This window comes from Vulpes lagopus, chromosome 5, assembly GCF_018345385.1.
Source record: "Vulpes lagopus strain Blue_001 chromosome 5, ASM1834538v1, whole genome shotgun sequence".
Lineage (NCBI taxonomy): Eukaryota > Metazoa > Chordata > Mammalia > Carnivora > Canidae > Vulpes > Vulpes lagopus.
This window is the reverse complement of record NC_054828.1, coordinates 12,617,328-12,760,476: the sequence shown is the minus strand read 5'-3', so window position 1 is coordinate 12,760,476 and position 143,149 is coordinate 12,617,328. Positions and strand designations below refer to the sequence as shown.

Sequence of the window (143,149 nt, the reverse complement as noted above, 5' to 3'; positions counted from 1 at the left end):
GATATCATCACATCTAGATTGTTGTGTAGCTCAGGCTTTTTTTTTTTTTAATAGCACAGGCTTTTTTTAGGGAGATGTTTAAACATAGAGTAGAAGAGTTTAAAATGTTGTAAAGTCCTCACAAAAATAAAATAACAGTTAAAATCAAACCCTACCATTGCAGCACCTGGGTGGCTTAATTGGTTAAGCTTCCGACTTGATCTTAGTTAGGGTTATGAGTTCAAGACCCACATTGGGCCCCACACTGGGCATGGAGCCTACTTAAAAAAATAAAAACAAAAACAAAACAAAACCCTACCACCATTCTACTTTCTGGAAAGCAGATTTTGATTTGTGCACCTGCCTGGTATTTTGAGGAGCTTGTGTCAGCCCCCAAGCGACAGGACACAGATAGCAAAGCAGAAGACCAATCAGTGAGTTAGAAGTTAGTACACAGAGAGCACAAAGAACACCAACATCCAGAGGAATGGAGATACAGAGAGAGGGCAGGGGAGTAAGGAGCAAGGTGGAGAGGTACAGAAGGAGCCTCAGGGATGAGAACCCAGACAGTCTGGGCAGCAGATTCACGGAACAAGGGCAGGAGAGGGACAGCAACCCAGGCTATGGTGTCATCCAATTGGGAGATAATAGTGACAGCAGTGGACATAGAGAGGGGACATAATTGAGATATATATTTGCTGAGGGACTGGATAGATGAGAGAGAAGGGGAATTAAGGATGATTCTTGAGTCTCTGGTTTGAAAAAGTGAGTATTTCCTGAGATCAAGGGAGAAAAGCAGGCTGGGGCCTGAGAAGAGGTAGAATGAAGAGTTAGATTTTGGATGTTCACGGCTGAAACGCCTGTGAAATATACAAGTATATTTCAGATATATAGCAGACAGATAGCTGTCAAGTGGACAGTTGGACATACCCGTCCAAAGTTCAAATATGCACGGGATGAAGATATAAACACAGAGAAATCCAGGGACAGACAAGGTCCAGGCAGGCTAGCCTTCGGACATCAAAGACAGGAGGAAGAGTGAGACAAGGAGGGTTGGGGAGAGAGCAGGGCAATTGGAAGAAAACCAGAGAATGGGTGGTTTCATGAAGCCAGGAAAGGGGGGTGTTCCTAGGTGGAATGAAGGCCAGCAGGAGGGGAAGCTGCAGGAGGTCACTTAGGACAAGAACACCATGAGCCACTAGATGTGGCCATGTGGAGCTAAAGTCTGTGGGAGGTAGGAGCAAATGCCCCACTGAACCCAGGAGTGAATGAGGAGAGGTGTTGGTGGTGGGACAATGATCACTCTTTCCAAGAATTTTCTGTAAAGGGGAGTAAAGTCGTGGGGGAGGAAGGGGTGAGCAGCAGGGAAGCTTAGAATCAAAGAAGGGTTTTGTTTTTTGTTTTTTTTTTCTTTAGGAAGGCTTATGATTTTTTTATAATAAATTTATTTTTTATTGGTGTTCAATTTACCAACATACAGAATAACACCCAGTGCTCATCCTGTCAAGTGCCCCCCCCTCAGTGCCCGTCACCCATTCACCCCACCCCCGCCCTCCTCCTCTTCCACCATCCCTAGTTCGTTTCCCAGAGTTAGGAGTCTTTATGTTCTGTCTCCCTTTCTGATATTTCTCACACATTTCTTCTCCCTTCCCTTATATTCCCTTTCACTATTATTTATATTCCCCAAATGAATGAGAACATACAAGGTTTGTCCTTCTCCGATTGACTTACTTCACTCAGCATAATACCCTCCAGTTTCATCCACGTTGAAGCAAATGGTGGGTATTTGTCGTTTCTAAGGGTTTTGTTTAAGATGTAAAATATTGCCACATGTCTGTGCGCTGATAGGAATGACCCAGAGTTGAGAAGGAAAATTGATGCTGCAGGAGAGAGCTGATGCAGTGATGTCCTCGGGAAGATAGAGGGCAGCGTGGCGCACGGGTGCAGGCTGGCCTTGGACAGGACAGCTCCTCAATCGTAGGACCAAGGAAACAGATACGGATGGAGATACAAGCTGCACACCTGTGAGCTGCTTGGCAGACACGAAGAGTACAATCCCACCCACCCGAACCTAGAGACCCACCGCCGGCCCTGACCGTGCTCTCTACTTGCCCCCACAGACCCGTGGCTGGCTGCCTGGTGTGATTCTTCTGCCCTCCCCAGGCCTGCCTTCCCCCACGGCCCGGTCACCCAGCCTTTCCACATCCTGTGTGCGTTCGCAGTGCTCCCATCTCCAAGACCTTCACCAAGGCGCTGACAAGCAGTGCCCCGGACGGGCATGGGTGGGCCAGAGGAGGTGGCCGTGCCCTCAGCAGCGACCGGGAAGCTTCAAGAAGCTGGCAGCCCCAGCAATTGGATGGTCTGCACAGCTGCACAAAGCCAGGGACCTCTTGCCAAATGTTAATGAAGTGTCTGAAAGGAGAATTAAAATGCCGTGAGTCCCCACTCTCCGCTTCCTCTCCTCTCTGAGGCAAGCCCCTTCTCCTGCCATGTCTCCGAGAAATTAGAAGAGCAAGGCTGAGTGGGCAGTCTGCCAGAGCCAGGGGCAGCCCTGATTGAAAAGGGAAACCGAAGAGCACTGAACATCGTGGAAATATCAGGAAAGCCAGGGAGATGCAGCTCATGTTCTCTGGATTCTCTGGGCATCCATCCAAGCACGTCCAAGTGCAATGGTCTGGCAGGAGCCTGAGGCACCGTAGGGGATGCTCCAGTTGATTCCAAAGGGTTGGGGTTAGCTTCTTGGTCTTAACAGGGAGCTGCTGCAAGCCCCACTCAGCCAGCTGGGGAGCCGGGACAGAGGGAGAGCCCCAGCCCACCAGGGATTTACCTGACATTGCCACTGTCCAAAGGACCATCTCCCGGCTGGAGACCAGCGGTGACCACAGTGAGCTAGGAATCAGGGGCCCATTGGTGAGTAAATATTTCAAAATAGCCGGAGATAGCGTGAAGTGCCTGCCTTCATTTGATGACTCAGAAAGAGCATGAGTCCTGACTGCTCATCAGAATATTAATGCATCTGTTTATCTGTCTTTTGTCTCTTTCTCTCCTCATCTGCTCTCTCTTTTACTTCTCCTTTCTTGTTCTCTGCTCCTCAGTCTGCCTGTCTTTTCTGCCTCATCAATCCTTTCTTTTACTGTTTTTTTTCTTCACTGCTGTGCTCTCTCTGGCCTCACCCCCTTCTTCTAAAATGGTCAGGAGCGAGGTGCCTGGGTGGCACAGTCAGTTGAACATCTGATTCCTGATTTCAGCCCAGGTCATGATCTCAGGGTCCTAGGATTGAGCCCCAGAGGCTCTGCGCTCAATGGGGAGTCTGCTTGATAATTCTCTCCCTCTGCCTCTCCCCCTGCTCATTCTCTCTCTCTCTCTCTCTCTCTCTCTCTCTCAAATAAAAATAAATAAATATTTTAAATGGTCAAGAGAGAAGGTGTAGGTACTAATATTTACTATCCAGCAAAATATTTCCATGACTGTTAGTATCAAGCAAACTAAAATCACTGGATAAAAATATAGATATATTTTTATATAATCTACATAATACCCCCAGAGTAAAAAAATAAAATTAAAACACTATTCCTAATGATAATAATAATAAGCAGCAAATACTATAGTGTCAGTGGCTATTCAAAGTGCTTTCACTATTAAAACACTCTGAAGCCTCACAATAACCCTAAAGCCAGGTACTATAATTACCCCTTTCCTTATAGATTAAAAAAATCAAGGCACGGTAACTAGCCCAAAGTCACACCCTTTAGTGCTTTACAGAGTCAGAACTCAAATTCAAACAGTCTGGATCCAAAGTCTGTGCCAGGCAGACCCAAAGAGTTTGAGTGACTTGTCTGCAGTCCCACAGCTGAGAGTTTGTAGGGCCAGGATATAAATTCAGGAATGTCTAGGCCCCAAACCTGGCTCTTGCATCCTTTCAGAGGATAATGCATATAATCCCTGCTCCTAATTTGGGGCATGAAAGGGATGGACATTCTGCACTTTCTTCTGTAACTCCTTGCCAAACCTTCTGTTTCTTTTATAGGTTACTCTTGATGAAATGTCTTCTCCCTTGTGGATCCCACACCATGACCAGGATTATAAATTCCCCACCCTTAAGCTTACCTAAATTACTTCTCTTCAAAGGATGCATATAATTAAGTATGCTCCCAACTAAAATTGCCATGAATAGGTACTAATCTTTTTTTTTTCTCTTTGAGGATTCACATGTATTAGAGCATCTAACCAACATATTTTGAGCGTCCACTGTGTGTTGGAGAAAAAGTATTTCCCAATCTCAAAAAAGCTCAAAGTCCAGAAGGGCAGATAAGGAAGGGCTGTTAAATCTCAATCAAGGTGAAAAAATGATAGAAGTCCTAACATTAGAATAGATAAATATTGCAATGGGAGTTTGGGGACTAGCAGGTCCCAGAAGGCTTTCTAAGGGAAGCAGCACTAGAGCTGAGATCCTACAATGCACTGAGTTTGGATATTTCTTTTCTCATAGAGACTCAGCACCACCCCTAGAAACTCTGCAAGTATAAGGATGTAGAAGGTTGTGGAGACTGGACATCCTCTGTGACATCTCTGGAAGTTGGCTTTTTATTACTATTAACCCCATTATGTACACCTGACTCATATCACTGTATATAGATAATTGGCCTCTTTTTCCCAAAAAGAGAAAAGTAATTTAAGTTCTCTTTTTTTGTAAGCTTCCTAGTTGTCTCAATGCCAGAAAAACAGGCTAGTCTTCTTAAAACACCATCATTACATAGTGATTCGAAGGGGCACATGCACCCCAATGTTTATAGCAGCAATGTCCACAATAGTCAAAATATGGCAAGAACCCAGATATCCATTGGCAGATGAGTGGATAAAGAAGATGTGAGATAGGGACACCTGGGAGGCCCAGCTGTTAAGCATCTGCCTTTGGCTCAGGACATGATCCTGGGGTCCAGGATCGAGGCCCACATCGGGCTCCTGTAGGGAGTCTGCTTCCCCCTCTGCCTGTGTCTCTGCCTCTTTCTCTCTCTGTCTCTCACAAATAAATAAATAAAATCTTTAAAAAAAAAAAAAAAGAAAGAAAATACTTCTTTAAAAAAAAAGATGTGAGACAGGTAGATAGATAGATAGATAGATAGATAGATAGATAGATAGATAGATAATAGAATATTACTGAACCATCAAAATGAAATCTTGCCATTTGCAATGACACAGATGGAACTAAGGGTATTATACTAAGTAAAATAAGTCAGTCAGTGAAAGACAAATCCCATGTGATTTCACTTATATGTGGAATTTAAGAAACAAAACAGATGAACATAGAGGAAGGGAAGGAAAAATGAAATAATATGAAAACTGAGAGAGAGACAAACCGTTAAGAGATGTTGAACTCTAGGAAACAAACAGGTTTGCTGGGGGAAGTGATAATTGGTTAATGGGCATTAAGGAGGGCACTTGATGTAATGAGCACTCGGTGTTATATGCAACTGATGAACCACTAAATTCTGCCTCTGAAACAAAAAACAAGAACAAAAACAAAAACAAAAAGAGCAACACCATTGTTATCAAGTGTTTAAAATGCAATGCCTCTGCACCCCGTAAGCCTGCAGGATTCTGTCCAAACACATTAACTTGGCACTGTCATCTTCATGATCTGGTTCCAAATTTCTGGTCTGGCCTTATCTCTCATATCACTGCATATGTATCACTTTACATACACTTTGGAAGTGACCCATGAACTGAAAAAGAACACAGAATGCTCTGAGGTTTGATTAAGAAGGAGGGTAAAAAAAGTAGCCCTAGGTAAAGACCTAGGATATTCCCCACCGAGCTTCCCCATCCCCTTGAGTTTTCCCAACTGGCTCCTGCCTAAATAGGGAGCCAAAAACACCCAGAAAGCAGTGAAACAGAAAGTTAATGAGGCATCAAAGAGGTAAATCAGCAGGTTCAGTCAACCTAATCCATCCAAGAATTCAACCACGTGGCTTAATCAATAGAGGACATCTACTAAGTAATGGGTACCACATAACATGGTACAACAAATAAACTTGTGAAATTTGCCTAATAATCAGACAGTTAAGGAGGGTTGGACAGGTCCTGGGCAAAGCACATGACATCCCAATGATAATCACAGTCACAATGACACATGGAATCACAGTAAAAAAATCTCAGGGATAAAAGGCATAAACTTCTTATGTTGCCATCACTGAATTTAATTTCTCTCTTAAGCTTTGCTTTGTTTGGTGACAGAAGCTAAACCTCACTCAGTTTCTGGTCTGCCTTCTTACTGGGTAGTCCCCATATTCCCAAAAATTTAAATAAAGTCCAAGCACAGGTATCAAGAGCAGAATCCGATCCTCAAGACATTATCATCTAAGCACTTTAGCATCTTTTGAGAGTCTGCACTGTTGTGTGTCCTCATCCCAATAGCCAAGCCCTCAGGTTCTCTCACAGCTAAATTTCACTCAGAACCTTCAAACATTTTTTTTTCTCTTTTCTCAAAAACCTGGGCAAGGTTAAGGCTTTTCTTGACCTCTGTGATGTAGCTGGGATCCAGAAAAGTCATTCTTTAGCTCCCCAGAAAAGTTATGACACTCACCCAATAATGGGTGACACCTGAACAGACACCTGGAACCATTTCTACTCAATCCCTCAGGCCAAATGGAGCATCTGAGAATCAGGGGGGTCTTGCCATTTTCCCAGCATGTATGCAGGAAAAGAGGTACATGTTCCCCCTGCTATCGAGTACCAAAACTAATGGGAAATTCTGTCACTTCCCCTCTTTTTTATTTTGCCCTGGAAAGAAAGGACAGGCAGGGCTCTTCCTAGGGACTAAACATCTAAGTTCCAATCTTCACTAACTACTCTCTCTTCCTCAATTCCAGAAGACTCATATTGTTCCTGTGGTGGGAAAATTTTTAAACCATGAATGCATTCTTACCAATATATTAAAAAGAGACTTTATGTTGTAAATCAATCAAAGTTTGGGGGTTTTTTACTTTGTTTTAAACTTCATCTCAATATGAAGTTCAAAAATTTATTTTATCCCATCAAGTGCCCCTTTTAGTGCCCATCACCCACACTGAGATGAAGTTTAAAGTTAAAAGGGGCACTTGACGGGATGAGCACTGGGTGTTATACTATATGTTGGCAAATCGAACTCCAATAAAAAAATATACAAAAAAAGACACTTATCATGATGAACACTGAGTAATATACAGAATTGTTGCATTGTACACCTGAATCTAATGTAACACTATATGTTAATTATATTGAAATGAAAATTAAAAATAAATAAAAGCATATAGGGTACCACAGTATTCCAAAAGAAAAAAAATATTTTAGACCCACAGATCCAATAAGAACAGTTAACACCAAGAAGAATAACTACAAATAAACCCTCATCTAAGCACATTACTGTCAAAGTGCTGGGAAAATAAACAGAATATCTGACAAGTAGCAAAAGAAAAATACCACATCATATATGGAAAGGACAATAATAAGAATGACAGCTGATGTCTCCATGGAATCAAAGATGGTCAGAAGACAGTGGAACACCATCTTTCAAGTGCTAGAAGAAAAAGAAAATGTCAACCAAGATGTCTATATCCAATATAAACATCCTTCAAAAATGAAAATAAAAGAAAACCATTTTCAGACAGACAAGAAAGCTAAGAGAATTTGTCCCCAGTGGACTTTCACTGTAAGAAGTACTGAAAAAAGTTCTTCAAGCTAAGGAGAATGAAATCAGATGGAAGTCTGGATATGTGTGAAGAAATAGCTTAGAATGATAAATATGATGGTGATTGTTTATATGCCATTTTACTTATCTTCATTTTATATATTACATATTTTAAAAGACTGTTTAAAGAAAAAGTAATAATAGTTCATGGTGGGGTTTAGAACATATATAGAAGGAGGGGAGGGGTTAAAAAAATAAAGAACATATATAGAAAAGAAGATGTAACACCAAGAGTACAAAAGGCAAGAAGAGGGTAGTAGGAAAAGCATTGTTTCAAGGTTGTTATATTATGAAATAGAATCATATTATTGGAAAGTAAAGTACACTGATGAGTTAGAGATACATATTATAATCTCTAGAACAATCACTAAAACATACACACACAAAGAAGTTCAGGTAAAGAATAATAAAGGAGATTGCACTGAAAGTTACTCAACTCACCCAAAAAAAGTAGGAAGAAAAGAACAAAGCCTAGATGAGACAAATGGAAAACATGTACCGAGATAGAAGATCAATATTTTCATTGAATGTAAATGGACTACGCACTCCAATTCAAAATCAGAGATTGTCATCACAAATTTTTTTTTTAAAGAACTAACTAGGGATGCCTGGGTGGCTCAGCGGTTGAGCGTCTGCCTTCAGCTCAGGGCATGATCTCCGTCCAGGGATCGAGTCCCTCATTGGGCTCCCTGTGAGGAGCCTGCTTCTCCCTCTGTGTCTCTGCCACTCCCTCTGTGTTTCTCATGAATAAATAAATAAAATCTTTTTTTTAAAAAAAGAACTAACTACATGCTATATGTAACAAAAATACTTTAAATATAAAAAACTAACAGATTGAAATAAAAATGTAAAAACAAACATAGCACGTAAACACTAAGGGCAGCCCAGGTGGCTCAGCGGTTTAGTACCACTTTCAGCCCAGGGCCTGATCCTGGATACGTGGGATTGAGTCCCACGTCAGGCTCCCTGCATGGAGCCTGCTTCTCCCTCTGCCTGTGTCTCTCTCTCTCTCTCTCTCTCTCTCTCTGTCTCAAATTAATTAATTAATTTTAAAAATATTTTAAAAACAACACTAAACATAAGAAACTTGGTGTGCCCATATTAATATTGGATAGAATGGACAAATTCCTCAAGAAACACAAATTACCAAAATCAACACAAGAAGACATAGAAAGTCTGAGTAATCCTATATCTACTGAAGAAATTGCATTCTTAATCCAAAACCTTCCAACGAGGAAAACTCCAGGTCAAGATGATTTAATTAATGAATTCTGACATTTAAGAAATGAATAAAACCAATTATACATAGACTCTGTCATAGGTTGAGTTCCCCAAGAAATGGACTTTAAGACAGAGTTTCAGTGAGGTGGTTTACTGGGGGGGATGCTCCTGGAAAGAACACCTATAATGGAGCAAAAGGACGAAGATTGAGCAGGAGAAGTTGAACAAAGAGTTGCAACAGAGGTTTCAGCTTCTTTAAAATTGTCCCAAACAAAGGAGTGGTCCAGATCTTTGTAGTCCTACATCAACCATGTCATTGGATGCAGAGTGGGCACGACAGCTCCACCAGTCCAAGGTCAATTCTAAGGGAGGAGCCATCAGTGGGTGCCATTCCCAGAAGCTGGAAAAATGAGTCCTTCATTCCTGAAAGGGCTATCTGGAATGGATGGGGATAACATAGGATCCGTTACAAACTTGTTCAAAGAGTAGGAAGAAACAATTTGCAACTCATTTTATGAAGCCAGCAAAATCCAATAACAAAAACTGAAAAAGATAATGACACAAAAATTACAGGTCAATACTCCTCTTGAACACAGATGCACAATTCCTTAATAAAATATTAGCAAATTGAATCTGAAATATAGCAAAAGGATAATACATCATGACCAAAGGGTGTGTATTCCAGGAATCTGAGATTGGTTTAATATAAAAAAGAAAGCTGTGCAGAATTTTTTTATTCTGATGAAGTCCCAATAGTTCTTTTTTTTTTTTGTTTCCCTTGCCTCCAGTGACATGTCTAATACCAAGTTGCTATGCACCTGTCAGAATGGATAAAATTAACAACACAAGAAACAATAGGTGTTGGTGAGGATGTGGAGAAAGAGGAACCCTCTTTTACTGTTGGTGGGAATGCAAACTTGTGCAGCCACTCTGGAGAACAGTTTGGAGGTTCCTCAAAAAGTTGGAAATGGAACTACCCTATGATCCAGCAATTGCTCTACTAGGTATTTACCCAAAGGAAACAAAAATACAGATTCGAAAGGGTACATACACCCTGTTTATAGCAGCATTATCAACAATAGCCAAACTATGGACAGAACCCAAATGTCCATTAATTGATGAATAAAGAAGATGTGAGATATAGATATATAGATATTCGAATATTATTCAGCCATCAAAAAGAATGAAATCTTGCCATTCACAACAACATAGATGTATTATGTGTATTATGCTAAACAAAATAACTCATTCAGAGAAAGACAAATACCATATGATTTCACTCATGTGTGGAATTTAAGAAAGAAAGCATATTAACACATGGGAAGGGGGAAAGAAAAAAAGGAGAGAGGGAAACAAGCCATAAATGACACTTAATGATAGAGAACAAGCTGAGGGTTGATGGAAGGAGGTGTGTGGAGGGTGGGCTGGATGGCTGATGGGTATTAAGGAGGATACTTGTGATTAAAAAAAAAAAGAAAGCAATCTAAGTCACCACATAAAAGAATGAAGGGTCAAAATTACATGATCATCTCAAAAGATGTAGAAGAGACTTGACAAAACTCAATTCCCATTCACAATTATTTTAAACTCTCAGAAAGCCAGAAACAGAAAGGAGTTTCCTCAATCTGATAAAAGAGTATCTAAGAAAAACCTACAGCTAACATCATAACAACATAAAACAGTGTGAAACACTGAATGCTTTCTCCCTAAGATAAGGAATAAGGCAAGGGTGTGCACTCTCACCACATCCTATCCAGAACAATAAAGTAACAAAGTGAAATAAAAACCACAAAGATTGGAAAGGAAGACATAAAGATAGATTTGTCCACAGATGAAATGACTGTTTATATAGAAAATTCTAAGGAAATCTAAAAAAACACTAATAAAACTAGTAGGTGAATTTAGCAGGTTCACAGGACACTAGACCAGTACATAAAAATCAGTTGTATTTCCATGTACTAGACGGGAACAATTGGAAGATGAATGGTCTTAAAACAACCTAATTAAAAATAGCATCAAAAATTAATTACCAAAGAATGAATCTAATGAAAGATGTGCAAGGCCTCTCTATTAAAAATTCAAGATCTAAGTAAATGGGGAGATACCATGTCCCTTCTCTTCAAATTTATTCATAATTCAATGCAATCTTAATTAAAACCCCAGCAGTCTTTTCTAAAGAAACTAATAAACTGCTTCTAAAATATATGGACAAATAAGAGACCTAAGATGGCCAGAGAAGTCTTTAGAAAGAACAAAGTTGGAGGACTCTCATGATATGACTCCAAGGTATTACTGTTAACGCTACAGGAAGTCATCAAGATGTCATGAAAAGCAAGGACAGAGGGAATTCAAAGGACGACAGGGAAATAAGAGATCATCAGAATTACCAGGTGTATGTTTTAAATAGAATTATAGAAGTAAAAATATAATTAAAATGTAAAATGCAGCAAAGAAGTTGAATTAGAATCAGCTAAAGAGGGATCCCTGGGTGGCGCAGTGGTTTGGCGCTTGCCTTTGGCCCAGGGCGCGATCCTGGAGACCCGGGATCGAGTCCCACATCAGGCTCCCGGTGCATGGAGCCTGCTTCTCCCTCTGCCTATGTCTCTGCCTCTCTCTCTCTCTCTCTCTGTGACTATTATAAATAAATAAAAAATTAAAAAAAAATTTAAAAAAAAAGAATCAGCTAAAGAGACTATGGGCAAAACAGAAGGTAAGTTTGAAGAAAGTAGCCAAAAGGCCCATGAGGCCCATTTTCTCCAGAAATGGAGAAAATTAAAAAGTGAAGAGTAATAAAGAATCAAGTGAAAATTCCAAATGCACAGACTTGGCCCTTGAACGACACAGGTTTGAACCACAGGGGTCCGCTTACACAGGGCCTGCAGATTTAATTTATATGGTACAGAACTGTGGATGATGAATATTTGTTCACCGACAGCCTACTTAAGATCTGAAAGGAATCAGTGTGGCTTACAGAGGTGCCTATAGTAAAACAGAATTTTTCTATGATGAAATCAAAGCAAAATGGAAATACGGTGGAAAGATGGTAAATCAGATTAGCATACAAAATGCATCCAGAAAGCCTCGTCAGAGGTTGGTGGAGAGGTGACTCTGAGACTTCCAGCAGCAAAGGCAGAGAAAACATGGGCATTATTTTAACATTGCTAATGTCCAAAGCATTAAATACAAACCAGTCAGGAGAATGACAGCTCTCCCGGTGCGGAGACTACAGAGAATCTAGTCCCCAGTAAAGGGAAAGTAGGCAAGGGAATGGACATTACTTCTGTTACAGCCCTCAACAAATCCAAGGACCTTTTTTTGTTTGTTTGTTTGCCCCAGTCTCTTACAATGTCCTTCACTGTGAAAGCAACTCTACAAGGGCCAAGACAATGAAGTAGTGAAGTCCAAATACACAGCTCTCTGATGTCTGGTTCAATTCAAGGATGAAGTTTGTAATAACTAGGATTATGGTTCGTGACTGTTGGGGGGTTGTGGGCCACTCTGAGAATCCAACCAAAGCACAGCTCTGTCAGAGACATTTCCTGAATGTGTAACACGTTGGCGGAGTCTCAATTCTAGTTCTCATGAGGTCCCGGTGCACTGGTTTGTTACCCTCGTGCTCCATTACAACGGAATAATTCTAACAACAAAAGCGACCATACACAGTGAGACCAGCAGCAGTGGGGCACCACTCTTGATTTCCGCTCAGGTCGTGATCTCAGGGTCCTTAGATCAAGCCCCACATGGGCTCCACACTCAGTGGGGACTCTACTGGGGATCCTCCCCCTCTTCCCTCTCCCAATCACACACACACTCTCTCTAAAACAAATAAATAAAACTTTAAAATAATTATAATAAGGGGTGCCTGGGTGGTTCAGTCGGTTAAGTATCTGACTTTGGATCAGGTCATGATCTCGGGGTCTTGGGATCGAGCTCCACATCCCTGCTCCCTGCTCAGCAAGGATCCTGACTTGTCCTTTTGCCTTTCCCCCTACTTGTGCTCTTTCTCTCTCTCCCTCCCTCAAGTGAATAAATAAGATCTTTGAACAAATAATAATAATAGCAGAACAAATGTCCATATAGCACCACGTATCTGGCACTTTTTTAAGCAGCTGGACAAATTCTATAAGCGCCCCCCACCTATGCACGTGTACACACATTTCTTGAGCAAGTTTGTACAGATTTTTTTCGTCAGACAAGGAAAATGCATTAAAGAGCTACAGTAGGTTCCTTTAAGAAGTGGAATCAGACAAAGATACCTTATTTAGGGGAATCTGTTGCTAACCTTTATGAAGCTAAGGAACCCTAGACGGAACAGACGAAAAACAAAAAGACCAGTGGGGAGGGGTCCCAGCAATCTTGATATGAAGTGGTGGAGAGGGGAGTAAATAGAGAAATAGCAAGTGTTGGAGAGGATGAGAAGAGAAAGGAACCCTCATGTGCTGTTGGTGGGAATCAAACTGGTGTAGCCACTGTGGAGAATGGTATGGAGGCTCCTCAAAAAGTTAAAAACAGAACTACCCTCTGATCGAGCAATCACTCTATTGGATATTTTCCCAAAGAATTCAAAGGGATACATGTGCCCCTGTGTTTATAGCAGCATTATTTACAATAGCCAAGATATGGAAACAGCCCAAGTATCCACCGATACATAAATGGATAGAGAAGATGTGATATGTATATATGTGTGTGTGTATATATATTATTGGCTGGAATATTATTCAGCCATAAAAAAAGAATGAAATCTTGGCCATTTGCAACACAGATGGAGCTCAAGAGTATTATGCTAAGTGAAATAAGTCAGAGAAAGACAAATAGTATGATTTCACTCATACATGGAATTTAAGAAACAAAACAAACAGACAAAGGAAAAAATAAGAGACAGAGAGATAAGCCAAGAAACAGACTCTTAGAAATAGAAAACTTATGGTCACCAGAGGGGAGAAGGGTGGGGGGTAGGGTACATGGGTGATGGGGATGAAGGAGGGCAATTGTGATGAGCACCAGGTGATGTATGGAAGAGCTGAGTCATTATATTGTACCCCTGAAACTAAAATAATAATAAGCTGTACCATATGTTAACTATACTGGAATTAAAATTTTAAAGAAAACTTATATATATATATATATATATATATATATATATATATATATATATATATAAGCATCAACCTGTCAGCCCAGTTTGATGAGAGGGGCCATGGAGAGGGAAGAGTTAAATATAGTTAAATAAAACTAAATATAAATATAGTTAAATAAGAGTTGCACAAATTGATTCCTTCTTTTGTCCTCAGTCCCAGGCCCCCCCTCCCCGCTATCGGACAGTCTCTGACCCTCTGACTGTGTAGGCTGGCATGTGGGCACAGCAGCAGTGCAATGGTGGGAGATGTTTAGTATGCGTGTGGATGGATTTAAACAGGTGGCCTTGAGATGCTATGGTGCCTCCTGAGCGCTGAGGAAAGATGAAATAACAGCCACTACAACTCTGTTGTTGTGTGTTCTCTCATCATCAAGAAGTTTTAGAAAAGCTACCAAGTGCCATCCACTGAGCGGGGGCCCCCGAGATGCGAGAGACAGCTCCTGGCCTGGAAGGGTGCCCCATCTGCAGCCCCTGACCTGGGGGAAGAAGCATCTCTTCCAGATGCTCAAAGCCCAGCCTGGGACACAAAAACATAAAGAAACAGTGACGATCCCACATGGGCACACTGCCTGAGCTCGCACACCAGCTCTGGGGCCCCCGATGGGGTTCGATGGATGCCAGAGCTGCCGCCTAGAAAAGCTTGTTGATCACCGGAAGATGGGAAACCCATGAAGATGATTTGGTTCTCTCAAAAACAAGTTAAATCTTGAAACCTTATTACATGGGGAGAAATGTCAGAGGGATTTGAATGCCATTAAAACATAATCAGTGCTCTTAAGCACATTGGTTTTTTCATTCCCTATGAAAACACTAACTTCTGTTGAAAGAGAAATTAACAGGGCCGCCTGGGTGGCTCAGTCGGTTAAGTGTCTGCCTTAGGCTCCCGTCATGATCTCGGGGTCCTGGATCGGGAACCCTACTCAGCAGGGGGTCTGCTTCTCCCTCTCCCTCTCCCCATCACCCCCACTCATGCTCGCTCTCTCTCAAATAAATAAAAAGAAAAAATGAAATTAATAGCTAAATGCCAATGTCAACTTTGAGAAGTGGCCCAGTGGGACAGGAAGAACAATGGATAGGGACTTTGTCTCATCTGTCCTAAGTAAGTAATAGCATTTCTGTGGATTTCAGTTTCCCGGTGTATAATAAAATAGCTGTACCTGCTTCTGTCCTGCTTCTCTTGTGAACTTCCCATGTGCCAGGCTCCACACTGGGAAGTCTACATGCATTTATCATCTCGATTCATCTTCACAGTGATGACCCAAGGGCTGGTCGTTACTATTTCACTGTGCCTGAGCCCACAGAGCTGACATAACTTCCTGAGTTCAAAGGGCTGGGGGGGAGGGGTACGTTCTGAACCCAGAGCAGTCTTGCTTTGAGTCCTGTGCTAAAACCCCAAGAGAATAAACCCAGTCAATACATGCCTGGTTGTGAAGCAGCCTCGTGAACACTGGACTGAGGGACAACTTAACACCATCCACTCTACTGAACCATGTCCTCTCCTTACGCAGGCAGCTCTGCAGCGGAATTAGGATCCAGATGTCCAAAGAAAGACACGGGTTCTTAGCACTCCCCACCCAGTGACAGGTGCCTGAGAAGAAATAGTGCCAAGTGCCTGGAATTGCATGAAACCTTACCTCCCCCCTCCAGTGCACTCCCTCTTGCCCCAACCCCCTCTCCAAGGCATGCAGACATGCAGACTCACACAGGAATCCCAGATTAGCTCAACCTGCCTCCCAGCTGCTGGATAAGCCTAATTAGACCAAATTAATAATTTATTCAAGCAAAATGAGACATGCCAAGAATCTCCAGGGAGGCTGTAAAATGATAATGCCATCTTATTAGGGAAATGTGTCAACACCCCACGCATCCCTTTGGTTCTGGGATGAGAAGCAGGAGGACTGTTTGACATGATTCACCTTCTTAGGCCAGCTCGGAAGTCCTCCCACCTGCCTCTCTCCACAAGTGACATCTGTCCCACTACACAGTCTTCGGCTCCCCCTCCTTCCCTCTCTCCTCCTCCTCTTCTCCCACCCATCCTTTCCCTCCTCCTGCTTCTCCTTCTCCCTCTCCTCTTCTTCTTTCACCCTGACACATCATTAACCTAAACTTCCAAGATCACTCTCCCCTACCAGAAAGGAAAGCCAGATGACAAGCTAATATTTCCATGTCACACATTGAGTGATTCTTACATAAAAATTAACAGGCACTTGACAAAATCATAATTACTAACTAATGATGCATTATGCAATTTCCATAATTAGTCATGTTATTGATATTTCACAGAGCCAGTAGGGCCACCTTTATTTATAGCAGGAGAAATGGCTAGTCTGTGGGCAGGTTGTTACCAGAGAACTTTGGGGAAACACTCCCTTCTAACACATACTCAGGCCCGGCACTTGGGCCCATCCTCTCTGGAGCTGGTTTCTCTCAAAGCAACAGGAACAGACCAAGAAATTGTGCACAAAGGGCTAATTTGAGGACACTAAGGGCAAATTTCTCACTGTCCCAGCCATTTGAGGCACATCATGAAAGATGTGGAAGGCTGAAGATTTTTATAGAACTTTGCAAACAGCCTTCTTTACTCTCTATCCTCACAGTGACCCTCCTGGAGATCGCATCTATTAACCCATTTTACAGGTGGGAAGACTGAGGCTTACAGAGGGAAAACACTGTGCCCAAGTGCTGGGATGCAAGTGCACATTTTCCAAGTCAAAGCCCAAGAGGCTGTACCGTAATGGGGTCAGACAGCAACTATGCTATTTTAGGCAAGTTACTAACTTCTCTCAGCCCTGGTTTACTCATCTTTAAAATGAAAAAAAAAATCATACTTCTATTACAAGGTCCACTTGCCTATGATAAATTCCTACATAGTATATATTATATTACATTGTATCATGTTACGTTATGTGATCTTCTGTATCTTTTTCATCATTCATGGCTTGTCTTCCTCATTAGAGTATAACCCCATGTGCGCAGGGACTTTGGCTGGTTGCTATCATGTGCACCCTGCGTAGAACAGTGCCTTGCACGTATTAGGTGCTCCCAGGAATGAATGAATGAATATCACCTCACACCTGTTGGAATGGCTATCATAAAAAAAGAAAGAAACAAAGAAAAAAACAAGAGGTTAAGTGTTGGCAAGGATGTAGAGAACAGGGAAATGGGCTCTGGTGGTGGGAATGTAAATGGGTGCAACCACTGTGGAAAACAGTACACAGGCTGTTCAGAAAATTGAAAATCTAATGACCAAATGAGCTAGCAGTCCCTCTTCTGGATAAATATCCAAAAGAAATGAAAACAGGATATGCATTCCCACGTCTATTGCAGCATTATTCACAATAGCCAAACATGGCAACAACCTGTGTGTGTTAACAGATGAATGGATAAAGAAGATATTATATGTGTGTGTACATATATATTTCACACGAAATATCAGGATATTGGAGGAAGGAAATCCTGCCATTCACCACAATCCTGCCATGATGGACCTTGAGAGCATAATGCTAAGTGAAATAAGCCACAGAGAGAAACAGATACTGAATGATATCACATATATATGGAAGCTTTAAAAAAAAAGTCAAACTCCTAGAAACAGTAAAAAAGTGGTTGCCAGAGGCTACGGGATGGGTAAAACAGGGAGAGGTTGGTAAAAGGGTACAAACTTTCAGCTCCATGGTGAAATAAGCTCTGTGATGTATAACATAGTGACTACAGTTGATAACATAGCGTTGTATAATTGAAATTTTCTTAAAAAATGGATGGATGGATGGATGGATGGATGGATGGGTGGATGAATTGCCTAGTATTCTGCGTGGCCCATCATGGACACTCACTGAAAGGAAGTCCCCTTCTCTCCCTGTTCACCAGACTAAGGTTAAGCTGGAGAAGGCTTTGCTCTTCCTAACGTGAGCTAATCTAAGATTGGAAATCTCCCAGGGACGAGACCAGTGCTCCAATGAATCACCATTTATCTGACAACCACAAGCACAGTGCGATGGGTGATCACACTCCTGAGGTGATTACAGAGGGCATGACACAGGCTCCTCGTCTTTAGGTGCTCACCCACGCCTGGGAGAGAGAACATGGATGAAGGTCAAAACCAACAGTAACCACAACAGAGGAAGGAGCAAAGGGCTGAGGAACAGAAGAGACAGTGAGTAGGACTGGGGTGTCAGGGATGGAGGGATACTAGCAATGTGGTTTCATCTAAAAAGGTTTTAAGCTGCCCAGAGACAGTGACCTGGAATTCCCAAAATACACCCTGTTTCCTCACCTCCCCACTTTTGCAAGTGGCCACTCTTCTACATGGGATGCCCTTGCCCTCTTGTCTTCCTGCTGAGCTTCCGCTCATCCTTCAAGACCAAGCTCACTTGTGACCCACTCTGGGAAAGCTTCTCGAGCCCTCTGAGCAGAGATAAGCAATTCCTCTTGAATGAACCCCTCCCTGCTCTATGGGAAGGCATAATTATCTAAACACACAGGCGCAAGCACAGACTGTATGCAGAGCACTCTACTAAGCTTTGAGGAGACTATCAAAGAACTTAGCCAGTTCTTTGATATGGGGAGGAAAATTACTTTTTAGGCAGAAAAAAAATTTATAGTAGGTTGAACCACATGAAATTACCATTTTTAGCACATCAAAATGGCTGAGTGTCAGTAATTCCTCATGCTGTCACATAATGACTAACAATGCAGGTTTGTCCACAGCAATCTCATTTTCTAAAAGGTGCACAGCATTTCCAGTTTGCAGAATGATTTCACACCCACAGCCTCATGTGATCCCCACACTCTCTCTGTGCTTTATGCACTTTTATTGTCGTTTTACAGATTAAGAAACTGAATGAAACACAGAGAGTGAATGAAATCTCCAAGTCTCTTAGAGTGAGTAAAGGCCAAGACAGGACTGGGGCCCACATCTCCCACACCCACATACGATGCGCTGTGTACCATTCGATGTTAAACAGCTATTCGTGCTAGAGGGAAGGGAAGGTATAGGAGGGAACCCAAGACATACAGCAAGTATACAATTCAGATTGTGCAACAATAGGAAATAATCGATCATTCATGCAGCCAATATTTATTGAACAACTACTAGATGGGACGCACTGAGCTAGTCAATGAAGAAACAGAAGGGAACAAGGTCCTACCCTCATGACGTTTAATTTTGGTGGGGATGACAGTCACAGCAAGTAAATAAATTAGCAGGATGCTCTCAGAGAGTGATGACGGCTATGTAGCAAACAAAATAGGGCCATGGTATAAAGAGTAAGGCTGGATGAGTGGATGAAGTCAGAGAGAGGATGGGCAGAGGAGGCCGTAAGTCTGTACCCTGGGTGGTAAGGAGGGGCCGAGCAGAGCTCTGGGGAAGAGCATTTTGGGCAGAGAGACAGGCAAGTGCAAAGACCTTGAGGTTGGAATGAGTTTAGTATGCCCAAGGTCAGAGACAAGGTCAGTGTAGTTGCAGTAGGGTAAGGGGAGGGAGTGGTGTGAGATAAGGTCTCTTGCTTGCATGAATCAAGTCAGAGAACATTTCCTGGGGAACCCAAGCTTTTGCCCAGACTAAGGAGGATGGGTGGGGTTTGGAGCAGGCAAAAGTAGAGAGGACTCTATCATGAACATGATCTGATTCACCAGCTTGGATGTAGCTGAGCCAAAGAGTCAGCCAAAACAGTAACTGTCACCATCCAAGGTTTATTGGCAAAGAACCTTCACAGGTTTAGACTGAAGAAGAGACATTTCCAGGGCATGTATAATCCTTATCTTCATTTTCAAACATTTAATTGGTTGGGGCACCTGGGTGGCTCAGCTGGTTGAGCGTCTTTCTGACTCTTGATCCCAGCTTAGGTCTTGATCTCACGGCCATGAGTTTAAGCCCCCTTTTTAAAAAAATTGTTTTTAATTGGCTGTTCATATAAGAGGAATAAAATTTGTGGCACTCCCAAGTGTTAACTCAGGACCTAAGCTTCAGAGGAACCAATCTAGGTGCAACAGACAGAGAAGTAAATAAGCAAAGCTGAACCAAAAACAGAAAAAAAAAAAAAAAAAAAAAAAAAAGCAACCCCAAAACCCGCCTTATGCAAGGAGTAGTGAGTCCCTAGCCCTGAGGGCATGTAAGCCAAGGTAAGGTGAGCAATTAACCCGGATATGGGGGGGAACTGAGAATCAGTTTGGAAAGGGCCAAAAGGATCACTTTACATAGGGTAGCTGGCCCTACACTGCAGTTCACGCACAACAGTCCTTAGGACAGCTGTCCCAAGGTCATTAACAGGGCTCTCTTCCTTCCCAGAAGTATCCCAGAGTGAATGACAAGTCATATGGACCCCCTAACTTAAGGACCTCTTTTTTTTTAAGATTTTTATTTTTTTATTCACGAGAGACAGAGAGAGAGGCAGAGACACTGGCAGAGGGAGAAGCAGGCTCTCTGCAGGAGCCCGATGTGGGACTTGATCCCAGACCCCAGGATCACACCCTGAGTCAAAGGCAGAGGCTCAACTGCTGAGCCACCCAGGCATCCCTAAAGACTTCTTTTAATCCTGAGATTCTCTTCCCCAACCTGTAGCCTCTCCCTACCCACTTCAGCGGCAGGACTTGTCTGAACAGCACTTCCACCAGGTGCCCTGCCTTGTGCCCTCAGACTACATAGAAGCTGGTTAGCTCCATCCGTCAGGTAGACCTTCTCCTACATCACCAGCCTGAGTTTCCTTCTGGAAATCTACTACCGGTTCTCAGGGGAGGGCAGGGGTGGCGCATGACTCGGCCGGGCAAGCAGAGCACTCCAACCATCCTGATCACAGCAACCAGTGTGAGGACTGAGGGTGCCATGCTGGGACCCTGTGGAGAACAAAGCCGACATGGAGGCTGAGCTGTGAGATGAGGCAGAGATGTATCCCGAAGCCATTACTAGAACACCAGGACTGAGCCATGCCTGAAGCCAGCCACCCCAACTTGCCACTTACCTGAGCCAGCAAGTCCCCTCCTTTCATTAATCCAGTTGGGTAGCTTTTCTGCCACTTGCATGGGAGAGACATCTGATCACTCTGACCCCCCTGTCTGGAGTCCCTAGAGTGCCTTGCATTTTTCCTGTGACAAGTCTGTCACCACTGGTTGTAGGCACAGGCATCATAGCTGACTCTCCCACCATAACAGAAGTCCCCTGAGAGTGGGATATCTGCCTACACTCTCCCAATCCAGTGAGGAGCATGGCTCCCTCCCTCCCATCATTGGGGTCTCCACACAGGTGACTCCATGGAGAGGCACCCCCTGATCACCCTGTCTAAAACAGCTCCTCCCATGATGCTCTGCTTCTCAGGCCACATGGCTTCTCTGCAGAGCATCTAACCTGTCGATTTACAACATTGCCTGTAGATTGCATTTTTGTTAGCTTATCATCTACCTCCCAAGAGAACACACACTAATGTCCACTCACTTGGGGCAGGGACCTTGTTTCTTGGGTTCTCCACTGTGGGCATGGTGCCTGGCACAGTACAGTATCCAATAACCATGGTGAGTGAGCCAACGAGTAAGCTGTGTTGGCACTGGACCTAGATGGGACAATGGATGCAACCCGCCTAAGAAAGTGCTTACATAAGAGTAAGGGCTCCATCATTGTTAGCTGTTCCTTCTACCACCACTTCCCCTGTAAGTGCTCCTCCTGAGTGCTAACCACCCTACTCTATGCCAGGGGCAGTGAGGGACACAGCGAACCCATTCAGAGCTAAAGCTAAGAGCTTTACACATACTATTTCACTTACACTTCACAACATCCAGAGGTAGATATTATTATTATCCCCAGTTTACAGATAAGAAAAGGAGGCACAGAGGGGCACCTGGGTGGCTCAGTCAGTTAAGCATCTGCCTCCCTCAGGTCATGATCCCAGGGTCCTAGGATTGAGCCCCACGTTGGGCTCCCACTCAGCAGGGAGTCTGCTTCTCCCTCTCCCTCTGTCCCTTCTTGTATTCTTTCTCACTCACTGTCTCTCAAATAAATAAATAAATAAATAAATAAATAAATAAATAAAATCTTAGAAAGAAAGAAAGAAAGAAAAGAAAGAAAGAAAGAAAGAAAGAAAGAAAGGAAGGAAGAAAGAAAGGAAGGAAGGAAGGAAGAAAAGAAGACATGAAGAGGTAAATTAACTTACCCAAGGCCACGGAGCTAGGTAGCAGAGCCAGGGATGAACCCTGGCTCTGGGTCCAGCACCAGCACATCGGCCACTTCACCACAAATTAAACAAGCGAAGAACTAAGCAAGGCAGTCTCTGCACCAGAGAGTGACCAGAGACTTGAAACAGAATGAGTGTCCACACCTAATACTTAATTACCTATCCATTACATTTGGGGGCATAGGAGCCACTCTGGGCCACAGAAGCCAAACTTACAGTCTCCTCTCCGTGCTCAGCATGGCTTCATCCTCCTTTAAGCTAAGAGGTCGCATAAGCCATACTTTCAGCTTCCGGCAACTCCAGGGGACCCAGTGGCAAAGGAGCCTTACCCAAGATCTTTTCCTTCAAGGACTGGCGGTGCAGGAGGCGGGGGAGTGCAGGGAGGGAGCAGAAAGCAGGTTGCTGGGCATATTCAAGATTATATTTGAAACTAATTTATAAAGTACCACATGGAAAATGGCCTTTAAATGGCAGTCGATGCTCCTTCACGCTGCCATTTCTCTTCTCCCCATCTATGAGGTGTCGCTGCACTCTCTCCTCCCACCTCTGAACAGTGGACAGGCACCTTCCAGAGGGACCAAGAATTAAATCAAAATTACATCTCTCTTGCTATCTCTCACACAAGTGAAACGGTTCGCTCTCACTGGCTCCTGGAGGCTCAGGGGGCCAGGGGAGGGTTAATAATAATAACAGTGTGTATTTATAGACCACTGTTCAGCAAGGAGCACCTGCAAATATTACCTTGCAGCAGCCCGTGTTATTAACTGGTAACTGAGCTTTCAGCCCGAAGTCACAGGCTGGAGTGAAGCCCCTGAGGCTACTGAAATCCTAATGCTGCTTCTAAAAATGGCTAGATCAAAGGGTTAGTCCACAGGGCCTCCCTCCTGTCTGAAGGGCTCAGTGCCCTCACTTATAAGAGCAGCTCAACAGGGGGGAAGGCAAGGGAGCTCTATCAGTTAGGGATGCTTTCTGCTGCTGTAACAGGACACCTGAGGAACACAAACAAAGGGCTGCCAGAATCAATTCAGTGGCTCAATGACGTGAGGGCAGTGTCTGTGCCATTCTCTTGTCCTTTCCCTCACAGTTATAAAATGGCTGCAACAGTTCCAGGCATCATGCCCATACTCCAGGCAGGATGAAAGGCAGAGGAGAGTAAGGACAACGCCACCTATTCCTTCTACCAAGAGAGCAAACACTTTCTCAAAAACCTCAACTCCACCCCCAGCAGACTTACACTTACATCTCATTGGCTAAAATGGGATCACGCCCACACACCTAGCTGTACTCTAGATTAGGCCTGATGGGAGATAATGTTGGTGAGGTGCTGAATAAACCAGCTAATAGTGCAGGGAAGTGGAAAAAGCACTGACCTGGGAGTCAGATGATCAGGATCTTCTCACAACTGGGCCTGTGAACTCAGTCTCCTCACCTATAAAATGAGAAGCACTGAACCAGATGATCTGTAGCTCTGACACTGAGTCAGGTTATGGCTTCTACAGAAATATCCAGGGCTGGTACAGAAAGAGACAATGGGCTATTCCCCCCCCAGCTCCTTGCTCCACTCTATAACTATAGCACCGAGCACCGGAGCCCCTAGAGCCTGGTCTAAGAGGAAAAGAATTATGACCGTGGGGGAATCAGAGGGACTGAAGGTCAAGACTCCTGGGCTCCCTTTCCTTGTTCCTACTGCTGATTCCCCAAGGGCTTAGGTGTGTCCAGGATAGTCTTCCAATCAGAATCCACACAACCTAAACTAATAGTAGTAGCAATAATGTAGAACACTCAACAAAACTTTACCATGCACCAGACACTGTGCTAAGAGCTTCACCTACATTATCTTTATAAATCCTAATGATCCCATCATGGAGGTGTTATTAATAACCCATTCAACAGATGAGTAAACTGAGACTCCAAGGTATGCCCCTGTCCAGCTTCACACAGCTACGAAGGGGAGGAACTGGGGTTCAAACCCAGACATACTCTTAACGCAACCTAACATCTATCCATCCTCTACCCATCCGTTATCTTGCTTATCCCTATTCCCCTGGCAACCCTATGCATTGTCTTCCTCTTTTACGGATGAGAAAAGTGAGTCTCCCAGACATTACATGACCTAAAGTGACCAGCTGGCAACTACTGGAGACAGGAACACAGCACTCGCTCTGGGCTGCACTCGTGCCATGATGCTATTCTGTGCAGGACCGTGCCCAGGCAAAAGCCTCTGGGAGGCTCCTTGCTTTCGGAGCTGTTCTATAAGCCCTGCCAGTATGGAAGATTCCAGAAAACCAGTCCATGCTGAACCCGCTTGGCCTTTCCCGCTAACTATGGAATTTCCTTATCAATAATAGCCTGGGAGGCGCATCCTGGGTAGATTTTGCTCCCCAGGGGGTGGTAGGCAGGGGTGTGCCATGACTGATGTTGACTAACAGCACAGATCAACATCCATCTCAGCAGCTATTCTGAGGTTCACTTTGGGCAGCAATGGGGTACAGGGAGGGAGAGCCCCAAGGCCTCCCCATAGGACTCTCAGTTCCTACAGAAGGCAAATCAGGTAATAGCCACGGCTTCCCAGATGAAACCCCAGCACACTGGTCTCAGGAATTCTGGACGCCTAACTCTTCAGAGCCCCCAGGGCCAGCTGTGCAGTGTGCAGACTCCCCCGCCGACTCCCCTGAAATCCCACAGTCAGGCCACACTCAGTGCAGAGGTGGAGACAGGGACACTTCTCGGGAGGATGCAGTGTCACCTGGCATGGCTTCAGGAGTCAAGAGGAAGCTCAGGAGATCTGCCCCCGTGTACATATGCCCACGGGCAAATAAGAGTGGCCAGGAGCAAGATGGGCTCCTGGCAAGACCGCACCTCCATCTCCCCTGACCCAGCACAGAATGGGAGGCTCCTCTTACGTTACATGCTTCTAGGTTGGATACACTGGCAGCTCCTTGACAGGAGGGAGCCAGCTAGTGTCCCGGTGGTTCTCCGGACTTTCCCATCAGACTCGCAACACAGCGGCCTTGCACTACGCATCACCACCTCCAAGGCCAAGGCTGGGGCATGGTCCGGAAGCTAAGCTGACCTCAGATTCTGTATGGAGAGGGACTGAGCCCCTGCGAGGCCTCCGTCTCCACCTGGGAGGGCTTCTCCACCTCCCTGTTCCCGGCGCGATCCTGCCTCTCGCTCTCTGCCTCTCACAGAGCTCCTGTGAGGGAGGCATGGCCGAGAGGTTGCTAAGGTCACCAGGTGCAGGTGCTGGGCATCTCCCCGAGGTAGGGTCCTTATGTCGAAGACCCCTTTCCTTGGGAGCACCTTAAACCGCTCCCTCTCCGCCCCCTCCCCTACATATCTTAGTTCTTGGCTGCATCTTTATTTTCATTTCCCCTATAAATGTAACCCCTGTAAAGCCCAGCCGCCTGGTCCTGCCTAGACATCTGTGGCATGTGAGCCAGCAGTGTATTCCGAGTAGTCTCCACTCTGTGTCTTTTTCTTTTGAAAGGCAATGTAACTCCTACACGAAGTCTCACAAACCTCCGAAGAAGGAACTTGTGTTCATAACACACAGCAACATCTTTATGCCCCTCTGCCCCAACGCCCTCAGTAGCTGCCATGAACTGCCCCCAAAGCCTCTTCCCGCCTTCGCCAGACTCCCCCAATTTTTGTCCCATCTCAGTCCAGCTCCCTCATCTCTCTTCCATCTTCTTGCATCTTCCAGATGGACTCTTCTGGCTTCCAGCTGTATCTCTGCACTTCCTTCTCTTCCCAGCATTAATCAAGGCAACCAGCCTGGGTGACTGTTTCTGCCCGTTTCTGTTTCTGTTAATGCCCTGTTTCATTATCTCAGCCCTGCACAAGGCCCAGCGATCAACCTGATGAAAACAGAGCCCCCTGGGCAGCCTGGGGAGGGAGGCACAGGTGTCGTGTCACATGGTAATATATTTCCCTGTCCCAGTCACAAGGCGTTAGTTCAGAGAGCATCTCACCCCAGTGCCGCTTCTAGGAGCACCTGATGAAGGATATGGTGAATGAGAAAACACAACTTCCCATGTCTTTTCATGGCTTAAGAAGCAGTTTCCCTTATAGATTGTCTCATCTAATCCTTCCAACAAACCTGTGAGGTGACCTTTATGCTCATCCCATTTTATGGAGGAGAAGATTCAGAATCAGATAAATAGAATGTTTTGCCAAAGACAGAGCCAGAAGGAAACCTAAAACAATTCTGGTACATAGCTATTGCATAAATGGATGCACGCATTCATGAATGGATGGATGAGTGGACAGATAAATAAATGACTCCAGAACCCTTACTTATTTTGCCACATCACATCAACCCCAAGACAAATGCTACTACTAAGTCTTTCCTAAAGACTTCTCTGGGGGCACATGGGTGGCTCAAATCATGTCCTGATCATGTTCTGGGATGGAGTTCCACATCGGGCTCCCTGCATGGAGCCTGCTTATCCCTCTGCTTGTGTCTCTGTCTCTCTCTGTGTGTCTCTCATGAATAAATAAAATCTTAAAAAAAAAAAAAAAGACTTCTCTGAATTTCCTTCTCACACCATTGCTTCCCTCGCTAAGATGGCAGAACTGGATTGAAGGTGATTCCCTGACAGTATCAGAAACTATTTTGACAATGGCACTAGATTCACCAGAGGTCCAATAACAGATCCCGCCTGGACCTCAGTCCCTAGAACCGGGACTCTTCTCTCCACAACCAATGCCATTTAGCAACCCGTTCCTGCTATTGGCCAGACACAGAATGAGGACTGAGCCTCAGCAAAATGGATTCAAGCTCTTAACACTCAAGAGTGGAGTTCCCAGACTCACACCATCAGTGTCACCTGAAATGCTTGTTAGAAAGCTTGTTAAAGATGTGAGATAGATAGATAGATAGATGATTGATAGATAGATAGATAGATAGATAGATAGATAGATAGATGATAATTAAGCTAAAGAAGTCATCCAGAGAAAGGTAAAAAACCATGTGATTTCACTCATGAAATTTGGGAAACAAAACAGATGAACACGTGGGAAGAGGGCGAAAAAGAGAGGGGAGAAGGGGAGGCAAACCATAAGAGATTCCTAATGATAGAGAACAAACTGAGGGTTGATAGAGGGATAGGGTGGAAGATTGGACAGATGGTTGATGGGTATTCTGGAGGGAACTTGTTATGATGAGCACTGGGTGTTACATGCAAGCAATAAATCACTAAATTCTACTCCTGAAACCAATATTACACTATATGTTAACTACCTAGAATTTAAATAAAAATTTGGAAGAAAAAGAATAAATAAAAATTCTTTAAAAATATAGGAAAAAGCTTAAAAAAAAAAAGGAAATGCAGAATCCCAGGCCCCTCTCTAGATTGACTGAATCCAAATCTGCATTTGACAAGAGGCCCAAAGGACACACAGGAGTGACAGAAGCCTCAAGCCTTCTCTAGGGATACAGCTTGTGGTCTCCCATGCTCCTAGCCTGATTCTTCCCATGTGTTTCACATCTGAAATTAGAGTTTTTCTTGCCTCCAAGAGGGATTCCTACCTACATCCCACTGTTGATAACTCTATCCCTTGTTACTAGCATTGTTCCCTATGACTAAATGTTTTGGGAGAGGACCCTTGCCTACTGGCCCCAGGCTCTCCACTGGGAGCCCGGTCTTAAATCTTGCAGTCTTGTCAGAACAGAAAGTATGATCCTGTATGTCTATAGATCACAGATAGTTTCTGGAACTAGAAAGGCATAGGCTTGAATCATGAATCTACTATTTAATTTGAAATAAATTGCAAACTCTCCAAGTTCTACCTGTGAAATGAAAGAAACCTCCAATGCAGCACTTTTAGGAGTATTTCATGAATCACAGAATAAAAAGCCATTGACTCAAGACACGTGTTCAGTAAATGTTAGTTCTACTTCCATGGCCCTCCATAGACAGCTGTGTCAAACCTACAGACAAACCCTTATGATCCCGACATTGTAAATCAGTGATCACTTCCCTTAATTTGTTAGGATGCTCCCAGCCACAGGTAATAAAAGCCCCGACTGAATGGATTCCTGGGTGGCTCAGCAGTTTAGTGCCTGCCATCAGCCCAGGGCATTATCCTGGAGTCCCGGGATCGAGCCCCACATCGGGCTCCCTGCATGGAGTCTGCCTCTCTGTGTCTCTCGTGAATAAATCAATAAGAGCTTTTTTTTAAAAAAAGCCCTGACTTAAAGTGGCTCAGATGATAAGGAATTTATCATCTCCCATAACAAGAAATCCAAAAAAAGTCCAAGAGTAGTAAATTCAATGGTTCAACACCATCCTCAAGGCCCCAGGTGCTTTGCTTGCTTTCTATTCTGCTATGTTTAACATGCCTTATAGGCCCAATAAGGCTGCAGCACTTCCAGGCATCACACAACACATTCAGATAAAAAGAAGTTTCCTACCATGTATCCTTTTTTATTTTTATTTTTTTAGCTTTCCAGAGCAACAAACAACTGACTTGCTGTCAGTGCCCTGGGCCAAGATTGGACCATACACCAATGACTAAACTGTTCACTGGTCAGGCCAATCATGATCTCCTCCCTGGGGCTAAGAAATGGCCCAGCATTGAATAAAGCACATAGTTTCTCCTCTGAGCAAGGAAACAAGGTAGGGGAAGCTTTTGGCTGATCAATTAACAATGTGTGTCACACCTCTGCTTCCCAGGATGGGCCTTCGCACCACAGCCTGTGGCACTAAGGCACCACCCAAGCCAATGGCCATATTCTCAATATCCCCATTCTGCCTGTAGCACTGGTTCTCAAATTTACATGCATCTTGGAATTGCCTGGCTCTCCATCCTAGAGATTCTGAGCCTGGGGATTATTTAAATCTCCTGAGATGAGCTGATGTTTGAGAACCACTTCTCTATACCAGCAGTTCCCAACTTTTAAGGTACATCAGAAATTTCCCCAGAGTTCCTGATTCTGGACATCTGGGGCAGGGACTGAGGGGGTTTACATTTCTAGCAAGTTCACAGGGAATACCAATGGTGCTGATCCAAGGACCACTGTTGGAGAACCACTGGTCTATTTTAGTGCTTTTTAAACTTCAATGTACATATGACTCACTTGGAGAATCTTGTTAAAATACAGATGAAGGTCCAGGGGCCCAGAAGTTAGATTTCCAACAAGATCCCAGGTGATGCTTGCAGCCCAAGCTACATAGCAGGGTGGAGAGCAGAGTTTAGCAAACCAGAGCCTGCAGGCCAAATCCAGGCCACTGCCTGTTTTTTCTAAATAAAGTTTTATTAGAACACCACTTCACTCATTTATTTACACATTGTCTATGGCTGTTTTTGCAGCATCAGAGTTGAGTGTTTGCAATAGGGACCACGTGGCCTGCAAAGTCAAAATATTCACTATCTGGTCCTTTACCAAAAAAGTTTGCAGACTCTGGTCTAGAAATGATCACTGGTTTTCGAATTTGGCTGTATATTGGAATCACCTGGAGTCTTACAAGCTACTGATTCTACTCCTAGAGACTCCAGTGTAACTGGTATGGGGTTTAGCCTGAGCATCCAGATTTTTATAAACTTGCCAAATGATTCTACCGGGCATTTGAGAATTGCTGGTCTCCTGGACATCCTCCCAGCCCCTACAGCTGTGCCAGACCTTACATCCAGTACACACTTTATTTTAGCAGGGCTCTGCTTCCAGACTTCTGGTTTATCAGCTGCTCTAATTAAACAAGACAGGCCAGCTAGGTCCTGAGCTGTGCCCCTCCCCAGGGGAGCATTCTGGAGGAGTTTCCACTCATTTGGATATGTAAGGTTTGGCGCACTCATTCATAATACATAAACGGACATTCCTATCTCTTCCCAGCTAAACCTCATCTAGATTGAATTTGCTAAAAAGTCCATCTGCCCCCCCGCCCCCATCCTATTGAGAGAGTCACCATTGTCTCTGAACCATGGCATGAAGCCACATACCAGATGTGCTCCTAAAAATGTGCATTGTACTTCTTGGAAAGAAAGAAAATAATTTCTGGCCACCGGAAGTGGGTTTTCAGGCCTCTATTTCCAAAGGCAGTGCATAGGCCCTTGTCAATGGATCCCAATTAAGTCCCCAGGAGTGCCCAGGTAAAACACTTGCAGAGTCCTTTAGAAACCTCAAACCCTGGCTTTAGAAGAATTGTTATTTAAGAAGTCCTGTGAGCACTGCTAGCAAGTCAAAAATTAAAAACAGTTCCGTCACATCATTACACATTTGTACAAATTCATAAAACACCAGAAGTGGACCCTAATGTAAACTATGGACTTTGGGGTGAGTATGGTGTTTCAGCATAGATTCATCAGTCACATAAGTACATCACTGTGGAGGGGGGATGCTGATAATGGGGGAGACTGAGAGGGCAAGGGATGTATGGGAAATTTCTGTACCTTCCTTTAAAACTCCTCTCATAAATAAAGAGTCCCACCACTTCTGAACATACTCTTGTGCTTGGAGACTTCAAGAGGTATTGGGTGGATATATATTACTTTATCTCGAGAACCACATTCCCCTTACTCTGGAGTCAATAACTACCTTCAGGACGATGTTTTAACTCTACCATCCATGGGAGCTGCCGTCTTCCTCAGACTCTGTGCTCCTGGCCACTGGTGACAGGCTCAGGAAGAAGCCCTGACTCCATGTGGGCCAGTTGTGGGATTCCCATCACCCTGGCTCCAAGTGGTTGGCCTAGAGCCGGGCTTCTCACTCACTCTAGGCCAATCAGAGCCCTTCCCTGGGATATCGGGGCAGAGAGAATGAACCTCAGTTCCTCTCTCGTGGGGAATGTGAGCTATGTGAGGAAAGGAGTGTCAGCACATTTCCCAGTATGGGGACAAAGCCAGCCTGAAAGAATAAAGCCAACATCCAAAGAAAGCAAAAATGGGATGGGGAGAGAATTCTTGCAACATTCAAGACCCCATTCCTATTGTCTCTGAAGCACAGCTGTGTCCCTCCTCATGATCATTTGAGTCCAAACACTCCCTTTTTGCTTGAAATAGTTTTAATTTGGTTTCTGTTACATGCAACTGACTACCTTAGGGAAACTCCACCAGGCAAAGCATCTTGATAGGGGGCTACTATGAACCGGAGTCCCTCAACTGGACCCAAGAGATGGCACCTCTTGGGTGGGGCTCTGAGCGAAGAATATAAGGGGCGCAAAGTTCTCTTGATACAATAGGAAGGAGGGAGAGCACATGTATTGGCTATGTTTCTACAGTGATAAAGCTGCACAATTAACTTCAATAAACAAGCACTTATTTTTTGTATTCCAGACATTCTACTGAGGTGGACTGGATCATTTTCAGTTCTTCACTCCCTCTCTGTACTAGAAAGGCATGCCCTTTGCCATGTGATTCTCCAGCATCTCCCATTAGATGTCTTCCCTCTCTTGATGTTGGGTTTGATCACATGACTTGTCTCAGGCAGAGGGACGGGAGGAGACGTGAAGTGCACAGAGACTTCAAATGGTCTTGCACCATGTGGCATGGCTTGGCTTCTTGTGCTCCATTACTGCCCTGGGAAGAGCATGTCCTCCGTAGATGCTGGTCTCAGAACAAAGTCATGTGGAGCAACCCTGAACCCGGAGCCAAGCACAGCCAACCTCAGAAAAGCCCCGCAGAACCACAGCTGACTCACAGGACCAAATGTTTGGTGCTGCATGCCAGCGAGTCTGGAGCTGCTTCTTACCCAGCATCATTTCAGCAGACACCTGACTAGCCAACAGAGTGACTGCAGTAGGAAGCACTTACAACACAGACACCGTGCTAGGCGCTTAGCATGTGTCCTCTTACTTACTCCACACAACAAGTCAGTGAGGTAGACACGATTATCCCCATTTTATGGACTAGGCAATGGAAGCTCATGGAATTTATTTTCCCAATTTAATAGTAATGACACTGACAGAACCAGAGTTTGACATGTACTGACTCAGTTGATTGTGATGCTCGGTCTCAACAACGCATGGGCATTTTTTTTTTCACTTGAGTTAGGAAAACAAACAAATACATGTTCCAAAGGGGCCCAGCCCTGATGGCTGGATTCTTATTATCATCAGATCCATTACGATACAAGAGACAGGAGCCCAGTGGTGGCTGTTGCTCTCAGCCAGATGGAGAGAAAGTTCCCTCTAGTTCCTGCCAGGCTGAGGGAAGAGGCCTGGTGTACAGGTTCAGTGTGTGGAAAGATCAAACCTATCCTCTTGTTGGCGTGCAGTATAACTCTGGCCTGTCCAGGTGCCCTTCCTCCCTTCTCCTCTCAGTAAAACATCAGTTTTTCCAGGTGACAAAGTAGCCAGCTCAAGAGATAAACCACAATTGATTGGTCCAAACTCATGCAATCTTATTTCCCTTTGCCAGGTAGTAGATCCATGTATGGGTATTCAATGCAGTTCTGGAAATTAAGATGCTGAGGAGGGTCTACCAGGCACTTCTAGGAAAGCTAGATCTCCCTGAAAAGTGAGGGACACCCTCTCCCTTACTGCCTCATCACTGGCAGGGAAGATGTGATGCTCAAAGCTGATGTGACCATAGGAGACATCGCCCAACACACTGAGAATGGCAGAGCAGGAAGGCAGAAGGATCTGGGTCTGTGACCACAGCCCTGAGTTGTTGAAACAGCCCTGTAACTACCTAATTTCCCGTAACACAGACAATTAATCTCCTTATACTTTAAGCTGCTGGTAGTTTGGCTTTCTATTATTAGCAGCCAAATGCATCTGTTAGTTATCTATTGCTGCATAAAATTAGCACAAACTTAAGCATTTAAAACAACACACACCATTTATTATCTCAGTTTCTGGAGGCCAAGAACCTAGACACAACACAGGTGGGTCTTATGCTTCAGGATCTCTCAAAAGGCTCCAGTCAAGGTATCTATTAGATCTGGGGTCTTGGGGATCTCTGGGTGGCGCAGCGGTTTAGTGCCTGCCTTTGGCCCAGGGCACGATCCTGGAGACCAGGGATCAAATCCCACATCGGGCTTCCAGTACATGGAGCCTGCTTCTCCCTCTGCCTATGTCTCTGCCTCTCTTTCTCTCTGTGTGACTATCATAAATTAAAAAAAAGAAAAAAAAAAGATCTGGGGTCTTGTCTGAAAGAACTCTGGTTGTTACACCTTTGGGGTCCTTGCTGGCTGTTGGCTGGAAGCTGCCCTCAGTTCCTTGTCAAGAGAGCTGCTCCACAGAACAGCTCACAGCACAGCAGCTGCTGCATCAAAACCAGCAAGAGGGAATCCTTCAGTACAACGGAAGTCAGAATCTTCCAGAACATATTCACAGAGGTAACATCCCTTCACCTTTCCCATATTCCATTGGTTAGAGGCAGTCATACCTCTAAATTTCCACTCACGTGGAAGAATCACACATGGGCATGTGTGCCAGGAGGTGGGGATTATTACAGCCACCCTACAAGCCTGCCCATTAACACCCTTACTGATAACATTTATTGAGCAAAGTCTTCAGATTAATATCATCCCACCAACTTTGCCTGGATCCCAGGTCAAACAACCCACCTCCTAAAAATACTTTCAAGGCACTTTGAATATTTTGAATATAAATTATATGTTAGGTGGTATGACAAAAATAGTGTTAATTTTGTTAAGTGTGTTAAAGGCATTGTGATTATATAAGAAAAAGACCATTTTTTAGAAATACATAAAACAGTACTGGGATGTTGGAATGAAATTCCATGATGTCTGAAGCTTGCTTTGAAATATTTCAGACAGAAAATAGGGGAAAAAAAGAATAGAGTAAATTTGCAAAAACATGGTAATTGTTGAATCTGAGTGATGAATATATGAAAATTCATTGCAGTATATCTCAACTTTCAAGCATATTCCAATTTTTGAATGACTTTTTAAAATCTGGCCACCCTTTTCTTATCCCCTTAAAGCCAAGAACTCAAAAAAAAAAAAAAAAGCCAAGAACTCCACATGAAACACAGAAGATTGAGTGAAAGTGTGTTGAGACACAAGTGGTTCTGAGCCAATGATGGGGCTGTCCTGAAAGGTCCCTGCCTCCTTCTCCAGTGCGCTGCTCTCCTATCCACATGCCTTAGCACTGCCATCCAAAACCACATCTAGTTCCCCAGGCACATGATGCTTCTTTGTGCCCCATCCAAGTGTTTGCATTGTCTGCACCTTTACCTGGGGATTTCTTCCAATACCTTCCTCAATGCCATATCTGGTTCACCTCTAAAATTCAGCTCAAGTGTCAATTCTTCAGGGAGGAGTTCCCTGACCCCATCTGCTAAGAAGAATGGATCCTCCATCTCTGGAGCTCCCATTGTGCCTGATGCAGATGATTATTATACTATGTATCACAAGGTATTGCAATTATTTATCTTCAGGTCTGATTCCCTCACCAGACTGAGGTTCTTGAGAAAGAGGTTTTCCATTCTTCCCAAGATCTGTCATGATTAACACAGAGCTTGGCACATGGTAAGTGCTAAATAAATGCTGGTTGAATAAACAAATGAATGATTGAATGAACAGATAAATTAGTTAAAATATCTAGCACATAGCAACAATATCTATACACTCAAGTTCAATATATTGATCAGAGAGTGATGAGTCCCATAAAAGCTTCAGCTTACTGATTTCTACAACCCACATAAGCCCTCCCCAGACAGCTGAGTCTCTGTTGGTCCAAATATGGGGAGCACTTCAAATCCCAATACGGAAAAGACTTTAGAGGGCACCTGGGTGGCTCAGTGGTTGAGCATATGCCTTTGGCTCAGGGCATGATTCCGGGGTCCTGGGATCGAGTCCCACATCAGGCTTCCCACAGGGATCCTGCTTCTCCCTCTGCCTGTGTCTCTGACTCTCTCTGTGTGTCTCTCATGAATAAAGAAAAGGAAAAGAAAAAGAAAAAAAAAAAAGACTAGGACACTGATGTTAAGACAAAGCACCAAGCGTAATTCCCTTTTGTGGCTCAGCAATAAATACCAAGAAACAGTTCCTAAAAAGATGCTGCAGAAATTGTCTTAAATTGGTCTTAGGGTAGCTTTGTTGACAGCTGCCATTCTGTGCAGGCAGAACTCAGAATAAGACTTAGTGATAGGAAGGCAAATTTGGGCTCAATATCAAGAATTTTCTTTAAAAATTAGAGTTGTTCAGTAGTGAGAGGCTGCCTCATATAATCAGGAGTTCCTCATCCATCCAAAAGTCAACAATTATTTATGGAGCACCTACTGTTCCAGGTGGTTGGATTGCTACAGTGAACAGCATAGAAAGGTAACTATCTCTTTGAGACAATATGCTGGATAAGCCAAGGTAAAGCCATGTGATTCCAAAAGTACTACAGAGGGTGGGACCCCCTCAATCTAGGCTGCTAGGCATTGGACTAGATGATCTCTAAAGTCCCTTCCAAATCTAAGATCTGTTTTTCTTGCCCTAATGGTCCTTTACAGGTTACTGATTTCATGTAGGACAAGCAACTTTTAGGAATCTTCTAGGGAGGGTGTAGATGATACTAGATATCCATTATCAAAGAATGTAAATGTAATCATATCTCAACAAAACTGACTTGGAAAGGAACGTAAACTTGAGGAAGCAAGATCTTCAGGTATCTGGTGTGCTGTTGTATTCAGAGAGCTTGGTACATAAGAGACTCAATACAAATTTGAATAAATGAGTTATTGAAGTGGATTGTAGGGGACAAAACCAAGAGGGACATTATAGCTCAGCAGATGGGGTACAGGGATGTTGTGTGTAAGAGAGATATGAAAAGTACAAAAAATAACAGTAAAGGAGCTTCAAAAAGTCTTGCTGTGACTTTCAATGTACATTCCCTTTGTCATTTTCACAAGGGGATTGCAATAAAAAAGTAATTACCTTTTCAGTTACTTTTGGATTCTGGACTGATAGTTCTTTGCATGAGATTCATGTTGAGACTAGACACAAGGTGGCCTACAATTTATATAAGTTATGATTTTTTTTAACATTGTAGGAAACCCTAACATCAGTCCATCAGCAATGGTATCTTCAAAACACACTGTCCTGCCAAGATGATTATTCCATAGAATTAGCTTGCCATATTGTAACCCCGAGCTGCTGAGGGCATTCCTGAGGTTCACTGATCTACAATCAGCTTGTTATCCGGTCCTGTTAGCTTGTCCAGTCTTCTTTTTTGTGCTTCATTCATGTCACTGCTGAGGAAGGAGGCCAGATGCACCAATGAGAGAGGACCAATGAGAAGGTCTACTGCACAGTTTTTTTTTTTTAGTTTTTTTTTAAGATTTTATTTATTTATTCATGATAGACATAGAGAGAGAGAGAGAGAGAGAAGCAGAGACACAGGCAGAGGGAGAAGCGGGCTCCATGCAGGGAGCCCAACGCGGGACCCAATCCCAGGACTCCTGGATCGTGCCCTGGGCCAAAGGCAGGCGCCAAACCACTGCACCACCCAGGGATCCAAATTTTTTGAGGTTTTTTTTTTTTTAAAGATTTATTTGGGATCCCTGGGTGGCGCAGCGGTTTGGCGCCTGCCTTTGGCCCAGGGCGCGATCCTGGAGACCCGGGATCGAATCCCACTTTGGGCTCCCGGTGCATGGAGCCTGCTTCTCCCTCTGCCTATGTCCCTGCCTCTCTCTCTCTCTCTCTCTCTCTCTCTCTGTGTGTGTGTGTGTGACTATCATAAATAAATAAAAATTTTAAAAAAAGATTTATTTATTTGAGAGAGAACACCAGAAGTTAGAGAGGCAGAGGGAGAAAGAGAAGCAGACGCCCCACTGAACAAGGATCCCAATGTGGGACTTAATCCCAAGACCCTAGGATTATGACCTGAGCAGGAGGCAGATGTTTAACCAACTGAGCCCCTCAGGTGCCCCTGTTGTGCAGTTTTGATTGGTCAGTGACAGGTGTGGCATCTGGTAATGCCAAAGGCCCAATCGCTCTTGCAGCGTGGGTTGTCCGAAGCAGCAGGAGTGGAAATCTCAGACAGATTGGCAACCAGAGTTAAAACCGCTGCACACACCTTTGACTTTTCCTGTGGGCCAGTGAGCCATTGGATTGGACAACCTCTCCATGGGTGGGCACCAAATTCTCTGGTTTTTTCATTGCCTCTCCCTGCTGTCAGGAGCCACATCCTACTCCATCACTGCACTGAATAACCATAGTCTTCAACACCTTCTATCTCTCCAACACAAAGCTTTACCTGAATTAATCCATATAAGAGTCCCCAGAGGGACACCTGGGTGGCTCAGCCACTGAGCATCTGCCTTTGGCTCAGGGCCTGATCCCAGGGCCCGGGATTGGGTCCCACACTGGGCTCCTTGAGGGGAGCCGGCTTCTCCCTCTGCCTATGTCTCTGCCTTTCTCTCTGTTTCTCTCATGAATAAATAAATAAAATCTTTTTTTAAAAAAAGTCCCCAGAGTTAGCCAAATATTATTGGCCAAATATGACTGATCCCAAAGTTATGCAGTAAGTAGGGAAACAGGAGCCTTAGATTGCATTCCAACCACACTGTTTGGACCGAATGTTTGTGTGCCTCCAAAATCACATGTTAAAGCCTTACACCCCAATGTGACTATATTTGGAGATGGGGCTTTGGGAGAGGTAAAGTTAAATGAGGCCATAAGGGTGACACCCTCATCAAATAGGACTAGTGTCCTTATAAGAGGAAGAGCCACAGAGATCTCTCTCTGTCTCTGTCCCTCTCCACACCCACACAAAGAAAGGACCACGTGAGGACACAGAGAGGAAGTGGCCATCTGTAAGCCAGGAAGAGTGCTGTCACCAGAAACTGAATCAGCTGGAACCCTGATCATGGACTTCTAGCTAGAAGAACTGTGAGAACTGTGAGAAAATAAATGTCTGTTGTTGAAACCATCAGTCTGTGGCACTTTGTTCTGGAAGCCTGAGCAGACTCCTACAAACACCAGCACCTTCCCCTAACTCAGTCCCTTCCCTGACATAGATGTGCCAGTAACATCAAATCTCTGGAGATGCATCACTTCCTCCATCAAAACCTTCCTGACTGGGGGTGCCTGGGTGACTCAGCCCATTAGGCATCTGCTTTGGGCTCAGGTCATGACCCCAGGGTCCTGGGGTCCTCGGGTCCTGGGATGGAGCCCTGTTTAGCAGGGAGTCTGCTTCTCGCTCTGCCTCTGCCACTGCCCCCTTCCCATGCACACTCTCCCTCTCTCTCAAATAAATAAATAAATCTTAAAAAAAAAAAAAGAAAGAAGAGGGATCCCTGGGTGGCGCAGTGGTTTGGCGCTTGCCTTTGGCCCAGGGCGCGATCCTGGAGACCCGGGATCGAATCCCACATCAGGCTCCCGGTGCATGGAGCCTGCTTCTCCCTCTGCCTATGTCTCTGCCTCTCTCTCTCTCTCTCTGTGACTATCATAAATAAATAAAAAAAGAAAAAAAAAATTTAAAAAAAAAAAAAAAAAAGGAAGAAAAAAGAAAACCTTCCTGATCCTCCTTATACGGGGCCCTGTATGGATGTCAGCACCTATGATAGCAACAACCATTTACTGAGCACATACTACATGTACTGAGCACATACTATACTCAGGCACCACGCTATGCATCTGTCACTTACTCCACCCATCCACTCTTCAGGAGGCACAATTTCTTTTTTCTTTTTTTCTAAAGATTTCTATTCATTTTTTCATGAGAGACACACAGAGAGAGGCAGAGACACAGGGAGAGGGAGAAGCAGGATCCCTGCAGGGAACCCGATGTGGGACTCAATTCCAGGACCCTGGAATCATGCCCTGAGCCAAAGGCAGACACCCAACCACTGAGCCACCCAGGTGCCCCAGGAGGAACAATTTCTATCCCCATATTAGAGATGAATAAACTGAAGTTGGGCATCTTGCCCAAGTAGGTGGCAGGGCCCAGATTCAAACGTTAGTAGTCTGACTCCAGAGCCCCAGACCCTGCCCACTCTCATAGCAGCGGACACTCTATTATTTACCGGACCTGTTTGTGCCTCTGTCTCCCATTGCAGACTGTGAGCTCTTCTGTGCTGGGGTCTGGTCGGGCTCCATCTCTGTGTTTCTGCACCTCCAACACTTGGCATGCAGCCTGGTGCACCCCGGGTCTCACAAAGGCTTGGTGAATGAACAAACGAATGAATGAACGAATGAATCCCTCAACATCATGCTGGTAGCCAGCTGGCAGCAATGGGGAAATCTGCAGTCCCCTCGGCTGTGGTTATTAACAACGCATCCCAGTGTGGGATAATGGAAGTTACAGCGTGTGCCGACCGTCCACACAGCCTCCCTGTCTCCACGCATGCACGTCTGAGTGAACAGATAACTCACATGGAGATTTACTTAAAAGGCATTTAACTCAGCTCACACGTCTGCCGACCAAGCCTATTACTTGCAGAAATCTATTCCATGCATTACCATTTTGATTTCCAGCGCAGAGAGACAGTGGTGGGTTGGTAGGATTTTTTTTTCCTCTTGCCAGTTGAGTTACTGTCTGCTTTTGTGGAATAAATTGCTATAAATTGAGTTACCAGCACTCTAAAATGGGGAAATATATTCTCGATGCTATATGGGCAGCTGACAACATTATGGAAATACACAAAGCGTGTGTCCAAGTTTACCCGAATGGTGGCAAGCTGTGATGGATGGTGGGAGGATGGCAGGGTGACAGGGTGGCCTCGGGCACAGACACTAGCTGCCTGCCCTCCCTCCCCAGGCAACTGGGGCAGCCTCTTCAAAGGGAGTCTTAGCGGTGAAACTCCAGGAGGATTAAAGCCACAAGGATAAAGGAGGGGGCTGATGGAAAAAGAAAAAAAAAAAAAAAGAAAGAAAAGAAAAGAAATCAGCTTAGGAAACAAAATAAAACCAGCCAGGAAGGATGGTACTGGGGACACTGTTGGTGTTCCCCTCGTATTCCCTCGGGGGCTCTTCCCAGTCCTGTGCCCACCTCCCAGCCTCTCACTGCTTTGCTCCTAAAGACTGAAGCTGCAAACTCTCTTTGGAAGCCTACCTCAGGGGCTACTGGAGCAGCTTTGCAGCTTTGCAGCTTTGCAGCTTTGCTGGGGGCCCCCTCAGGGGCAGCTCTTAGCCAGTGATAGTCTGTGTGAGACTACGAAAGCCCAGCGACCTTGCTGAGAGTGGGGACAGGCTCTGAGGTCTAAAAGACACACCTGAGCCTCTCATGGAATCAGGCTGACCTACAGTCGAGAGTTAGCTTGGCTTCTTTCCCTTCCCCCTCCTCGCCCAATTCGCTTACAGGTTTTTCCTGGGAGCACCAACTTCATAAAGCATTTGGACATGAATGTTCATTTCAGGGTCACCCTCTGGGAAGGACACAGGTGTGCAGTCAGAAAACCTCTGTCAACCAAGTGGGTTGTGGGAAAGGGTTGTGGAAATTCCAGGAGCTGATGGGCTAGCAAGTATCCAGGGAAATAGGACAGGAGCTGAGGATAGCAGGAGGGTCTCCAGAAGATTCCTACGGTGCCTGGCACAGAAAGTCAGCTCTAACCTGCCAGACCCATGTTCAGGAAGTCATAGGATGACATTACCAGACAAGTAAGAACTTTCCTGATCCATCCACTTCCCCTTTCCCCCGAAACCTCCTTCCCCAGTGCTCCAGAACCCCAGAGGGATCAGAAATAGCAGCTTTCAAGTGGAAAAGAGAGAAAAACTATCACCCTTTCTAAAGCCAGCACCCTGTCTGCCATTGCCCCTCACTGGAGAGAAAGGCACACTACTTGGCAAGACACCAAAGTCCCCACTGATAGATTGGACATTCTGACTTCTGAACGTAGGTCTGTTTTGCACCTTAAAGTGACCATATAACTTTCTCTTCCCTCAGCTGACCAGTACAGCCATTCGGACCACCTGAGTTTCCAACTAGGACCAGAGAGGAGACAGCTCTCCATGAGCCAGAATTAGAGGGACGAGGGATGGGGGTAGGGGGTGGAGACAACCATAAAGTGGCTTTGAGGATTATACCTCACAGGTCCTGGATGTCAACATACAAATTACACACCTAATAAACATTTGCCATTAGCATGATTACTACCATTTATATTGCAACTAGATATAGGGGTTTCTTATGCCGCTGAGACGGGCGGTCATCAGCAGGAATGCCCTGGCGAGGATGGAAACAGAAAGCTCAGTCAGGAGGCGGCTGCCATAAGGGATGACCTGGCAGACGCTGGGACCGGCCGCCCAAAGCCATCTGTACCCTTCTACCCTTGCCGCCCTCTACTTTGAGGCTGTAAAGTGAAACACTCACCTACCCAGACTCCTTTGCAATGAGGGGAACTCATGTGACACTGTTCTGGCCAAAAAGATACAGACAGGAGACCCTAGAGAGGGGTTTTCCCCAATAAAAAGACAAAGGTTCTCAATTAGTTATAGCCTGGAAGGTGGAAGCGATACTCAGAGAAGCAGCAGCTATCTTGTGACTGTGAGGTCTGAGGACGGTGGAGCCAAAGTCCCTGCTGACGTCACAGGGCTTCTGCCTCACTTCTGGCCTGCTTGCCCCACACCTTTTGCACATGATAAATAAACACCCTTTGCCTTTTTAGGCCACCAGAGCAGAGCTGTCTGATCCTCGTTCTTCACCAATATGGATGAGGAGGGCTGACCTAGAGAGGCTATGGAGTGACAGGGAAGAATGTGGGGACACTTAGGAGGTACAACTGATGAGACTTGGTGTCTGATTGGATATGAGAGGAGGGAATTAGGGATGAAGAGTGTATTTCCCAAAATAAGGAATAGAAGAGTTGAAACTGGGGCCCCTGGGTGGCTCAGTGGTTGAACGTTTGACTCTTGTGTTCAGCTCAGGTCATGACCCCCGGTGTGGTGGGATCAAGCCCCGGGTCCGGCTCAGTGCTCAATGCAGAGTCTGCTTGAGATTCTCTCTCTCTCCCTGTGCCCCTTCTCCTCTTCCCCCACCCCAGCCAATACAGGAAAGCCTCTCACAAAGGTTAGAGCTCTGTCAGTTTGGGTTCCATAAACAAGAGGTTTATGTGTGAGATGACCCAGAAAACACCAGCACAGGAGTTAAAAGCAAAAGGAGGGAGGCAGTGACAAGGGTGTGGTTGTTGGGCAAGCGGCCCCTTGGGCAGGGGGAAGTCCGCCCTGCTGCGGAGCGCTGGGGGCCGGGAGGAAAAGCAGTCCCAGAGCCACCCCCCGAAAAGGGACAAGGGAACCACCAGCAATCATCAGTCCTGGGATGGGGCTGCTGCTGGCAGCTAACTGTCCACACTTCCTGCTGCCACCCCTGCCGAGGGGCCCGGGGCTGCCCGAGAAAGCAGCTGGTGAGCACTTTGGTAAAAGAAAGGCAAGGCACCCCAGCCATGTTCCCAGCTACCTGAAACGAAGGAAACCAAGTCTGTGCCAATGCCACAGACTTTCTGACCTCCCATCCAGGTCTAACTGAAGAGGGAAGAACAGAATTGGAGAAAGTGTGGAGGGGCAGGAAGCAGGGAGCCCCACTGCCAGCAATGAGTTGAGGGTGGTCAGAGGGCAGGATAATGAGCACACGTCTGCATGGGGGTCCTTTGCTCTCAACCTTCCCTATCCCCTTTCTAGGGCAGGTCCCTGGGGTTGCAGATCCACCTGAACCGGAGAGAACATGGAACTGCATCCTATTCTCGGATGCAAATAACCAAAGAGCTTCGGGACCTGCCTGCGGTGTTGTCAGAGGCGTACTGTGTACCCCACCTGGTTGACAAGGCCTGGTACATCTGTTTGACAACCAGTGACTGAGTACAGACGCAATGTCAGGTGCTTCTCCCAGGTGAGCTCATGTACTCCTCCTTGCAACCTTCCATGGAAGGTATTACTATCCCCATGGCACAGCCAAGAGCCATGAGGCCTAGAGAAGTAACACAGTTTGCCAAGGATTATACAGGTAATACATGGCAGGTTCTAAACTCAAACCCAGATGAGATTGTCTGGCTTGCAGATTAATTTTGGATGCCTTGTTCATGGACTGGTAGGTGGATAAACCTATGGGGGCAGTACACCCATACAAGAGAATTCTACTCAGTAATACCAAAGGAAAGGACTACTGATGTATCAGAACGTGGGTGAATCTTGAAAACATGGCAAGTGAAAATAAGCCACACACAAAAGAGGTGAGGGAGGCAAGAGGACATGAGGAAATTTCAGGGGATGATTTAAAAAAGATGTTCTGTATCATTACCATTTGTCCACACTTAAAATTGCCCGCTTGAAATGGTCAACCACATCGTATATACATCATACTTCGATAAAGCTGATAAAATGTTTGACCGCCCTGAGTTGAAGGCAGCGGAGTATGATGATGAAGATGGGTCTGGACATGAAGAGAAATCTCACAGAGGAAGACATGGACATGGCCAACATGCACATGAGAAAATGCTCTGCATCACTTGCCATCAGGGAAATACAAATCAAAACCACAATGAGATACCACCTCACACCAGTGAGAATGGGGAAAATTAACAAGGCAGGAAACAACAAATGTTGGAGAGGATGCGGAGAAAAGGGAACCCTCTTACACTGTTGGTGGGAATGTGAACTGGTGCAGCCACTCTGGAAAACTGTGTGGAGGTTCCTCAAAGAGTTAAAAATAGACCTGCCCTACGACCCAGCAATTGCACTGTTGGGGATTTACCCCAAAGATTCAGATGCAATGAAACGTCGGGACACCTGCACCCCAATGTTTCTAGCAGCAATGGCCACAATAGCCAAACTGTGGAAGGAGCCTCGGTGTCCATCGAAAGATGAATGGATAAAGAAGATGTGGTCTATGTATACAATGGAATATTACTCAGCCATTAGAAACGACAAATACCCACCATTTGCTTCAACGTGGATGGAACTAGAGGGTATTATGCTGAGTGAAGTAAGTCAATCGGAGAAGGACAAACAGTGTATGTTCTCATTCATTTGGGGAATATAAATAATAGTGAAAGGGAATATAAAGGAAGGGAAAAGAAATGTTGGGAAATATCAGGAAGGGAGACAGAACATAAAGACTCCTAACTCTGGTAAATGAACTAGGGGTGGTGGAAGGGGAGGAGGGCGGGTGTTGGAGGGGAATGGGTGACGGGCACTGAGGTGGACACTTGACGGGATGAGCACTGGGTGTTTTTCTGTATGTTGGTAAATTGAACACCAATAAAAATTAATTAAAAAAAAAAAAAAGAAGATGGGTCTGGAGCCCAGCAGAAGCACCTGGGCTGCAGAGAGATTTGTAGGTCACCCAGACATCTATGGTAGACACTCAGGGAGTGGAGGAGGTTACCCAGGGAGGGTGTACAAAAAAAGGGAGGGTGCAAGCCTGCAGAACCTCAAGATGTAGGGACAAGCTCAGGAAGGAGATTGCAAAAGAACCATCAGAGCAGTGGAACTGAAATCAGAAATGAGGTCCAAGAAATGAGCAGAGGGCCATTCTATAGGTCCTTGACATCTCCCCGGCCACTGTGACCCTGGCAGCCTGGGTTGCACACTGGAAGGAAAAGCCAGGGGTAACAGCGAGGAGGATCAAGGAGGAAGGGAGCAGAGTCCTCCCTAGTGCTTCACGGATAGTAGAGGAATGGTTGGCTCACCCCCTCCCTCCACCTGCCCGCTGCATTCACCCAGTGTTATCCATGATTTCTCAGACACAGAAACCCAAAACACCACACCTATGAGGACTCAAGACCTCCCCCAAAGCTGGCAGCTGAGCCAAGAAGGCTCTGGCCACGCTAGGCATGGGCCGGAAGGGACAGCAGAAACGGCGGCAGGAGGGAATCAAAGGAAAGGTGGCAGAGCAGAGAAAGAAGAGAGGACACGGAGAGAATCTAGAGTAAACATCTGACTGGAAGGAGACTTAGAGATTAAGTCTATCCAACATCCCCCTACCTGGCAACCCGAGCAATCTACTGTCTGTGCAGCTCAAGAGCATCGAGCGTCCAGGCTCCGTACCCTGAGCTACTAAAGTATTTGCACCAACCAGAAGAATATAGATTTAGGGAAGCTCATTCAGAGAGCCCTCTTAGGGAAAAATAGTCCATTATGAATGCAAAATTGGATACAAAAGTAGAAGGGGTCTGTGCAAGTGAAGGACCCTGAAACTTCAGCTTGATTCCTCCTCTGACCACGGCATAGGTCCGGGAACATCACTTCTAAACTGGGCCGGCAGCACCCTCTAGGGGCCACATGGAGGAAGGCCTCAAGGAGCCCTGGGCCCGACTGACCGTGCACCTGCCGGGCACAAAGCCAGGAGGGTCAGTTCCGCCATCAGCTTCCTCCAGGATCCTCTGCAGCCTGCAGCCCCACCCTCCACCCCCAGAGCTGTAGAATCATTATCAGAGGCTCAGAGATCAGCATCTAGATGTGCAGCTACTTGTACTTTGATTTGAAGCAAGTAACCACCCTTCTGAGCTTCGGTTTCTTTTCCCGTAATTAAGATGTATCTAAATACGATTAAGTGTCTATCTACTTCAAGGGTGGTTCTAAGAATATACGGTGACCCACATGTAAGTGCTTTCTAATACAAAGGGCATTTTGATATGTAAATTATTTTTTAAGGAGAATGTACTGACATTGGCATATTTTTCTGCCTCTGAATCAACTCTTCTGAAGAAATCGCCTGCGCTATGTACTCAGGAAAACCCACCCAAGGCCCCAGTTCCACTGTGCAGGGTAGAAAGGGTGTGTGTCCACATCACCCACCACTCTGCAGACCCCAGGAGAGTGAGGGGGAGTGTACTCATCTCCAGAGTACCCACTCCCACCCCAGCATTTCTCTGTCTCCCAAGCCATCACAGGCTTTAAGAAAGAAAAAAAAAAAAGGCCACCATGTGAATGGATGCCTGGAGGGCCCTTACGCAATGTGAGGTAGATGCGGCTAAGGGAGAATTTTCTTTTTTGACATATTTTGACATAATTCCAGACTGAGAAAAAGGTTTCAAGAATAGCACAAAGAATTCTCGAGTGCCCTTCCCTCAAATTCCCCACATGCGCACTTGTATCACACATGCCTTCTCCCTCTCTTCGTCCATCCCTCTTGATAATTCGGTGTCTGTGACATCTCTGAACCATCTGGAGAAAGTTGCAGGTGTGATGCTCCTTTGCCCTCAAGTCTTCAGTGCATGTTTTTCAACAAAGACATTCTCTTACACAGCCACAGCCCAATGATCACAGACAATTCACAGAAATGCAATGCTACCATCCACTGCAGGAACCTTATTTGGGTGTCACCAATTGCCCCAAAAAACTCATCTATGCAAAAAAAAAATCCAGGATTATGATTGTGCTCATTTGCTATCTCTGTTAACCTGCAATAATTCCTTACTCATCTCTGTGTGTGTCTGTATGTATACATGCATGCTTCATGACATTTGTTAAGACTATTTTTAGAGCAGATTTAGGTTTACAACAAAATTGAGAGGGAGGTACAGATTTCTCACATATCCCCTGGTACGGACATTTTTTAAGAGTACAGGCCAGTCACATTGAAAAATGTCCTTCATTTCAAGTTTGTCTGATGTTTGCTCACAATTAGATTCTGGTTATGCATCTTTGGTAAGAACACCAAAAATGTATCCTGCCGTCAATTTATCGTGTGACCTTAGATATATCACTTAACCTTTCTGAATGTCACTTTCATCTGAAAAACCAACAGGATGAGACCAGCCAGGTACCAAAAGGAGTTCTTACGGGAATGAGACATATATCTGGAGCTACCAAGCAGACAGACTGGTATCTATGAGCATGATCTTCAGATTCCTGGGTGGCTTGGGGAATGGGCAAATATGTACACACCATGCTGAGTTCCCTTATGCTGGATTTGACCAGGAAATTGCAGCTTTGAGGATATTTTGCAAGAATGAAATTCAAGAGGTAATTAAGATTATTTCAGGTCCAGATGAAGGGGGCAACACTGTTTCCATCACCTAGGATCAACTTTGATAAGCCATCTCATGGAGGGGAGGAGTGGAGCAGAGAGAGAGATAGAAGCCCGCAAATCAAGTAGAACAGACCTTAGGAAGTCAAAGGTAGAAAAAATACAGAAATCCATTCATCCACTTGGAAAGAAACTTGGCAATCTCTGGCAAAGGTAAATATATGCCCTAGGACACAGCATTTCCATTCCCAGGAGTCTCCTCAAGGAAATGCTCACATAATTGCACAAGGGACCCGAACAAGATTATTGTGCTACTGCTTATCATAATCATTTAATTGGATCAATGTAAATGCCCGTAGTGATGACAATGAATAAATCAAATCTGGCACCCTCAAAAACAGAGTACTCTACAGCTGTGAAAATTAACTACCTGGATGTACCTGCACCAAGGTAGGCTGAGAGCAAAGATAATTGTGTGTGCTCGCCTTTTACAGCCTGATCTGTAATGCTGGTATTTTATGCCTTCTCTTCTATTTCCTGATCAGTCCAACTAGAGATTCATCAACTGTATTTACCTCCTCAAAGGACAATCTTTATTAAGATAAACCTTTTAATGTGGTCTATATACACACAATGGAATATTACTCAGCCATCAGAAAGGAGGTATACCTACCACTTACTTCTACTTGGAGGAAGTTGGAGGGTATTACGCTGAGTAAAATAAGTCAGTCAGAGAAAGACAATTATCATATGGTCTTACTCACTTGTGGAGTATAAGAAACAGTGAAAGGGACCATAAGGGAAGTGGGGAAATTGAGTGGGGGGAAAATTAGAGAGGGAGACAAACCATGAGAGACTCCTAACTCTGGGAAACAAAGGGTTGCAGAAGGGGGGGGGTGGGGGGGATGGTAACTGGGTGACCAGCACTGAGGAGGGCGTGTGATGGGATGAGACCTGGGTGTTATACTAGATGTCAAGTTGAATTTAAATGAAATTAAAAATAAATACATAAAATAAATAAAATAAAATAAGCCTTTTATCTGGAATAATTTTAGACTTACAGAAAACTCACACAGACAAAAGTGACAGTTCTCACACACCCCTCACAGTTTCACCTTTCCCTAATGTTATTATTTCACATTACTGTTGTAAATTCATCAAGCCCAAGAAACCCATGTGGGTACATTACTGTGAACTACACTGTAGACTGGAATTTACCAGTTTTCTAATCACTGACTTTTTGCTGTTCTGAGGTCCAGTCCAGAATGTCACTTTGCATTGAGTTGTGTTACTCTCCTCTGGTCTGTGACAGTTTATCCATCTTCTTTTTCTTCATGACCTTGACAGTCTTGAGGTGTACCAGTCAGGTATTTTGTAGCATGTCTTCAATTTAGAGTGTGTCTGTGTATTTTCTCACAATTAGGCCAAGATTGTGGGTTTGGAGGAAGGAGGTGAAGTGTCCTTCTCAGCTCATCATATCTGAGAAGCACCCCCAAAAGCCAAGTTCCCAGACACCAGCCAAGGGCCAAACTCACTTGTAGACTTTTCTAGGGATAGTAGCCTTGGGCCTACAGAGGCAAGCCTGTGTGCATACATCTTCTTTTTCTATGGATTTTTTTAAGATTTTATTTGGAGAGTGAGAGAGAGCAGGAGCCGGGGGAGGGGCAGAGGGAGAGGGAGACTACTCCCTGCTGAGCTCATAGCCCAACATGGGGCTCAATCCCAGGACCCTAAGATCATGACCTGAGCAAAAGTCAGATGCTTAACCAACTGTGCCACCCAGGCACCCCTTTATATAAGTATCTAGAACTTAGTCATATTTTTGTTTTGTTTAGTTTTAATTCTGTTTAAATTCAATTAATTAACATATAATGTATTACTGGTTTCAGAGATAGAGGTGATTCAAAAGTCTTGTATAACACCCAGTGCTCATTACATCTCATGCCCTCTTTAATGCCCATCACCCAGTTACCTCATCCCCCACCCCCACCCCTCCAGCAACCCTGTTTGTTTCCATGATTAAGAGTCTCTTATGATTTGTCTCCCTCTCTAATTTTGTCTTATTTTTTCTCTCTTCCCCTATGATCCTCGGTTTTGTTTCTTATATTCCCCATATGAATGAGATCATGATAATTTTCTTTCTTTGATTGACTTATCCTGCTTAGCATAATACCCTTTAGTTCCATCCACATCGTTGCAAATGGCAAGATTTTGGGTTTTTGATGGCTGTGGAGCATTCCATTATGTATATATACCACATCTTCTTTATCCACTTATCTGTCAATGGATGTCTGGGATCTTTCCATAGTTTGGCTATTTGTGGACATTGCTGCTGTGAACATTGGGGTGCAGGTGCCCCTTCGGATCACGACATTTGTATCTTTGGGGCAAATACCCAGTAATGTAATTGCTGGGTAATGGGGTAACTCTATTTTCAACGTTTTGAGGAACTTCCATACTGTTTTCCAGAATGCCTGCATCAGATTGCATTCCTACCAGCAGTGTAAGAGAGTTTCCCTTTCTTGCATCCTCACCATTTGTTGTTTCCTGACTTGTTAATTTTCACCATTCTGACTGGTGTGAGGTGGTATCTCATTGCAGTTTTGATTTGTATTTCCCTGATGCCAACTGACATCGCGCATTTTTTCATGTGTTTGTTGGCCATGTGTAGGCCTTCTTTGGAGAAATGTCAGTTCATGTCTTCTGCCCATTTCTGGATTGGATTATTCTTTGGATATTGTGTTGGTAAGTTCTTTACAGATTTTGAATACTAGCCCTTTATGATATGTCATTTGCTAATATCTTCTCCCATTCTGTCGGTTGTCTTTTAGTTTTGCCGACTATTTCCTTTGCTGTGCAAAAGCTTTTTATCTCAATGAAGTCCCAACAGTTCATTTTTGCCTTTTTCCCCCTTGCCTTTGGAGATGTATCTAGCAAGAAGTTGCTGCAGTCAAGGTCAAAGAGGTTGCTGCCCTCTAGGATTTTGATGGATTCCTGTCTCACATTTAGGTCTTTCATCCATTTTGAGTCTATTTTTGTGTGTAGTGTGAGGAAAGGGTCCAGTTTCATTCTCCTGCATGTGGCTGTCCAATTTACTCCTCATCTTTTAACTGGAAGTCTGTGCCCTTTGATCAATAACCCTCCTTTTTCCTTACCCCCACCTCCAGTTTCTGGTAACCACCATTCTACTACTACCATAAGTTTAAGGATTTTTGGTTTGGGGTGTGGGAGAGTTGCTTTAGTGAGGTTTTTTTTGGTTCCACAATGTAATTCTTTCCAGCTTATTTCACTTCACATTATATCCTTGGATTTATATACAATACACTACATTTCATTTATCTATTGATCTGTCAACAGACACTTAGGTTGCTTCCATATCTTGACTATAATGAATAATATCACAATGGACATGAAAATGTTTCTAGAAATTCTGAGTCTTTTTTTTATGTTTTGACACATGATTGAAACTGCACATATTTAAAGTGTGATATTTGATGGAGTTTTGACATAGGTAAGCAATGAAACTATCACCACAATCAAGATAATGAAATACTATCTATTGTGTTCATGGACCACAGTGGAATCAAACTAGAAATCAAGAGGAGAAAGATAACAGAAAAATCTCCACATGCTTGAAAACTAAGCAACACACTTCTAAATGATCCTTGAGTTAAAGAGGAAGTTTCAAAGAAATACACAAAAGCACTGAACGGAATGCAAATACGATATATCAAAACTCACAGGACGGCAGCTAAGAGGGACATTGACAGCACTAAATGCATACATCAGAAAGAAGGATTTGTCTAAAATCGGTCATTGAAGCTTCTGCCTCAAGAACCTAGAAAAAGAAGAGAAAATCAAACCTGAAGCTAGCAGAAAGAAAACAATAAAGAACAGAAATCAATGAAATTGAAAACATAAAAACGATGGAGGGAATCAGTAAAATAAAGATCAATAAAACTGACACAGGGAGAGAGACAACACAAATTCAGGAATGAAACGGGATATCACTACAGACCCTGCAGACACCAAAAGAATAAGGAAATATTATGAACAACTCTATGTACATTTGCAAGTTTATGACTCTTTTTTATAGACAGGTAAAAATACTACATTTATTTAAGGTATACAACATAAAATTTTGAGATATATATATATATCATATATATATATATATATAGTGAAACAATGAACACAAACTAATTGAACACATCTATCACCTCCCTAGTCAGCACGTGTGTGTGTGCGCATGTGTATGCGTGTGTCCTAAACTTGAGATTTACTCTCTTAGCAAATTTCAAGTATATGATACACTGTTATTTACTATAGTCACCATAGCTTATACTAGGTCTCCAGAACTTAGTTATCTATTAAGTGGAAGTCTGTACCATTTGATCAATATCCCTCCTTTTTCCTTACCCCTATCTCCAGTTTTGGTAACCACCATTCTATTACTATAAGTTTGGGGTTGGGGGAGAAGGGTTGGTATTTTTTATTTAGTGAGGCATATAAATCTTTCTGGCTTATTTCACTTCACATGTCCTTGGAGATAGATAAATATCTATATATAGATATAAACAGATATATATATAGATAATATATCACACTTTATTTATCTATTCATCTGTCAACACTCAGGTTGTTTTCATATCTTGGCTATAGTGAATAATACTTTAGTGGGCATAAAAATGCAGGTATCTCTTTGAGATGGTGACTATCACTTGATTTCTTTTGGGTAAATACCCAGAAGTGGGATTTCTGGATCACATGGTAGTTCTATTTTTAATTTTTTGAAGAATCTCCACACTTTTCCACAGCAGATAGACCAATTTACATTTGCATCAGCAGTGCACAAGGGGTTCCTTTTCTCCACATCCTCCCAACACTTGTTATCTTTTGACTTTATGATGATAGTCATCCTACCGGGTGTGAAGTGATCTCTCATTGTGCTTTTGATTCACATTTCCCTGGTGATTAGTGACACTGAGCATGTTTTCATGCTTCTGTCGGCCATCTGTGGGTCTTCTTTGGAAAAATATCTATTGATGTCCTTTGCCCATTTTTTAATTGGGTTATCTATTCTGATGCTATTGACTTGCATGAATTCTTTATATGTACATAACTGTACATAAGTGTACATAGACACTAAACCCTTACCCAATATATGATTTGTGCCTGAGTGGCTCAGTTGGTTAAGCATCAAACTCTTGATTTCAGCTGAAGTCATGATCTCAGGGTCGTGAGACTGAGCTCCAAATTGGGGTCCAAGCTGGGTGTGAAGCCTGATTAAGAGTCTTTCCCTCTCCCTCTGCTCCCCACCCTCAAATATGTGTGTGTGTGTGTGTGTGTGTGTGTGTGTGTGTGTGTGTGTCATTATTTTCTCCCATTCCATAGGGTACCTTTTCATTTTGTTGACTGTTTGCTCTATAGTGCAGAAACCTTAATTTGGAGTCCTACTTGTTTATCTTTGCTTTTGTTTCCTTAAGCTTTTAGCATCATAGCACCCAAAAATCTTTGCCAAGACCAATGTCAAGGAGCTCTCTGCCTGTGTTTTCTTCTAGCAGTTTTACAGTTTTCAGTCTTCCAGTTAAGACTTTAATATATTTTGAGTTGATTTTTGTATAAGATAAAGGAAAGACACATTGTTTGGGTTCTGAAATCTACCTTCTTTCTCCCCATCTTTCAGTGTCTTTTTTTTTTTTAAGATTGCATTTATTTATTTATGAGACACACAGAGAGAGGCAGAGACACAGGCAGAGGGAGAAGCAGGCTCCCTATAGTGAGCCCGATGTAGGACTCAATTCCAGGACCCTGGGATCACGCTCTGAGCCTCAATCACTGAGCCAGGTGCCCCTTTCAGTGTCTTCTTATATTTGTTATTTGGTGTTTTTTTTTTTTTTAAGATTTTATTTATTCAAGAGAGAGAGAGAGAGAGAGACCATGAGCAGGGGGCAGGGGTAGGGGCAGAGGAAGAGGGAGAAACAGGCTCCCCACTGAGCTCCCTTGAGATCCAGGGCTTAATATCACCCATGACACCGAGATCATGACCTGACCCAAAGGCAGATGTCCAACCCACTGAGCCTAGGCGCCCCTGTTTTGGGGGATTTTAGTTGTACTTAGTGGGAGGATCTGCCCAGAACTAGGTGACTTCCTGAATCCCTTTATACCTTTCCTGTTTCTGCTTAGCATGCTTAATCTTTGTTCTCTCTTCGTGAACATATGGAATATAGTTATAATTACTGTTTTAATATCCTTGTCTACTAATTCTATCATTTGTGTCTTTTATGGATCTGTTTATATTGATTGATTTTTTTCCTCATTATGGGTCATAGTTTATTGCTTGTTTGCATGCCTCATGATTTTTATTGACTGCCAGACATAGTGAATTTTTATCTTGGTGTGCACTGGATATTTTGTATTCCTACAGATAGTCCTAGAGTTTGGTCTATGATACAATTAAGTTACTTGGAAACAGTCTGATCCTTCCAAGGTTTGTTTTTTTGTTAGGTAGGATCAGAGTAGCCTCTACTCTGAGCTAGCTTTCCCCCACAACTGAGCTCTGACAGACACCCCAGGAATTACAAGGGTTTTCTGTTTGGGCTGATGAGAACCTGAACTATTCCCAGCCCTGCGTGAACTACAGGGATTGCTCTCTCTAATACTTTCAAGCAGTTATTTCCCTGGCTTTAGGTAGTTTCCTCACACACATGCAGTGATGGGTCATCAGAAGAAGACTCGAGGGGGGCTCTCCTATGGAGCTCCAGAGCTCTTCCTGGGGAGGGCTCTCTTCATTCATACTCTGCCTGAGAATCCCAGCCACCCCGACCTCTCCAAACTCCCAGCTCCATCTCCTCAACTCAGGGAGACCACCAGGCTTTACCTGGGCTACGCTTCCCTACACTGAAGTCTGGAAACTTCAAGCAGTAACCAAGGCAATCCACATCTTAGAGATCATTGTCCCATACTGCCTAATATTCAAGGTCCGAAAACTCCTGTCTCCTATATGTTGTCTGTTTTGGTTTTGGGGTTATTTTTGTTTGTTTGTTTGTTTTTCAATTGTTTTGGGCAACAAGAGAAATCTCATCCCTGTTATTCCAATTTGGCTAGAAGCAAAATCTCCCAAATGTGGTATGTTGAATAAAGACACAAAGTTCTACCAAATGGTTCTATACTACTTAGATAGCTTTGTGAAACAGTGCTAGTACAGCGCAATACAACATAACACCATATAGTGTTTGTGAATAATAATAACTAACACACAACAGCCAGGCATTGCTGTGTAAGAGCTTCACTTTCCTTATTTCCATTTTGAGAAGAGAGACATTAGGGCCCAGAGATGTCTAGAACTTGCTCAAGGTCACACAGCTAGGAAGTAATGGAGTTTGACTTGAACCTAGTAAGTCCAGCTCCTGAATTAATGCCCTTAATCATTAGTTAGGCTACTCTTACCTCTCATGGATATATGTGATCAGAACATGGCCAATTTCAATTCCTCTGAGAAAAGAGAGAAGGGAATGAGCTATTGGTACTGGAGATAGAGATGGGACTCAACCTGTATTCATCTTTTCTTTCCCTAAAAAAAATTTTAAATTAAATAAAATTTTAAAACGAGCTAATATAAGTAGAATAATGTTAACATCTGTTTAATCTGTGAGGTAGGTACATGAATATTTGTATTTTGAATTTGTAAGTGTTTTTTTTTTTTTTAAGATTTTATTTATTCATTCACGAGAGACACAGAGAGAGGCAGAGACACAGGCAGAGGGAGAAGCAGGCTCCCTGTGGGGACCCTGATGTGGGACAATCCCAGGACCCTGGGATCATGCCCTGAGCCAAAGGCAGACACTCAACTACTGAGCCACTTGGGTGCCCCTGAGTTTATAAACTTAAAATATTTTCCTGCAGGGGTTGGGGGAGGAAAGAAGAAACAGAGGGTCACCACTGTCAACTAGAAATGTGCAGTGGGGGAGAGCACAGCCAAGTGGGGAGGAAAGGGCAGGTGCTGGCTCTGCCCCTCCAGACTAAGGACAAACTCTCCATGTGGCCCCGACCTCCCCCAGCACTCCCACTGCTGATCCCACTGCTTGTCATTCTGAGGATATGACGTGGTCCTGAGTGTCCTTGCCTCCCTTTACTCAGTTTCTTCCACCAAGAATGCCTTCTCACTCTATGCAATCAACCATACCCCACAGACAAGGACCAGCTCCACAGCTTCCTCTTTCTTGGAACCTGGCGACTGGGGAGCTCCTCTGGGCTCCAAAGGACAGAAGAGCCCTGCTTATACCAAGGGGCGGGGGGGGGGGGGGATCCCTGGCTATACAATAGAGCATGGAAGGGGCAGGGGACAGCCTGATCCAGTCACTGAGTACTTTCAAGCTTGTTCAGTGTCTTCTCACTTTCTCAGACGAAAGCTCCTTCCCCAGGAAAGCTCAAGCTGGGGATTATGATTACCAGGCTGGAGTGATGTGGCCACCCCTGAAGTCTGAGCACTGACCTCTGCTGCAGAAGGGGAGCGATGGAGTGGGCAAACCAAATCCATCACTGACACATCTTCTGTAACTCTCCCAAAAGCAGCTTTTACCTCTGTCGCCTTGAGTCCCAAGAAAAATGGCCTGTCCCACTCTTCCTTCAACAACACACAATCAAAAGGATTCACTGAATACCTATCATGCAGCTGGAGGGAGGGACAAAGATCCTATCCCCAAAGAACGGGGAAAGGACGTATGTCAAAAGGTTACCACAGTGCAGGGTGGGAGGTGCAGGGGTAGAAGCTCGCAACCAAGCATGTGGGAACACAGAGCACGACTCGGAGAGGGGATTCAAGCTACATCATGAAGAATAAATAGAAGCTTTCTGGGTGCAGAGTCGGCAAAAGCAGAGGAGCGGGGCGGGGGGGGGGTGGGGGCGGCTGACTCTACAGACAAGGACACGTGTGCACAATGGCGTGGATGCCATAGGGCACCGTGTGCCCAGGGGACCAGGAGAAAGTCAGTGAGGCTGGGGCAGGTATCGAGGCACGTGAAGAATCAAGGCTGTGCACAAAATAGGTGCTGCTCAAAAACAGGAACAGAGAATCACTGCCTTATTACAGAGTGTTTACTATTTGTCCTCCCAGAATAGATTCCTCTGTTAGTTGTGGAAGGACTCTCACCCTGTTCCAACTTAATGGCTCTGCCAGGAATGGGCCATCACAAGACCGAATGACCACATGACCCCAAGCCAACCGATCATTCTTCCCTGGGATTCCTTCCCATGGAGCAGGTCTGGGGAAGCCCTCCTCGCTCTCTGATCTCTGGGAGACTGAACACAGAAGCCTGGCCTACCTGTGGCCATGACTCCAGGCCCATGAGGATGGCCAACCTGAGAGAATAGACCTAGGAGGGAGGGATCTGAAAACTCTGGACCCGGAGGCCTAGACAGCTAGCTTCTCTCTGACTCTTGGTGTTTTTTTTACGAGCCATAAAGTTCTTGCTGCTTATGGCAGTTTTAATTAGGTAGGTCCCATCACTGCCCGCCAAAAGGGCCCTGTCATGTACATATCCTTTGGGCCTCACACAACAAAGCTGCTCCAAACACAGCTGGAGAGGGCAAAGTCTGGAAAAACAACTTGAAGGTGAAAGTGTCCAAATCCAGCACAACTGGATGGGCCACCTGCTACTACCATGCACTGGGCAGTTTCTCGGGTGCAGTGGGCCAGAGGACAGCCCCGGCCCCTGGCAGCACCCGATCTTCATACATCTCAGATGCCATCCTCGTGTCATCACGGGACAGGGTGTTCTGCCTCACAAAGCCCACCATGACCAGGCCCCTCCCCACCCTGGACTACCAAGCTATCTTCCTTTCTCCCTTTCCAAGTCACAGAAACAAAAGAACCGTGGCAAGATATTCAGTCGAGAATGTTTTTCCATCAAGGCTCCAAGGAAGGCCTTGTATCCCATTCCAGGAACTACGGCCTCCCAGCCCCCACCGCCAGCCCCCTTCTGACTAGAAGGCCAGCCTGAGTCTGCAGCCTCCACCTCACCAGAGGAGCCCCCAGCCTCCACCTCATCAGAGGAGCCCCCAGCCTCCACCCCGCCAAAGGAGCCCCCAGCCTCCACCCTACCAGAGGAGCCTCTGATCACTAGTTAAATTAACAATCCCTACCGCCACTCCCTCCTGCAATGTCTTACCCCACCTGGCATTTTTCTCCACTTTTGATCACCATCTAACAGGGTGTCTATTTATTTTCTCCCCCCCCCCCACTAGCATGTAAGCTCCAGGGGGGTTAAAGACTCTGAGTTTTGTTCATTGTTCTATTCTGAACACCTAGGAGGGTCATGTTTCCAATCAATATTTGTTAAATGAATGACTGCACACGCAGTGATACAAGATTGGAAGAAGGGAACAGACTGAGGAGTGATAGACTTAAAGTCTCCAGGAGGTTAAGATGGGCAATAGTTCAGTATGCCCAACCTCAGGTGGGATAAAAGAAGGAACTGGACAAATGGGACCCTGGGGCAGGCAGGCCCACGCGAGTGGTACAGCTGGGTGGACGCCTATTGTTCTTGCCTGCCTGGGACTCCTTTACCCACAGGACAATACCCCTGACTTCCTGAGTTTATCCTGCTTTGGGGGGGAGGGGTAAGCATGTGACCTGGTTTAAATCCTCAGCACACCCCGCACCTCTGCTCATACTGACTGCTTTTTGTTTGCATACGTGATCCAATTCAGGCAAGTGAGTCTCCCAAAACAAATGTGTAAAAGAAACTGCCTGTCCAGGGACTTGAGCAGTAGCAAGGATGCTAAAGCCTGAAGGTGGAGTCATCACCTGGAGCCTGAGAATAAGGCCAACTCAGAGGAAAGCACCTCTGTCAAGAGACTTGAGTCCCTCCCTGGATCCAGCCACACCCACAGGTACCAAACTTTTCAGTAATAGCCAATAAATTCTCCTTTCCCAGCAAACTATTTTGAACTGGGATTATGTTGCTTCCATCTGAAAGCATCCTGACCCATACTGAAGAACAGGAGGGGAAATACATCCTCACCGCTCTTAAAGACCTCACAGAGAAGCCTAATGTCGGGCAAGGTGTCCCGGAAGAGCAATCCCATATCTTTTGGTGAAACTTACTGACAATCTTTTTGGTGAGCAGAATGGGGCCTTGATGGTCATTTTATTATTCACAGTTACATTTTGGGACTAAATTCAACAACTTTGAATGTTTCTTTGAACATCTCAGCATCCTACAAACTTAAAAACAATGATTAGAATCCAACAGAATCCAACATTCTACTCAGTGCAGAGGGAGAAAGGGCATCGCTTGGTGCAAAGAGCACTGAACTAAGAGTCCAAGAGTCTAAGAGTCTGGCTTATCTGATCAGGAAGCGGCAGTGCATTCTGAGTCAAATCGCCCGCTTTTCTTGGTCTCAATTTCTAAGCCTGCAAGTGTGCAGAATGACTACATCCCCTGCAAGCACCCATCCAATTCTGGCCTAGAAAGCCCACTAAGATAGGGATTCCTAATCTTTGACAGGATCTAAACCCCAGAAAACACACAGGTGTACGGACACGTCATTTTGCACAGAGCTTCATGGGGTTCACGACTCTAGAAGCCAACCTAGATCTCCAACCTATCCATTCTACAGTAACTAGGACGCTAGCTGCTGCTTCTTGAATTCCTTTGGCAACGGGGAGCTCACTACCTAACAAAGTAGCCAAGCACCCTTGACCTGCTCTAGATAAATGAGCTTATCTTCGTATTGAACGGAGATCTTCACACAGCGATTCCTACCTACGAGTCCAAATTCTCCAGGGCAAATCAGAGAGAGCCTCTCTCTCTCCTGTGTGTGGCATCCCTTCGTTTGTCTGGAGACTGCTTCCACTTTTAATTTTTTTTTTTAATTTATGATAGTCATACAGAGATAAAGAGAGAGAGGCAGAGACACAGGCAGAGGAAGAAGCAGGCTCCATGCACCGGGAGCCTGATGTGGGATTCGATCCCCGGTCTCCAGGATCGCGTCCTGGGCCAAAGGTAGGCGCCAAACCGCTGCGCCACCCAGGGATCCCTGCTTCCACTTTTAAATGCAAATAATTTGCGAGGAGAAATGCAGACGATTCACCATGCGAATTATTTTATATGTGCTTCCCCCTCATCCGAAATATGCCAAGCACCCGAACAGCAATGCCAAACTCCAAATAAGCCCCGCTGCTCTTAATCTGCACGATGTGGGCTTCTCGGGGACGGCATTTACGTATAAAACTATCTCGAAGGAGAAGGGCATAGCGTCGTGGAAAGGGCACTTGGTTAGGAATCAGAAGACGTGGAGTCGTACCTGGCTCCTCCTGCAACCACCTGTGCGCGGCCGGGCAAGTCACTTAACCTCTCTGAGCCTGTTTCTCGTCTGTAAAATGTGAGCCAGCGTCCTACCTCACGGGGGACGCAGCGAGGACTGAACGATACAAGGGTCGGAAAGCTTCCAGCCCACGCCCGGCCCCACCGAAAACTCCCCATCCACTCCAGGGCCGGGGCTCCGCGAGCCGGGGCTCCGCGAGCGGCGCGCTCCTTTCGATGCGCTCGGCGCTCCGTGCGGAGCGGGATTCCCCTTCCCGAGCCGGAGCCTGCGCTCTGGGCTCGACTGAGGCTGCCTGGCCGCTCGCGCTTTTCTCTCCTTCTCCAAGATGGCGGCGGTCGGCGGCGCTGAGGCGGGATCCGGGCGAGCCGAGTGAAGGTAGCGGCGAGCGGAGCCCCCACGAGGCCGGGCTGGGCCCCCTCCCCGAGGCGGCCGCGGCCCCGCCCCGCCGCCACCCGCCGCCGGGGCCCGCGACACCGCCGCGGGGGCGCCGCAGGCCCAGCGCGGCCTATCCCAGGGGCCGAGCCGGGGACTGGAGTAGCGGCCTCAGGCCGCCCCCGGGAAGGGGCTGGAGCGGGCCGCGGAAGGAGGGCGGGCGGGAGCCGTTCAAATGGGGAAGGCGGGAAAGCTGCGGGGCCGGGAGGGGGCGTGCGGCCGCCCCGGGGGCCTGCGGGCCGGGGCCGCCCCTCCCCCTGCCGGGGCCGTCTCCGCCCTCGGGGGCGCCGGGAGGCCGGCGGGGCCGCGGGGAGCGAGTCGGGGCCGCGGTGCGGCTCGGGGCCCGGGGTGCGGGGGGCCCGGGCCGGCGCGGGAGGGCAGGGCCCTGGGCTGGCGGGAGAGGATGCGAGGAGCTCTCTTCTTTTCCTCTTCACAGAGCTTTGTTGAACTAGCTGTTGCTGCAAAACGGCCGGGAGAATCCCATTGGTTTGCGTGGGGACCGCAAAAATGGTGGTCCTGGGGGCTCCCTGTATAAGTAGCCCGGTGTGGCGCGTCCTGTTTTGCGAGCGGCCCGGTCGGAACGTGCCTCTCGAGTGTGGTCTCCGCACGGGCCCGTCCCCCCACGGCTATTACTTGTAGATTCACTCTGTACCGTGCATTAGAGGAGCACCATCCCCCCCCCCCCCCCCGCCGGTTAAGCAGGTGGCTGATTATATTCCCTTAGAGCAGAACAAATAAAAAAAAAAAAAAACTCAAAGGAAAGCCTGTTGATTGGACAGAGCTTGTCGAAATTTGTATCGGTGGCTTTTTGGAAATGTGTGTTGTCAGCCAATCTGTGCGGTGGTCGTGGTTCCGAGCTGCCATGCAGTGAGAGGGTTCAATCCCCATCCCAGGCTGCCGGGATCTCCGCAGTTCGCAGAGCTGGCAGGGGCTGCGAGTGCTGCATAGGTAGGTTCCCGGAGAAGGGAGGGGCAGGGATTCGGAGTGGCTGTGTTGACACCCGGAGGGGAGCTCTGCAAAACGGACAAGGCCAGCGCGCTCCTGGAAGTGAACGACAGCAGCGACAGGTCAGAGACTGGCTACAGCTGGACGTGCACCTTGCTTCCCTCAGCCGCACGGACAGGCGGCCTGAGTCCGCCGAGGGAGTGCTGGAAGAGAACGCGGACCCTGCAGCCAGGCCCGCACCCCGCGCGCTAGACCTGGATGGAGCTCCGGGATTTTGCCTGCCTGCCTGCCTGCCGCGTGGATCAGGGGGCTTACTTTGTTCCCTCTTTTTCAACACAGTTACGTTCTGGGATGAAGAAGCTTGCTAGCGATTGCTGAGGCTCAGGTTACCTCAAACAAATCACCTTCTGAAACTTTACCACCACCACCACCTCCCCAGTAATTATCGTTTGGACCTGCAACATAAGAAAATACTGTATCTGATGATTTTTGCTTTTTCATTCATCACTCTGGTTATCCCCAAAGCTGTGCCTGGACAAAATGCATACAAACTTCTCTACAAGTGGACCAGCAGCTGCGCCTCCCCCTTTATCAAACCCCGAAGAAGAGTCCCAGAAGAGCCATTTAACAATTTGCACATTGCATAAGTACACATCTTTTGTGATGACAGGTTTCTGGTCTCCATACGCAACATTAAATCATGAACTTTCACTTACGCTGTCATTTCTTAGCACACTGAGAGGAACATAATCGTAAAACTGTCCTGCCTCTTAAAGTTGACAACATTGAATTCTATAAGCTCCTACATGATGGAATTCAGGAGAATGGGTGTTAACACCTGTTTTACTTTTGCCAACATTTAATGTAATTATGGCCCCTGCTTTCCAATGTGAAAATCAAATCTAGTATTTTCACTTTCGTTAATCCCACAATCTGCTGCCTAACCCTGAATTCTGAATTTATCATGGATAATATTCAAGACCAGGAAGGAATACCAGAGGATCATCTGATCCTCTATAAATGTTGTCCTAACTCTGCCTTTCTTCCATACTATTGCTTGAGACTTCTTTATCTGGTTTCATCTTTCCTTTATGAGTCAGCAACCAAAACTAACCCCTGAACTGCAGTATCTTGATTTTAAAGAACTTAAAAATTCAAGGTCCATCAGTCTGCCCAAGCTGTGAGTGGCATGGTCCATTGTGTTTAATTTTAGTTTTTTAAACTCTTGGCTCTTCTACTTCTTTAGTGAATCAGCCTTGCCTTCAGGCCCCACTCAGTTTTTCTCTACAGCTTATTTAGGCATGTAATTTATAAAATGCTTCTCAGTGTTTTTATGAAAACTTAAATAGTAGCAGGCCTAACTCCAATACATAATGCTAACACCAGTTCGTGTTTTCTGTGTTGGCCTGTGCTTCGGAAGATCAACTCAATTTCCTGTTCCCTTTCACAACTTTTTAAATCCAGTCATTGTTTTTCAGAGAAGTCAGTTATGAGACCATGAACACTTTTTTCGTAGTTCAGAAGTCACATCATGGTTTTCTTTCTCATACTGTCTTTGGAGGTAGTTACTCCCACTCTGTTGTTAACTCTGTTTTATGTTAGTTTTGATGTTACGCAAAAGAAGGCCAAAGTGTAAGTCTCAGGGCCTGCCTTTGCTTCAGTTAGAAGTGTATTTTCTAGTTGACAACAGACTGGTGGCCATATTTATGATATTGAATGTTTTAAGATCATTATTAAACATTCATAGTCAAAATTCATTTGGCATGAAAACATTTAACTTGAGGTCTCAAGTTGTGGTATTTCTTAGCATTACCAGTCTATGAAAACTAATGGGACCGACCTATATATATATATATATTTTTTTTTCCTTAATAAAGTCAGTATGTTTTAGTGCCAGTCAGAGGAGATATGATTTTCAAATGAATGGACTTGATTCCCAATGACATTCCCCCTTCCTTCACGTTTGGAGTCAGAACCCCATGTGTGGAAAGGGGAAGGCAGGAATTTCTATTTGAGAAAGTTGAGAATACTGGAGCGTGAAAAGCTGGCTACATGATATATGTATGTTGCCTCATTTTTCTACATGAGCTCTGACCTTATAAAGCCCTCAGGGCAAGCAGTTCTCTGGTTTATCAGTAAAATAATTCAGTTCGTTTGGTTTCTTTACTTCACTCTAGATTCTCTTAACTTTGACCAAGTCCTTTCTTCCTTTTCCTTCTCAGGGAAGCGGAGAAATGCTTTTTTATGTTACTTTTCTTAATGTTCCTTGTAAATCATTCTTGGTAATGCTTTTTCTCTTTGTATGTTCAACTTAGGCATGTGTGTGCATTGTATTTTATCTGACTTGTGCAATTAAGCCTTTTTTTCTTTCTGTTTATTTTAAATGTGACTCTTAAGAGAGTTTCCTTTGTTAATTAGATTTTCTTTCACAAAAGTTACGCACTTCAATATTACTCATACCCACCTGAAGAGACTGGCAATGTCTCACTGACGAGCCCTTCAGCATTTCTAAATCCCCATATAGCAATGAAGGTAAAATAAAATTTAAATAAGTAATAAGTAACCATTCCGATCACCTTGTAAGCATTTCACTAACTGGATGAGAACATTCTCATATATTTAGAATGTCATTCTTAAATTTCCTGCGAAGAAGACTTCCTGCAGGATTTGTGACATTGCCTGTCCTTAAAGTACTTGAAGAGCTTTACCTTAGAGTACAGTCTGTGGCTTGTCATTGTCAGAGTCAAAGTAGACATGTAGACTTGAACATCCAAAAAAAAGATTTTAACAAATTCAAAATGATGTTTAGAATATTTACATTATAGTAATTCTTCAAATCAGTGAAAATCTTAATAATCATAAAAACTTCACCACCAACGGACAAATGATAATTCTTTACTTTCACCTAGCCTTTTAGAAAGGCCTGATAGCCTTGAAAGCTATCATGTGGCCAACTAATATAAGAAGTGTCTTTGCTTTTACACCTCCATGGTTTTGAGCAAATTCGTACAGGCCAACAAAATGCATACCAAAAAAATTACACTTTAAATGTCTTTCATATGTAAACTGCAGTACAATAGTTGTTAACCTGTCATCAATCCACATGGTAGGATTTCACGGTCTGGAATGTTTGCTGTAATCTGTCTTCCTCTGCATCTTGCTTTATCTTTGCATTTGTAGCCACGATTGAACCTTTCCTTCTGACTTAATGTCAGTATTCACCATCTCAGTCTTGTCAGTCCTGTTGGCATTTCAGAAATTCTCATAATTTTGAGCTATTTTTTATTACATGAGAGGTATTTTATATACTTCACCAAACCACAACTCTAACTCATAAGTCAAATTAAGCCCAGCACACTTCCTGCAGTTTCAACCCCAATGTATTTACAAACAGAATGAGGAGGTGACAAGACACTCCTTTATTTCTTGCTGCCCTTCCAGTCTGCCCTTGGATCACTACGCATTTCCATCTGGAAGGTTGCTTCTCCACAGTGATTTCGCATTACAGGAGGGTTTTCCTTCTTTGTTTCTCAGACCTGGTCCTGTAGACGGGAAGGAGCCTGGACACAGTGACACATTCACAAAGGCCCTGCAGGACCGCCATGGCTTATGATGACTCCGTGAAGAAAGAAGGTATGACCCCTTAATCTGAGAAGCATTCCAAAGGGGGTTTCCTCTTCGATTCTTGCAGCCCATGGACATAGAGACCAGGACTGGCCATCACAGCCTGGACTCTCAGTGATGGTCCAGAGCAATATTAAGGCACTCAGCCTCCACATCATCCCCAGACTGGGCCCATGGAAGCAAAAACAAGACAGGGTTCCAACATGAGAGCTGAAATATAAGTCTCTGTAGTCTATTGGGGTGATCGCCTGCAGCACTCGTGGTCCTTGCCAGCTCCAGTGTGCAGGAGTCTGGGGATAGGAATCACATTTTGGACTCCCACAGAGCAGCACAGCACATGAATCCTTATTCTTTTCAGCCTTACCTCTGCAAGTCTGTGTCCACCTGCCAAATCACAACTAAGAAACCATGTCTGAGGATGCACATTGGGCCTTTGCATAGCGTGGAAGCATTGTTTCTTCAGGTTTGGTTCTTGTCATTTGCAGCCAGGTCATCAAAAAATACTCTTGTCCCCTTGGATCTTAGTCCTATATTCCAGTGGACTTGTTGAAACCTTATTTTAACTTGGAAATGGAGGGACGGTTGGATTACATACATGGTGATTTGTTTTGTTTGTCACTTACTTGACCTTTCTCATTTCCTTTCCCAAACGAACCTGGCTTTCAGATTGCTTTGATGGTGATCACAACTCTGAGGACACAGGACTAGCTGCTGGCCGAAGCCAACGAGAAAAGAAACGTTCTTACAAAGATTTTTTAAGGGAAGAGGAAGAAATCGCTGCTCAGGTCAGAAATTCTTCCAAGAAGAAGTTAAAGGTAAATTCGAAACATTCGAATTAGGCAAGTTTTTAATCTCCCGTCCTGTGTCCTAGTACTTGAGGAAATAAGTATATTTTTAAAACCTTAAATAAACATCGTTCACTATTTTTAATATTTCCTGTGTTTTACTCTGTCTTCCTAAGTCAGAACTCAGAGAACAAAATTGGTGCCAAACTGCCTTTGCTTCATCGTCTTACTCATTGGTCAATTCTTCTTCCTCTTCAATTCCAGGATAGTGAACTTTATTTCTTGGGGACGGACACGCATAAGAAGAAGAGGAAGCACTCCTCTGATGATTACTACTATGGAGGTAAGGAGGGGAAAGGGCAGCAGGTGGGATGAACACATCACTGGTTCTTGGAGTCGGGGTAGGGGAAAGGGATCCAGATGTTGCTGACTCAGTGGCCTATTTAACAGGACAGTGGTTCTTGTTCTGAGTGCCGATAAACCAGTGTGAAGGAGGAGAGAGGTGGAGGGCTGGTATTTTGGAGGATTCAGCATAGAAGAACAGTCTTCATTTGTGATATACCAGGTACCAGGTTCCTTCTCCCCTCAATCATCCACTTATCTTCTGCCCATTGTTACCTAGCATCCCTTTGCCATATGTAGTCCTGGGCCCTCTGGCCTGCACCTGTGGGTTACTTCTTAGTCCAGTGCATATCCACTCACAAGACCAGTTTTTCTTAGCTCTCTTATACGCAAAGCTGATGAGACTAACCCTTTACTAGAATGGGCTTATCCTGAACACCGAAACAAATGACACTCTGTCTGCAGTGTAACCGAAATTGTAACTGCTCGTAATCCCACAGCTTAGTCCGTTCTTCCGGGTCTGTCCTCTCTGGTTGCTGTGAAGACTCAGTGCAGAGAAACAACTTCAGTGGCAAGAACTGTGTCCAGGGTCAGGCAACATCTACCAAGCCAAGAAGCACACGGGCATCATCAGGAATCAGTTGAAGGGACTCCCCTCAAATCATTTCTCTTAGCCTCTTCCTCACATTAGTTGAGTGTTTTTGGTGAGAGAGGAAACTTGTTGGAAATTGGTTTGTCATGTGGACATTACTTCTCTTGATTATTTCCAGACATTTCGTCTTTGGAATCGTCACAGAAGAAAAAGAAAAAGTCCAGCCCACAATCTGCCGATACAGCCATGGACCTGTTGAAAGCCATCACTTCCCCACTGGCAGCAGGCTCCAAGCCCTCCAAAAAGACAGGGGAAAAGTCTTCAAGTTCTTCAAGTCATTCAGAGAGTAAAAAAGAACACCACAGGAAGAAAGTAAGTGGAAGCAGTGGGGACCTGTCCCTGGAGGACGGTGGTTCCCACAAATCAAAAAAAATGAAACCGCTGTATGTCAACACAGAGACACTGACCCTTCGTGAGCCTGATGGCTTAAAGATGAAACTAATTCTCTCACCAAAGGAGAAGGGAAGCAGCTCAGTTGATGAGGAGCCTTTTCAGTACCCCTCTCAACAAGCTACTGTGAAAAAATCCTCTAAGAAATCAGCTCGGGATGAGCAAGGTGCTTTACTCCTAGGACATGAGTTACAGAGCTTTCTGAAAACAGCCCGGAAGAAGCACAAGTCCTCCTCAGACCCACATTCCTCTCCTGGCCCCGAAGGCTGTGGGTCAGATGCCTCCCAGTTCCCAGAGCCCCACAGTGCTAACCTTGATCTTTCAGGACTTGAACCTATTCTGGTAGAATCAGACTCCTCCTCTGGTGGGGAGCTGGAGGCCGGGGAGTTGGTCATTGATGACTCTTACCGGGAAATCAAGAAGAAAAAGAAGTCCAAGAAGAGCAAAAAGAAGAAGGACAAAGAGAAGCATAAAGAGAAGCGGCACTCCAAGTCCAAGAGAAGTTCAGGCCTTGCAGCTGCCCCAGCAGGAGAGGTCACACCTGGCCCTCCTCCTCCCAGCGTCCCACACACTGGAGCTGCTGCCCCTCCCCCTCCCCTGCCCAGCCTCCACACGGACGGGCACAGTGAGAAAAAAAAGAAAAAAGAGGAGAAAGACAGAGAGAGAGAGAGAGGAGAAAAGGTAAACCATTTTTTTAAGTGTTGGGGAGTGAGTGATGATAGTAGTAAGTGGACTTTGAATTAGGCAGCTGAGGTGAACTGCAGGGAGTGTGGTGAGGCCAATCTCATGGGATGACATGAGGTGTAAGATATTGCCAGGGACCAAGTCTCTCCAGTTCAAAAACAGGAGCAATCTTAATTTTTCATGGGTTTTTCAATAATGGTGGTCTCCCATCGTGCCAAGCATAGGTTTAGGGATACCGTTGAAATTGGAATTCACAGAAGAAGCCGAACCCAGTTCCTTTCACTGGGCAGCACTGTCTGCCTGGGGCAGTTGATAGAGATGAAAAGGTATTTTCTAGTTCGTTTTAAGAAACACATTTTCAAAATTAGGAAAATAACGACCCAGGTTAATGGAATGAATCAATGGCCTTCCACTAACTGGTGTGGGCCACTTTCTGGTATTATTTTTAGTGTCAAATGTATGTTCTTTCAACAGGCAAGTGCTTGCTGTTTACCCAGCCCAGTGCTCTAGGTGGTGTAGAGAGGTGCCAAGCTGGGCAGGACATAGCTCCAGACCTTCAGGAGCACACTGATTGCTGAGGAGATAGGAAGGAGAAATCAGCGACCTTGGTTGAACTTTCCTGCAGCTCAAGAAATCTAGCAGTTGTACTTTCAGGGCTGAGACTATGTTACTAAAGGTTTTCTGTTAAAAAAGAAAAAAAAAAAAAAGCTGTTTCCCCTGTTATCAAAGTAATGTATTAATTTTATATTTAGAAATTCAGACTTGTGGAAAGAAGAAGGTCAAAAAACTTAGTTTTTCCACCTAAGGACAACCATTTTCTTTCTTTGTTTAGAGTTATGCAAACTGAAATGTCAGATTAAAGAGGAGATATTAAGAAGGAAAAAGTCAAGTATATTAAGAATTTGGAAATGGCAGTTTCACTTCAGTCTGTAATTGAGGTGTAAATTATGTTTCCCACTACAAAGAGTATCTTTTTTTTCCCTAAGATTTCTTTATTTTAGAGAGAGCACGTGCGCACGGCAGGAGTAGAGGGAGAAGAAGAGAGAAACTAAGCAGGCTCTGTGCTTAGCCCAGTGCAGAGCTCGATCTCAACACCCTGAGATCATGATGTGAGCTGAAACCAAGAGGCAGATGCCTAATTGACTCTACCACCCAGGTACTCCAAAGAGTGCCTTTTAAGTATGTATATCTCAGAAATTAAAAGCAAAACTATACCTTCCAAGCCAAGAATGAGTGTGAGCATAAAGAACTGGATAGTCAATTATTAGGTCAGGTTTATATTCATTTGTTTATTTGAAAATTGCTTTGTTAAATCATACATATTCTGTGTAAGATTGTTATTTCTCCTGAGAATTTCCATTCTAGTAATATATGATAGAGCCATAACTAATCTTAGAGCACTGAATAGAGGAAGGCAGGGTGGTCAGAGAAAGCCTATAGAAAAGAAAGGATTTCAGTGGAAGGGAACACAAGAAAGCAGAAAGACATTTACAAAGTAGCCTAGCCTAGCCTAGTTCAAACAAGTGAACTCTAATCCTGCGTTTCTAACTGCCTGATAAATATTTCCACCTAGATGCCTTGGGTTCTTCATACCCATGTGTCACTAATTATGCTCATCATCCAGATTCCCAAACCTGCAGCTCCTCCTCCACCTGCTTCTGTGTTCCCTGTGTCCTTCCAGTCAACCCAAACTCAAAACTATATGCTTTTTTTTGTTTTAAGATTTTATCTATTTATTCATGAGAGACACAGAGAGAGAGGCAGAGACACAGGCAGAGGGAGAAGCAGGCTCCATGCAGGGAGGCTGACATGGGACTCGATCCCGGGTCTCCAGAATCAGGTCCTGGGCTGAAGGCGGTGCTAAACTGCTGAGCCACCCGGGCTGCCCCGAAACTATATGCTTATAATCATTTTTCTCAACACTTCATCATGAAACTTTTCAAACAAAAAGCTTTGAAATTTTAAAATTTGTACATATGCCACCCAATGAGATTCTGTAGTTACTGTTTTGCTCTTTGCTTTATCACACACCTGTCCATCCATCAATCCAACTTTTATAATGTATTATAAATATAATGTAAATTATACATCTATAATGTGAATTATAGATACCATACACACCCCTAAAGACTTCAACCTGCATATCATTAACTTAGGTTTAATATCTGGATTCAGGGCTTTTTTTTTTTCCACTAGAATTTACTTATGCACAAACGTACACATGTTTATATTCCATTTGGTGAGTTTTGACAAATGCGCACAAACGTGACCAAACCTCTATCAAGATACAGACATTACTATCATCTGAAACAGCTTTCTCATACCCCTTCCCAGTCAGTCCTTATCCCTGGTAAGGGGTATTCTGATTTTTTTCCCAGTTTTATATTTCATTTTTACATCTGTCTCTTCCCTGTTTTCCCTCTCCTCTGCCTATATCCACTCAAGTGTTGAGCCTAATATTATTCCTCCTTAATAACTTCCATGACTTTATGTCCTCCATTACCACTACCCCAACTTGGGCCTCATCCCTCCCTGTACTTAATGTGATACATGGCCTCCTTTCTGTTTCTTCCCCAATGCAATTAGTATACACTGATGCCAGAATGTTCTTAAGTACCACTTCGATGTTGACATCTGGTTCACCATCTTCAGTGGATCCTTACTGCCTTCACGTAAGAGCGTAAGCTTTGAGAGGCCCAGGATCGTGTCTGTCATGCTCTCCACTCCATACCTAGTGCTGAACCCACAGTCTGGCCTGTTGTAGTTAGTCCATAAGTACTTGCTGAAGGAATGAATAAATGTCAGAGTCCAAACTCTTGGTCAAGCATTCATAATTATCTGGGATTTAGTACTAAATCTTCCTTCTCAGCTGTACCTCTTAGTCTGCCTCACATGTACCGTGTGGAAACCAGACTTAGCCCTTACATTCTACCTCTGTTCCTTTGCTTGTTTTTATGGCAGTTTTTGTTCTCCATCTATTAAAGCTCTGCCTTCCCTTCAAGACCTAATCAAATGCTGCCTCTTCCAAGACATCCTGACCCTCCAGGCAGAATTAACTTCTGACTTCCCATAACACCTTGGCTGTGGGAAGTCACTGCACATTTTGTCCCTTGTGTTGGAGCTTTCTTTGTGCATATTCCGTTTCCTTTATTAAAGACTGTAAGCTCCCTGGGGACTGTCTTAGTCACCCTACCTTCAACTCCTTAATGTCCTTGCTAGGCATTTTGTGATAGAATATATGGATGCGAACATCAGTATTGAAAAGGTAGGTCAGGTGCAAATGGTAAAGAATTTTGAGTTAGTTAAGGATTTGGCAGCAGGCACTTTGGGCTTATGAGCAGGACTTAGATATACTCTCAGTGATCATTTAAGAATAAAGTGATAGCACTGCAGCAGGTGGGTGAGACTGAGGAGAGATTGTAACAGACCACCCAGGAGGTTATTATAGGCCGAGGTATCAGGTACTATAAAAGCCCAATAGAAACAACTGAAGAGACAGATTCAGGAGAATCTCAAGGAAAAACTGACAAGATCTGACAATAGGGCTCAGATCTGGGAAAGCAGAAGCATAAACGAGTATAAAAATGGCCCCAAAGGTTTTGAAATTATAATCTCCTCCGGTGTAGGACTTACTTATAATTCCTTCATGTGGCTAGCACTTGCTAGTTTAAAAAAAAAAAAAGGTACTTTTGTTTATAGCAAAAAATTTATTAGGAACCAGTATTTGATCATGACTGTCCAAACCTGAGGTAGTCATACTCTGAATGTAGTCATTTATCCAACAAGTATTTATGGAACATGTACCATGTTTTTTAAAACTTGACCTACACAGGAAAACTTGCTGTGGAGTGTGTTTTTTGCTTTTTAGAGAGAGAGTGCTCATGCTTATGCACAGTGAGGGTAGGGAGTGGTACAGATAAAGATAGAGAATCTCAAGCAAGCTCCACTCCCAGCATGGAGCCCAACATGGGACTCAGTTTCACGACTCCGAGATCATGACCTGGGCCAAAATCAAGAGTCGGACGTTTAACTGACTGAGCCACTCAGGTGCCCCATTCTGTAGAGTTTAAAAAAAAAAAAAAAATCCTTCCCTTGGTTTTGTTTCAGTAAAAAAGAACTATCTAAAAGTCCACCTAGAGATAGAAAGGAAGGTCTCAGGAATAGTGTTCCCTCAACTACAACAAACAGAGATGGGAAAGCCAACTGATAATGAGTGCTAAAAGCCTCTGTGTGCCCTTTCTACTTTAGGTCCTGTGACCAGGACTGGAACAAAAACAGAGAGAATCAAGAAGAATGGCTATTTTGGGAAAAGAAGATAAGTCAGGTTTAGACTCTTAAGATAGAAGTGTCAGGAGATTCAGCATATCGAAGGTTAAGAGTGTGGGCTGAGGAGCCAAACCACTTGAGTTCAAATCCTGGCTGTGCTACTTAGAAACTATATGCTGTTGGGCAAGTTGCATAATTTCTCCATATAGAAGGTGTCGATGACAACAAACCTACCCAATAGGGTTGTTAAGGGTTAAACAATAATAAATGTAAAAGGATTTACTTAGGACCACAGTGTGCCAAGGCCCCCTGGGGCCACAGCCAACTCACAGGGGCACCACTGGATATTTTAAATATATTGAATTTTCAAGAGAAATAGCAGTATGTGACATCAATCAGAAACCTTAGGAACTACTAGTTTGAGGTAATTCATGGTTATAACATCTTATCATGTTATATTCCTTTCAATACCATGTCTTTTCAAAACTAGTCTTCCATGGTAGCTATGGTAAAAAACAAGTACCGCATGAAAACCCACATGGGCTCCTAGGTAGGTTCAGGAACTCTGGCTTTGCACATTAGTGAGCATTTGATAAAAGTTACTTGTTACAGTCGTCAACTCGGGAGACATTCCAGAGAGCAGTGGAAATGCAAGACCTGGAACTCGGTAGAGCAGTTGAAACTAGGGTGAGAACTGGAGTATTCCTATACAATAAATGAAATCCATGAGCTGATAAGAGGAAGTAGAGCCCAGAGCAGAATCCTATAAAGCATGCACCTTGGGACACCAGAGAAGGAAGAGGGAGCCAGTGGTGTTGGAGGAGAAACCAGAGAGGGACCAGTGTCACAGAAGTCAGGGAGCAGACTGTTCGAGAATAGACTGGACTCCCGGTAGAGAGGATGAGAAGTTCCACTACAGCAGGGAGAATGGGAGCCAGCCTGGCACAGTCCATACAGAAGTGAGAAGCTAAGGCAGCAGGGGCAGAACTCTAATTGGACAATCTTGATACAGGTGAGGGGACTGGGCTCTGCCTCTGGTGAAAGGTAATGCTCTCAGCGCTGAATTTTGTTTGGGGAGGGACTTTGTGCGGTTTTTATTTGTTTGCTTGTGTGTTGGTTTGTTGTTGAATCCTGCTTTCTGAGAAGTTGTAGAGCAATCATCTGGTGATATCTTGATGATGTCCCCTTTAAGGTCATCCCAGTGGAGTGGAAGTTTTTATTTGTATTAGAGGAACAGGATCCAGTAACTTTTCAAAGTACCTTACTTTGGGTTTTACTAAATCAATAAAAGCCCACTCACTACCACTCAAAATAATATGTGTGATGTTGCCACTTCAGAGGCATTCCTTCAGTTATCTCTATGTTTCCAGAATGTTCATGTTTCCTCTAAGCAAGCTGAGGCCAGCCAGATGGCCTCGTATCCAGCACACTGAGACACTGTTGTTGTTTTTTGGTTTTTTGTTTTTTTTTTTAATTTTTATTTATTTATGATAGTCACACACACAGAGAGAGAGAGAGAGAGAGAGGCAGAGACACAGGCAGAGGGAGAAGCAGGCTCCATGCACCGGGAGCCCGACGTGGGATTCGATCCCGGGTCTCCAGGATCGCGCCCTGGGCCAAAGGCAGGCGCTAAACCACTGCGCCACCCAGGGATCCCGAGACACTGTTGTTGATGGAGTGATACACTAAAGTCTCAGCTATAGCTAGACTTGGGATGACATTACACACATTATCCCTCTGGTAAAACTGAAGTTGAGTGACAACAGTGATAAATGGTAAAGGTCAGTAGCTACCGTCTAGTGCGTGCCTGCTGTGTCCCAGGCTCTCCTGGGCATTTGGCATCTCTAACAGTCTTGACTGATGGTATCAGTAGCCCCATCTGACAGAGGAAGAAGCTGAGAAGAAAAGACGTGAAGCTGGGATTTTTTTAATTCAATTAATTAACATATAATGTATTCTTAGTTTCAGAAGTAGAGGTCAGTGATGCATCACCCTTATATAATACCCATTACAGAGCTGGAATTTTAATAGAGGTTTCATTAGTCCCATGCCTAAACTCTTTCAGCTATACCACATACCTTTCTAAAACTTCCAGAGATGGTTGTCCAGTGCTGTGTGTCTTTGTCAAAGCTGAGAGTACGTTCTAGGTCAAAGGATACCAACCAACACCATGTGCTAGTGTCTGAGATCAGTCTAAGTGAGACATAGAGATGTTTCTAAGTCAAAGAGGCAGAGTGTGATGAAGTGCAGACAGCCTGGGGTCCTTGTTCTAGTCTGCTGCTTACCAGCTATTCTTTGGTGATGCTTCCTCACTGCTTGTTTGCAAAATGCAGCTGTTTAGATTAATAGCAGATACACATAACACAGTCCAGGGCCTGGCCCTATAAATACCCGTGGTTATAATTACTGTTTTTTATCCCAAGTTCTTCAAATGCATAACGTATGCTTGAAAACATCTTTTTAAAGCTTTTTTTTCCTCATCTGGTCATTTCTCGTATTAGACCAAGCTAGGGGACTATGCTTTTATGGTTTTGTGTTTGTTTTGCTCTTCTTTATAGTATAACACCCACCATGTAGGAAGCAGACTCTGCAGTTATCTCACCTGTTCAGACAACCGTGAAGATCTAGAAAGAAAACAGGGTCTCCAAGAAGCAAAAGCAAGTTTCCTGCAGCTCATTGGAGCGTTTCCTGGGTGCAGGGGGAAGGCAGACTGGCCAGAGATGAATCACGTGACCTCTCTGACCCTTTGTTAGAAGGGCAAACTAGTACCCAGCCCGCTGCACCTTTAGGGGCCTATGAAAGTCAGAGGAGGTAATGAAGTGGATTCACACTCTGCCCCTTTCACACACAATTCTGAGACTTTGTTATCCATCTAGTGCATGTTTCTTCTGCTCTTTAGTTGTGCTGGGCAGTGGCGAGGTGCAGTGGATTAAAGATGAATAAGATGCTGTACCAGCCAGCTTCCCATCAAAGAGCACTCTGGGTGTAGGAAGAGGTCAGAAAGTATTTCAGTTAGTCGAGCCCCAGCACAGGCTTGTGCGGGGTGCCAGGGGCAGGGGTGAGTACAAGGGAAGCCTGGGATGTCAGGAAAGGTCTCCTCGGGCAGGCTGTTATCATCTGAACTCAATCTTAGGACCAAATAGGAAGTAACAGGTAGAGATGAGGAGTAAGGCATCTCATTTGAGGAATAAAAGGTACTGTGAATGAAGGTATTGAGATACCAGAAGGCTGAGGACGTTCAGAAAATTGCAGGAAGTCCTTGTGACTGAAGTGGAGCCAGCAGGTTAGAGAAAGCTCCTAAGGGCAGACCTGCCTTCTAGAAGGCAATGGTGGAGCAGAGTCACAATTAGTAAATTACCAACAGAACAGCTCTGTCTTTGGTTTTTAAGATGATCTAAAGGCTGCACTGAGTGTTTTATCTGTGGTGTATCAGTGAATTTTTACAGGAACCCAGTGAGGTAAAGGCAGTATAATCTCCATTTCACAAAAATAAGCTCCAAGAAGTGAAATAACCCACCCAGGGGCACCCTTCTGTTCAGAGGCAGAGCAGGAATCTGCACCCAGGTCTTTGTGATTGCAGGATCCATGCTGTTTCCATCACATAGAAATGTTGTTTAGTATTCAGTGGTGTATTATGAGAGAGAAGTATAGAGTATGTTTTAGAAATATTTCCATTCAGAATGGTTTGAATAAAAGCTTTGGTGTGAAAACCTTACTTCTTTGGCACCCTTTCCTTTAGCCAGATCAGATTTAGGGATCTCGGTCAAATTAGTTCAGAACATCAGATGGTATCATGGTTACAAGTACGGGCTCTGAAGCCGAAGCCAGACTGCCTGCATTCATTCAGGTGCTAGCTGACTCCTACATGTATGACTGTGGATGTCAGTTTCCTCGTCTTTAAAATGGCAGGAATGGGGCACCTGACTCAGTAGAGCTCAACAACTCTTGATCTTGGGGTTGTGAGTGTGAGCCCCAAGTTGAGTGGAAAGATTAAAAAATTAAAAAATAAAATGGCAGTAATAATGAATTTACCTCATAGGGTTGCTGTAAGGTTTAAATGAGTTTCTACAGATAAAGCTTTTATACATCATCTCCTACATAGTATTAATATCACTGAAGCAATTGGATTTTTGTCATCAGCAGAAGAAAACCAAGGGTTTTTTTGTGGGTTTGGTTTTGTTTCATTTCGTTTCATTTTGCTTTATTGGGGCGTGAGGGGAAGAGTGTGCAGAGGGAGAGAGAATCTTAAACAGATTCCATTCCCAGTGCAGAGCCCTATGAGTCTCATGACCCTGAGATTATGACCTGAGCTGAAATCAAGAGTCGGATGCTTAACCGACTGAACCATCCAGGCACCCCTTGTTTTGTTTTAAGATTTTGTTTATTTTTATTTATTTTAGAGCAAGAGAAAGCTCACGTGCATGGGCACAAGCAGAAGGGGAGATGAGGGGGAGGGAGAGAAACTTGAGTAGAGTCTACAGTGAGCATGGAGCCCAACACAGGGCTTGATCTCATGACCCTGAGATCATAACCTAAGCTGAAACCAAGAGTCTTAACCAACTGAGCCACCCAGGTGCCCCAAGCCAAGTTTGTTTTGTTTTGTTTTTTATTCCACGTTTTATTTTGGAGATTTACAAGTTATGTTTTGCCTTAACCCTCAGATGTTTTATCCTTTAAAAATGTTCTTAAACTAGAGTTTTGGGTGGGTTTGAAGAGATTTTCCTCAGATCATCAAAGTTAAAACTTTAAACATGACTGCTTTATAAAGAGCATTAAGAAGTTACTCTTTGAAAGGTCTTGGTATTGTGCTATATGTCATCAAACACTTAAAAGGAGGTTCTGGCTGCACAGTTACAACATCATGAGTCATACTTAGCAAGTGGATTTGTTGGGAGTCACTTGCTACTAATAATAAAGTATCCAAGTTTTTGAAATATTAACATTGTATTAAGGGGAGTCCTTGTTACTCCAGATATAAACACTGTGATGCTTTTGCAATGCTGAATGTTTTCTTGCATTAGAAAGTCTAGATTAAGGCCTTGTAAGTAAGTAAGAAAGCCAGTAAGGCCTTGTATTTAGAACCACGTGGAAATGTTTTGTATGCATAGAGATCATTATTTGTATATTTCTAACTACTAAGCTACATTCAGAAAAATCTCTGTGCCCTGGAGAAAGTTTAACACTTCAGTTTGAATTCCAGACTTTCAGTACACAGAGCAGAAGAGGGTTGCATTTAGCACAAAGGTTAGGATCTCAGGTCAGCACATAAGGTAAAAATTGTAAGGGGTCCAAGTTTCCCTGAAAATCCCTTAGGAAGGCCAGCTTCACAACGAAGGCTGACAGACTCCAGGTCCAACTGGGCTGACTCCAGGTCAGCCCAGTGCAGCTGGTGTCTTCTCAGCCCCAGGTGAAGTCATTGGCATTGGTTCAGGAGCCATAATTATTTTTAAAATTATGTTAGCTACAAATAACAGAATCAGACTTGAGTAGCGAGTTGCACACACTAAGATATACAGGAACTTTCTAGGGAAAGCAGGATTATGCTCTTTGTCACACTAGCTCCAAGAAAATAAGTTCATGGAATCATCTAATCAGTCCATCCCTCTCTCTCACAAATGGCCAAATATAGAACTTATGTGAACTCTACTCCATTGTATCTGTGGCCCATAAAAGGGGATTTGAAAGAATTGAGCCTTAGTTAGAACCCTTAGAACATTTGGGGATATGCAGCTTGCTTCTAAATTAATATTAAAGATGCACCCAGAACTCACTTCCATAGCATCTTAAAACAGGACTGGCTTCACCAAATCTCCATAAATAGGACCTTCTCTATGTAGATGAAATGGTTAAAGTAAAGACCTTGCTACTGTTTCCTTTATCTGTTGAGGTCAAATGATTTTACCCTATTATTCGTTACCAACATTCCTTATGTTACAAAACAAAACAAAACAAAACAAAACAAAAAAACCTTGTATTGGCTTTTTGGTTGCTGTAATTTCTATTTTGAAAAATACAGAGTGAATAGAAAAGAGCTAATAATTGGTTTTCCATTGTAGCCTAACAAATTACCACAAATTTGGCAATTTAAAACAACATCTACTATTATCTCACAGATCTATAGATCAGAAGTCCAGACAGGGCTCAACTGGGTTCTCTGCTGGTCTCTCACAAGACTGAATCAGGGTGTTCCCCGAGCAGGGTTCTCCTCTGACACAAGAGGTCCTCTTCAGGCTGTCGGCAGCATTCAGTTCCTTGCAGTTATAGAACTCATGGCAACTGTTTTCCTTAAGTTCAAGGCTAGCAAGAGGGTGTCTGCTGTTGTATCTCATCTCTTTCAAGGGCTCGTCTGACTTACTCAGGATAAGTCAAACTTATTCAGGATGCTCTCCCTTTTGATTAACTCAAAATCAACTCACTAGGGCCATGGGGCACCTGGGTGGCTCAGTCAGTTAATCATCCAATGCTTGATTTTGGCTCAGGTCATGATCTCAGAGTTGTGAGATTGAGCCCTGCTTCCGGCTCTGCACTTAGCTCAGAGTCTGCTTAAGATTAAGATTCTCTCTCCGTACCCCCTAGCCCCGCCCTGCTCACTCCATGAACATACATACGTGTCCATACTCTCTCTCTCTCAAATAATTTTTTACATATAAAAAAGGTTAACTCACTAGGGACCTTAACTACGTCTGCAAAGTTCCCTTTGCCATTATAACAACAATCACGAGAGTGATTTCCCACCACATTCACCAGTCCTGCCCACACTCACGGGGAGGGCATTATACAGGGCAGTGTACACCAGGGGCCAAAATCATGGGAGCCATCTTAGAATTCTGCCTACCAGAAAAATAATGCTGTAATAATGTTATCAAGTACCTACGGAAGTGCCAGATACTGTTTGATTAATTTCCACCCCTAGGTTAAATGGTATTACCCACATTTAAACTAAAGGGAAACTAAAGCTCAGGGAAATGAAACAGTTTGTGTTGCTAATAAGTAGTATGGTCAGGATTCTAACCTAGATCTGGTGGCATTCAAAACCCACAATCTTTCCATTTTGCTGTACCACCTTGCTAAACCCTGTAACTCTTCCCTCCCTGCTTGTGGAGGTGTCATAATACAGTGAAGAATGAACATGCTTCAAGTAGCACAAAGCAGTTTGTTAAAGTGAGAGGGGTTCATCTTACACTGACTACCAAAGAATTGTCTTCAGCTATTTATTTACTTCTCGCCCTGGACCACAAGAATGTGAGTAATAACATAATGATAAACTACAAGCAACAGGAAAAGCAAGATCAGGAAACTATAAGATAAGAAATCAAAACCAGAGGAACAAAATGAACATAGATTTGGCTCTTGGCTTTCTGGTCCCAGGGTAAAGGGAAATTACATGGTTCTTACTTTCAAAGGCAAGCAAAATAGCTCAGGAGAGGTAAAGGTTTTCTCAGCATGTAGTTTTCAAAGAAATGTGTAACATGGGATTTTGTGTAGGAAGAATGAATGGCCTTACAAGTAATTATCAAGTAGCTGCAACAACCTGAGAAATCTAAAAATAATTTAGCATGTGATTTTATTAAATAAATACTAAATATAATTACAAATGAAATATAATTAAAAGTTATCCTGCTTGAGAAGTTGATGAGGGGTTTAGAACTCTTCCCTTAATGAAAAAGTAGAGGTCTCTTTCTGTTTTGTAACTATGGATTCAAGGTTACTTGACTTGTGTTCTAATGAAGTCTTATCCTGTTCTATTTTTATGTGATACTAGCCAAAAAAGAAGAACATGTCAGCCTACCAGGTCTTCTGTAAAGAGTATCGGGTAACCATCGTGGCTGACCATCCAGGTATAGGTAAGAACATTTCCAATCTTCAGTTTTTTTACTTTCCATTTATATCTCTGCAGCAGTGCCAGTCAGCAGGCACCTTGTTCCTATCTTATTAAAATAACACAAATCTCATTTTTCCCCTCGGTTCTGAAGTTGCTTTAGATTTCATCCAAGTTCACTCCATCCATAAAAGAGATAACTTTTCTGTTGATAGCTCTTAAACTGATAAAATGGGAAATTGAGTAAAAATAAATGTTCTGAAGCACAGTACATAAATCCGTAGTTGTTTATCTCCAAGATCCTACAGCTGACCTTTCCCTTTATCTGGCCCTTGGGTGTGAGTTACAGCGAGAGGCCTTACATTGCTCATATTTGTCTCTGTGTCAGAAGTTAGTGAGGTGAGAAAAAGACTGTGCCACAGACCTTGACAAGTGGCTTCACCTCTACAGTTCTCATTTGCCTAATGTGTACAATAGCTTCACAACCTGCTTGTCAAGGTTGTTGTGAGGCACAGGGAAAGTACCATGAAAGATCTGAGTGCTTTATAAAGCATGACCTTGCCACACAAATGGAAGGGCAACTTTGCACATCTAGAGAACTGCTTCTGGGCTGCTCGAGGGAAATCCTTTGGGTCTCCGCTCTCAAAACTTGGTAAAAATTGAACCATTTTTATCAAATTCTATAGAACGTGTTTTCTTTAACCTAAGTTGATAAGCTCTTAAAATGAGATCGCATTAGGGTAGCCGGGGTGGCTCAGTGGTTTGGCACCTGCTTTCGTGATCCTGGGGACCCGGGATTGAGTCCCACGTCGGGCTCCCTGCATGGAGCCTGCTTCTCCCTCTGCCTGTATCTCTGCCTCTCTCTCTCTCCCTGCGTCTCTCATGAATAAATAAATAAAATATTTAAAAAATAAAAAATAAAGTGAGATCAAATTAAAAGACACCAGAAAGATGCTCAAGGGATAAATCCCTGGAGAATAGATATGGGAGAATTTGAGCCTATCTCATAACCACCAAAATAGCCATCTCCCTCCCTAGAGAAAAGAATCAAGAGAAGTGATGGGCTTTTAGTTTGGTTTTCTGAAAGAACCTTGTGCTATTTAAATCCGAGCTAGAAAATCCTTTTTCTAGTTTTTGCTCTTACCAATCTTCTGTTTGATTTATAGTCAGACCTTTACTGTGTTACATTCTTTTTACTCTCTATGTCAGATTTTGGGGAACTTAGTAAAAAACTGGCTGAGGTGTGGAAGCAATTGCCAGAAAAGGACAAACTGGTAAGTACACTTTTTTACACACAGTTTTCATTGCTTTATGCCAAAATGTGTAATTCTCCTATAGCCCATCCAGCCAACAGTGAAAACATTTTTAAAAAAATCACAAATCAATAGAAAATGGTTTGGTAGAGGGTGTTAACACTGGCTGTGCCAGTGTGCTCTAGTGAAGATTCAGCCTCAGGGAAGCCATCTTTTCTAGCCTCACCTAGTTGTTTTCCAACAACCTTACATTTGAGCCAAAAGATGACCTAACTTGGGCAGCGATTAAGGGGGTCAAAAGAGAATCTAAAATCAGCCCTTTCCTGCAAACAGCCACTGGTGAGGCTATGTCTGAGAATGGAGGAAGGTCGTCTGCCTCCTGGTTACTGCCAATAATAAAAATAGGGGCTGTGCTTCCTAGGTGAGCCAGTTGCAGGTCATCATCCTCACTGGCCATTACCAAATAATGTACCCCATTTTCTTCAAGAAGACAGGAAGACAAGGTAATAGTCCTATCAGAATCATTTCCAGTCACTCCCCAACCAGCTGTTGTAAAGGTGGTCTGGGAATTCATCTGGGTAAAACAAAAATATTTGTCACTCACGTAGGTTATTTTCCGTTCCCATTTTCCATGTCATTGTCATCCTGTGATTGGCATTACCAACCAGCAGGTTAAGATAACTATTTGAACCCCATGGGCATCACACTGACCCACATGTTTACCCTGTGATTTTACATTTTGATCCACGAGTGATTGCAAAATCAATGCCAAGACCTACCCATTAGCATAGAGGCACATTTATAGTTCTCCATTAAGTTATCACTGTAGTTAGCATCTGAGGACTATCTGGTAACCCTTCAGCTTCAAAATTGCTTTTCAACCCCTGCCTACCCACCTCCAGGCTTCCCTTTCTTTCCTTCACTTTCCATGACTGCTTTCCCTTTTACGTCTTGTTCTGTTTCATTATCATAATTTATTTGGCCCTGATCTGACTACAGATTTGGAAGCAAAAAGCTCAGTATCTTCAGCACAAACAGAACAAAGCAGAAGCTACAACTGTGAAAAGAAAAGCATCCTGCTCAGAAGTTCCTGTGAAAGTGAAAGGTAGGGCAGCCCGGGTGGCTCAGTGGTTTAGCGCCGCCTTCAGCCCAGGGTGTGATCCTGGAAACCCGGGATTGAGGCCCACGTCGGGCTCCCTTGCGTGGAGCCTGCTTCTCCCTCTGCCTGTGTCTCTGCCTCTCTCTCTCTCTCTCTCTCTCTCTCTCTCTCTCTGTCTCTCATGAATGAATAAATAAATTCTTTAAAAGAAAAAAAAAAAGTGAAAGGTAGTGACTATAGCCCTCTCATCCTTAGAGTGTTGTGAATCTTGCTGCCTTACTAGAAATTGGGAGAGCAGCTATATCAGAAGCAGATCTTGATACCCAGATGTTATTACTGAATATTACAGGTTGCAAAAAATTGTAGAAAATGTAAATCAGAAGTTAGCAAACTTTTTTTAAGAGGCCAGAGAGTAAATACTTTAGGTCTTGTGTCTTTATGTCCATATTCTCTGTCACATATTCTTCTTTATTTTTTCTACAACCATATAAAAATGTAAAGCCATGTTTAGCTTACAGGCTGTACAAAACAAGTGATGGGCCATATCTGGCCCACAGTCCAAAGCTTTGCTAATGCCTGGTATAACTCATAAAGGAGGAAAACTGTAAGAACATTTGTATGGTGTTCCAGGCCACGGGTGAGCTTTATCTCTCTGTTTCATCTCTGTCCTCAGCTTCCTCTGCAGGAGTACTGTCACCCCAAAAGAAATCCCCACCCACCACCATGCTGTTGCCAGCCTCTCCAGCCAAAGCCCCTGAGACAGAACCCATTGATGTTGCTGCTCATCTACAGCTACTGGGAGAGTCCTTAAGCCTCATTGGACACCGCCTGCAGGAAACTGAGGTCAGTGTGACTGTCAGCATAGCCTGTTTCTGATAGGATGTGAATCCATTTACTTCTTCCACATACATCCATTGAGCAACTACTACTGTGTGCTAGATTATGCAGGTGCTCAGGAGACAATGACAAAGAAGATACATGCTAGTAAAAACATCTAGAGATTTGGAATCTTCCTACTGGCCTTCAAAGTTTACACTTACACCATCCTATTGAACAATGGTACAAAAAGGAGTTAGAATCTCCTGTAACTTGGGATGCCTGCGTGCTCAGTGGCTGAGGATCTGCCTTTGGCTTAGGTCATGATCCCGGTGTACTGGGATCAAGTCCCGTGTATGCTCTCCATAGGGAGCTTCCTTCTCCCTCTGCCTATGTCTCTGCCTCTCTCTCTCTCTCTGTCTCTCACGAATAAATAAAAAAAAATTTTTTTAAAAGAATCTCCTATAACTTTTTTCCCCATTTTTACTGAGATACAATTGACATATAATCCTGTAACTCACTTTGATTTTTTTAAAAATGCAATGGGGAAAAAATGAATACAAATCCCATGGAAGTTTTAATCACTAGGACAGTTTGAATTTTTGCACATTTCCAATAAAGTCTCGAATAAACAGAGTAAGCTGTATGGGAGATTAAGAGTGCCTCTACTTCTCTGAAAATGGATAGCAAGGGGCACCCTGGGTGGCACAGTCCGTTAAGGGTCTGACTGGGTTTTTGGCTCAGGCCAAGATCTTGGTCATGAGACTGAGCCCTGTGTCACAGGGCTGAGTACAGAGTCCGTTCAGTGCCTCTGCCTCTGCCCCCCACCCCCACCCATGTGCTCTCTCTTATGTTCTCTAAAATAAATAAATAAATAAATCCAGAAAGAAAGAGAAAGGAAAGAAAGAAAGAAAGAAAGAAAGAAAGAAAGAAAGAAAGAAAGAAAGAAAGGGAGAGAAAGAGAGAGAAAGGGAAGGAAAGGAAAAAAGAAAGAAAGAAAAAAAAGAAAAGAAAAGAAGTAGCAAGTAGGGAAATTGAGGTTCTCAAGCTCTTCATTACTCAGCGTTGAATTATACAGTGCTATGTGCCCTAGGGACATCTTTGTCCTTTTAAGCTTCAATTTCAAAATCACTTAACCTGCAAAGCTGTCATGTTCCATTTCTATTACCATATTCAGTTTCTAATCATATTGCCCCCTTGGCTAACTCAGTAGTGTATCTCAGGTTTCCACTGGGTCCTAATAGGACATTCCAGCAAAGAAATCAGTCTCAGCTACTAAAGCCATTTATTTCTAAGCTGAGAAGTCAGTATAGGAGTATAAAACCATTCACTTGCTTCTCTGTGGAAGTCGAATTATTATGCAACAAATAAAATGCCAGAGGCGACAAAAAATGAAAATTATCTAAGTTTTTTGGCTAATTTCAATAACTTAGCAAATTTCAAAACAACTAAGTATTTTCATATAGACTCATATATTTGAATAGATCTAGATATTTCCAGAGTAAAATATTCTGGGATCCTTATTTATTTTTCATACTTAGTCATTCTTAGTTTCCTAAAAGGTTAGAAGTAAAAATGATTTGTTTTATGCACCTTCCATACTCCACACTTCCCCCAATATTTCCATTTAGTTTGGCAAATACTTATTAAGTATGTAGACATTATTCCAAAAATGTGGGGGAGTAGAAAATCTGACTTGCTTCCTGATGGTATCATTAGAAAACTTACAGTCTCACTAGAAAGGTAGAACATATACATAATCGGCAGTTGAAACAAGCCAGAGGGGATCCCTGGGTGGCTCCAGCAGTTTGGTGCCTGCCTTCAGCCCAGGGTGTGATCCTGGAAACCCGGGATTGAGGCCCACGTCGGGCTCCCTTGCGTGGAGCCTGCTTCTCCCTCTGCCTGTGTCTCTGCCTCTCTCTCTCTCTCTCTCTCTGTCTCTCATGAATGAATAAATAAATTCTTTAAAAGAAAAAAAAAAAGTGAAAGGTAGTGACCTATAGCCCTCTCATCCTTAGAGTGTTGTGAATCTTGCTGCCTTACTAGAAATTGGGAGAGCAGCTATATCAGAAGCAGATCTTGATACCCAGATGTTATTACTGAATATTACAGGTTGCAAAAAATTGTAGAAAATGTAAATCAGAAGTTAGCAAACTTTTTTTAAGAGGCCAGAGAGTAAATACTTTAGGTCTTGTGTCTTTATGTCCATATTCTCTGTCACATATTCTTCTTTATTTTTTCTACAACCATATAAAAATGTAAAGCCATGTTTAGCTTACAGGCTGTACAAAACAAGTGATGGGCCATATCTGGCCCACAGTCCAAAGCTTTGCTAATGCCTGGTATAACTCATAAAGGAGGAAAACTGTAAGAACATTTGTATGGTGTTCCAGGCCACGGGTGAGCTTTATCTCTCTGTTTCATCTCTGTCCTCAGCTTCCTCTGCAGGAGTACTGTCACCCCAAAAGAAATCCCCACCCACCACCATGCTGTTGCCAGCCTCTCCAGCCAAAGCCCCTGAGACAGAACCCATTGATGTTGCTGCTCATCTACAGCTACTGGGAGAGTCCTTAAGCCTCATTGGACACCGCCTGCAGGAAACTGAGGTCAGTGTGACTGTCAGCATAGCCTGTTTCTGATAGGATGTGAATCCATTTACTTCTTCCACATACATCCATTGAGCAACTACTACTGTGTGCTAGATTATGCAGGTGCTCAGGAGACAATGACAAAGAAGATACATGCTAGTAAAAACATCTAGAGATTTGGAATCTTCCTACTGGCCTTCAAAGTTTACACTTACACCATCCTATTGAACAATGGTACAAAAAGGAGTTAGAATCTCCTGTAACTTGGGATGCCTGCGTGCTCAGTGGCTGAGGATCTGCCTTTGGCTTAGGTCATGATCCCGGTGTACTGGGATCAAGTCCCGTGTATGCTCTCCATAGGGAGCTTCCTTCTCCCTCTGCCTATGTCTCTGCCTCTCTCTCTCTCTCTGTCTCTCACGAATAAATAAAAAAAAATTTTTTTAAAAGAATCTCCTATAACTTTTTTCCCCATTTTTACTGAGATACAATTGACATATAATCCTGTAACTCACTTTGATTTTTTTAAAAATGCAATGGGGAAAAAATGAATACAAATCCCATGGAAGTTTTAATCACTAGGACAGTTTGAATTTTTGCACATTTCCAATAAAGTCTCGAATAAACAGAGTAAGCTGTATGGGAGATTAAGAGTGCCTCTACTTCTCTGAAAATGGATAGCAAGGGGCACCCTGGGTGGCACAGTCCGTTAAGGGTCTGACTGGGTTTTTGGCTCAGGCCAAGATCTTGGTCATGAGACTGAGCCCTGTGTCACAGGGCTGAGTACAGAGTCCGTTCAGTGCCTCTGCCTCTGCCCCCCACCCCCACCCATGTGCTCTCTCTTATGTTCTCTAAAATAAATAAATAAATAAATCCAGAAAGAAAGAGAAAGGAAAGAAAGAAAGAAAGAAAGAAAGAAAGAAAGAAAGAAAGAAAGAAAGAAAGGGAGAGAAAGAGAGAGAAAGGGAAGGAAAGGAAAAAAGAAAGAAAGAAAAAAAAGAAAAGAAAAGAAGTAGCAAGTAGGGAAATTGAGGTTCTCAAGCTCTTCATTACTCAGCGTTGAATTATACAGTGCTATGTGCCCTAGGGACATCTTTGTCCTTTTAAGCTTCAATTTCAAAATCACTTAACCTGCAAAGCTGTCATGTTCCATTTCTATTACCATATTCAGTTTCTAATCATATTGCCCCCTTGGCTAACTCAGTAGTGTATCTCAGGTTTCCACTGGGTCCTAATAGGACATTCCAGCAAAGAAATCAGTCTCAGCTACTAAAGCCATTTATTTCTAAGCTGAGAAGTCAGTATAGGAGTATAAAACCATTCACTTGCTTCTCTGTGGAAGTCGAATTATTATGCAACAAATAAAATGCCAGAGGCGACAAAAAATGAAAATTATCTAAGTTTTTTGGCTAATTTCAATAACTTAGCAAATTTCAAAACAACTAAGTATTTTCATATAGACTCATATATTTGAATAGATCTAGATATTTCCAGAGTAAAATATTCTGGGATCCTTATTTATTTTTCATACTTAGTCATTCTTAGTTTCCTAAAAGGTTAGAAGTAAAAATGATTTGTTTTATGCACCTTCCATACTCCACACTTCCCCCAATATTTCCATTTAGTTTGGCAAATACTTATTAAGTATGTAGACATTATTCCAAAAATGTGGGGGAGTAGAAAATCTGACTTGCTTCCTGATGGTATCATTAGAAAACTTACAGTCTCACTAGAAAGGTAGAACATATACATAATCGGCAGTTGAAACAAGCCAGAGGGGATCCCTGGGTGGCTCCAGCAGTTTGGTGCCTGCCTTCAGCCCAGGGTGTGATCCTGAAGTCCCGGGATCGAGTCCCACATCCGGCTTCTGCATGGAGCCTGCTTCTCTCTCTGCCTGTGTCTCTGCCTCTCTCTCTCTGTGTGTATCTCTCGTGAATAAATAAATTAAAACATATAAAAATCTTTTTAAAAAATAAATAAAATAAGCCAGCTTCTGAGAGCAGCTGCTTTGAGAGAGTAACACATACACATGACCAGAAAAGGGAAAAACTTGCACAGGTTCCCCAGCCCACTCTATTTTATGTAACGAACAGTCTTGTTGAGATACAGATCACACACCATAAAGTTCACCTTTTTGGAACTGTAGAATTTAGTGGTTTTCAGTATATTCACAGAATCGTGGCCCCATCACTACCTAATTACAGAACATTTTCTTTACTCCCAAAGGAAACTCCACACCCATTAGCAGTAATTCCCCACCCGCTCTAGTCCACCTTTTTGCAGGCTTCAGTCACTTGCATATATCCTCACAATTTTGCGATTTCCCTGTATTACTCACACTGTTATTTATCTTATAGTTTTTTGTTTTTTTTTTTTTTAAGATTTTATTTATTTATTCTTGAGAGATAGAAGGGGAGACAGAGCCAGAGACACAGGCAGAGGGAGAAGCAGGCTCCATGCACCGGGAGCCCGACGTGGGATTCGATCCCGGGTCTCCAGGATCGTGCCCCGGGCCAAAGGCAGGCGCCAAACCGCTGCGCCACCCAGGGGTCCCTATCTTATATTTTTATTTAAATAAATCTATCTGCTTTCACAATGCTATCCTTGACATCACAAAACTGATATTCTAATTTTTTTTAATACTGTATATCACGGTAGGTATATATCAAGATAATTAATGTTCACCTATATGCCTATATAGAAATTACATACTCTACTCTAAGGAACCTATATAGAAATTACATACTATACTCTAAGGAACATGGATGTCACTCATTTATAGATTGGATAGTAGGAGCCTAATAAAATTTTTTTTTTTTAATTTTTTTTTATTTTATTTATTTATGATAGGCACACAGTGAGAGAGAGAGGCAGAGACACAGGCAGAGGGAGAAGCAGGCTCCATGCACCGGGAGCCTGACGTGGGATTCGATCCCGGGTCTCCAGGATCGCGCCCTGGGCCAAAGGCAGGCGCCAAACCGCTGCGCCACCCAGGGATCCCCGGAGCCTAATAAAATTAAGTGACTATTACAAGTTGACACACTGTGACAGAGCCCAACCTGTGTTGCCCCTAACCCTGACTCCCTCTGTTGCTCTGTGCTAGCTGATGCAGAGAGAGTAGCTAGAGAACAAAGAGAGTTAGGGGGAGTCAGGAGAGGTTTTCTGGTTCAAAACCAGATAACCGTACGCATCTGTGTTTCTCGACCTCAGGATCTTCTGCAGAAATGGATGAGAGGAGCCCCAGTGGGGCTATAGGCCCCCCACTCCCACTTTAACCAAACCTTCTAGCTGTTTTACATTTTGGAATTCCACACCAGGTTTCTTATGTTTAAGTTTTTATTTAAATTCCAGTTAGTTAACATAGAGTGTAATATTAGTTTCAGATATACAGTATAGTGATTCCATACTTCATACATCACCTGGTGCTCATCCTGACAAGTATGCTCCTGAAATCCCATCACCTGTTTCACCCATTCCTCTGCTCACCTCCCCTCTGGTAGCCATCAGTTTGTTCTCTATAGTTAAGAATCTGTTTCTTGGTTTGCCTCTCTCTCTCTCTCTTTTTAAGATTTTATTTACTTATTTGAGGGAGAGAGCGTGAGTGTGAGGGGCACAGGGAGAGGAAGAGAGAATCTTAAGCGGACTCCATGCTGAGCATGAAGCCTAACATGGGTTCCATCTCAGGACCCTGAGATCTCAACCTGAGCCAAAACCAAGGGTTATACGCTCAGACAACTGATCCACCCAGGCATCCCATCTCTCTCTCTTTTTTCCCCCATTGTTCATTTGTTTTGTTTCTTCCTAACATCAGGTTTTATTTGAAAAAAGGTTTTACTTCTAAAATGATGACAATTGGGCAGCCCCGGTGGCACAGCGGTTCAGCGCCACCTGCAGCCTGGGGTGTGATCCTGGGGACCCTGGATCGAGTCCCACGTCAGGCTCCCTGCATGGAGCCTGCTTCTCCCTCTGCCTGTGCCTCTGCCCCCCTCTCTCTGTGTGTCTCTATGAATAAATAAATAAAATCTTTAAAAATAAATAAATAATAAATAAAATGATGACAATTTAGAATATCTAACATGTAAGGCAAAAAGGAAGGCTGGAAATTAAGGCCATAGCCCAAATTATAGAAGGTCTTAGATGCTCTCAAATGTTTATACTCTACTATTGAGGAACTGCAGGAATTTTTTTTGAGTAGGGAGGGATTTGATCAGAGCTCTCATTTGGCTTTCTCTGAAAATATCTTCTATTTTAGATTGGGAATGAAGAGAGACCCAAATTGGGGGAAAGTTCCCTAACAATAGTAAGGCAGTCCAGACCAGTTAGCAATTAATAATGTTATTCCATTACTTTTACCCTACAGTTAACTATAGCTGATATTTTATGTCTGATTCTCCTAATGAATTATAAGCAACTTGAGGGCAGAAATCATATCCTATTCCTTTTTATACCCTCTCCATAACCACTGGTGTTCTGCATATAGTAAGTCCTCACTAAATAGTTGTTGAATTAATTCAAATCTTTGTCACATCTGGACTGCTTTCTCAGCCGTCTTTGGTTCAGAGTGCTTCATGTGGATCCTTTCATGAAATTCACACTGCTGCTTTGTGGGCCAGAATTTGTGTTCCCCTTCTTTTACAGAAGAAATAGAAAGACTCAGAGAGGCTAAGTAACTTGCTCTGGAATTCAGCCCCAAGTGCTAAAACAGGCTTGAATTTTGTGGTGCAACCTTGAGGTCCATTCTCTTAACCCCTTGCTGCATAGCCTCCCTTGAGAGGAGGAGAGGGGGAAGGAAGAGTCAGCTTTGGCAAGGCATTGAGACTGGACAGTCGTGTGGATAGTGGTGAGTTTAGCAGAGAAGAGATGCTAAGAGTAGAGGAGGTGATTGATTTCTCTTTATACCATGTTGAGATCTAGAAGCACAGTGAGAGACCTAGCAGGCAGCCAGAAGTGCAGTTTGGGAGACGAAGATGTTGGTAATAATGATAAGAACTACTCATACTTTTTGAACACTTGCCAAATAACCGGGACAATCCCAAGTACCTTATACCTTTTATTTCCCTTAATCCCCTGTGCGTAGGCTCATTAACGGATATAGCATAAGAAGCATCTTGGCCCAGGACTGAAGCAGTGAGTGAGGGCCCTTCACAGCCCTGAGCCCAGGGCTCTTCTCTCTCAGACACTGCTGTGCTGCCTCCCTAGATGGCATAGTCCCACAGGGCTTCTGGTGAAAGCAGATGATACCAGAGCAGGATAGGCACACTGGCAGCAAGTAGTCTTATTTCTTACCTGTTTGAATCACAGGGGGAGAAACATTGTGAGTTGTGCAAGATGTTAAAATTTGAAGTAAACCTGATTCACTTCTTTCTGAGAGTGAACAACTCAACCCAGAAAAGTTGTATCATCAGCTATCAGAAACCACATACGTGGAGAAGTACACATATGTTTACGTTAAATGTTAGCATGTAGGGCTGTAGAACTCTCATAGTTAACACATTTGAGCTATATTCGTGGAGTTGCACACATAACCTCCACAAATCTTCCCAGGAGCTTTCCAGAGTAGATTGATTTAAGTCATGACCCTTCGTTGCACAGAGGGTAAGATGAGTTAGGAACATAGAAAAGGAACCTGGGAAGGTATTGTAAAAGTTTTCTTTTTAAAGGATTCACAGAGTTATCAAAGCAGATAACTTCCATTTCTGCTGCAAGTTGCAGAGAACTGGCAAGACTTAAAAAACAATGTGAAGAAACCAACTCGATCAGGAGTGGGACTCGAGTTACAACCTGCTGTCTCTTCCTGCTCTCCTTTCAGGGCATGGTGGCTGTGTCTGGCAGTTTGTCAGTGCTTCTGGATTCCATTATCTGTGCGCTTGGCCCCTTGGCGTGTCTGACCACACAACTACCTGAACTGAACGGCTGTCCCAAACAGGTCTTGGTGAGTTTTCCTTGTTTTCCTTGGATTTTTTTCAGCCAGACCCCTTGGTAGCCGTGGAGGCCCTACCTTAACGAGCTCTATCAGGCACAGGCTTGTAAGGCTTCCCGGCAGATGGCACCCCCTCTGTATATTGGCCCATGAATGTGGTACCGTACAGTGCCCTCAGTGCAACTAGAAAACAGGCCATTTCCCAAAACAGTCCAGCCCTTAGGGAGCTGCAGCTCCTCTGGTGCCTATCTTCTCCTCTACCCAAAGAAAGTACACAAGTCTTCTGCCTCTCCTCAAGGGTTCATGGGAAGAGCCAGCAGAGAAGCTCCTAGCATAGTAGACAGCAGTGTGCCAGCTTTTAGCTCACACTGCTCTCTCCAACTCTCAACTCCCTCCTCTGAACAGAGAACTAGGCCCCAGGGAACTAAGATAAAGTACTCTTCAGCTAAACCTTTTCCCTTGTTTTGCAGTCAAACACACTAGACAACATTGCTTACATCATGCCTGGACTGTGACCACAAAGAGTCCCGGGACAGAGACCTTATCCTCCTCCATTGCTGGTTTGTGTATATATGACTGTTCCAGATCCCTTCACTGGCCTCTGGGTGTAGGTTTTAAATTTTTATATATATACATATAAATATATATATATATATATATATATAAAGTGTACAATATATACATAGGACTGTAATTACTTTGCTTTTAATAATTTTATGAAATGGCAAAGGTTTAGCCAAGAAGAAACCTTGGCATGAATATGGGCTTGGGATTCCTTTTTCTCCTGTGGTGGATAAATCTGCCTTAAAAATCAATGTAACTTAGGGGCTGGGGGCTTGTTCTGGGTGCCAAGGGCATCTCTTTATGGACAGCTAAAATGTGATTTTTTTCCAAACTCAGTTGTACCTCCAGACCCATCACTGACCATTTGCCTTACCTGTCTTACAGTTGGAAATGTAATAGGAAAGATTATGGGAAGATGCCAGTTGAGTGAACGTACAAAGCCTTTCAACTTGAAGTGACCTAGGTAGGAAGTGATGAAATCATTCCCATCTTACAGTTACTGCAGTGGCTTAGGTGAACTTCGTAGGGGGTTCATTCCAATTCCTGCTATACCGGTGTCCATGTCTCAAAATTTCTTGTAATCATTGGTACCATTAGCAGCCTCAGTAGGGGCCAAGGAGTTATGTGAGCCCCAGCAGCATAAAACACCTTGGAGAGTGTAAAGCTGTTACTGCACAAATTGAACTGCATATATTGTGAGCTGACCCAGAATATTTCATCTGTAGAGCTAACTGCTGGTATCTTCCATCGGCAGCATTAGCTTAGGCACTGAGTCCTCACAGGTTTTTGCTGCTTAGTTGCTTGATGGTTGGGAAAGATGAACTTTGCCCAGCATGATTCTTGGGTTCATCCTGTTGGCTCGCCTGGTGGGCAGATAGATACCCAGTGTTCTGCATTCCACACATAAGTGAATTGCAAAAAAAGTACTCGATTCTCATGTAGGTTTATTTATGTGTGCGTGTGAATGTGTGTTTTAATTATGTGTATTTAACTCTTTAAAATCTCTTTGATTTTAATTTATCCTGTAAATTTCTGTATATATAATTTAATAACAAAAGCCTCCACCAGCAACAGCATGTGGAAGATACAGATTTGTCATTTCTTGCCTCCTCCTTTCCTTTGGTCTCCTCTGAAAACTCCAAATCATCTACATTTTAAGGTATCGTGCCTCAAAAAGGAATCATTATGCCGGGATTCTAATTCTTTCTAATTTAATAATGTCAAGAAAGCAAAATTAAAAGGAATGTTACCGTTCCCAACTCCCCACTTTTCCAAAGAACCAGACTTGTGCTTCCCAGTTCCAAAGAAGACAGTTGAGCACTTCAGGGTTGTTTTTCAATTTGGTGTGAGATTCCCTGCCAAAACCGAGCTCTGGGTAACTGCTTTCTTCCCCTGGCCTAGACAGAGCACTACCATGTCAAAGTAGATCTTTGAGTACTGAGCAGCCAGCCTGCACCTGACTTAACCCCTTCCCTTCTCCCCACCAGTGTGCTCATGGGGCTTTGTTTCCTGAAGGTACTCTGGCTGCTGACTGGCCCTTAGCTCAGAGCAGTCGTGAAGCTTAATTGGGGAAACAGAAGGAAACGGGTATGTTTGGGAACCAAAATCAAGGAGCAGAAAACTGGATTTGATTTCGCTTGTTAGACCCTGTGCCACACCTCATCTGTACCAATGGAAGTTTCCTGTTTGACCCAGGGTCTATCAGGGAGGGGCCTGGAAGACATGGATTAGCACGGAAGAAGTCAGTCCTACCCTTGTCATTTGTGCACATTAATGAAATCCTGATGAGGACCTGCTTTATGTTTGTTTGTTTTCCTTTCAAACCCAACCCTACTGTATTTGTATTTAAATTTGTACACATTTGTATAATAATCTGTACCTTGTGGTATTTGGTACTATTAGAGGAAAAACTTTGGATTCAGACCTTCTTGGAGTTTTTATATCATTGTTTTATTTTGTTTTTTAAATAAATTCTAGTGGTTTGATCCAAATCCCATTACAGTTGTATAAAGAAATAAAATTTTGTACTTATATTATTAAAAATCACATTTTTAATATTTGTAGTCCAGTCTCAGGTATCTTTTCCCTGTTGCTGACCAAGTTGCTGTGAAATACTAAAACCTGTCATTTTCTACTGATATCCCACTGCGATTTTCTTAAAAAGAAAAATCTGTCTGGAATGAGGCCAAGTTTCTGATCTTAGCCATTTTCCTTTAAAAAAAAAAAAAAGATTTTATTTATTTATTCATGAGAGACACAGAGAGAGAGAGAGAGAGAGAGAGACACACACAGGCAGAGGGAGAAGCAGGCTCCATGCAGGGAGCCCGATGTGGGACTGGATCCTCGGATTCCAGGATCACACCCTGAGCCAAAGGCAGGCGCCAAACCACTGAGCCACCCAGGGACCCCCTTAGCCATTTTCCTAACGTACATCTTGCTCGGTCTCTATCAACTTTTACATTGTAGAGTCTCTTACTCTCTTGCAAACTAAAAACCAGTGGCTCTGATAAGAGGAGCTCTATTCACTGATAGATGAAGTTGTATATACTCTACAGTGTTGGCCTAACACAAGAAAATATCAGTTGTGTATTAAGGATCACATATGAACCACATGCTTAGACATGATACATTTCATGCTGTTTTAGTCCTGTCCTAATGAGTGATGTTGGATAAGTCACTTCGCCTTTATGGGTGTCTGAAGTCCCACCAGTAAATTAGCGTTAAGGTCACTCCCACCTCCAAGCCCACTGCCAGCCAGCCTGAAACAAATGTCTAGTAACACAGTGACCATTTAATATATGGAGATCTGACCTCTTAAGGTTAAAATTTCAACATAAACCCAAGGTGTTACTAGTCATAAATAGTGGAATATGACCTCTTACGGAGAGCCTATAAGAAAGAGACCAAGAGTGCTAAGTGACAAGAGTGATTTCCATGTTTTCTCTCACTGAATCTGCCCATGAGCCTCAAGAGGTAAAGGTAAAGGTACCTTACCCCCTTTACAGATGAGACAGGTGCAGAAAAGTGCTCTTCCTGGGTTTGCACAGCTAGAAAAGGGCAAAGCCAGAAGCAGCACATGATAACAGCAGATCCAGGCCTAGGTTCCCTTCTGCCCCAAATCACTTTCACAGTCAGATCATGTATGGAATCCATCAGAATCCTCTGTTCTCTACAGTCCTGAGCAAATGGAATCATAGGAAGACTCCTGAGACTTTTCCACTGTTCCAATGTCCATTTGTCCTGGCTGGCTTCTACTAGGCAGGCCTCACATTTCTCGTCATACTATTATTGTCTTTCAACTTTGGAGGCAGAGGATCTTGAGTTTTGTCTAAAAGGACTTGAAGGATATAATAGATTACATTCCATTATGCAATATGTCAGTCTTAGGACATATTTACCCTCAAGAAGGCATTTGATATCAATATTACTTTTAAAAAAACTAAAGCAGATTGTTTACCAAATGAGTTTGTTCCTTGTTAGCAAACACTTCAAAACAAAACAAAAGGCTCTATGCTGAGTGTGGGGCTTAAACTCAGGACTTGAGAACAAGAGTTATGTACTTTACCAACTGAGCCAACCAGGCGCCCCTTAGCAATCACTTTTCAAGATTTTATTTATGGGACGCTTGGATGGCTCAGCGGTTGAGTGTCTGCCTTCGGCTCAGGTCCTAATCCTGGAATCCAGGATCCAGTCCCGCATTGGGTTCCCTGCAGGGAGCCTGCTTCTCCTTCTGCCTGTGTCTCTGCCTCTCTCTCTCTATCTCTCATAAATAAATAAAAAATCTTTTAAAAAATATTTATTCATGAGAGACAGAGGCAGTGACACAGGCAGAGGGAGAAGCAGACTCCCCACAGGGAGACGGACGCAGGACTTGATCCCAGGACCCTGGGATCACAACCTGAGCCGAAGGCAGACGCTCAACCACTGAGCCAGCCAGGTGCCCAACAATCACTTTTAAAATACGGTTTTGATCAGTTTTATACTACATTTAATGTTTGCCATTTACATTCCTGTCTTTTGTGTTGGCAAATCCACGTTTCCATTTCTTATTTAAGAACTATACGGTATTCTGTTTGCATGAAATTGATATGATTTCACTCCCTGTTTGAGAGTATGGGTGTTGTTTCTGCTTTCACCATGAAGGATACAACTTGTGGCTGTTTAATTCTTGTCAATATAGCCAAGATCTTCTGCCCATAATCACTTTAAACCAGAGTGGTGCAAGGAGGTAAGAACTTCATTCAGGGAAATAACCACGTAACATGAGCATGTTAAAGGTTGCTAATGGAAGAATTCAAAAGAAGTTTATGCTAAAATATCCTCCGTACAACTGCAATGTGCTTAAATGAAGAAAAACATGTAAGGTACCTGACATGGAAGTCATCTTAAATGTACATCCTCCCACCCCTTTATAGTCCAAATACATTATTTGGCAGGTTGATTTAAATTTTCAGGGGAGGGACGCCTGGGTGACTCAGCGGTTGAGCATCTGCCTTTGGCCCAGGGCATGATCCTGGATCCCAGGATCAAGTCCCACATCGGGCTCCTTGCATGGAGCCTGCTTCTCCTCCTTCTGCCTGTGTCTCTGCCTCAGTCTCTGTGTCTCTCATGAATAAATAAATAAAATATTTTAAAATAAATAAATTTTCAGGGGAAACTGGATGGCTCATTCAGTTAAGCTTCTGACATCAGCTCAGGTCATGATCTCAGGATCCTGGGATCCAGCCCTGCTGGGGTGGGGGAGAGGACTCTGCTTGTGGTTCTCCCTCTGCCTCTCCCCCTGCTCGCTTTCTCTCTCTCTCAAATAAAATCTCTAAAAATAAATACGTTTTCATATATTAGTCACTGTGCTAGACAATGATGGTGAGTCAAGTAGACATAGTATACCAGCCCTCACGGAGTAGCTAGCCTGGTGAGGAGAAGGGCATTTATGAATAGGTCTCATGAGCACTGTTGAAGCACAGGAGTACATGACTTCCATAAAGTTCTTATATTGTACAGTAAAGGTATCAGCCCCTGTATGCTCAAACAGGTCAACATAAGGAAGTGATTAACTTCTAGCTTAGATTCTCCCATCATCCTATATTTGTACAATTACCAGCCTTTCCAATTGGGGACACCTGGGTGATTCAATGGTTGAGCATCTGCCTTCAGCTCAGGGTGTGATCCTGGGGTCCTGGGGTCTGTCTCCCCACCGCGAGCCTGCCTCTCCTGCCTATGTCTCTGATAGATAAATAAATAAAATCTTTTATTTTTTTTAAATCACATACTGTGGTGGATTAAGTACTAAAGCTCCCAGCAGTAGCCCAGACTACCAAAGCAGTGATTATTGTATCTAGACTGCATATGATCAAAAGAATAAAGCATAATAGGTCAGACCTGATCTAATGTGTGGGTGAAATATCTAAAACATGGTACACAGGAAGGTTGAAGAAGACAGCAGAATCCTAGAACTAGGAAAGGCCTTTGAGATTCTTAAAGTCCGTAACTTGGGGTCCACTGACTTCTGGGACCCCAGGAAGTCCCTGACGTTAAATTATCTCTCTGCTCTTTTTTTTTCAGAAAGGTTGATGGTTTTCTTCAAGTCCTCAAAGGAGCCTATGACCTAAAAAAAATTAAAAAAAATTAAAAAGTTATACAGTCCTTGATCTAATTCCAGCATCCGTTAAAAATGGAAGCTCGCTGGTCCCAGGCCCACCTGTGACCACCTCCGGTGCCTCTGCTACTCCGGGCTCCAGCCCGCTCCTCGCTGCGGGTCACTGGGCTGGTTCTGTGTCCAGGGAGGAAGCGCTCTGTCGGGGCAGGGAGGCGACGAGCCAGAGATGCTGTCGCCCCCAGCGGTGGGGGCGTGGCCTAGCGACGTCCCCGGAGTGAAACCGGGTCTGAGCTTGCCCTGTGACCTTACCCCAGGCATCTCCCGGCTCCGAGACCCTGTTCGACTGAAGCGCGCGGTGCTGGGCCACGCCCTTAAATAAGGCCTGGGGCGGGGCTTGGAGAGGCCACGCCCCTGGCCCGCCCCGGCCTCACGTCGTGCGTGACGTCCGCAGACGCCGAGTGAGTTGCGTGAGGTCATCGCCCTCCGCCTCGCTCGAGGGGCGAGGCCTGTGGCCTTCACGTCAGGGGCGGGGCCTGTGGCCGCGCTCGCCTCCCTACGCCCCGCCTCCACAGGCGCCTCCTCGCGGACCGTCCGGCGCGTCACGTGACGGGTCGGCAGCGCGGCGGTTGCCGTCAGCTGATTCCCCGGGTTGGCGGCTGAGGCGCCGGCAGCGATGGACTTTCTCCTGGGAAACCCGTTCAGCTCTCCGGTGGGCCAGCGCATCGGTGAGTCCCCGGAGCGCCGCCTAGCCCCGCCGCAGGGCCCCGCACCCAGCCTCGGTCCCCCGGGGGTCCCCCGGGGCGCCTCCAGGTCCCAAGCCACCCTCTGGAGGGAGGCTGGGAGAACTAGGCTGGCGTGTCTCTCCCCGGCCTGGCCCCGCCCAGCCTCCCGCCCACCTTGATTGACAACAGCCGCGCTCCACTAGGAAGCCTCGCCTTGTGATGGATGCCTACGCTAGCCAATAGCAAAAGAAAGGGGGCGGGTCCTGGTGGCCGCGGCTCAGCCAATGCGTGGCTGCTGGGGTCCCGAATCCAGGGAGAAAGTTTTGGGGCTGAAGGGGAAGCGTGGTTTACGGTCCTCGGGCCCCTGGCCGGTCTCCCTCGTCCCTTCCCCAGCCCGGGTCTGGCCGCCGGGGCCTGGCCGTCTCCCTCTTGGCTCGCCAGGCTCTCGGGACACAGATACCGGAGAGGGGCTAGAAGCCCATTCGCCCAGGATCAGGAGACGCGCTCGGCGTCGGGGCCGGCGACTTGCGGGGACCAGGCCCGGCAGCCCTGCTGCGCGCGGCCCCCGGCCAGACCCTGGCGAACCCGCCAGACCAGCAGCAGCCGGCTGCACGGTCGCAGGCTCCCCGAGCTGGAAGCGATCTCAGGAACCTCCTGAGTCCGCCTCCTTCGTTTCTCATAGGCGGGTGGGCCAGGCACAGGCACTCTGGCCGGAGGCACAGGCTCACTCCGAGCCGCGGCCTCCCGACTCTTCCTGCCCTCTGTTGACATCGCCTCCTCTGTTTCCTCCTCACCTATAATTAGGGGCATGTTAATAGCCCCTGCTTCCGTGGGGTTGTTGTGAAGCTTCAGCTCCTTAATAATTGTAAAGTACTGGGAACCGTGCCTGGCACATGGCCCTGCTAATATAAAACAAAGTGATAATATATATTTATCGTCATTGTTAGGGAGATTCCAGGAAGTGAGGGTCAGGAATCCCTGGAAATAGCTGTGTGGAGAGTCTCCTAGGTGCTCCTTGCTGTGCATCAGCACCGGGAGGAACCACAGGCCCTGGGCCACACAGCTAACACTTCCCCTTTGGGACAGCCTGGATGTGCCTCCCCGCATTAGGAAACTGTGATATTCTCCCTTCGTCCTCTTGATGTAAGCCCTTAGCGTTCAGTCTAGACTGGGAAAATTGGACCTTTTAGACATTTTTCCCTTTCTTATGGTCTTGGAAGCCAAACTTCACTTAACTGTCAACCCAGCTCTGCGATGTCATCGGCACCAAGGCTGTCAGTGGCTCTTGTGAGGTTTTGTAATCAGACTTCTCCAAGAGGAGAGTAGAAGTCCAGGATTAATTTGCGAACCAGAGCACTCCTGGACCAAGGAGGTGAAGCTGCCCTCTGAGGAACACCCTCCCCACTGCCTGCCACACACACCCCGCAATGAGTCATTATTTTGGAGCTGAAAAGAGAAAGTGGCTCTCCCCTCATCTTTGTTTCTCCAACAACAGATACCACTGCTCTCATCACATGCCAAGTTTGAGACTTCCTACTTTAAAACAAAAAATTCTGACCTTCAAAGTCAGCCACATTTGCTGAACCTTTGTAGAAAAGCTCACCTGGGCTCTGGGCTTTAGCTAGTCAAAGAAAACAGCTTCTCTTCCTATCCTGAGGGTTGCCTGTCTGTGGCAAGAAATACTCTGTCCAAAGAGAATACTACTAAGTCATAATACTTCAGAGCCCAAACCAAATTTTACTCCTGGAAGGATCCTTACCCTGGGGGTCTTCTAACTCAGGGTTCTCATCAGAATTCCCTGGAAAACTTGTTAAAGACAGATGGCTGACTGGGCCCCACCCCCACGAGTTTCTGACTCTGTAGGTCTGGAGTTTGCCCAAGAATATGCATTACTGACAAATTCCCAGGTGATGCTAATGCCACTGGATTGGAAACCACATATTGAAAACCTCCATTCTAGCCCATCCCCTTCATTTTACACAGGAGAAGACAGAGGCTGGAGAGAAGGTGGAGACTCTGACTCACCCAAGCCCCCAGTGAATTGGTAGTGAAGTGTGATGAACTCCCCAGAACCAATGAAATTTGAACCAAAGCTGAGGAGGCTCTCAAAGTAGAATTAAATGAAGAATAGCTGCCATTTGAGCAAATGCCTTCAGTATTCCACATGTTTTCTCTTTTAGAGAAAGAGATTGGCTGTGATTATTGATGATCTAGTAGTTCTGTAAACTATAGTAGTAAAATAATCTCAAGGTTGCCAACTCCACCCCCCTATTGTGAGTAGGGCCCTGTAGAATTGGCATCCCTGAGCACAGCGAGTTCCAGTGGTACTTATCAGGGATGTCACTCAACTCATAAAGCTCTCATCCACCCTCATACCCAAGCACCTTCGTGGAATGCCTGCTCCAGTGTGCATCCTTCAAAGCTCAGACATTGTCACCTCCTCCCTGAGGCCTTCCCTGACCCCCTTCCTGACCCCTTCAGATCCAGCTGTCGGTTTCATGCTCTTCCATCATCCCCACTCCTCAGGCTTCTTCATTCTCTGCCTTTGGGCTCTGAGCCTCTACTTCCTCCTGGGTGGAATGGTGGCTACAAGAGCATCTGCCTCTCTGGGTTGGGTGGTAGTGAGAGTGAAGTGAGGACCACCACCCCCCCGCCCCGCCCCGGGAGTGCCTGGCACATTGTGAGTGAGTTAGCTCTTGCTGTCCTCATCATTGTTTCTATTATTTCCACCATCGCACACTAATGGAGCCCTGTCCCATTCTGTTAGTAGTTGCACATATGTGTCTCCCCAGCTAGACTAGACTTCCTGAGAGCAGGGACTGGACCTTACGGGTCAGGACCCTCGGCACCTGGCATGGTTGCTAGCCCATAGTAGGAGGGAAGAAAGGGGAAAAAGAAAGTGACCTCTTGTGAGCAAATACCATGTGCCAGGGACCATGCTGGTACCCTGGTTATTAATATCCACGGTGACCCTATAAGGTTTTGCTGTTTTTTCCATTTTACCAGAAGTGTGAGGGAACATATCATCTCACAGCTACTCAGGGTCAGAATCCAGACCCAGGTTTCTCTGGCCCAGAGCACCCATCCTCTCCTATGCCTCACCACTGGCTGATCAGTGCATACTTGGGATTTATGTTAGTCCCGCCTTCCAAGAGCCACAGATTAGCTTTGCTGATTATGGTATACACGTGAGTCTATGCACATTGCCAGGTCACTCAGCCTTATCGTTCAGTAGGAGAGCTTCCCAAGAGCAGCAGCCAGTGGCTGAAAGGGTTCCAGATAATTAGCACTAGATGGTGTTGACAGAGCCCTCTCCTTGCAAGGATTTCAAAACCCTTCCCAGTATCCTCTGAGGACAGATCCTATGGGTTGTTTCATACACAGACGTCAGAAGGCAACCCAAGAAGCCCATTGTCCATTTCTGACCGTCAGCTCACCCCTGGCACTTTGAGTCAGAGATCCAGCTGACTCAGAAAGCAAGCTGCAAACAACAGATGCTGTAAATATGGGCAATCCCTGAGGACCAGCCCCCAGTGCTTGGGGTGGAGATGGTGGTAACTAGATATGATGGGAGAACTCAGAGCCTAAGGCCAAGCTCTGGGATGGACAGGAGAGGGGAAGAAGTCAGGCAAAGCTGCCCTTGGATCCACAAAGACCAAGCCAGGGGAGCCGCAGGAAGGAGTTGTAGAGGGGAGACGCCATGTGCATGTTAGTAGGGAGAACACCCTGGGCCCTCTGGAGTGCCATTTTGGGAGTGATGAGCTGGAAATCAAATTGGCTGCTCAAGCGATGTCGTCAAGGGAATGGCAAGCTGGGAGGCAGGAGACTTAGGCCCAGCTCCAGTTCTCCTCCTGACTATGGCATGTCCCCTCTCTGTTGCCCATAGCCTGTCTGTAATGGGCTACCATTCTCTATCTACTTTCAGAGCACTGATGAGGAACAGCCTAGGGGACAGTTAAAGGACAGGGAAGGATGGACACTAGAGGGAAGAAGGGCCTTGAGAGGAGAGGTAGAACAGCTCCACAGGCTTGGAGGGCAGAGAGCGACGTCACCGAGGGGAGCTCAGGGTCAGCACAGGCAACCCTAGCATCTGGCACATGTGTTGCATGCTCCCCACTGCTGGAGGGGTGAAGGCAGAGGCCAGAGGGGAGGGAGGCTGTAAGGAGGATTCCCACAGTGGCTGCCAGGAAGGACTCGACCAGGATTTGCAAACTTTCTGGAAGGGGCTAGACAGTAAATATTTACGGTTTTGTGGACCTGTGGACCCTGTCATGACCACTCAGCTCTGCCCTTACGGCATAAAGGCAGCATGGACCATGTGTAGGTGAATGGGCAGGACTGCGTTCCAGTCAGACTGTTTATGGGCACCAACACGTGAATTTCATATCATTTTCACATGTCATGAAATAATACTCTTTGAATTTGTTTTCAACCATTTAAAACTATGAAAACCGTTCTTAGCCTGTGGGCCATACGAAAGCACTCTCACTTGGCACATGTGTTCATTGTTTGCTGACCTGGATCAGACCAGCTGGCCACATGCAGAGCGATGAAGGCAGCATTCTTCAGAGTGGGATCCCAAAGAACCCCACGTCACAGATGCCCAGGAGGCTCCAGCCCTGAGACTCAGACTACCTCCTACTTCCCAAAGTGTGCCCTGGGGCACCCTCATGTCTTAAAGCTCCAGTGCCCCGATCTGTTAGTGCTGGAGCCAGCTCAGAGTACAAGTCTTTGTCAGGAAAGTAATAGGGAACGATGTCAAGAAAGGACTTTGTGTCAACTGGCTACATAGTACGTGCTGCGGTAAGGCATCCCGGATGAGTTCTTGAGTCGCACAAGATGGTCTGAGCCCTGGTTCAGCCTCCACCAGCTTCATTACCTGGGCCAGTTACATAACCTCCTTGCTCCTCAGTTTCACCTCTGTAGGATAAGGACAATAATAGCATGTATCACTTGGGGCTGCTGTTCTGCCGTGTTGGGAGGTTGTGGTGTTGGGAAGCACTCAGCCCAGTGCCTGCCAGACAGTAAGTGGCTATTAGCTGCTGTGATCTTTCTTACTGGTGTTATCATCATCGCTGGGGCATAGTCTACATTAGTGACAGAGCCAAAGCATCAACCCAGTGCCACGGCTCCAGTGCAGCCTCTGTGTTGGCCTGGTGTCACTGGGCCATGCGCAGTCTCCGGCTGGTGGCAGCCACATTCATAGACAGGTCAGGTTTCAGGCTGTGGGGTGGATCCGATTCTTCCCTGGGAATTAAAGCCTTTGCCTGATCCTGCGGATAGAACTGGTGAATAGGTTTTGTTCCCTCACTGAGCTCAAAGAAATAAGAGTAAAGTGCCGGATTTCCGCTCTTCTGGTTTTAGAAAACAAAACAAAACAGAACAGAACCTTCAGTGTCTTCTAATTAACTTGGAGCCATCACCCCGTGAGAAACGGGATTCAGGACAAGTTAACTCTTTACTTCCTTACCAAGGAGGTCTCAGTCTAGGCTAGCACTCTGTAGACTGCTGCTCTGTAGACTGCTGTCCTTCGTGTGCCACCTTTAGGATTTATATCTGTCCTGTGCCACCTTTCATTTTATTTTCAGAGTATTTTCTTTTTATTGGCTCACTGTTTTTAATATGACCTCATCTTGTGTAATTATATCCATGAAATCATGAAATAACTCATGTTTGTTTTTCTCTTCTACATCAAAGTAAATATGTGACTCTAAAAATGGCCAAGTTTGCCTGTGAGCCCACCTGACGTGATCCTGCAAAGCACCTTTGGGTCACTCTGATGCCAGCAGTCTGAATAGGGTCAGAACTTAGACCCTGCATCAGAAGATCTGGTGTCAGGCGCCTACTCTGCCCTTTCCTGGCACTTCCTGTGTCTCCCAGGCAGGTGACAAAACCTCTGAGACCCCTGCCTCCACGAACATTGGAAAGAACACTGAAAAGTGCTGTGGAGAACCAAACTGCTGTGTGAGATCTGTGGGTGGAACTGGGCTTTGTTCCTGATGAGGAGGGAGGAGAAGATCCAGGAGGGAAGGGAAGAGCCAGGGCCAAGGGGGAGGTAAGGAGAGAACAGAGCCCACCAGACTGCATGGGGCAGAGACCCACAGAATCTAAGAGTGCACAGGTGTCCCCTGTTTGATGGGAACTTGTTTGCATTGATACAGTATAAACCCTGGTGTGTCTAACTTGATGTGTCAACTTGGCTGGGCCATGGTATGCACAGATATTTGCGAAGCATTATTCTAGATGTTTCCGTGAAGTTATTTTTCAGAGGAGATCAGTAGACTTTGAGTAAAGCAGATTGTTCTCCACGGTGTGGGTGGGCCTCATCTAATTAAGTGACAGTCGTAATAGCAGAAAGGCTGGCCTCCCTAGATGAGGGAATTCCGCCAGCAGACGGCCTTCGGACTCACGCTCCTCTGTTCCCTAGGGCTCCAGCCTGCTGGCCTGCCAGCCATGCAGATTTTGAACTTGCCAAGCCTCCACATTCATGTGAGCCAATCCAAAGAAATAGATTTATCTCAATAGGTAGAGAGAGATGAGAGAAAGAGGAACCGACAGGGGGAGGGGGTGTCGTCAGTAACGTCTTTTACACTCACAGTGGAGGAGGGAAAAGAATGTAACGGGCACCTTGGCCAGCCACGTCAAGCCTCTCCTCTCAGCCTTGCCCCCTCTTACCAGACAGTTTTGCCAAAGCCACTCCTCGTAACTGAAATGTTCTGCAGTTAGGGCTATAGTTAGTTACATTGACTTTCAAATTGTGGGTTGCAGAAGTAATGCCCTCTGTAAGGTATTTCAGAGTTCCTCTTGTGGCCTGTGGTTGCAGAATGGCAGGAGAGAGGCAGCCAGAGTTTTAAGGAAGACAGCTCAGCGACTTAGGAAACTGGTAGAACTTTCCACTGGGTCTGAAGAGACTTGTTCATTTGGAGCATAGGCCTCGAGTTTGCTGGCCGAGAAAAAAATGGCTCTGTATGTGTGTTATTTAAAAACCTTTTATTGTGGGGGCTGCCTGCCTGGGCAGCTCAGTCCATTAAGCATCTTACTCTTGATCTCAGTTCGGGTCTTGATCTCAGGGTCGTGAGTTCAAGCCCCATGTTGAGCTCCATGCTGAGTGTGGAGCTGGGTGTTGAAACTTTCAAATGTTAATTGTTTGATTGATATTTTTGTAGTCAATAACATTTGTTTTCATGATCGCTGTGTGCTAGGTAGGATACAAAGCACTTGAAATGCATTCCCTCATTTCCTCCTCAGACAGCCCTGGGAAGTGAATGATTTTTTTTTTTTTTTAAATCCCATGATGCAGGGGAGAAACTGAGATACGGAGAGTTTAAGGAATTCATTCCGGATGGGGGCACCTGGCTGGCTCAGTCAGTAGCGCATGTGATGCTTGATCTTGGGGTCATGAGTTCAAGTCCCACATTAGGTGTAGAGTTTAAATAATTTTTTCCTTAAAGGGGAATTCACTCAAGGTCCCACAGCCAGTGAGTCAGGACTTGAAGCAGAATTTGTCTGTGTCCAGATCCCACTCTTCTAACTTTTCCACCTCATTGCTTCCCCTTAGAATTGAAAGGAGGCTGCTGGGTTTCCTTTTGAGTGAAGATACCTGGATCGATCTGGAATGGTTTTGTTTGTAATGGCTCTTTCTGTGGTTCTCTCCCACCGCCACCATTAGCATATTGCTTGTCCCCTGTCCTCTTCCTCCCTTCCCACCCCCCATGGCAGGAGACACTGTGCTGCCTCTCTTATGGGGGAGCAGAGCCTTGCTTAGGAGCTGCCTGAGAGTCCACTCGGCTGTGTCACATGGCCACTTTAGCTCCAGGGGAGGCTAGAAAAGCTAAGCGCTGTGGCCAGTGGAGAGTGAGTGACTTTCATGACAAATTCTGTAGGAGTCCGCTCCACAAAGTAAAATTAATAAATAGTTAATGTAGTCCCAGAGTGTGTTAATGCAAATACAGGATCCAGTGCAGGCAGGTGCGGGAGTTCCCACGCTGCCTTTCCAGAAGGACTGCTGAGCTGGCCTGCACCCCGAGGGGATCAGTCAGAATGGCAAAGGCTCTAGAGATCACGTCCAGGGTGGTGTGGTCACAGGAACTGAAAACATTAGTGCGGAGGACAGATGAAGAGGGGACATGGTACTTTTTAAAAATATTCAAAGGCGGGGCGTCTGGATGCCTCAGGTGGTTAAGCCACGGACTCTTGATTTTGGCTCAGGTCATGATCTCAGGGTCCGGATATGGATATCGAGTCCCTTGTCGGCTCCACCCAGAGTTTGCTGAAGATTCTCTCTCCCTCCTGCCCCCACCAGCTCACTTGCTCTCGCTCCCCCTCCCTCCCTCCCTCTCTAAAGTAAATAAGTAAATCTTTTTTAAAAACACTGAAAATACTGCAAGTTGGGAGAAAGATTAGGATTCTACACAATAGCTACTAAGAGATCAATAGAGGCTGAAGGGTGGGAGTGTTTCACTTAAACTAAAGTGTTACAAAGGTCTATTATCCTGCTGTGTATGACCTCATCCTTCATTCAGTTAGTTATTCAGCAAACACGGACCGCAGGTTTATCAGAGGCCAGGTCCTGTCTCCTGTACCAAATTCCTGAGCCATAATAATCTCCACCCTTGAGCTCACAGCCTAATGGGAGAGAGAGAAACAAGTCAATTCTGTAGGGTTATTTTAGCAGCCCCGCCAAGCAGAACTTAAAGGTGTGGCCTGTACAAAATGCTTTTGGCCCCATGAGGGAAGGAGAAGGCCCTCGAGGGGGTCAGGGCAGGCTCCACATGGTGACCTAACCTTGAGTTGGGCTTCCAAGCATGATTTAAGGTGGGGAGGCAGGCAGGAGCACATTCCTGGAAGGGAGACAAGTTCACAGCACACAGCCCTGAAGGAGCGGTACCGGGGGCCACGGGTCGACCCCGAGTCCTGTCGGGCAAGCCCCAGTGCAGCCCCAGCCCACAGCTGAGTTTGGTCTGAAGTTGCAGGGTTAGTTTGTTCAACAGTGTCTTTGAAACACTCAAGGTTTTGTCCTGAGCTGTGCCTCTGTGTTCCAGAAGGGACACACCTGCCACCACTGCCCAGCAGACACGCACCCACTTCTCCCCAGGGACCAGAACAGGGTCGCTTGCCCACTCCAGAACAGCTCCCAAGGAAATGGGATTGCTGCTCTGGGCGGAGAAGGGAGGAGTGACTGCTGGGGAGACTGCACAGGGTCCGCCCCTGTGGGTTCTGGTGCAGATCCGTGCCAACTTTGACGATGGGCCACCCCAGGCCACGGGCATATTTCCCTCTGCCTCAGCAGCCTCACCTTTCTCCTCTGGCTGCCCCCTCCCCCTGGGATTATCTCCTTCCCTCAGGTCACTTCTTCCCAGTGCCTGAGACTGACCTGCAAGCCCTTCTGTCCTCTTCTTCCCGACTTATCATTGATTCCTTCATTCAGCAAATCTGTACCTCTCCCAAGAACCTCCCTTGTCCACCTGCCCAGCCCGGCACCTTGTCCTCAGCTCAGCTCAGACCTTCCCTGTTCCCTCTGCAGTTGTTCACCCTTGTCTCTTGGCTCTCTGGCACCCTGAGCTGGCCTCGATCATGTCACTTTGCTCTGAAAGTGTTTGTCCAGCTGTCATCCCTGACCACCTTTAGGACCTCCTGCAGGGCAAGGATTATTCTTCATCTTTGCCTCCCTCGCACCTGCCACAGGGCTGGACAAATAATACTGCTGCGAGAATGTCGTGGGCGGGCAGAGAAGTGGGTGTGAGGGAGATGGGCGGGCAGAAGGTGTAGAGAAAGCAAGTAGAAGGGTGGGTGGGTGGGATTGGGGGCACTAGGCCGAGGACAGAGGCAGATGGCTGATAGGGAACAAGGAAGCGAACAGAGGGCAGGTATTGCTTACAGCAAATTCCAAACATCGTATTCTTTCACTCATAAATATTTCATACCTATATCTCTAAAAGGTAAGGAATATCTTCTTTAAAAATAAGATTTAGGGGATCCCTGGGTGGCTCAGCGGTTTCGCGCCTGCCTTTGGCCCAGGGCGCGATTCTGGAGTCCTGGGATCGAGTCCCGCATCGGGCTCCTGGCATGGAGCCTGCTTCTCCCTCTGCCTGTGTCTCTGCGCCTCTCTCTCTCTCTCTCTCTCTCTCTCTCTCGTTCTCTGTCTATCATGGATAAATAAAAATAAATCTTAAGAAAAAAAAATAATTGAAAAATAAAATAAAAATAATCTTTAGCCATAGTACCATTATACACTAAAAAAAAAAAGTTAAACAAACGTGTTTTTTAAAATCCCCAAAGATTAAAAACTGAAAGGAAGTCCCCAAAGGGATCACTGTGGTTCCTTTGAGTGACATGAGCAGGTGGGATTTCCAATGGAAAGATGGTGATCTGTAAATGTGGTCTAAAAGGAACATGGCTGTGCTGTCCTTGCTGGGGTAGGGTCTCAAAAGAAGGTATGTGGGAGCCACTCGGAGCTGACACACCATGTCATTGTCATAGCCTAGGGTGGGACTAGGTCAGCTGGTTGTCACAGGCCTTGAAGATCATCCCTCACTGCTCACAAGCCGCACTTCATTGAATCTAAAATGCCATGGAGAATGAAAAGAAAAAACTGCCCAGGTCATCATTTATAAGAGCCACCCCAATATCACAGGGGTTCAAAATGGAAAGGGCGACGGGAGCTTACCATCCGAGAAACACACTGTATAGCATCAGAGCAGGACGGCGGGGCAGTTACTCAGTGTTGAACCCAGAGCAGCAGGGCAGTCTGAGGGCCATTGGCCTTCCACAAACGCTCAACAAGCCTCTGCTCTCTGTCCCACCAGAGGTAAGGCCCCCAGGAGCTCCAGGTCCACCCTAGTTGGGTAGAGCTGTCCTTGAAGGGCGGGGCAGAGTGAGAAGTGCTGGGGTTTAGAGCCACATAGGCCCCTCTGTGCATCCCCACTCCTCCACTTCTAGGTGTTGGACCCCAGCTGCCCCCATGCATGGTCGAGGCTGTGGGGAGGTGACCTGAGAGGAGGTATACTGAGCAGCTTGCACAGCTGACATTCAGTGAATGCCAGTCATTTTGTCACTATTATTCATGGTGTTACTGACACAGTGCAGGATGACAGTCCAGGTCACAGTGACACAGTCCACCCAGTGGCAGATATATTGAGGAGCTGGCATGGGGGTAGGGCCTTAAAAGATGAGCAGGGATTAGCTGGCTCATTTCCTTCTCTATGTCAGCACATCCAGATCTCACACCCTGTCCTATCTCAGTGCCCAGTCTTTTCTGTCGTGTCACTTTCACCTTTATGATGGCAGTCGTGGCCTCCTGCTGGACCATAGACTTGCCGAGGGCAGGACCTGGTTGGTTTTGCAGATGAAAGGATGTTCTAGTTGGAAATAATGTTTGAAGAGAAGAGTGTGAGGGTGACAGGGCCTGAACAAGAGCTGCCACTGTGATGACAGACTGGGTACAAACTGAGATGCACTGAGTGGCTGGAATTCACAGACTGGGTGACTATTTGAATATGCAGGGTGGTGGGGAAAAAGCTCTATGCTGCTCCCACCAAGGCTGACGCAGGAGCAAGTATTCAGTGAGGTTTAAGTGTGTGGTGCTGACCACTAGTTCCGCCAAGCGCCCACAGACGTGGACTTCTCCAAAGTAGTGGAAGGAGCCAAGAAGGCCACTGTCTTCCAACTGTGGGGAGTCCCCCTCCCCCAAGAATCAGCAGGCTGGGACCAGGGGCCAAGATCTGTGTCTGTGGTGGCCACTCTTGCCTGCTCTCGCCCCAGGTCACAGTCATGATACTTAGCAGTTACTCATTACTGCTCTTTACCTGACATCTGGCTGAAATGTCACAGTGCCCGTGAGGCAAGCAGTCTTACCTTGGTTTTACAGAGGAGGGAACAGAGACTGAGTGGGCCTGTAATCCCAAACTTAGGACATGGGGCTAGACTCATCCCACTCCTGCAGCCTGTGCTGCTGCCCAGCCTGACTGGACCTGCCACTGTGCCAGGCAGACTTTCTGGAGCCTTCCCGGAAAGGTGATGTCTGCACGAGGCCTGACACGGAGCAGACAGGCAGACAAGGGCCTCATGATCCACAGCCAAGGATAGCCAGCCCCTGCACAGCTGCCCTGCGGCCTGAACCCAGGCAGGGCTTTGCAGGGCCTGGCGTCCTCAGGAGCTGGGGACAAGAGCAGAACAGCTGCCTGGGACCTTTGAAGGTTACCACCCATAGCCCAAAGGGTGGGAAGCCGGTTATCATTCTTTGTTTTTCTTCCTTTTTAAAATAGCAAGCTGGGTTACTTTTGTGGTTAAAAACAAAAACAAAACAAATATCCCCAGATTCCTATGGCTTTAAATTTCTGCCCTCAGTGGAGGATGCCCACTCTGTGGAATTCTTCATTAAGGAAGTCTGGAAACTCCCCAGAGCTGCAGGGAGCTGGCATGCGAGGCACAGGCTATGCCTGTCTGCTCTGGACACACCTTTCTTCTGCCAAGATGGCCCGGGTCGGTCTTGTGTCTCCACTGCCTCTTCCTCCTCTTCCTCTCCCTGGTTACGCTGACTGAGACCTCCTTTTGACCCCCTCACCCCATTCCCCAAAAGAACTCTGTCCTCTGCATGGCTCTGCCCCCTCAGGACTGGAGAAGTTGGAGCTCTGCTGAGGTAGGGCTCAGACCTGTGCTCCCTGTCCTCTTGCACCCCCCAATTCCCTGCCATGGTGTTCCTCTGCTTATAAATCCCCCAGCTGCCCCTTAGCCTGCCTAGTGCTTGCCTTTTCAAACTGACCTGAATCCCTTCTAAGACTGAAATGCTCCTTCCCCAGGAGAAGAGAGGTGCCCCTCACCTTCAGGGGTCACTGGCGGGGGGGGTCTAACACTGAGAGGTCTGCTGGTGGAGCCAGGGCTCCGGGACAAGGGGACAGGAGGATGCTTCTGGAAGGGCAGAGCTCCCCGGCCCCTGGGAACCACTGTGTGACCACTCTGTGTGTCAGTCCCCTCCTCAGGTAGGGTCAGTGATGCACACCTCGTGGGGCCAGGAGGATCCAGCTGTGTTCCTATATAAACAGCTCACAGTGCTTGATCTGTAACTGGGGAGTTGAAGGGTTGCTGAGGAAGGGCAGGTGGGTCAGGCCAAGAGCCGGGGGGGAGCCTTTGGAGGATTTGGGACACGAGAGGGACATGATCACTTCTAGGTTCAGAAAGTTCACTCTGGGGCAGCAGGGGACATGGAGGGAAAGAAGCAAGGCAGGAGTCGTCGAGGCAGCTGGCCTTGGCAGAATGTTGTGGCCGGGAGCTGGGGGTTACAGTCCTCTGGCCCATGTGACTGGGGGTCACCAAGGTGTGGTTTCTGAAGGAGTAGCAGGTTCCACATGTTTGATTAGCCATTGTCCCCCCACATCCTCCAAAAAGGAGCCTGGCTCCCTCTGCACAGAGAGGTACCCGTCCACCTCTCTTTAGTTCTTCCCACATGGCTCAGTAAGTGTGCAAGTCCCCAAGGGTGGGCGATGTGACACAAAGGAGCCACACTCAGGACATCATTGTGGGACAAACAAGCCCATCTTTCAGCCCTTTTAAAGGAAACCTTCCTCATCGCCTCCCCCAGCCATAGTCTAGGGAGTAAAGCACCTCTCCCTGCTGCTGGGTCCCTACCTGGGTGTCCCAGCTGCCTGGCTCGTACCCTGAGCTACCCTAGCGTCTGTCTGTCCACAGGACCTCAGGCGGACCTCAGGCGGAACCAAGGCCTTTTCAAAACCAACATCATAGAAACCAGTTTTAGGGAGCTGACTGCCAGCCCAGCCCAGCCCAGCCCAGGCATCATCCTGCAGAATGGGTCTGTCTGCCCAGCTAGTAAAGGGCCCTGCCCTGTCACAGGGCCTAGGCTCTTAGTCTGCCTCAGCCCCTTTGGGCACCACAGGGCAGGGACCACATGTGCCTGCCTGGTCCACCATTGCTTCCATCTCCAGTGCCAGGAGCAGACCTGGCACATGAGTAGCTGTGCAGCAAGTGAGGGGCCCCTTCGCCCCCCGCAGCCTCAGCTCTCTGGGTGAACAGAGCCAGAGGGTCCCCCGTGCAGGACGGCTGTACAGTCACATCAGATAACAAGCCACATGGGCCCGGTCCCTCAGGAGCTGTTGGTCGACACCAGACCACTGACAGCACCATGCTGGCAGGTGCCGTGTGCCAGCAGGAGCCAGGTCTGGGAGCTAGGGGAGAGGGCTGTGATGGAGGGGGATGTGGATAGTGCCCAGCATCAGGACACCAAGGGACTTATTACTCCCTGAACCTTAAAACATTAACTGGTCCTATCTTGTCCCACAGTCCTAACTAGGGTACATTGCGTGCCAGCCAGGGGTAATTTGTAAGCTAGAATGTTGGCCCCAAAAAAGCAGGAGACTGGACTATTTCTGTGCTCTGTGGAGCTTATCTAATGGGGCGCCCGGGGGGCTCAGTCAGTTAAGTGTCCAACCCTTGATCTCAGCTCAGGTCCGATCTCAGGGTTGTGAGTTCAGGCCGGACATTGGGCTCCACACTGGATGTGGAGCCTACTTAAACAAAAACAAAAAACTGGGTTGCATGAGTATAGATTCTAGAAGAGTGCAGAGGGGAGTGACCCTGGCCTTGACAGCCTTGAGAATGTTGTAGCTGACTCCAGGCTGGAAATCCTACCCTCTGATTTGGCCTGAACCAGGTAGAGGTCACAGTTGCCCAGCATTGTGAGTGCACTAACTGCCACTAGATTGTATACTTTAAAATGGCTAATTTTATGTGATGCAGGCTTCACCTCAATGTAAAAATAAAAGAACCGCTGCCCCTTACCGAGCATCTATTTTGTGGCAAGAACCATGCAGATGCCTTGTTTGTATTATTGCCTCTCCCTTGGGGCTGTTCTGCGGGGTGGCTGGTGTCCGCCCAGTCTTCAGACAGACACTGGCTCCAAGGGGAAGAGGCCAGGCCAGCTGCTGGTAACGGAGGCGAGACTTCAACTACTCTGGACCCTTTGCTTCGTAGGTAAAGAATGTCTCTGGGAGGTTTGAGAGGAAACTGGTCCAGTAGGGCCCCTAGGTCTGGGACACAGGAGACAGATTTACTCTCCATTGTGTGCCACTTTGGAACCGTTTACATTTTGAACCGTGCAAATGGTTACCAAAAGATAACAGAGTCAACAAGGGACATTTTCTTTACAAAAATAAAACACTATCACCACCATGTAATGTCAAAAACAAGCATCATAAGGCCAGGGCTGCTGGATTCCTGGCCCCATTCATTGCATGGGTAGACAGAGTTGAGAATTAAATGACATGTACTGTACGATTCCATGTAATGGGGTACGTAGGGCATCAGAGCTGTAAAGACTGTATTGGGGCACCTGGGGAGTTCAGTGGTTGAGCATCTGCCTTTGGCTCAGGTCATGATCCTGGAGTCCTGGGATCAAGTTTCACATTGGGCTCCCTGCCCAGCGGGGAGTCTGCTTCTCCCTGTCCTCTGCCCCTTTCCCATGACTCGTGCTCCTGGTCTCTCTCTCTCAAATAAATAAAATCTTAAAAAAAAAAAAAAAAAGTGTAGTGGTGGTTGCCAGGGCTGTGGGAGGGGAGAGTGGGAAGTTAGAGTTGTAGGTTTACAAGATGAAAAAGGTGGCAAGGATGGCTGGTGGGGATGGCTGCACAACACTGAGTATATTTGATGCCCCTGAATTATACACTAAAAGATGGTTAAGATTGCAAGTATTATGTGTATTTTAACATAATTAATAATTAAAAGAGTAAATATACAGAGATAGAGTACAGCGCTATAATACAGAGATAAAGTACAGCACCCCACCCCCCAAAAAAATAAAAAGCATTAAATGACAAAACGGGACAAGGCAGGTAGCCATTCGCACACGTCCTGGCCCTTCTTGGATGCCCAGAAAGGTATCCTCCTCCTCCTCCTCCTCCTCCCTGGCTCTTCCTGCCCTGGCTCTTCCCACCCTGGCCCCGCACCACACACCACGCAGCTATCTGACTTTGTCCATCTGGCACCCCCGCCCTCCCCCCCACCCACACACTGTGACTTGTGCTCTCTCCTCTGCAGAGAAGGCGACAGATGGCTCCCTGCAGAGCGAGGACTGGGCCCTCAACATGGAGATCTGTGACATCATCAACGAGACGGAGGAAGGGTGAGGCCTGCAGGATGGACTGGAGTGGGGATGGGTGGGCCCAGGGATGGCCGGCAGCAGCCCAACCTGCCCTCCCCTCTGGAGGACTCCTGTCCCATCCCTGCTGTGGCACACAGATAGACCCTGCTGGTGGCCCTTGGTACCAGGAGGGCTGCAGACATCGTCCAGGTCCCACCCTAGGCAGAAGTGTGGCGTTTTAGGCATCTGGGAACCAAAATCCCACTCAACACTGTCATTAGACAGACCAGAGAGAGACACGCCCCTGGCGGTTGTCAGGCCACGCGTGTTTCTCAGTGGTGGCCTGGTCAACTAGACCCCTTAGAACATCCCTGGGCCACATCCTCCAGGACAAGGCCAGCTGGCAGCCCCCAACATTGGGACATGGCCCCAAGCACCGTTCTGCATTCTGTGGCCTGGAATGGGCAGGGGGGAATCCTAGCTTTCTCTATGAGCAATGGACTTTCATTTCCTTAAGATTGGGGTCAGAGGACACAGAGAAGACAATGACAGTAAAGCAGAAATGAGAACCCATCGGCGTTAGCCTCTCCTCAACATTTCCAGTATGCAGGTCACACTGGGGCGCATGCTGTGGTGGAGGCATCGTGGCCGTGGGTTCTTGGTCTCTGACTAGCTGTCACTGACCAGCCGTGTGACCTTGGGCAAGTCACTGTACCTCCCTAGGTCTTTATCCTCAGAGGTAAAGCTCTTTTAGATTCTTCCAGCAATAAGCCCAAGGTCCTGAATGGGGCAGAGAGGCCAAGCAGGGTCAGTGTCCTTCTCAGGAGAACCCAGAAAGGATGGGATATGGTATGACCACTATAGCCATCAGGAAAGACGGCCTGACAAGGCCTTTGTTCTGGAAAATCAGAACAGCCGGAGCAGGACCTCTTCTATTCTCACTGGGATAATCCAGTTGGCCTGTGAGGTCCCTCTTAGCCAGGTAGTGCTTTGTGGGGAGACGGGCCGGCTGGAAGCAGGCAGTGGGCAAGGAGCACCCAGCTCAGCACACAGTGGCTGCAGGCAGCTTCTGCATCCCCAGTGGTGCTCGGGGCTCTTGCCAAGCAGCTGGTAGAGGACACCTGTGCCACCCTGGCCAGGTGCATCAACTGGAGAGCGGTGAGCAGATGACAACAGCAGGACCACTGAGATAAAAGGTGAAGGGCAGGGATGCTCACAGCCTCTGGGAAGGACTGAGGGCTTCATGGATGTCCTTGGAGAAGCAAGCCCCCGCTTCCTCGTAAACATTGGTGGAACTGGGGCTCATGCGAGTGTGGGTTCAGTTGCTGCCGTTGATGTGAGCACTACCTGTGTTGCAGGCGCTGCATGAGGCACTAGAGACCAGCAGTGAGCAAAGCAGATGGGACCCTTGTCCTCACCAAGTTTGTCATCTAAACTCAAGTCTCTGGTCTACCCCTCACAGTGTTGTGGCATTGCACCTCATCCAGGACTTCTGATTCCCAGTCTCTGGGCCCCTCTATGAGAAATGGAGACAGGTCCCTTTAGAGAGCTGAGGCTGCAGGCGAGGAGTTCTGAGGGTGAGGAGGGGCCCCAGTGCCCTGTCTCCTGGGACAGGGGCCTAGCCCGCCAGAGAAAAATGAACATAAAGCGTGTCCTCTCCGTCACAGCCTTGATTAGGCCTCCATGGATCCTCCCCTCCTTCCCTGCCGCCTTCACCCATGTTGGGGGGCCCATGTCAGGGTTTCTGCCTTTCCTGACCTGCCCTTGACAGGGTCAGCACTGAACAGATATCTGGCAGACATCTGGCCACAGGAGACATAGGAATCGTTGCTCATGGTCCTGGAGTGGGCTGGGCTCTGTCAAGGCAAAGTGTCAAAGGAGATGCCATCCCCGCCCTCTGGGAGGCACCTCTTTAGCCAGGCAGCACCCGGGTAGGAGCCACAATGCAGTGCGCACCAGGGAAATGGGGGATTGGGATAGCCTTGGGTGAGGCAGGTTTTAGCTGTGCCTTCACCAGGTAGGCATGGAAGTTGGGGGCCCCAAAGCCTTTTAGGCCAGAGCAGTTGGGGCCACATGGACTTCACCCGAACAGTGCGGAAGGACAGGATGCAGGGGTGAGGCAGTTCCGGTGGGGTGGGCGATAGGGTGGGGGTGCAGGCTGCCACCAAGGCCTTCAGGACTCCCCCCGCACTTGGGTGTCTCCACCCTGCCTACCATGACCACTGGGCCTCTCCAGCCTCTCCCTCTGCCTCCCCACTCGGCCTCCCTTCAGTCCCTCCCACCCCTGCCTGAACCACTTCCCTTGCCGCCCTCAGCTGGCTCCATCACTTCCTCACACCCAGCTGGGATGCCACCTCCTCTGAGAGGACTCCCCTGAGCCCCCTCCCCAACAGCCTCTCACTCTGACTGCAGGCCTCTCTCCTTACCCACATGGATGTGGGTCTCCCTGGGACACATGGTCCTTGAAAGCAGAGCCGCATGTTCCCCAGAGTGTCCCCAGCACCCAGCATGGTGCCAGCACGTGTGGCTACTTAGACAAGTAGAAGGATGTGGCAGGGAGGCCAGGGAAGGGGCACTGGGACTCTATGCCTGCAGGTGACTGGTTCTCAAACCTCAGTCTACAGGGAGCCCCCGGGGGCACGGTGAGCACACAGCCTCCCCGAGGGCTTGGCTCAGGGTCTAGGCTGGGAGCCTGGGGTTTACGTGTTTGACAAACCATCATGCCTCCCCCGCCAGGGGATTCTGGTGCAGGGGGTCCAGGATCCATACACAGAGAATCCTTGCCAGGTATTTTGTGACCTACTGAGGACTTCTGGGGGGCAGGCAGTTTGTGTAGTGATTCAAACCTACGTGTTCAACAGGACACAGGACAAATAAATGCCATGGCCTGTGTTCCGTGCCTCCTGACCTTAGTTAGGCAGGCAGCCCCATGTGTTGGATAAGAAGGTTCCATTCCTCAGCCCATCTTTCCCTTTGTCCTCCTGCCCAGTCCCAAAGATGCCTTCCGAGCAGTGAAGAAGAGAATCGTAGGAAACAAGAATTTCCATGAGGTGATGCTGGCTCTCACGGTGAGTGCCCTGTCCATCCGTGTGTCTGTCCATGGTAGAACCACACCTCCCCCCAGGCCCAGCAGGACTCCAGCCGCCCTGGGGCTCCTCTTGCAAGGACTGGGAAGGAAAGGTCTGTGGGCGAAGTGCTGTCCTGTGTGTGCTAGCAGATGCAGAGTGGCATGAGAAGCCACTTGGAAAAGTTCTCTCCAACTTGCTGGCCTGGGGAACAGAGTGAGGGGCCCACATCTCTTCAGAACCGGTCACGGAGAGCTTGTGCCACAGAACCTGCCAGGTGACATAGAAGCTCAGTAAACCCAGATGTTGGCAGGGCAGATAGCCTGGCAGGCCTCACTGGGTGCTGACTGGCCCTTGGATGCCCTGAAAAATGAACATAAAGCAAATCCCAGTGGCTGAGGACAAGCCAGGCAAGAGAGGACATCCTGGCTGTCGCAGGAGTTTGGCTGGGATGGAGACGAGAGCACTGTGTCCCAGCCTCCCCTACAGCAGCACTCGCATCCGGGGAGTCTGGCTATGCTGAAAAGCAAGGCCCTCGTGCCCAGCAGTAGGAACAAGAAGCAGGGAGGGAAGTTCAGTGCCTTTTTCTGGGGCTGCAGGGTCACCAACTGATTATGAAAGTTCACTTTGGTTTCCACTTGGAGAGCTACCCGCCCCCTGAAGTAGTCACTTCAGAAGCAGCATCAGGATAGGCACCCCTCAGCGGGGGCCACTAACCAACACACCAGCCCCCGAATCACGGCACGGTCCCCTTCTCTGGGTTCCAGGGCTTCTCTGGGTTCCAGGGTCTCCCTCTAGGGAAACCCTCCCCCTCTCAGCCCCTCTGGGATGGAGACCGAATGCAAGGATGGGGTCCTGGGCGCTCCCCCTCCCCTCATGAGTGCTCATGGGTCCCTCCCGGCCTCCAGGTCTTAGAAACCTGTGTCAAGAACTGCGGGCATCGCTTCCACTTGCTGGTGGCCAGCCAGGACTTTGTGGAGGGCGTGCTGGTGAGGACCATCCTGCCCAAGAACAACCCCCCCACCATCGTGCACGACAAGGTGCTCAACCTCATCCAGGTGAGGGCAGGCGGGCAGGCGGGGTGGGGGGAGGCTGGAGGCTGCCCCACCATTGTTGCTCTTTTCCCCTTTGCTTCTGTTTCTCCTGCGGGGCAGTGTGGGGCCGTCTTGTTTATGCACTCACTGAAGGGTCTGAGTGTGGGGTGGCCTTGCTTGGCAGGGCCGTAACCCAGACACCAACAATCAGGGAGGGACTTTTTGCTCTCTGGGGATGGGCAGGCGGCTTGCCAGGGAGACGGTGAACAGTGGTTACCGGCCATGTCCCCTTCTCCCCTCTCAGTCCTGGGCTGACGCGTTCCGCAGCTCACCTGACTTGACAGGTGTGGTGGCCGTGTACGAGGACCTGCGGAGGAAGGGCCTGGAATTCCCGATGACCGACTTGGATATGCTGTCACCCATCCACACGCCCCAGAGGGTGAGGAGACGCCACCTGGGGAGCAGTGTGAGGGAAGGTGGGGGATCACCACCCGCCCCACTGGCCTCGCTGATCCCACCTTCCACCATCTAGACCGTGTTCAGCTCTGAGGTACCATCAGGGCAGAATTCCATGGGCACTGACGCCAGCCATGGAGGAGACTCCACCCAGCACACCACCTCCCTGCCCATCCTGGCCACGCTCTCCAGTGACACACCCATCACACCCACCGCTGAGCAGGTAAAGAAACCTGAGTCAGAGCCATGCGTGGGTCAGGGAGGGCCCCTCTCGGTATGTCATCGTAGCAGCCCCATAGAGTATGTATCATTCATCCTGTTTCAAAAATGAGGCTTAGACAAACTCCCTTGCCCGGAGCCACACACAGGTCCTCAGAGATGGTGGTGGGATTCAAGCTCAAGGGTGCCTGACTCCCAGCAGGCTCTGTCTTGCACCCCAGCCAGCGGTTCTCCAAACTGTGTACTGTGTACCCCGAGGAGCCCTTGAGGCAGCACCCAGGAGGGGGTGGGGTGGGGAGTGCCCAACAGGCAGCCTCTTCAACCACAGTATCTGCATTTTCTTTGTGGGATTTATGTGCTCAAATAAGATTCCATTTGAACAGAGGTTCTGGCTAAAAAACAGTTTTAAACTTATCTGCACAAAAAAATTTTTTAAACTCTTCCTTATGATGCTTCCCACATAAGCCTCAAGAAGGTTTGAGGTGTAGTGTTAGATGCCGGGGGCCAGGGCAGGTTTTCCTAGGGCTGTGTGTGTAGCTTTGCAGGCTCAGCTCACCCACCAGAGACCCATAGCACGCTGACTTAGCTTCTGCTCCTCTCTCTCTTCCTCTGAGAGCAGTGGGTCAAGACCACCTGCTGAGACTGGCCACCCCAACAAGGGATGTCTGCTACTGTGACCAGTGTGTGTTGGGTGCATGCTTGTTCTGTTTATTTATTTATTTGTTTATGGATTTAAATAATCTCTACACTCAGCGTGGGGCTCAAACTCACAACCCTGGGATGAAGAGCTGCATGCTGTTCCGACTGAGCCAGCCAGGTGCCCCAGTGCACTCTCATTTTAGACATGGCTGTTGGGATGCAGGTCAAGGCCTTGCGTTGTTGGGGTGCCCCCTTTTGAGGCGTGGTAAGAACTCCAGAGCCATCATATCAGCTAAGTGTGAAAACTTAGCTGCTAAAGGTACAGGGGAGGGACGCCTGGGTGGCTCAGCGGTTGAGCATCTGCCTTTGACTCAGGGCCTGATCCTAGATTCCCAGGATCGAATCCCACATCGGGCTCCCTGCGTGGAGCCTGCTTCTCCTCCCTCTGTGTCTCTGCCTCTCTTTCTGTGTCTCTCATGAATAAATAAATAAAATATTTATTAAAAATAAATAAATAGGTCGTTCGGCGGCGGCGGCGGCTCTCAAAAAAAATAAAAACAAAAATAAATAAATAAAGGTACAGGGGAGAGAGACACAGGTCTGTGATGGAAACAAAGTGAAACCTGACCTTCTAAAGTGCATCCGCTGTTCTCCTGCACTCTCATTTGGATTTATGAACAGACCTGCCAGCGTCCCTTCCCATCCCAACCTACCTGAAGAGAAACTTCTGTATTTGATCTTTTTTTTTTTAATATCTTATTTATTCATGAGAGACACAGAGAGAGAGAGAGGCAGAGACACAGGCAGAGCGGGAAGCAGGCTCTATGCAGGGACCCCGACGTGGGACTTGATCCCAGGTCTCCAGGATCACACCCTGGCCTGAAGGCAGTGCCAAACCACGGAGCCACCTGAGCTGCCCTGTATTCGATATCTTACAGCAAGTTATAAACTCACCTCCCAGAGTTACAAGTATTACTTGAAAAGTTTTCCCAAAAAAAAAAAAAAAGAAAAAAGGAAAAGAAAAGTTTTCCCAACTGGACAAAAAATTAAAGGTACATAAAAATTGTAAAATCACCCCACAGTCCAAATTTTATGTAACCAGGTTATGATTTTCATCAATTTGCCTGAAGTCTAACCTCTGCGTGGATTAAGACTGGTTACATCCACTGCCAGAGGCTCTTGCTAAACAAAACCAGGTAGGGGTTGTTAATTTGCAGCTCCCCTTTTGTCTCCTGGGGCGTAGGAAGGCTTTGAGGTAGGCAATGATAGCACTCCCGGACTCCACTGTAATTAGGTCCCATCTGACCCAGACACGCTGGGCTTGTGGTCAGTAGTTTTTCCACTAATTTACACCAAGAGTGTTCAGTTAGGCCAAACACCAGATGTTTTTGTGGGGTTTGGAAGGGATCTGTGAACCTCGGTGGATGTACTACTTGTCTGAGCCCCCATTTCTTCACCTATAAAGTCTGGAGTAGTGATATGTGCTTTGTTAAGACTATGGTAAAGTTTAATTAGCAGTAAAATTTAAATGCTCGGCACTTCATAGGTGGTCAGTAAATGGTAGGTGCTATCAGGCATCGTGAATTTAATATAGTAACATTCCTGTTCTGAAATCAGCTAGGTCACATGCATCTCTCCAAGTGTAGGCCACTTAATACTAGACCCATGCGGTATTCCATGGCAAGGGATTCTTTGTCCAGATTAATTTAATTTTTTAAAGATTTTATTTATTCATGAGAGAGAGACACAGGCAGAGGGAGAAGCAGGCTTCATGCAGGGAGCCCGATGTGGGACTCGATCCCGGGACTCCAGGATCACGTCTTGAGCTGAAGGCAGATTCTCTACCACTGAGCCACCCAGGCATCACTGTGCAGATTAATTTTAGAACTTCCATACCGATCACTTCCTGGACATTCACAGTGTCCACAGTGCTCCTGAGGACACCACCCCACAGAGCCCCACAGCATAAGACACTGGCCCAGTGGCCCTTCACCACCTCACTTGTGTGGAGACTGTGCAATGTGATTTCCACCAATTGCCCAAGCCAAGACCTCGGAACCCTTCAATCACTGAAAACCTGCTGACATCTTTTTAACGTGTGCTAAATCTGAGTATCATACTCCAGTGGGGGAGTGGCACTGGAACTCACACTTGGGAGAGTCTGGGATACCAGAATAGGCCAGGAGGAGCAAACCAGGAACAAGACAACATCTTGTCCTCACAGGACGGGAGAAGGGAGTAAAAATCCTACTGTCCTAGGAGAGGAGGAGTAAGATCCTGTCACTCTGGGAGGGAAGCAGGCCTCCTGACTCTCTCCTCTCCCTGTGGCTGGGAGCTGCCCCCCCGGGGCCTCGTTAGCTACCACCTGGGCCCCAGGAGCTGCTAGCACCCTCCAGCCATATCTGTGCTGCACTTAACTCTCAGCTCCGCTCCTTTTGGTCTTCCCTGACCCAGGCTCCCCAGTTTAGAGATGGTGACGGTTGGTAGCACCTCTTTGAGGGGGTCTGGGGGCGAGGGGCAGCCCACCCGAGGCCTCCTAGTGCAGGGCTGTGGCTCAGGAGCCCAGAGGGTACTTGCGGTCGGCTCCTCTGGGGGCCCTCACCCCTGCCCTGGCTACTGGTGCCAGACTCTCCTTGGCGGCGGCGGTTGGCTCTGGACGCCTGGCTTAGCTCACCATGGCCCATGGTGTGTTTCAGATTGCGAAGCTGCGCAGTGAGCTCGAAATGGTGAGTGGGAACGTGAGGGTGATGTCGGAGATGCTGACGGAGCTGGTGCCAACCCAGGCAGAGCCTGCAGACCTGGAGCTGCTACAGGTGAGCCCCACCTTCCCCACCCATGCCACAGTTTTCGTGACTTACTCTGAACTTGGTCACAGTGGGAGAGGTTGAAACCAGGGACTTTGGACTCCCTCACATTGGAATTCGGAGTTCTAGCATTTCCTGGTTTGAACAAAATAGCTCCTCTTGCCTCGGTCTCCTCATCTATAAGATAGTCCTGATTTCCCCCTTTCAGAACACGGAGCTTAGCAGGCAGGGGTGAGAGCAGCTCCAGCTTTGAGAGGAGAGGGCAGCTGGTCTTGGGCCCTGGGGCTGGTGGGAGCCACAGGTTTTTGCTCTAGGTGTCATGCAATACTCCCACAGTCCCATCCACAGCTGGGGACCACTGAGGCCCCACCCTACCCATGGAGGTTAGTTCACAGAGGTGCCAAGAAAGCTGGGAGACCCCAGGGCCCAGGAGTCCCCAGGTGTGAGTGATTGGGTTTTCCTGGTGACAGCTCACAAGTAATGAGCACCTCTCATGCACTGGGCTCTGATGTAAACACCTGATAGACATACATTCATTTCATCCTCACCACACCCCACAAGAGGGAGGTACTGTCATTATCCCTGTTTTCTTGATCAGCATACTGAGGCAAGGAGAGGTCATGGAGTATGCCTAGGGTCACATGGCTAATAAGCAGTGGAGCTGGAATTTGGACCCAGGAGCCTGGCTCCAGTTGCTGCTCTTTTGCTCTTAAAGGGCAGGAGGTGGGGGGTGGTGTAAGGAAATGAGTACAAAGCCACAAGTGTGCTTGGTCACAGGAGGAAGAGAGGGGAGGTCTACAGGGTGTTGCAAGTCACTCAGGCCCGCCCTGCCCCACATGAAGGCAGATGAGGAATTTCTAGGAGGAGGTGGGTAACAGGGTCCAAAAGAAACCAATGTCAAGAGCAGGGCAGCGTCTGTTCCTCGTGGTGCCTCCTGGAGAAAAGTGCCAACAACTTTGCATCTTGACACTGTGACCCAGGCATCTGTCCACCTAGTGGCTCGAACCTGAAGAAAGAGTCTGTCTTACAAATGAAAAACTTACACTGCTGTGGCTTTTCATTTTTTTCTCTTGCCCAAAGGAGCTTAAATATATAACTTAATGATTAAAAATCAATCAGCAACATGGTGACTAAGTACAGTATGGGATCCTGGAGCAGAAGGACGTTAGTGGGAAAACAGCAAGGCTGAAGAAAGTCTGGAATTAGTTCATAGCATTGGCTCAGCGTTAACGTCTTCAGTTTGACAAACGCCAGACTGAGGAGAAGCTGCATGAAGGGTTCACAGGAACTTTATTATCTTGGCAGCTTTTCTGCAAATCTGAAATGATTCTAACATAAAAAGTATTTAAAAAGGAATTAGGGAAGGGGCACCTGGGTGGCTCAGTCAGTTAAGCATCTGCCTTCAGCTGAGGTCTTGATCTCAGGGATCCTGGGATCGAACCCCACGTTGGGCTCCATGCTCATCGAGGAGTCTGCTTCTCCGTCTCCCTCTGCTCTTCTCCACACCTCATGCTCACTGTCTTGCTCTCAAATAATTTAGGGAAAATAATGAGGGAAAAATTCAAAATCGGAGTTTGCAGGTAACAGCTAGAGTGGTCTGGTTTAATTTTTTGTTTTGGTTACCAAAAGATCCTGGTCCTCCAGAGAAGTTACGCTTTGTTCCACTGACCACTTGCATTCTTGGTTTTTCAACCGAGCAAAGGTGGCAATGAGAAGTCGGCACAAAGCCAGGTTAAACCAGCTGCTCTGTCTTGCGTATAGCTTGTCTGCTGCGTGTTCGGTGTTGGCGTAGATCACTGGAGGTGGGATCCAGAGGCTTGTTTATGGAACCCTGAAAGCTCTCCCTGTGGAGCTTGGAGTCCGGTTTGGAAGCCCCTCCGTCATCCAGGGTGGCACAGAGGCTGGAGCCCGAGCCCTGGCCTTGCTCTGGTCCTTGGAGCCGTGACCATCTCTCTTCCTCCACCCACAGGAGCTCAACCGGACGTGCCGCGCCATGCAGCAGCGAGTTCTGGAGCTTATCCCCCGAGTCGCCAATGAGCAGCTCACCGAGGAGTTGCTCATCGTCAACGACAACCTCAACAACGTGTTCCTGCGCCACGAACGGTAGCCCGCCACCCCACCCCCCAGCCTCTGGCCAGCTGCCCTAGCCCATTCCCTCCCCTGGCTCCCTCTCTGCACCATCTAAGCTCTCGCCTCCCTCTCAGACACTAGACCGCGTGCCTTCAGCTCTCTCCTTCCCCAGTGGGCATGAACTTGACCCCACCTTCCATCCACTTCTCCTCTCTTTGCCAGAGTGTGCCCTGCCCCCCGTGCCTGCCCCTGTGCTGCCCCTGAACTGCACATAGGCCTGCTCTATCCTTGCTCACTGTCCTTACTCACTCCACCGCTGCCTGGCTCTGGGGCCGTGGACCTGCTACTTGCTCTTTGACTCTTTCACATTACATGACACTCACTTTAGCAAGAAATGGATTCATTAGAAGAGCCTTTATGAAATGGATAGCTTTCAGAATCCTAAGAGTACAACAGCAAGTCCCACCCGCAGTGTGGGAAAGAAAGATCCCAGGACAGCTCAGAGGTCTCGGGGGCAGAAACTCCTGGACCATGACTCTAGGGTGCTGCCTTCAGGAAATAAGCCTCAAACACTTACCCACTATCTGTCACTCTGTTCAAGAGTCAGCTCTCCAAGAGAGCCTGATTGGCTCAGCTCCATTGTACCCACCAGTTAGAGAAGGGAAGAGGGCCCCTTGAAGGCAGTCGCACCAGAATCACAGGAAATGGGAGACGAGCAGCTCCCCAGAGGGCACTCAGGTGCTATTACAGAAGGGGCACCAGGCTCTCTCTGTATCTGAAAACAAGGTTCATGGTGGTGCCTGCCCTGTGGGGTGACTAAGAGTCTACGGAGTGACACCTGTAAGCACTAAGCAGCCAGTGGAGTCTGGGCCAAGACAGTTATCCAGCCTTCACCAGTTCATTTCCTGTCTTTATCCAGCAAGACACTGAGTGATTCTGAGTCAGTCTAGAAAGGGGAGGGACCGCTGTGGGCCACAGCTGCCCAGCACTTCCTGCTTGCTGGCCCAGTAGAATAGAAGAGTTCTTTTCTGCCATTTTGGGATGTGGGCTGAGGTGGCCCAAGGGCCCAGTCTGGGGATGACTGGGGCCCCTTGACACCCACAGGCATCAGGCCTGACCTACGCCTGCTGCCTCCTAGTTCACGATCCTACTCATAGTGTCTTCACTGGATCCTTGTGTCTGAGAGGCAGGTTTCTCTGTCACCCCCTTGGAATAGACAAGGAAGCTGAGGTTCAGAGGTGGCATACCCACAGTTACTCAGTAGGTGAGTAGGTGAGTAGGGCCGGGCCTCAGCAGACCACAGCTCACCAGCCACCTCAGCAGCCTGTTGGCCTGTCAGAGGCTAATCCCAGTGGCTCCATGAAGCAACGTAAGAGATGTGTGTCTTCTGACACCACTCCAGAGAGCCACTGACACGCACTCACGTCAGTAGGCTCACTCACCACTGAACACATTTGATAAAACAGCACTTACCTTGCCGTGTGCCGTGCATCTCCACTTTCCTTTTTGTTCTAGCCCATTCCTGTTTGTTAGTTTACTGCCGGTCATGACAAGTGGCCAGAGAATTGATCATTCGATTGAGACACTCTGACAAGCAAATGAGGAGCACTGTTAACAGTTGCCCAGGGATAGCAGGTGTAAACTGGACCTGTCACCCTAATTGTGACCCACTACCATGGATTTGGAGGCTGGCAGTGTGAAGAGCTCTGCCTGGCCTGTGCTGAGGGGGCCTCTCTGCCTCTCTGACTGCTCGTTTCTGTCTTCATAGGTTTGAACGGTTCCGAACAGGCCAGACTGGCAAGGTAAAGGCGCTTTTCTGGGCCCAGATCATGCCTGTGTTGATGGGAAAGAGGAGGAGGGCTGTGTTCACCTCCCTCTCTAGACATCCAGCCTGGGATGTGCCTCCTTATCCAGGCTCAGAGAGAAGTCCCCTTCTCGTGTTTTATGTCACTGTTCCTTTAAGGTAACTAAGGCTTTGCCACCAGGTGATGCCCAAGGTTCTTCCCCACCTCCCAGGGGGTGCAGCTGAGCTAGAGGCAGAGTAGGGATGACTCCCTGATTCCCTGTCCTGGCTACTGGGGCACTTGTGGCACATCCTTGAGCAACGGTGGCATCTCCCTTCTCCCCAGGCCCCACAAGAGGCCGAGGCGGCGGCTGACCTGATCGACATGGGCCCTGACCAGGTGGCCACTGGCAGCCTCTCGTCCCAGCTGGCGGGAATGAGTAAGTGCAGTGTGCCCCTTCTGGCCGAGGGCACATCATGTTGCTGTGGGCACCCCTGCAGCTTGGAGGTGCCCTCCTATTAGACTGGTGGAGCTGGAGTGCCAGCAGCACAACATCAGCCCAAACCTCACCTTACCAGGCTGAGCCCCACTGCAAGGTTGGGTACCCAGGACTGAACACAGGGGGCTCTCCCCCACAGCCTGCAACTCCCAAGCCCCCTCGGACCTCAGAAGCCCACTGCTCTGTGGTCGCCCCTCGACACTGAATCCTCTGTGATATGAGCCATCTGGGTGAGCTTAGGCTAGTCACTTGAATGTCCCGTGTCCCCTTAGCTCCCGTATAACGGGCAGGAACGGGCCCTTCCTCCAGGATCACCGTGAGGACTGGGTAAGCACACGCATGAAGGGGGCCCAGGTTGTGCACCCGGGACATGCCAGCAGTTGCCATCACCATCACTGTGATGAGTCTCCCTGCTGCTGGCTGCCTGCCAGTGCCAAGCCCTAGGAAGTCATCAAAGGCCTGCTCTGAACTGCTACAACTAGGCTGTTTGAAAACGCTGCCACACGTCTGATCACTCACCCAATGCTCAGCCATGTACTGTGCCAGATGTGCGAGGCAGGTTTCCTGTTCTCACAGCTGCCCTGGGTGGGGGCCTGTGCCTCCACCTTAAGGAGAGAAAGTCACATGGCCGCGGTCCCTCAGCCAGCAGGTGGCCTGCCCCAGCCATACACCTGCACTGTCCCCACCCCCCACCCTTTGCTTCTCCAGAGTCCTCCCTGGGCCTGGCAGCTCAACTGCTGCTTAGCATGCAGGGACCGTTGGTGGGCCCTTCATGTGTCTTTCTGTCCCCGCAGACCTCGGCTCCAGCAGCGTAAGGGCTGGCCTGCAGTCTCTGGAGGCCTCTGGCCAACTGGAAGGCGAGTTTGACATGTTTGCACTGACCCGGGGCAGCTCTCTGGCTGACCAACGGAAAGAGTGAGTGGCCCCGGGCCCAGCCTGTTCCCTGCAGTTTGGGCTGCTCCCTGTCAGGGCAGAGCCGCTCGGGATCCCTGAACCCAGCTGCTTGGCACACCACGTGGAAGGGCGCACAGCCCCCTGCCCTCCTCGGGATGGCAGAGCTGCTATCTTCTAGATCAGTCCCTTGTGGCCTAGATATCCTGCAGCCAAGAGGCAGACTTGGTGCCCCCTGGGCAGGCCTGGGTGAGGGAAGGGTCCCCTGTGCCTTGATGAACCACCGTATGCCAGAATCTTACATAATCTGATCAGAGGAGGAGGGCAAGGCCCCAGAGGGCTGGGTCATTTGCCCCAAGTCAGGCCGTTGATCCTTGGCAGCACTAGGTTGAGAGCCCAGGGCTGCTAGTTCCATAACTGCATCTCTAGCCTGAGCCACCACCACTACATGGAGGCCACACAGCAGGCCCTCCAGGGCAGGCAGGGAAGATCCCTGAGAAGACCTCGGGGACTCGTCTGGTCATTTGTGATAATCCCTAGCCACCCTTAACTTTCTTCCCAAAGTCCCTATGGCTCCACTGGGCCTACCCCTCTGCACTGGAGCTGGGGTTCTGTCCATGCCTGGGAAGTGTTTTCAGGGAGGTGCTTTCAGCAGCCAAGGCTGGCCCTTTGCCTCAGCTTCTCGGGACTGGCCCCATACAGGTGTGTCAGGGGAAGCTTTGCTTGCTATTCTCAGCCCTTGGTTCAGGACCCAGGACCGAGCTGTGGGCAGCCAGGATTTACAGCCAAGGAGAGCTCTAGAGTAAGGGATTCCCTCACCAGTTGCCCCTTGCTCCCCAGTGGTCATTGTGGTCATTTGAATGGCCTTCACCTCCCCACCTTGCCCTATCTGGGAACTGTCAGTGGGCCTCCGGGGGCCCTGAGATGTCCTCACCACACCACAGCCAGGTCAAATCCGTTAGGCTGCAGCCAGCCTGGCTGCATGGGGCTACTCAGCCCTGGCAGCTGACCGTAGGCAGCCCGGGCTAGGAGCTGCATCTTTGGAGTCTGCACACCCAGGCTGCGGTGCTCAGGGCCCAGCAGCTCACGGTTGCCATGGAGTTTGGGGCACTGTGAGATCGTGGTGTGGAGGGAAGCTAATAAGTCCAGTGGGATTTGCAGCCTGGAGGGTAGTCCACCTTGCCATCCTGGCTGAGGCCTGCTTTTGTGCCATCGCTCCTTTGAGGAATAGGCCCTGGGGACAGAGAAAAGCCTACCTAGTCCCTGCTCTCCAGACCCTGCAACCTCATGGGGAGTAACATGCACAGACCACTGCTGTGCCACACTACATGCTCTCCTGGAGGGGTGGGCCAGGCACCGCGGACACAGGTCGTGGCAGGCAGCTCTACAGAGGGGGCTCAGGGCTGGACCTCCAGGATGAGAGTCAAGAAGACCATTTCAGGCTAAAGAAAGCTCAGAGGCAGGGGGAGCATGAGATGCCAGGGGAGGGCACATCCTGTATATACATTCTTGGGTCATGGGTCCTTGCAGGCGCTCCCTGGGGACTAGTTTCCCCCACAGCAAAAAGCACCCCACAGGGACGAGAGTGCCCTAGCATCGAGTTCCTCTTTGTTCTGCTTGGTAATTGCCCACGCCCCCCCCCCCCCCCCAGCTTCAGCTGGATCTTCTAGCCCTGACTGGCCTTTGGACTCCCCTCCTCTACCTGTTTCCCAGGGCGCTTGAATCCTCTGAGGCCTCTTCTGCCCACCTGGTGTCTGACCCACACCTCCCTCTGCCTCTCTGGCTCCCACTTCCCTCTAATCTGTACCAGCTCTGCATCTGCTCACCAGGAAGCTGGCTCCTTGTGAGTCCCTGTTTCTGCTCCAGCCTTGACGGCAGCTGACACCATCATGGCCTCTAGCTGACCAGGCCTTTCCACTTGGGACGCCAATGAGAGCAATAGGGAGCATCTCAATGAGCCAGACTCAGAGCGCCTTAGCCAGGCTTTGCTGGAAGTGGATTGCTCTTCCTCACCTTCTTCTGTATCATCATCCTGGGGACACGCTCCACTCCCTCCCCCCCCCCAGTGCCACTGTCATCCAGGTGGCACTAGCTCCAGCCCCTGTCCACCAGCCCCCCACACCCCTCTGAGGGGTAGCCGTCCCCACTCCTGCCTGCACTGGATGTTTGCAGCAGACACCGGCCCAGCATCTACAGCTGGGAATGGGCCTTGTGGGCTTCCTCTGGTGGGAGTGTCTTCAGCCCTCCACTGCCACAGGCTTGGCCCAGGGGACGGCCAAGCTTTGTCCTCAGGGCTCTGTGGGTTGGAGAGACACAGAAAAGCAGAGGTGGGGGATGTAATTGGGAAAGAACATGTAGTTCTTTTGAGTGAAGAAAAGGATCCGTTTCTGTATGTTCGTAGGCCTGGACGTGCCTTACTCTACTTTTTTTCCATGACACACCTGCCGTGTCTCAGAGGGAAAGCAACATGGCTACTTCCGTAGCCTGAGTGGGCAGGTCTTCCCTAGGTCAGAACGTATGGCTCAGTCTTAGCCATCACTTCCTCCTCAGTGGCTCTCACTGCCCAGAGTCAGCCAGGCCTGCAAAGCTGCTGTCCAGAAGGGCATGAGCACCCCGCCTGCCACCCCCACCACCACCCCCTGCACAGCCCTGCAGATAGTCCGAAGCTCACCAGTGGAAGGAGCCACGTAACTAGGGGATGAGCTGGCTAATGCTTGCACTCTCCTGGCCAACTCTGCATCCTGCAGGAGGCAGTGGGTGGCAGGGCTGTCAAAGTAGCTGCCTGGGAATTCGGGGTCTTACTCAAGAGGCCATTTGAAGTGCCAGGTCTCTCCCATTCCCAGGAAGGCCATTTGGCATTGCAGGGGTTTCATTCAGTGGGGCCCCAGTTCTGAAGCCTTGACCTGGCCCACCCCTAAGTGCAGGGCTTTTCCTTCTGTGGCTGCGATTGTGTGAGGCACTTCTTCCCCTCAAGGCTGGGCTGGGACGTTGCTGAGCCCTCCCCTCCTGCTGATGCTTCAGAGGGAGAATAAGTGCTCTTTCCCAGAGTCAGGGCTGGGTCCCCAAGGCCTCTGGTACCCACCCCCCCGAGACTCACCTCAAACACAGCAAACACCCTCCCAGTGTTCTGTGCCCTGCCTGGCTGGCTGGCATCACCCAGGAATTTAGAGGCCCCTCCACCAGGCTACCAGGGCAGGGCAGGGGAGAGAGAGCTTCATGCTGGGGAGCCATGCAGGATGGCATCCCACCCAGCCATCTGCGTGGCTGTTTTGCCATCTGTGTAGCTGTTTTGAGCAGCAGAAGGGAACTCCCCATCCAAAGGTGGCCTTACACAGATTTATTACATCACAAAGTGGAAGCTTCTCAAAGAAGGTTCTGGAGATACAAATTCTCCATGGGCATGGGGCACTGGGGCTATTTCTTATCCCTGGAGTGAGAGCCATTGGCGGACACCAGCCTCTGTCACCTCAGCCTTGCCACCACCTGTCATAGTCACATGTCTGAGCCCAGGTCAGCCGTTACCCAGGCAGGTCCACACAGGATGTGTCTGGCTCGTCCCCACCCACCCCTGCATCCCATCACGCCTGGTACAGCAAGGGCAGCATTCACGGTTGTGGGGGTCTCTGTGTTTCAGGGTGAAATATGAAGCCCCCCAAGCAAGAGATGGTCTGGCGGGAGCCCTGGATGCCCGACAGCAGAGCACTGGAGCGGTAAGCAGAGGGTCCGCTGCCACCTTGTCCAGAAGGAAGGCCAGGGAACACCTGCCCACTGGCCTCCCTGTGCACTGAGCCCTGGCCCCTTCCTCACGTGGTTCTGCAGTTGGCCCTTTGCAGCTAGTGTGGTGATTCCCACTTCACAGTGAGGAAGGGCTGGAGCAAGGACTTGGACAGCCCGAGTGTGAGCCAGAGAGCTGGACTCCGTAGCCTGGGCTCCCATCCCAGCGCCACGGCTTCCCAGCTGTGCGTCCTGAGGCACAACGCCAACTTGAGTAACGGCCTTGGGTAGGATGCGTCGGAGGGGCGTTCAAGGTGCTTGGCGGAGTTAGAGCTCTGTCAACATCCTCCAGAGATCTGTTGTCTGCAGGAGTGTGGACAGAGAGGCCCGAAGGACAGACCCTAAAGCTGCAGGGGTCCATCTGGGAACCATTTTAGTTCCATCGAAGTGCTTGGCCATGTGGGGGACTGTTAGCCAGGTGCCCAGTGGGCACCCTCTCTGGGCGACCCCTCCACCTTGGCAGGAACTCCAAGTCTAGTTCTCATCCCTTTGAATTCATCCCTGGATGCCTTTGGGGTGGCGAGAATTCTTGTTCCGGTAAGTGGACAGAGTAGCTCCTGGGGAGGCAGTTAGAAACGGCAGGGCCCGGGGGTCGGAGAGGCAGGAGCAGCGAAGGGTTGGCAGAGGAGAGGGCCGGTGACAGCACAGGCCTCTGAGGCCAGGGTGGGACTGAGTGATAGGAGACAGAGCCTGAGGGACAGCTAGGAGCCCCGTGTGAGGTGGAGGTCATGGTCCATCTTGAGTGGAGGGGAACGTAGAAAAATGAAGCTGCCCAGGATGCCTGCGGGTAGGGCATCCCAGCGACTCCCCAGAGGTGTCCCCAGCATCTCAGGAATCATTCCCAAGTCAGAGCAGAGCAAGACCCGGCACTATGGAGGCAGGAGCAGCTCGAGCTTCACACGCCTCCCACACGTGCATGTACTGTGCCCGAGCACCAGGCAGAGCACACTCACACCCATATCTCAGAGCCTCTTGTTCTTTTCCTTTGTAAGTGGTCATCTGTGCAACCTGTGCCCTGTTTGTGCCTCTCTGAGGCCTCACACAGACCCTCAGGACATCTTACTATCCTCCTGGGCAGATGAGATACACTGACAGGCCAAGTGAGGCAGCAGGTTTAACATTTTTAGTGCAGCGCCCGGCACAGAGTGAGGCCTTTCACCTTCCCAGCGCTGCTGGATGCTTCTCCCCACCTACAGGCAGGAAAACCAAGGCTTGGTTTTGCGAGGTTGTTTGACAGCTGCTGGTCTTTCTGGCTCCACAGCCAGTGCTGGTAGTAAGAGCCCCAGATGGCTGCAGAGTTCTAAGGAACACAGGCGAACTCTCCAGAAAATCTGGCTCCTGGAATCCAGATGAATGTGAACACTTTGGAAGCCTGCTGGAAGCTGTTCCCTCTCGGGCCACCTGGCCTCTCGGGGGCAGAGGTTAACTCTACAGCCAACCCCTTCTAGTTGCAGCTGCAGGAGCTGCTGCCCAGAGACTGGTGTCACTCACCCAGGGACACAGCAAGGGCCACACACATCAGGGACACCAAAGAACTAGAACCTGGATCTCTTGGCTCCTACACCACCTTGCAAGTTAGTTAAAAGGAGAAAACACACCCTCTACTTGCCAAAAAGCAGAAGCTGCTGAGTTACTGTTTATTCCTCTGATCACTCGAGAAATTTAAGCAGCTTCCATCAGATGAGGGTATGATGTTCTTAAAACTGTCCATAACCACCTGCTCCCAAGGTGTGTACATCTGGCTGGGTGGTTGTAAGGCTTTCTCCCACTAACTGTCAGGCTGGGTTCCAAGCAGCAAAGTACAGCATGGAATCCAGAGCCAGCTCTACGGGCAGCCAGTGTTTGCCCCAGGCTTCATGAGTCCCGCGACTGGGGGTGCTGGACAGCGTGTGCCACTCTGAGCCGGTCTGTCCAGGGCTGGGGAGGCAGGACTCCAGTCCCCCTCTGCCACCCATCATCCGGGTCCTCAGGAATCCTGTTTGCCCGTCGATAAACACAAGGGGGTACTGAGTAAGCCAGTGTTCCAATCCCGGGACACCCATCAGAGTCCCCGGACAGCCAGGGGACTGGCTAACAGCTGCCTGCATGCTGGGATTGGTCAGGTCTGTCCCCAAGATCATTCTGGAAAGGGAGGAGAAGCTTTGCCCGGCACATTCAGGACTCTGGGGTCCCAGGGCCTCTGTAGAGACCCCCTCTGCTGCTTCCTGGTCCCCTTACCTATCACCACAGCACCAGTACCTGCACAGGTGTGCATACACACATGCATGCACACACACACCCATACACATGCGAGGCCTCCTCAGGTGGTAATAGGCCTACCTACTTAAAAAGGAGCGCCCACGTTGGAGAAGGCTGCCAGCATACCAGTGGCCCTGTCCCTGCCCTTCCCACCACAGCGTGACCTTTTCTCACCCAGATGGGAGGCAGCAGTGAGAAGAGCCTCAGTGCCTGGATGATGAGACAAGGCATGGTGAGGAGAGACCAGGCTGGCTGATCCCGAAAGCCAAGGCTGCCACTAGCAGGGGTTCCACCCAGGGGGTGCTTTTGGAGGGGGTGGGACCGTTAGGAATTAGGGGTGCTGTGGGTGCCCCCCACCCAGCACTCAGCGCAGTCCCACCCCCTCTGCCTCTGCTTCCAGGGCTCCTTGGGGCCTGCTTCCGGCTCCTGACTGGCTCCTGACTTGGAAGCAAGGCCAGGTGGCCCGCCTGGCAGCTGGGAGGTGATGGGCTCTCTGCTTCTGGGCCTTCTGGGCCAAGTGCCAGCAGAGTGCTGAGTGGGGAGGGAGCTGGTGTGGGCAGCTAGAGGATGTGCTGCCGCCGGAAAGTGGGCTCCTGCTCTGCTCCAGACCCTGCTTCCACTGGGGCCCGCTGGTGCTGGGGACAGTGAACTTGGGGACAGAACTGGCTTGGCTGGGGATGGACTGTCATCTCTCTCTCTTCCCAAAGTAGCTGAATAGTACCTTGCACTTCTCAGCACCTCCCTGTGCCAGAGTCCTTCTGTCCGTCCCCTCCTTTCATTCCCACAGCAGCCTGGACAGTAGGTACGGTAGGTAGGTACGAGTGAACTCTGCAGATGAGTGAAGCCGGGTCAGAGAAGTAACCTGCCCAAGCCACATGTGTGAAGGGCCAGACAGACTGCCGTCCCTGACTCTGTCCCAAAGCCTCCCCCCGGTCCTCACACCATAGAAGGATGCCCCCAGCCCCCGTGTTTGTGGCACAGAGCCAAAGGCCCTGTGAGCGGCCACACAGCCCCTGAGTCAGCAGCCTGGCCTGTCTGGGCACTTGGGCACCTCCCTGCACTCCGGTGCTTCTCCGCCCCACCACCATGAGCTCAGAGTCCCCAGAGGGGCCGGGAGACAGGCCTGCCGCCCCTGGCCCAAGCCATTCCCTACCCCACCCCTGAAGGCCAGCCCCTCCCTGGACTTCAAATACTCTTCTATCAGATGCTCCTCCACACGCTTGGCATGTGGCAGCAGGGGGGTCCGTCCCTTCCTCACGTCCCCACCCCCTGCCTAGCTACTGGCCCTGCGTCCCCCTTGACCACAGCCCAGCACGGCGGCAGGAGCCACGTTGGAAGGATACCAGGATCTTGACCTCCCCAGAGGGTGTGGGGCACATGTGGCCCCACTTCATAAGTGAGGAAGCTTGAGGGTTGGGGGTGACGCCATAGGCCGGCCAACCTATGGGCCCCAAGCTTACGGGACCTTCCACCCAGTGCACTGCCCCTCACTGCCGTTCCCCCCCGCCCTTCCTTCCAGATCCCCGTCACCCAGGCCTGCCTCATGGAGGACATCGAGCAGTGGCTGTCCACTGACGTGGTGAGTCGGGACCCCCCAGCCCAGAAGCAAAGCCTCAGGCGCATCCCTCACCCACCTGACAGCGGGCCCTTTTTCTTTCACGAGGAAGTGACTGGTCACGGGGCAGGGTGAGCAGCGACAAGGACGGGAGCATCCATGTGGGACACCTCCCACCACCCGCCCGCCCCCTCGGGGCACTCCCTTCGGAGGCGGCCTGGGCACTGCACACCTCACAGCTGCCTGAGCCACCATGGGTCCCTGGGAACATCAGCCCAAGGGGAGGAGGGGGGCTGAGGGTAAGCATGGCAGCGCGGAGCCCCCAGGCCTGTCCGCGAGGCACCTGCAGCAGCCCCGTCTTACAGACCAGGAGACTGCTGAGCCCCGGGGGAGGCAGGGGCCTAGGCTGTCTGCAGAGCCCTGCGCGCCCCCCCCTCCCCGAGCAGAGGGGGCGGCCAGCCTCTGCTGTCTCATCCGGGCTCCTTCCCCCGCATCTCCCGCCCCCACATTGGGCACCAACAACCAAGGGCCTGAGCGCTCCCAGGCCCAGAGGCTGCCTTCTGCCAGCGGCCAAGGCTGTGTTTCTGCCCCAGGTCAGTCAAGGGCCCATGTCAGGTGGACACAAAGGCATCCTCACCCCACCTGTAGCCTGTGTGGTCCCCACCTCTGGGTCCCTTCCCACCACAAGGGCAAGTCTGCCCACCTACACCGGGCAGGAAAGGGACTGCTACTTAGGACCCAGGGGCTACACACCACACCCTGGGCTTGGCACTCAGTGTGATTACCGTCTTAGCTTCTCGACAACCAGTTTTACCAAGCGGGAAACTGAGGCATGGAGCAGTCAGGTGACACCCAAGTCTGCAGCTCAGGAAGGGGTGGGGCCGAGGTTCGGGTCCTGGGCCCAGCCAGAGGCTGAGTCCACCCTTACCCCCACCCCACGCCTGCCGGGGCCACTGTGGTAACCTCTGCCTCCTGCCTTCTCAGGGGAATGACGCGGAGGAGCCCAAGGGCGTCACCAGCGAAGGTAGGATGCCCTGCCCACCTGCCCACCCACCCCTCTCCCCTATGGCCACAGAACCCACCCCTAGTCCCCTTCTTCTTGTTCCTGCAGAATTTGACAAATTCCTGGAAGAACGGGCCAAAGCCGCCGATCGGTTGCCCAACCTCTCCAGCCCCTCAGCTGAGGGCCCCCCGGGTCCTGCTCGTGGTGCTGCCCCTCAAAAGAAGAGCCAGGAGAAAGAGGAGGACACGCTGTTTGCCTTATGAGCAGGGGGCCTGGCGCCTGCAGCCCGAGCCCCTGCTGCTCTCATTCCCCTTGGCCGGGGCTGCTTTCCCTCCTTCGGTGTTAAGGCTGCGTTGAGGATGGCTTCTTACCCCTTCTCTCCTCCTCGACCATGGGCTGACCCAGCCATGCTGGGCCTCGCCACTTGGGCTGTGGAGGGGCAGCTGGATGAATTGGGGTAACAGGACAGGTTCCCATTGGGAGCTGGGCCCCCTCTGCCTCCTCCTCTGCCCCAACCGACCACTACTTTGCTGAAAACCGGGAGGTCCTGTGACAGACAGGCTGGCTGCCAGATCGCCCTGGTGTGATTCCTTGCCCTGGGTGATCCCCTTCCTGGATGCAACCCCGGAGGAGCGCACACTGCCAGTCGAGGCCTGGTTAGGGGCCAGATATGGCACAAGCTTTGTCACAGCCCCGGGTCTGTTCCCCAGCACCTGCTTGTGGGGCCCCCAGGTTTGGGTAGCTGCTGAGGGCGGGGTGTGTGGCCCTCTGCCAAGCTGCCCGCTGTCCAGGTACGAAACTGCACACAGTGCAGGGAGGCCTCACCAGCCCCAGGCTGCAGAGGGGAGGCTTCCGGGGCTGCCCACAGCACCCCCATGACCTCCACTGCCTTCCCTGCATCCTCGCTCTGTCCCTCCCAGGCGAGGCTCCCCCGGGCACTGGGCCCACCCACCTGTTGGCCGACCTTGTACTGGGAGAAGTGTCTTTTGTAACCCAATTAAAGGTAGAAAAGCATCCTGCTAGCAATGCCGTTCAGTCTCCAGCTGGGAAGTGACCTGTTGGCCTCACCAGACAGGGACGGTTTGGGGCCGGGCTGGGGGCCACCCAGGAGCTAGGCACCTGCAGATGGCACAAGTGGAACAGCAGGATGGGGCATCCAGCAACACCTCTGAGCAGGTGCAGACAGGTGCAGTCACTTGCCCTGCTGGGAGGCCCCACTACCATCTCCGTGGCATCCCTCCATGCCGGGGGCACCTCCATACTGCTGGCTCCCTCAGACTGCCTCCAGCCCGGCAACGGGAAGCCCATGGGAGTGGGTGTGACAGTGTGGACAGTCTGTCGGGGCCCAGGTGCCAGGCACCACACTAGGCCACATGCAGGCTCATGGAGTTTGTCCTGTGATGCTGGGGAAGTGAAGTTACCATCTCATCTCACAGGTGCCAAGTCTGTGACTCAGGGTCACATGAGCTGCCCCAGCCCAGAGAAAACCATGTAGCTGCTGTCATTTACCATGTGCTGGGCGTTGCCCTGTGCATTGGCACATTGTCCCCATTTTTCAAATGACAGCACCGAGGCTCAGTTCGGGTGACTTGGCACACAGCTCGGGAGCTGAGCCACAGGCCAGGCACAGGGTGTCTGTTCTTATTCGATGCATGGCAATCTGAGAGCTTGGTCTTGAGGAGCCACCTTTCCTGGCTCCCCGAGAGTCACTGCTTAGCAGGCTGGAGTGTCATGGCCCAGCCCTCGGTGGGCTGCTGTGTGGCGAGAGCAATTGAGCTGTCTGAAAGGTCAGCCTGTGGAAGACAGTGGGGTCAGAGGCCCTGGGCTGGGAGGACCTGGAGTGTGGCCTGGGCCTGTCTCTGAGCAGCCACTGGCTCCCACCAGTGGCAGGATGGTGGCACCAGTGATCTAAGGGCTGTGGCCTGAGCTGAGCGTGGAGACTGAGCCCTGCCAGCCCACCAGGTGGAGGTAGGGCAAAGAACTCCAGGGACACCCCTGGGCCTGTCCATTCCCTAAGCAGGGGGGCAGGGGTGTCCTGTCTGGGCCAAGCTTCAGGGCTTGCAGATGAGCCAAGCCTGGAGGCAGGTAGCAGTTGCACATTACATCTGTCCTTTCTCCAACCTAAACCACCTCTTTTGGGGGAGGGGCCTGGTCCAATGGCTTTGGTGAGGTAGAGGTCCCCTAGGCCCTCGCCCTCCATGCCTGCTAGGCTCAGCTGGTCCAAACTGGAGCTTCCCTCCTGTGTCCCGCACACACGAGCCAGACATTAGCCCAGGCAACGGGAAGACTCCGGTTTTAACCAGGTGTTAGTGGCTCCTAGACATGGGCTAGTCCTTTGGCAGGTGACCCCCATGCCAGGGTACAGAGCCCTGCCAGCCTGCCCGGGCCACTCTTACCCAAAACTGGGAAGAAGCCAGAGTTTGTGTACCACACTGTCACTGGCCACTTCTGCTCCCTGCTGCCCCTGGGGTGTTAGCACCCCCTCCATCTTAGCCTGCCTTATCGCACAGAGTGGCCACGCGCTGGGGACTTTGGCCCTCCTCCGAATGGACCCAGACTGCTTTATCTTGCTAGGCCTGCTGCCCTCTTGGGTCAGCGCTCATGATAGCATATCGCTTCCTTGGCTATTCCTCGCTGGCTGCCCCGACACGCCAGCCCCCCAGGGTCGGGAGCAGCAAGCTGATTTGTGTGCTTGATTCCACACACGGGATAAAGTCCTTTTCCGCAGTGTGAACCTTCTTCAGCTGCTCCCTGCTTGGCTGAGATCAGCAGCATCCTATGGTCAGACAGGAGTGATCAGTCACTGCCCCACCCCAGCACGTGTGAGCGTGCCACACACACGCTCATGCTTGCTCGCCTGGTGGGGCACTGTCCTCATGAGCTCTGACAGGTGCACCATCTGCCCCCAGACCTCTGACCCCAGAGCCCGGGGTGAGAGATGGGCTCCCTCCCTCCCCTGCAGCTCCGTCAGCCCTCCCTTCCTCAGCGGAGCTCCTGCTGTGTGCCGGACCCTGGCCTGGGCTTTTCCACAGTCACAACAGCCCTGTGTGGTTGACGGTTTTGATCACTGCTTACAGGTGGGGAAACTGAGGCTCGGAACCAAGGTCTTGCCTAGTCACACACTAAGTGATGGGAGAGGGGGACCCAGTCCTTTACACGGCAGCCTCTCCCCCCTGTTCAGCTCACACCCCAGTGCCTGCAACCTTCCTCTGTCCCCCAGGGCAGTGACCGAACCATTTCACAGGGCCCCCCATGGTGAGTGGTGATTTTACAAGGATCCAAGTGCAGAAGCAAAGGAAACTTTCCATGGCTGGTTCTAGGGGCTCGTGGCCATGTCAATGGCTAGAGTGGGCACATCATTTTTCTTGCCCGGGTGTGGTTCCCCTGAGCGCAGCTGCGGGCCAGCTGTGGTTCTAAGCGCTGAGCCCAGGGCATCCCTCAGCAGGGAAGGGCCAACAAGGACAGATGGACAAAAGGCGCTACGTGTTCTGGATGAAGGGAAGGGCGCTGATGTGATGGGGCCGGGAGGTCAGGGAGGGCCTGTGATAGGGCCCAAGGCTGGAGAGGCGTGGTGGGACAGGTGGCAGGGCCAGCAGGTAGGTTTCCCTGCAGGGGCAACACTGGGGAACCCCCCCTCCACCCAAGAGACAGCCGCTGGGGCTGGGGGGCACGAGGAAGCGCTGGTCCCAGCGGGCTGTGTCTGAGGCCCCAGGCCCCGCTCCAGGCGTCCCTGGGCAGTGGCAGGAAGTCGGAGGCCCCACATGAAAAAGGACCAGCTGCCGGTGGGGGCGTCGGGACAGGATTAATGAGGCACCAGCAGCTCCTGCTGGGCCCAGCTGCCTCGGAAGGTGGCAGCAGGCCAGGGACATGGGTGGAACTCAGCCCATGCGCTGGGGAAGGGGCACGTAGGAGGCAGCCCCTGGGGGCTGTGGGAAGCAGTCAGCAGAGCTGCAAGCTGGAGGCTCCACCCCCCCACTCCCTCCTGGCTTCCCTGAGCCTCCAGAACCCCACCCTGACCTCCCTGCCCACCCCTCACCCCAGTGTCAGCCTCCAGCCTTTCCAGCTGTCCTAATGGCAAATCCAGGCCTGGCCACTTCTGAGCTGTGTGACGTTAGGCAAGTTATTAACCTCTCTGTGCCTCCGTTTTCTCACTTGTAAAATGGACTCTACGGTTGCTCCTTCATAGGGTTGGGGTAAGGAATAACAGGACGAATAGCACAGCACCTGTCAGGGAGATGCTCCCCACGTGTGGGCCCAGGTGGGACCCCCCCCCATCCAGGACAGCCTCTGCTCCAGACACCCCGCCGGGGCACTGCCCCTCTGACTCGGGTCATTTCAGGGGCCTCGGCTCTCCGGGTGCTCGCCGCCTCCAGGACAAGCCCGGTTGCTGCCACAGTGCCCGGCCTCGCTGCTGCCGCCGCGGTCCTGCTCCGCGTGGTCCTGCTCCGCGGACCCGGACCCCTCCCCGCAGGAGCGGCCGGCGCTCGGGTCAGTTCGCGGGGTGGCCACGAGGTGGCGGCAGCGCTGCACGCACCGGGCCTGCAGGGCAGGTGGGGACCGGCCCCACCCCCGAGGCGGCCACCTCCCAGCCCTGACCGCGAGGGTCCCGCTCGGCCCTTCCCGGCCCGTGTGGGGCTGGGGGCGCCAGTCGGGGGGATCCTCCGTGGGTCTGGGCGAGGGGCCTCGGCGCTTTTACTCCCTCCCACCCACTGGGCTTCGGGGACATAAACGGGGGCAGCACCTAGGAGCCCTGTCCCCGGAGGCTGCAGAAGCGGCCAGCGCCCCCCCGCCCCCAGGGCACAGGGCGCGGCCCCGCGCTTCCGGAGCCGGGCGTGGGATCGTGGGGACCCGGTCCGCCCCCGCGGTCACGCCAGCCTCTCCCGCTCGCACCCGCCGACGTGGGCTTCCTCGGGGCGCCCTCCCTGCGGCGCCCCCCAGAGCGGAGCGCGGGCCCGCCCCTGACCCAGGGAGGGGCCTGCTCCGCAGCTGTGCCGCGCGCCTCGCTGGGCTGGCTCCGCCCTGCACCCCGGCCGCGCCCCCGCCCCAGGCCTTGCCGCCCCTCCCGCCTCTGCTGACTTCCCACGGGCTGGGGCCCGGCCGGACGGGGAGGAGGTCTAAGGGGTGGTCAGCGGGAGCCTCGGGTGGTGTCCTCGTCCCACTGCCCCTGCTGCCCCAAAGCCATCCCCACGTTTGTGCGGTCTGGACCGTGCGCCCGAGCGCCCTGCCCGCGCCCCCGCCCCCGCCCCCGCCCCGCGCCCCCGCCCCGCGCCCCACCCCCGCCCCCGCCCCGCGCCCCCCCCACCCCCGCCCCCGCCCCGCGCCCCCCCCGCCCCCACCCCCGCCCCCGCCCCGCGCCCCACCCCCGCCCCCACCCCCGCCCCGCGCCCCCCGCGCCCCGCGCCCCCCCCCGCCCCCACCCCCGCCCCGCGCCCCCGCGCCCCCGCGGCCCCGCGCCCCCGCGCCCCCGCGCCCCCGCCCCCCGCCGCCAGACCTGAGCGCCGCAGACCCGGGCCGGGGGCCCCGAGGCCTCCCGATGGGCTTCGGCCGGCAGGTGCCGTCTTCCCCCTGCGATCCCACGGGCCCGCGTGGGGCAGCGTCCCCCGTCCCGCGGATGGGATCTGCACCGCCCTGGCGCCCCCGGTTGGCCCAACCCCCTGGAAGGCCCCCTCTCCAGAGACAGTCCCGCTTGAGGCCGGGGGCCAGGGCTTGGACTAAATCAGGAGCATCAGGAGCGGGCGCGGGCCCAGGGGCCGGACACGCAGCCCTCGGGCCGCCCTCCCGGGCCCACCTGCTCCCGCGGGGAGCACCCGCCTCCCCTGCCCGCCCCTCCCGGGGCAGAGTGTGAGCTGGTTTGAGAGCCCAGAAGGACCAGAATCGGGAGAGTAGACGAGAGGTCACAGGGCCCCCCTGGCCCCCCAAGCCACCCATTAAGTTTTAGAGCAGACCCATTGCCCTGAGTTCACAGGGTTCCCTTCTACCCCTGGGCAGGACATGCGGGGAAGCGTCCCCGTGGGGCCCCATCCTGTCCCCTGGCCTCTGACTCAGGCCCATGGCCTCTCCCTGCCGCTGCCCCAGCCGCTCCACACGCCCCTCCCCCCTCGCCCCCCTGCCGGCCTGGCTCCACCCTGAGGCTAGGCCTCTGGACTTGGCTGACACGCGGGAGGAGTCCGCACCTACCCAGGCCGCAAACCCTGGGTGGTAAGAGTCACACACAGGAGACGGGCCCAGGGAAGGGACGGACCTGCCTAGCACTGTGCTGCTCCCCCACGCAGTGCAAGGTCGCTGGAGGCTACGTGGTTCCAGCCTGGGGGGTGCTCCTGGGTCAGGGTGGGGAGCCACCTGCCGGCAGGTAGGTCAGCAGCATCCGTGAGGAGGCAGAGGTGGCTGTGAGTTACAGGCCGCCACACACACCCCGCAGCCTCCCTCACTAGCATGCTGGGTGCCCGCGAAGAGGGGAAGGGGGGACTTGGCCCGCTCTCAGAGGCAGGAAGGAAGTGAAACCCAAGCTGGGAACACCCTTGCACCCACCCCCAGCCCCACCCCAAGCTAGCCCCCAGAAAGGGGAAGCAGATGGTCCACTGAGGAGGAAGGCAGGGGGGCTGTCCTGCCCCTGGACACACTTAGGGTGACGGGACCCTGCCATTGCCACTCCTGGGATGGAAAGAAATTTCCAGTTTACTTTACTTTTAGAAAAGTAAGACTCGGGAGGGTCTGCTGGCCAGTCCAAGGTCACACAGCTGGGAAGTGCACAGGCCTTGTCAGGTGCTCTTTTCTGGAGAGGAAGGGTCTTTGCGGGAGCAGGGCTGAGGTGTAGTTTATTCCGGGGCCCGGGCTGCTCTGGAGCCAGAAAAGCCCCACGGTGCGTGTGAGAGCACATGTGTGTGCACACTCGCACAGGCAAATGCAGGCGCAGAGCCTCCTGGCCGCCTGCAGGGAGGGGGCTGCCCCCCAGGGGCCTGGACTGGGGATCTCCCACGGGAGAGCCCCCTCGCAGGAAGGGGGGTTCAGGGTGCTGGGAGGCCTGTGCAGAAACAGCCCCTGGCACCCAGCACCTGCTCCAGGCTCCCAGCGAATGCTGCATCCGGAGGCCAACTGGTGTGGCAGGTTGGGAACCCTCACCGAGGACCCTGGATGTGGAAGTTTTCTTACCCATTTTGGTTTGTTGTCAATAAAACAGTTTAC

At 48.0% G+C, this 143,149-nt stretch overlaps 2 protein-coding genes across 7 annotated transcripts; both read left to right on the top strand.

The window, feature by feature from the left end:
• Nucleotides 1-59,613: 59,613 nt before the first annotated feature.
• Nucleotides 59,614-93,574, top strand: HMGXB4 (HMG-box containing 4). Of its 6 annotated transcripts, XM_041756200.1 has the most exons (14): nucleotides 59,614-59,730; nucleotides 60,224-61,402; nucleotides 64,267-64,365; nucleotides 64,715-64,819; nucleotides 65,023-65,171; nucleotides 65,406-65,484; nucleotides 65,592-65,706; nucleotides 66,254-67,206; nucleotides 79,238-79,319; nucleotides 80,504-80,568; nucleotides 81,547-81,652; nucleotides 82,320-82,489; nucleotides 90,857-90,979; nucleotides 91,438-93,574. In XM_041756200.1, exons 8-14 carry the CDS (start codon nucleotides 66,322-66,324, stop codon nucleotides 91,480-91,482), a joined length of 1,476 nt encoding a protein of 491 aa, XP_041612134.1. In that variant the 5' UTR covers nucleotides 59,614-59,730; nucleotides 60,224-61,402; nucleotides 64,267-64,365; nucleotides 64,715-64,819; nucleotides 65,023-65,171; nucleotides 65,406-65,484; nucleotides 65,592-65,706; nucleotides 66,254-66,321; the 3' UTR covers nucleotides 91,483-93,574. The 6 variants fall into 6 exon arrangements, with proteins under 6 accessions (XP_041612134.1, XP_041612133.1, XP_041612132.1 ...); XM_041756201.1 differs by lacking the exon at nucleotides 60,224-61,402 and having other exon boundaries at nucleotides 59,689-59,730; XM_041756199.1 differs by lacking the exons at nucleotides 64,715-64,819; nucleotides 65,592-65,706 and having other exon boundaries at nucleotides 60,224-60,735.
• A 4,123-nt stretch (nucleotides 93,575-97,697) lies between these two features.
• On the top strand, nucleotides 97,698-136,981 carry TOM1 (target of myb1 membrane trafficking protein). Its single transcript, XM_041755905.1, has 15 exons — nucleotides 97,698-97,852; nucleotides 113,894-113,978; nucleotides 116,926-117,004; nucleotides 117,910-118,059; nucleotides 118,340-118,474; nucleotides 118,568-118,714; nucleotides 122,046-122,162; nucleotides 124,123-124,256; nucleotides 125,992-126,025; nucleotides 126,353-126,446; nucleotides 127,301-127,421; nucleotides 131,032-131,107; nucleotides 134,929-134,988; nucleotides 135,949-135,988; nucleotides 136,076-136,981. The coding sequence occupies exons 1-15, from the start codon at nucleotides 97,801-97,803 to the stop codon at nucleotides 136,228-136,230; spliced, it is 1,479 nt and encodes a 492-aa protein (XP_041611839.1). The 5' UTR covers nucleotides 97,698-97,800; the 3' UTR covers nucleotides 136,231-136,981.
• Nucleotides 136,982-143,149: the final 6,168 nt, after the last annotated feature.

Excerpts from the sequence above, each read along its gene's own strand:
- HMGXB4 (XM_041756199.1), top strand. The coding sequence starts at position 64,335 with ATGGCTTATGATGACTCCGTGAAGAAAGAAG. Across the intron at positions 81,653-82,319 it reads AGTTCCTGTGAAAGTGAAAG|CTTCCTCTGCAGGAGTACTG; the intron begins GTAGGGCAGCCC and ends CTCTGTCCTCAG. Across the intron at positions 82,490-90,856 it reads ACCGCCTGCAGGAAACTGAG|GGCATGGTGGCTGTGTCTGG; the intron begins GTCAGTGTGACT and ends CTCTCCTTTCAG.
- TOM1 (XM_041755905.1), top strand. The coding sequence starts at position 97,801 with ATGGACTTTCTCCTGGGAAACCCGTTCAGCTCTCCGGTGGGCCAGCGC. Across the intron at positions 97,853-113,893 it reads TCCGGTGGGCCAGCGCATCG|AGAAGGCGACAGATGGCTCC; the intron begins GTGAGTCCCCGG and ends TCTCCTCTGCAG. Across the intron at positions 118,475-118,567 it reads CCATCCACACGCCCCAGAGG|ACCGTGTTCAGCTCTGAGGT; the intron begins GTGAGGAGACGC and ends TCCACCATCTAG.